The following is a 144,179-nucleotide window of genomic DNA, read 5'->3' as shown; positions in this document are numbered from 1 at the left end:
TTCTCTTCTGATTTCTGGCATTTTTATTGACTGTGTTTTGTGCTTTTGTTCTCTCTCCTCAGCCCGATCTGGTCTCCTGTACACATCAAGAATATGAGCCTATGCAAATCACTATTAATCAGAGAAATGCAAATTAAGATAACTCTCAGATACCACTACACACTTGTCAGATTGGCTAAGATGACAGGAAAAGATAATGATGAATGCTGGAGGAAATGTGGGAAAACTGGGACACTGATGCATTGCTGGGAGAACTGTGAAGGGATCTAACTATTCTGGAGAGCAATTTGGAATTATGCTCAAAAAAGTTATCAAACTGTGCATACCCTTTGATCCAGCAGTGCTACTACTGTGCTTATATCCCAAAGAGATATCAAAGAAGAGAAAGGGACCTGCATGTACAAAAATGTTTGTGGCAGCCCTTTTCATAGTGGCTAGAAACTGGAAACTGAATGGATGTCCATCAATTGGAGAATAGCTAAATAAATTATGGTATATGAATGTTATGGAATATATTGCTCTGTAAGAAATGACCGACAGGATGATTTCAGAAAGGCCTGGAGAGACTTACATGAACTGATGATAATTAAGTGAAATGAGCAGAATCAGATCATTGTACATGGCAACAAAAAAACTATCAGACAATCAATTCTGATGGACACGACTCTCTTCAACAATGAGATGATTTAAACTGATGCAGTTAGTGGCAGTACAGAGAGTTGTGAGAATCCCCTCTGGTCAGAAACCCACAGATCCTGGGGGGAAGTCATGGGGGTGAACTCTTCTCTGACAGAGACCCATCCTTCCAGGCAGTTAAGTGGTTTCATTAAGATTAGCCCAAGATCATAGCCAGTAGGGAACTCCCAGTAATGGAGTGGCTTGAAACTCTCAAGATAATTTTTTCAACTGGAAATCTAAGCCTGGGGGCATTGACAATAGAAGCTCCAGTCTCAGATTTCTTATAAAAATGACCATTTTGAACTCCAAATCTTTGCAGAAGTCTAAAGTAGGAATTATACTTTGCCAATGAAGCTCTCTTCTGGGCAAAGCTGCCTGCCTGCCAGGACTCCTGCCTGCTATGAAGAGACCCTCTTCTCAGTGACAACCTTTTATTATTTCTCTGCCAGAACCTCTTGCTATTGAGCAACCTGTCTTCCTAGTAAAGCTGGTTTCTCAGAGCCAATAACTTCCCTTTTGCCATTCAGACTTTTCGGGTTTGTGAATTCTTTCATGTTGGATCTGTGCACCAAGGGGATTCCCACCTCTATTCTCACAACTCTCTGCACGACCACTACAGAATCAAATAGATACTAACAGTACATCCCATGGATATAGGTCACATATTTTTTTATATATTTAAAATGCATTCTGTTCTTTAAAACGGGTTAAAATCACTGAACCACTAACGAATGAATTATGCTGTTCTATAAAATGAGCAAATCTGTAGTCATAATACCAAATACAAATATAATTTAAATTGTTTCACATTAGCCAAACTAAGTATTTGATACAATGTAGACCATATCTCCTTCCCTTTCTTTTCCCCAGTGTGTGTATATGTGTGTGTGTGTGTATGTCTGTGTGTGTGTGTGTGTGTGTGTGTGTATACATACACAAAAGTGTGATGTAGGATCTTAGGGAAATAGTCACTGACAAATCTTACTATTCATGTTTCTTGATTTCCTGATATTTGCTCTGGCAGCTGTTTGGCTGCCTATTCTAATAGTTTCTTTAATAGCTTTTAAAGCCACTTAGGAAACTGAATTAGCCAGCGGCCACACAGACTGCCAATTTATGACTGAATGATTCTCTGACCAAATAAGTCATAAATCTGGTTTCAGCTTAACATCAAAATGGGGACAGAGGAATAATGGGTTTTTTCCTAGTCTATGGTTCCATGGGGCACACTTTTGTATACAATAAGACTAGGTGGGGAAGAAATCAGAGCATTTGTAAGGATTTGTGAGCAACTTCAAATAAATAATTGACAAGAAAAAAATAATGCAATCATTTTGAAGAACCAGCTTCTAACTCAAAAAGGGGGGGGGGGGGAACGTTTCATATCATAGAAGTGCTGCTGCATAGAACAAAACTAAAGGTTTGCATCCTGGGAAGCAAAAAGATCTATAAAAAGCTAAGTCCCTCAAAGAAAAATTATATATGTGGTGAGGTTTGAAGTAAGACTGATTCTACTGCAGAGTAAGATTTTCATAACTTTGCTGAATGAGTTTCTGAATAACAGAGAGTCAAATAGATAGCACTATTTCTTCCATTCCTTGTAGAGATGCTGAGACTTTTATGGGAAGTGTATGAAAAGATGTAGTTAGGAAGAGGATGTGACAAGACATTCAAATTTCAAGGGAGGCTCAATCACAAGGATGTGTGGGAGCCAGCTCAAAACAAATCAGGATTTGATTAAATTTTTGTTAATTATTTAGACTTTCAAAATTAATGGAGAAATAATGCAGGTTAAATTTAAAAGCGCATGTTTGTAGTGTTGGGAGGAAAAACCAGCATATACCTTTGGGAGCAGAGATGGACAATGAAGAGACGATCAGGGGTCAACTGTAACTGGTGTTGAGTATGACTATGCTCCACTGTGGTAGATAGTACCTATGTGCCATCCTGAAAGATCCCCTCATCTTTAACCTTCAATGTATCACTACCCTCTGCTCCTCTGAAGGATTCTTTCATTTTCATTTCTTCATTCAAAATTCAAATTCTTCATTAAGGAGAAAACTCAGTTCAAAATATTTTCTATCTCACTTTTCTGTGCTACTTTGGAAATTTATTCTGAGTTTGAATTGATGACAGTATACTTTTCCATCATGTCCTGGCTTGGGCATCTTCCCCACTTTCCCTTCCTCAACTGCCTTAACCTAAATTTACAGCTTTCTTTATTAGATTGTAAGCTCTTTGAGGGTGTGTGGTACAGAAATGGTGAGGGGTCACCATTTAATAAAAAAGCTGGAGAGAGCTCTAGAGAAAAGCAAAGTTTATTGTACATTCTCTGCGAGAAGGGCGTCCCACCCTTTGAGCAGAAAATAGAAGAGAGGAAGCACCTCCTGTGGGCAGGACAGCCCTTTTAATCCCTAACGCAAAACGCCCCCTCCCACCACTGACCCTCATCCTCATTGGCTGAGAGTCTTACATTCTAAACGCGAGATCTGCCCATGAAATTGAACTTGGCCAATAAGTACATAGTTGCCCATGTTTGGCTGAAATAGGGAGATGATATCATGGGAGGGGAACGCAATTATGCCCTTGACTCGATAGATGTTCACAGTCCTTCAGGCTTACTCAAACTCTGAAGTAGATGAAGCCTTACTCGATTTTCACAACTGTCTTGAAAGATCTCACCTCGTCTCATTCAAGGGAATAACTCTTTTTTTCGTATTTGTATCATAAGTCTAATGCTTAGCATAATGCCAAATATATAATATGTGGTTAATAAAGATTTATTGACTAAATGGCTGACCTTTGTCTATAAAGAAAACCTAAAGCATATTTGATCAATAATTTTCCCTTGACTAATAAGATCTTCTGTTAGAGTGCAAAGGTTTTTCTCTTATTTAAACTTACATATTTCCTTTTTGAATGAATACTTTAAAGCCAGTTTATTCCAGATGTTAAAGTCACAATTAAGCAAAAGCTTCTTTTGATTTGTATATTTCATTGACTGGGAAGTGAGGGGCAGGAGGAAGAGAGTAACAAAGAGAGAAACAGAAAGAAAAAGAATCTGAGAGAGAAAGGGAGAAAAAGACTGATTATATGCATAATTACATTATATTAATTATATGCCTTACATATTTAGCTGTATGCTAAAATGTATCAGTACCTACTGCTATTTGAGAGGAGACTATGCTATCAGTTCCTACGCTTCTTTATTGTTCTCTGGGGTGGAAAGTAAGCAAGTGAAGAGAAGTTAAAACTATCTGATGCAAAGAGAAAAAGCATGGCTGCCTAAGCCTGGCCAACAAAAAGGTAGTTTGGAGCTGAAAAGATTGATAAATAAGAGACAGGAATCTAAACTCTGCTTAAAATCTGAAATTTAAATAAATTAAATTCTATCTTATCTGAAAAAATGAGAAAAAACTCTAATTTTTATAGATTTATGTTTTTTACTATATTTTATACACATATCTTAAATATCATAAAAGCTAGAACTAGGGTTTTTCTCTATTCTTAGTGAGTAGGACTGATTGGATGAAGTATTTCTCAGTATTGAATCGAGTCACACGATCCCTGTTTCCAGAATGAAACCTTGGGGAGGTCATTTGCTTTCTGGAGGAATGAACTTTAAACGTGGATATACAGGAAGTTGCAGGAAGTGACATGACCTGTGGGAGGCAGCCAGCATTGGTGACCATTGGTCAAGGATGGTTACGTCCTTTCACTCTATTCAATGAGAAGGCTCATGTCTTTTGATTTTAAACCCTGGACAAGCCGGAAGCTGGCCAGGTTCCAGGCATACATGGTGGGAGTTGGGATGGCTTCCAGGTATGTCTGGTCCTGCAGGGATTAAATAAATGCTTTCTCTTTGTACCTGATTATATCTCTGATTAGTTTAATTGGGAAGGGAATTGCACCTGACTTGTCTCACACATTAGGCTAAAATGTATCAGGACTTACTGTTTCTGAAAGGAGACTGAGATGTCAATTTATCCTTTTGGGGTGGAGGAAAAGGAAGTGAACAGAAGCTAGAACTGTCTGATAAGAGAAAACACATGGTTTCTAGACTTGACTAACAATAAGGAACGTCAGAGCTGAAAAGAGCAGAGACCAGTTAAGTATAAAGATGAAACAGAAGCAAGGAAAAATTCTCAAAAAAAAGCAGGGAGAATATCAGATTGCTTGCCATCTTGGGGAGGAGGAAAGAAAGGAGAGAGAAAAAAATTGAAATCAAAATCTTATACAAGTTAACATTGAAAATTAAAAAGGCAGAGAAAAGCAAAAACACAAGTAGAAAAATTTTAGCTCATCTCCTTGAAAGACCATTTGCTATCCCCTTCCTCTACCTATATCTGTGTATTCAGTACCTCATACCTGGGGTACATGCCTTTCTTTTCTCCACTCTCCTCCCCCTTCCTAAAAGATCTATCATTGTCTCCTTGAAGTCTTTCTTTACATACCCAACTAAAAATGGTTTTTCTCTCCTTAAATTTTCTAAGGTTAGACCTTGATCTCCCCTTTGCAAGAGAAAGAATTATTAATATCAATGATTTGGGAAAATCCAGAGTGTGGCCTTCTTTTTAAATTTTCTGAAGTACTGATTTTGTAATGTCTTGTAAGACATTGATGATAATGAGTTTGAACTAACTTTCTTGTTCAGATACCATCCAGGTAGAAGAAGCATTGTGTTCTGCTCAGGCTTGGGTGGGAGAAAAATTCTCTACACATATTACCCAAAGCTAGGGTGGGGTAGAGGGAAAAAAGAAAAAAAAGGGAAAAAAGAAATTAGACTTTAACTCTGTGGTATATTTTAGAAGAATAGCATGGTAGATTTGAAATTTTATGTGCAATCATCTTTTTTGTTATATTATGTTATGAAAACGCATTTTTATTCCATAAATTAAAAGAACTTTAGAACTGAATGACATAATCAAAATTCAGGTCTAGTCTGTCACTATAATATTCATTCTCTCATTAATTGTTAACCAATCAAAGTTGATTGCCATTCTTTTAAACACATCTTCCAAAAGAATATATAAATCTTGCTCTGATACCATAATTGTTCTTAGTCTTAGAGATGACCACATGATCAACCTTTTATTAAAATGTTGGTGTTAATTAAATTACCTACAAATTATATCTCTTGAACCTTTTCAAATGCCACGTTTGCCATCATCTAGCCTATCTTGGATTATCCTCACCTAGATACATACATTCTATTTCACATTGAAATTCACATTCTCATCTTTACATTTATATACAATAAGCTGCTTAACAAATATTTTTCAAAAATTTTAAACATCTGTGAAAAATTACCCATGCATATGTACTGTCCAAAATGCTTTCTAACAGTGACCTAAGAATGAATGCAAATGTCCACACTATATGACAGAAATTTCATTAATAGGTATATACCCCAGGGAAGTGACTGTAAAAATAAAGTTTCTATAAATACTCAGATATTTATAGAAAAACATTTTGTGGTAACAAAGAACTGGAAAATATGGTAAATGTTTTTAGATTGGAAGATAGCTAAACAAATTATGGTATGTAATTACATCCATCAGCTTTGCTGATCTTTTTCTCTTTTTTTCTTTAAAAATAATACTTTTATATAGAATGGTATTCTGGGATGAAGGAAAAGGATACTGCATGAAATCTTGGTAATTAAAAAAATGTAGTAATAAAACATATTTCTAAAAATAAATGGTTACATAATAAAATAAGATATATAATAATATAATATATAATATAATTGTTATATAATATAAGACTAATATAAACTGATATAGAATAAAGAGCCAAGAATAAAATATATACAATGGTGGCCATCTCTAGGGTGGGGTAGGGGAAAAAAGAAAAAAAAGGGAAAAAAGAAATTACATTTTAACTTTGTTGTATATTTAAAAAGAAGAGCAAGTTGTACATAGTAGATTTACAATTTCATGTGCAATCACTTTTTTTATTATATTATGGAAATTCATGTTTTATTCCATAAATTAGTTTTTAATATTAAAAAAAAAACATTAACATGTAAAAATTATTACACTGGCTCCCCCACTGTCCAAAGGCCAAACTATCAAATTTCCATCCTTCTCTAATAGTCCTGTAATACCTTTAGAGAGTTGGGAACATTGTAATCTCTACCATTAGGTCAAATTTTCAACAACTGAACTCTCCCAATGTAGAGGTTCAAGCATTCCAGTCCCATTTAACCATCTAATTGTCAGATTAATTTCTTTAAAAAAAAAAAAAAATATATATATATATATATATATATATATGTATATAAACACATATATACTTCAAAGATATAACCTAAACAAATATATAAAACATTTTCTCTGCCACCAATACCTGATGGACATAATACTCCCTACAATACCTCAGTCTCTGGGGCAGAGATGGGGATTACATCATAATTTACCATAGTTCCTATGTAGCCATTAATCCCACCAAGTTCCAAGTGCTCCCAATCTCCATCTTTGCTTGCTCCCTGGTTGCTGAGGGCTTTTCTTTTGGGCTAGTTGCAATACTCTACCTAAAATCTTGGGCTCCAAACTCACAATGGTTTAAACTCCCAAGTCAAGGACTCCATTCTCCACATAGTTTTGGAAAGGACAAATCAAATAACACCAAAACCCAAGCCACAGTATCCTAAGAGGAGGTGACAGCTCGCCCTTTCCTGACTGAGGGATGAGGACTGAGAATGAATGAGACCTTCAACCCTGGAAGACACTAGAAGGGAGAAATTAGACTATCCCAGTATGATAGTTTTAAAACACAGCCAGTTCTGTCTACACAATCAACAGTAAGAATCTACTTCCAACTATGTGGTAGGCAAATGCAGAATGTGCTCTCTCAGAAGCAGGTTCCTGGCATCTTTCACATGGATGTGAACATACTTTCAAAGTCCAATTAAATATTCAATGACAACCATAAAATAAATGGAAAGAACAACCAAAGAGAGAGAGGGAAGGAAGGAAGGAAGGAAGGAAGGAAGGAAGGAAGGAAGGAAGGAAGGAAGGAAGGAAGGAAGGAAGGAAGGAAGGAAGGAAGGAAGGAAGGAAGGAAGGAAGGAAGGAAGGAAGGAAGAAAGGAAGGAAGGAAGGAAGGAAGGAAAGAAGGAAAGAAGGAAGGAAGGAAGGAAAAAACAAATGGTAGGAACTTTCTCAGAAGATATTTGAGTTCTCCTATCATGTACAGAGATGGGAGCATCCTCTTTGCTCTTAAAAACTACCAGACTAAGACAGTCTTGTTCATGCTGTTCACTAGAAATTTAGGTATTATACACTGTGCTGGATACTTCCAACTATTTCCCCCCCATTTCCTTTTCAAGGATCCTGGGTTCTAGGAGCAGGTGATGAGGTTACCCTAGACCTGGAAACACAAACCATGGTGACCTTAAAACTAAGATTCCAAGCCACATGTTGCAATTAATGCATCAGGGAAACCCTGAGCAGCAAGAGTGGTGGGTGAGACTTGGAAATCATTAGGACCATGTTATATAGAAACTTGCATTTAAAACTATGCACTTAATAGTCTTCTTTTCCCCAGAGATTAAGTTGGTATCAGGAGGGGAAGGATTATATTTCATAGGTCTTGGATTGGGTAATGTTAACATTTGTTCTTTCTATACTTTTGAAATAATTATTCCTTTGTAAATTTGTAGTGATTTCTTGGATAGAGTGTCTGGCCTATAGTCAGGAAGACCTAAGTTCAAATTTCCTCTTGTTGGAATACACGGGAGAGCTACTGAAATACACGGGAGCCACCTGACAGTGGCTGCTGAAGATCCAACCAGAATGGATCTCCTCTTGTGAGAGGATGATACAAGGAGACTGAGAGGCAGTTGCTATTCTCTCACCTCTCTGAGTGAGAGACTATTGCATTCTCTGATTTCTTTCCTCTTCCCTCTGCCTCCAATTTATCGTTCCCAGTCCACACCTGTGGCAGCAAAAGCTGCCCTGCAACTCCTTCCAATGTTATGATCCACAGCTGTGGAGGCTCTCAGAGAATTGACCTGTCCCTTAACATTTCCTTAGACATTTACTAATTCTATGATCCTAAGCAAGTCATTTAACCTTGTTTTTCTCAGTTTTTTTTCATCTGTAAAATGAGTTGAAGAAGGAAATAGCAATCCACTCCAGTATCTTAGCCAAGAAAACCCCAAATAGGATAACAAAGAATTGGACAAAAAACCCCAAATGGGATAACAAAAAATTGGACATGACTGAAAAATGATTGTACAATAAAATTAATCTTTCATGGTAATTTAATGCAACTGGGATGTTAGGGACCTCCTAAAATTGAAGAAACACAATCTAGAATAGCTTAAAGCAATGAAACTAGGGTTCCTTTAATCCACCTAAGGGTATCAGCCAACTCTGGGAGCATTAACATTCAAGAAGGTATGCTTCAAGAAATGGGGTCCAGAATACTCACTATTAATAAAGTTATGGTATTTTGCCACCTTATGCTGTGGCTCTACCTTCCCAAAGAAATCACTGAGTACTGAGTTATGCTTATTCAGTTTGGAAGATCTTGCCAATTCCTTTGTAGAATTTCTCTCCTCATTCATCCTCTTCAACAGATGCTATTGCATAAATTGTAATTATCTTCTTGGAACTCTTTTTGCTTATGTGCATCATGAACACTGCAAGCCTGGATGAGTAAGTGTCCCATGAAATGATGTTTTTGCTACCTTTGGAAGCACAAAGAAATTAAATCTGCAAACCATTTTATTTGCCTCTCCAAGGACAATCTGTGTGCCATGCTTCCATTTAGCTGCAACTTATTTTTTCCCCATGATTTCATTTGAAGCATGAAGCAATGTTTATATTGGTGTAGTTCAATTCCCACAGTAGTATATCAACATTGGAAAACAGTGGTAATAAAAAGTGACCTTGACTGGACTTAGAATCCACTCCCCTTGCATTCAACAAAGAATTACCTCCAAGATTCTATTCTTGAGGTTGTCCTAACTACACTGAGACACAGAAGTGGTCCTTGAAGTCTACTTTCAGGACTTTTTCTATTCTTCACACACTCATCCATTCAATAAGCATACCACTAGACATCCACATGGTACCATTTTTCTCTCACACATTCTGACACCTCATCCAATAGCCACTCTCCTTTCTTTCATTCCCTACAACTCCTCAATAATCATCTTACCTTTTCCACTCCAAGATAATCAATGTAGACAATATGGCAACTTCTATAGGACAGTTAATGATAATAAATAGTTTAAAAGATACACCTCAAATGTGTGACATTCAATCTTTACATGTACTTTGAATGTTCTCCCTCCCCCTTCTTTACCAGTGAAATTTTATATATGCCTTAAAGCCAATATCTCCTCCAAGGATCTCTCATTAATGTAAGGCTTTCCCCATCATCAATGGCTTTCTCCAACTTGGACTTCATTTAATACTTTGCTTGTCCCTTTCTTATGTACTTGTCATATAATATTTTGTACTATTGTTATCTGAGTATGTGTCATGTTCCCCTGGGGCAGCCAAGGGGTATAGTAGATAAAGTGCTAGGCCTGGAGATAGAAATACCTGAATTCTAGGTATCCAGACTTCAGAAACCTCCAAGCTATATTATTTTAGGCAAGTCATTTTAATCCTGATTATCTCAGTTTCCGTAGTGTAAAATAAGCTGAAGAAAGACATTGCAAACCAAATCAGTTTCTTTGCCCAAAAAAAATTTCAAATGAGGTCACAAAGAGTTAGACATAACTGAAAATGACTGAACAATAACATATTCTCACATTATATCATAAGCTTCTGGAGAATAAAAATTATGCCTTATTCAAACTTTGCCCCATTTCTAAGGTTTAATATATTGCTATGCATACAGTAGTCATCAAATTTAATGGGTTGAATAAGACCCAAGCAAGACCAGAATTCGCAGGTTCTGACCCAAAAAGAATTCAGAAAATCATCCCCAGGATAATACACTATGATCAAGTAGAATTTATACCAGGAATGCAGAGCTGGCTTAATATTAGGAAAACTATTAGTATAATTGACCATGTTAATAATCAAATTAATAAAAACCATATGATCATCTCAACAGATGCAGAAAAAGCATTTGATAAAATCCAACATCCATTCCTACTAAAAACACTTGAGAGTATAGGAATAAATGGACTATTCCTTAGAATAATCAGGAGCATATATTTACGATGGTCAGTAAGCATAATATGCAATAGAGATAAACTGGAACCTTTCCCAGTAAGATCAGGAGTGAAACAAGGTTGCCCACTATCACCATTACTATTCAATATAGTACTAGAAACACTAGCCTTGGCAATAAGAGCTGAGAAACAGATTCAAGGAATTAGAGTAGGAAATGAAGAAATCAAACTATCACTCTTTGCAGATGATATGATGGTATACTTAGAGAACTCCAAAGACTCTGCTAAAACGCTATTAGAAATAATTCAGAATTTTAGCAAAGTTGCAGGATACAAAATAAATCCACATAAATCCTCAGCATTTTTATATATCACCAACAAAATGCAACAGCAAGAGATACAAAGAGAAATTCCATTCCAAACAAATGTTGAGAGTATAAAATATTTGGGAATCCATCTACCAAAGAATAGTCAGGAATTATATGAGCAAAATTACAAAACACTTGCCACAAAAATAAAGTCAGATTTAAATAATTGGAAAGACATTCAATGCTCTTGGATAGGCCAAGTGAATATAATAAAGATGACAATACTCCCCAAACTAATCTATTTATTTAATGCTATGCCAATCAGACTCCCAAGGAACTATTTTAATGACCTAGAAAAAATAACAACAAAATTCATATGGAAGAATAAAAGGTCGAAAATTGCAAGGGAATTAATGAAAAAAAAGTCAGATGAAGGTGGTCTAGGTGTACCTGATCTAAAGCTATATTATATAGCAGCAGTCACCCAAACCATTTGGTATTGGCTAAGAAATAGACCAGTCGATCAGTGGAACAGATTAGGTACAAAGGACAAAAAAGGGTACATCTATAGCAATCTAGTCTTTGACAAACCCAAAGATACCAACATTAGGGATAAAAATTCGTTATTTGAAAAAAACTGTTGGGAAAACTGGAAATTAGTATGGCAGAAGTTAGATATGGATCCACACTTAACACTATATACCAAGATAAGATCAAAATGGGTCCATGATTTAGGCATAAAGAATGAGATCATAAATAGATTAGAGGAACAGAGAATGGTCTACCTCTCAGACCTGGGGAGGAAGAAGGAATTTATGACCAGAGGAGAACTAGAGATCATTATTGATCACAAAATAGAAGATTTTGATTACATCAAACTAAAAAGTTTCTGTACAAACAACACTAATGCAAACAAGATTAGAAGGGAAATAACAAATTGGGAAAATGTTTTTACAGTTAAAGGTTCTGATAAAGGCCTCATTTCCAAAATATATAGAGAACTAACCCTAATTTATAAGAAATCAAACCATTCTCCAATTGATAAATGGTCAAAGGATATGAACAGACAATTCTCAGATGAAGAAATTGAAATTATATCCACTCATATGAAAGAGTGTTCCAAATCACTACTGATCAGAGAAATGCAAATTAAGACAACTCTGAGATACCACTACACACCTGTCAGATTGGCTAAGATGACAGGAACAAATAATGATGAATGTTGGAGGGGATGTGGGAAAACTTTGTTTTGTGGTGGAGTTGTGAAAGAATCCAACCATTCTGGAGAGCAATTTGGAACTATGCCCAAAAAGTTATCAAACTGTGCACACCCTTTGATCCAGCATTGCTGCTATTGGGCTTATATCCCAAAGAAATACTGAGGAGGGGAAAGGGACCTGCATGTGCCAAAATGTTTGTAGCAGCTCTTTTTGTAGTAGCTAAAAACTGGAAGATGAATGGATGTCCATCAACTGGAGAATGGTTGGGTAAATTATGGTATATGAATGTTATAGAATATTATTGTTCTGTAAGAAATGACCAGCAGGAGGAATACAGAGAGGCTTGGAGAGACTTACATCAACTGATGCTGAGTGAAATGAATAGAATCAGAAGATCGCTGTACACTTCAATGTTTTATGAAGATGCATTCTGATGGAAGTGGATAACTTCAACATAAAGAAGATCCAACTCACTTCCAGTTGATCAATAATGGACAGAAACAACTACACCCAGAGAAGGAACACTGGGAAGTGAATGTAAATTGTTAGCACTACTGTCTATCTACCCAGGTTACTTACACCTTTGGAATCTAATACTTAATGTGCAACAAGAAAACAGGATTTACACACATATATTGTATCTAGGTTATACTGTAACACATATAAAATGTATGGGATTGCCTGTCATTTAGGGGAAGGAGTAGAAGGAGGGAGGGGATAATTTGGAAAAATGAATACAAGGGATAATGTTATAAAAAAAAATTACTCATGTATATATACTGTCAAAAAAATTCATAATTATAAAATTTTAAAAAAAGAAAATATTATACAATCTGCTTACTTATATAAATTGAATTTCTCTCTATTGACCTCTAAGAGTTGGGAAATTTCAAAAATTTCTTGCAACAACAACAACAACAAAAATTATAATATTGTTAGAGAATTACTTGAAGAAAAATTTGTATTTTGGACTGGAACACACTTTAATATTAGTTTAAAAAATAAAGACACAATTTTCACTCAAAAAAAAAAAAAAAAGAAAAAGAAATTATCTCTTACTTTATCCTCATAATAATCCTGAGAAAATCCTGAGGGAAAAAAAATACTATGATTGTTCCCAATTTATAGAGAAGAAAGCAGTCAGAGAGAGATTGGGATTTGCCTAGAAGCATAAATGTATTAAGTATGTAGGACTAAATTTTAACTCAGGTCTTCTTCATAGCAGATGATTTAATACACTACAACTTTATTTGTGATGTGACAAGGACTTTTACAAATAGCAATGTAAGAAGAGAGAAGGGATAAAATAGGATCAATAGGACTTGATAACTAGTTGGATATGGGTGTTATGTTTGAAAATTAAAATAAATTGAGACAAGGGTCTGAGCATAATCTATTTAACCAATTAAGCAACTAATAAATTAGCTCAATGGCTTCTCTCAGTGATCAATGATCATTCAATGATCCTGAGTAAGGACTAAATCCTTTAAAGCCAAGTGTTAGGGTTCAAAGGAAACCCCCAAAAATGTTGGGGTTACAGACTAGTGTCACAAGGTATATAAAGAGAATTTGCTAGCTCAGACCCATCTCCAAGTAAAGGGGCAAAGTTTATTATAATTGTAACTTCAATTAAAGCAGGTTAAGTTGCAAAAGAATTTAGCAAAGAACCAGAAGCAAATAGATTTATAGGAAAAAGAGAGATCAAGTGCTTCATGTCACTGATATGATAATTTTCTGGCAAGAGGTTTTGAGAATTGAGGAGTGGTCTTAGAGGTGGAGTTTAGGAGCAACCTGGTATGCACCCCATTATTATCTCAGAAACTTTGTTATTACTGACCAACATATTGTTATCTAACAACCAGTTATTCCCAAAGCCAGGTGGCCTTAAGTTTAGGTTAAGACTTAGGGTTATTGCTACATCCTCCCAAGAAGCTATAATCCATCGATTTGGATTTAAGGCATGGTCTTTAAGAAAAAAATCTATCCAGTAAATCCTGATATCTTGGAAGGGTTCTGCAATTGTGTGGGATAGTAGCTACCAGAAAAACAATAAGAGACTCTTGAGGTGAGAAAGGCAAAAAGGGATTTATAATGATTTCATGAGAAAAGGCAACTCCTGACAGACAAGGTATCAGTAAAGGAATGCAAAGCACAAACTGCAAACACAGAATTATAAAGACCCTAACCAGAAGGCTCCCACCACACTCTAAGTCTTTTTCCTATTGTCTGGGGGAGTCCAGGCTTACTTCCTAAACATGGAAATCTATCTCAGAAACAAAAGAATATTAGTAAATAACAAACATTTAATTCAAATTTTCCTAGAGAACTGCTATACAAGCAGATACTCTTGGGTGAGAGAATTCTATTACCTAAATTCCCAAAGTTATTATTGCTTATAAAAGAAGTACATAAATGCTAATTAAGAGGTGGGGGAGAAACAGGAGGGGAAATGTTCATCCAAGAGGATCAAATACTTAAAGCTTTTTTTTTTTTTTTTTTTTGCTATAGCTCAACTTGTTATAGTCTCATATTCCCATAAGAGGTCTTCAATAGCAATCGAAAACAAAACCCAACTCTAGACTGAATCTCAACTAGATAATATTGAATTGGACTTCGCTGTTCCACCATTTCTAAATTCTGGTTCAGTTTTGTAATACAATAGGAAGCTTCACAGAAATCATTATTGTCTTATTCCTCTTTGAAGTATATTTATTTAGAATTTAGAAATTCTTTCTAAACAGGACAGTTTAGAAACCCTTCAACTCACAAACTTTTTAACTTGGTGGTACTTAATACAACAGCCTGGAATCAGGAAGACTCATATTCCTGAGTTCAAATCTAACCTCAGATATTTATTCAAAATCAGACAGGGCACAGGAGTTTTCTAAGGAGTGGTCAGAATCTGATAGATTGGGTGTGCTAAGTTTTCTGAGGCAGACTCCAAAGCCAGAAGACCCAGGACCACTGACCCATTAGAAGCCTCAAGGTCAGAGGAACCCAAAATCACATTACATCATTTCCCCCCCTCAAGCAGTCATCCCCAAATTCAAAGGGAGGAAGGTCTCATCTTCTGGAGCTGCTTCAGGCTGACAAGGGGCATAGAGCTGTCCCTGCCCATTAGGGTCCAGACTGAGGAGGGGAGGCAAGATGGCAGCAGCAGCGTTCAGTGGGGTGCTGTGTCACAATCAGCCGGTGGTATTCAGGGTGAACAGATAGTTGGAAGTTCATAGCTTGGAGCCTGGAGGAAACAAATCTCACAAGTAGGGTAAAATGCTGGAGCTAAATATGAAGAGAAAGGATAATTAAAAGTGGAGTTAGTAGGGACCAGAAGAAGGTTGTAGGAGGGAGAGGGGGAGGTTAATGAGGCTATCATGAATGCCTCTCATCCAGACGGTTTTTCTTAGGATAAATACTAAAGAATACTTTCCCACAAATCCCCTCTTTTGTCTCTTTGAAGGGGTGGAAGCAGTGCCTGAAGTAGTAGCATTACACACAGGGAAAAGAGCACTCACAAGATCTGACGTTGCAAGAACCATATTTAAAAAGTGTTAAATCATTGGGAAGAGAGGATGACATGCAGAGTGGAGATAATAATTAATGTTAAATAAATTTGGTCTCCTTTAGCAAAACTTGAGCCTTCAAGGAAGGCTTTTACCCAAAACATAAAGGTGACAACAAAAACAAAAACAGTTTGAAGCCCCTGGGAGGGGGCATATGTGTAGAATCCATCTGCCAGTCCTTCCCTAAGTATGTACCTTCCTCCAGCTAGGCTTCAGGATGGGGGTTTAGCAGACCTTTCACAAACTGGGCATATTTGACAGATATGGTTAATTGTTTCTCCTCGCTTGTGGCCAGTGAAAAGAGGTTTCACAGGGAATTGGAGAGCATTATTTTCTGAGTTAGTACGAAGAAGCTTCAAGGAAGGTGGTATAGAAGCATCATGAGAGAGTTTATTACAATTATTATCTTTCTGGCAAGAAGACAAAGATAGCTAGGTTAAAGTTATTCCCTTTAGGGGTGTAGCTGGTACACATGGGGTGGCATCCAGGGTGGGGATGGTGACAACTAGGAATGGGCCCTTTGTAATTAATGCATCAGGTCCCATCTGTGGGCCGTCTTGGGATACTGAGGGCACACCAGTAATCCTGGATGCCCCCATTGCCCACAGAGTTCCCTAGCCTGACTAAAGATTAAGGAGTTATCTCCCTACTGCAAGGGGCCACAGACACAGAGAGCTGGAGAGAACTTTGCTCTCATAAATAACAAGAAAGGAAGAAAGCTAATCTTAAATGCCTCAACCATGAAAGCTGGGCTTTAGTCACTCTGCAAAGAGCTGGGCTGGGATTAGAAGGTGACCTGAGGGTATTGGAAACCACCCAGAAGGACAAAGGGTATGTCCCCTTTCTTCCCAGCTGGGGAAATAAAGGTGCCATGGGCAGCAGCAAGGGCAGCCAAATCTGCAAGCCTATTTTCCTTGCATATTTAATAGGAGAATTTTTGCTGTCAAAAGTCCTCTTTCTTTCCACATAGCCCCATGAGCATGCAAAATATGAAAAGCATACTGGGAGTCTGTATAAATGTTCACTCTCATTTCCTTCCCCAGTTCCAAAGCTCTGGTTAGGGCAATGAGTTAGGCCACTAAAGTTGGGATGGATGAGTGACACACCCAGGGATCCCTGGGTCCCAGACAGAGGAATCTCCTTCCTCCCAGATTTCAGAGGGAATATGGGAAGGCTTTGAGAGAACCACAAAAAGTTTACTTGGAGATCTGAGAAGGGAAAATTGGTTCTTCAACTTCCCCATTTAATCACACTCCAACAAGGGAGCAGGACAGGAGGGAATATAAGAAGGGCGTGTTTAAATAACAGGCCACCAAACTGGCAGGGCAGAGGGAAGGTCTCCAAACAATTCTTAAGTTTCCCTTCAATCCCCTTTACTTTATGGGGAGAGGGGCAGGTGAGAGCAGAGTGCCAGAGCAAGACAGAGAGAGGCCTCCATATCAAAAAGAAATTCAATAGTCTTACTTGCCATGTCCAAAGTTACCCTGGGTTTAGCCATTGTGATGGAGTAAGGGGGAGCTGGTCAAGCCCGAAACCCCTGCTGGAGAGTAAGACATTGGGGAGCAGCTTGTCCCCTGTAGGCAGTCTCTCTTCCAGTGCCCCTCCTAATTGCACTTGAGGTAAGGGCCTGGGAGTTTCCTCCAAGGACAGTTTTGAGGCCAGTGGCTCTGGCCATGACATCTAAAGCATGGTCCCAGGGATGGCAGCAGCTAAAAATTGAGCCTGTTCCTTGTATCTTTCTCTGGGCCTGCCAGGCTATGAGACAGGGAGTACCGAGGCCACTTTGACTTTTGGTGCACAGTAAGTTTTCTGCCACGTTGCCGAAATGCCCTTGTTGGGCAAGGAGCAATGATTTGTGATCATGGGAACGGGTGTGAGCCTGAGGGTCACAGCCAATGGCTCATGTGAGCAGGGATGCCTTGACAGGGCCTGTGAGTGTGTTGCTAAATTGCTGGATCGGCTCCCCTCCCATTGGCAGATACAGTGCATACGCAATGCCCACCAGCTGCTTCTCTGAATGGTGATTGGGGTTTGCTTACTGTTCAGGCACTGATCATGCTTGCAAAAATGTATGTCAACAAGGCTGTACATACAGCATAATAAAGTAGACCTCTTTTCACACTCTGAGTCTCCCGCCTCATTCAACTCACCTCTGAGATCAAAGGGCTCATATTCTTTGAGCTCTTAACTGGCCACAACATGGGCCCTTGGTCTGCTCCTCTGCGGCTGTTTTGGTCCCTATTATTAAAGACTCCAAAAGTTGTTACTAACAGCTGAGTTTGGGAAGTTTGAGTTCCCACGGCTAACTTCTGCAGCTTCCTTTAAATATCTGGGGCAAACTGATTAATAAAAAGCATACTGAGGACAGTGGTCCCCTCTGGAGAAGTGGGGTCCAAGTTAGTGTTATTTCTTTCTTAGAGCCTCTACAAGGTCCTGGAAGAGTCCAAGATTCTCCTCAGCTCCTTTGGTAACTTCCCTAAATCTTTTATAATTAGGGCAGATTAAAAGGTGATCCTTTTTTGCTGGAAGTTCGGGCCACTGACTTAATGATCAGGCAAGATCAAAGAATATGAGTTACAGTCCCAAGCAATTGTATCTCTAATAGCAAATTCTGCCAATTGCAGTTTATAATTTTAAAAGTTAACCAGAACTTAAACTGTAATGCCGGAGAAACTGAGTAAGACACAGATTAGAGAACAATTCAATACAGAATTTATAAGGTGGAAAGACTTACCGGGACCAAATGGATGGATGGTTTGGTCCCAGGACTGAACCAGACTCAAAGAATCTAGCCCTGAATATCAGATACAGGATTTTTTATAGATAACAAGAATATATATCCATAATTAAGACAGAAATACAGAGGCTGACTGGCTTTATGGGTGCTGTCAGGAGAATCCGAATTCTTCACAGGCAGTTCCTGGACAGAACCTGTTGAAAGCTGGGGTGACTGGTTCCAGGGCTCAGGGAAAGCTGATCATGGAGATTGAACCCCACCCCACGGTTTTGCTTCCCCTATTTCTGAAGGTGAAGCAGAATTTGAATTTCCCTATGGGTCTGAGATGAGAAGAGTTAGCAAACAGAGAGACTTGGGCTATATTGATCTTAATCACAATCCCCATAACTAAGATGTTTCAGGATTTTTTTGCAATTTTAAAATGATTAATTGCCAAACTTCTTGGTCATTGCTTTCAAAAAATCTCACAACTTTTGAGAATAACAAAATCGAGCTCACAGAACAAACATGACACAGATATTCTACACAGAATGACACAAAAGAGAACTGTCCCATCTTTGCCAAAAAAAGCTGTAAAAATTTGCCAAAAGCAATATAGTGTTTCTGTCTTCTCTGGATCCCAGAGGTGAAAGGGTAGCAAAGTTTCCCCTAAAAACCTTGCCAAAAGTTGCAAGAATTTCCCAGTCTGGGCATAGACAATCCAGGAAAACTTGCTAAGCATGAAGTTCTTGATGACTCAGACTAGCCTTCTCCCAGTGGTTTGAGGTGTCCCACTATAGAATTGTGGGAGAAAAAAAATGGGGGGCTTCCCTTGACAAGGAGGGAATCAAGTCAGGGGAGGCCAGACATTCCCCATGTGGGTCACCAAATGTGTTGATAAGGGGGGGACCCTAAAAGTCCCAGACCAGTGTCACAAGGTGTCTCAAAAGAATTCACGGGTTTGAATCCATCTCCTAATCAAAGAGCATATTATTGACCTTTGCTTTATTGCAGATACTGCTTTTTTTTTTTTTTTTTTTTTTAAACAAATTTAAGGTTTGATGAATTGATGCTAAGGGAAGTGAGTAGAACCAAGAGAACACTACACAGAAACAACAAAATTATGTGATGATCAACTGTGATAAACTTGGTTCTGACAAGTTTAGAATTGGGGTACCTAAATAAAATTGAGGCCTAATGGCAGGTTTGGGGCATAGGGAGTCAAATAGAGCTCTCCTGCAACCCCTTTGGATTCGGTGCAAGAATATGGAGTTAAATGAGGTCTAGTAGTGGCACAAGAGTCCTCTGTAAAGGAATTTACAGACCCAAAAACCTAGATTGATAAAAAAGGTTTATTATGGGGTTTGGAAATAAAGTTAAAGTTTAATTAGTAAAAAGTGAAGGCAGAGATAAGAGTGCACTGGAACCAGTGTTCCAGTGGGCAGAGATCCTTGGCATACCAGGCATAAGGCTGCCATGTTAGGAACCTCTGCCAAGAGAGGACTCCAGCTTGGCTCTTTTATAAGGAGAGATTTAGCTAAAAGGGCCTGTGGGTGGTGTCCCAAGTTGGCTCAGATCAGATGGGGATTGGGAGAGCCTGGATCTCCTATTGGAATTCAAAGGGTGCATTTGACCAGGATTTGTGAATCAAAGGTCCTAGCTTCTTGAATTGGTAATGCATCAGCTAGGAGGGGCTGGGAATCAGAAAGGAATAAATCAATCTGAAGGATTAGTTTCTTAAAGGGACCACAACCCACATCAGTTCTTTTCAACAATGAGGTGATTCAGGGCAATTCCATATAGACTTGTGAGGGAGTCATGTGTATCCAGAGAGAGGACTTTGGGAACTGAATGTGAAACTCAGTATTTTCACCTTTGTTGTTGTTGTCATTTGCTTGTTTGGTTTTTTTCTTTCTCATTTTTCCCCCTTTTGATATGATTTTGTGTGTGTGTGTGTGCAGCATAATTAATGTGAAATACATTTAGAAAAATTGTACATGTATTAGATTGCAAATGATATTGGATTACTTGCTATCTAGGGGAGGAGGAATGAGAGGATGGAGGGAGAAAAATTTGGAACACAAGGTTTTGCAAGGATGAATGCTGAAAACTGTCTTTGCATGTAGTTTGAAAATAAAAAGTTATTTTAAAAAAACAAACAAAAAAAAAAAAACCCCGAAGGTTTGTGGCAACTTTGCATAAAGGAGGTCTGTGAGCACCATTTTCTCCACAAAATATATTCACATTTTTTGTCTCCATGTCACATTTTGGTATTTCTCACAATATTTCAAACTTTCATTATTATCCTTATATCTATTGTGGTGATCTGTGATCAGTGATTTTGATGTGATTATTGTAATTATTTGGGGGCTCCATGAATCACACATATAAAATTACAAGTTTAAATAATAAAACATGTTATGTTTCTCCTTCTCTCTGGCTCTCTTTGGATCTCCCTATTTGCTGAATCACAACTGATGGGAATTCTAAACTAGCTTGTAAATGGTAACTCAGTTTATTCTTAGGAATTGCTAAAAGGATCCTAATCTAATCCTATTATTAATCATATAATCAGGTCAGTTCTCTTGGACTGTCCAGTTTGCATAGAATAATGGGAAGTCAAGTCCATTGTTAATCTACCCATCCTGTCTTAACATTAGCATATCTTTAGATAACCAAATTCCTTCCTGCTTTCTCCCTTTATTCTCTAGATCCTGCCCTCCCACTTCTCCTTTTCCTCAGAGATTTTAAAAATTATATCCCTCCAGTAGCAAGTTGCTCTATCAGTATGACTCTGCCTTGTTTAGTTCTATTTTGGGTCTATAAATTCCTTTACAGAGAATCTTTGCACCACCAGAAGGAAGTTCCCAAAACTCTCTACCCTTGTGCCAAATCCCAAAGGGTTGTAGGGGAGCCAAACCTCTCCATTTGGTTCCCTGAACCCCAAACCTGCCACTAGACCTTATTTAACTCCTTGACAACCAGAAACCCTAATCTCATTTGTGTTCCCTAAATCTGGACTTATCATTTAGTTCCCTACTAAAGGGAAACCCAAAACTAAACCTCATCATATTTTGGTTCTCTCACTGAGAACCCCCAAAACTAGACATCTTCATTAGTGACCGAACAGAACCCCAAAACTCTGGACTTCAGAACCATGTTGGGTTTTGAGCTGTGGGAGCAGTATTCTCCCAGAGAGAATACCTGAGGTTCTCTGGCAAAAGGCCTTCTTTTGTCTCATTCTATTTCTAGAAATAGTGGGACCAGGAAAAAATCCTTCTTTGGCAGATATTTGGCTTGAGAAAAATCCCCTAACTTTCCAGCTTAAGAAGCTTAGGTTTTGCTGGGAGGGACTCAAACTCCCTCTGCTCACCCCCTCTAGAGACAAGGGATCTTCCTTTCATCTCAAGGCACTCCTAAATTCCTTTTTCTCTCCCCACACCTGAATCCTGGGCCTTTCAGCTTTTCCAGGATTCTGATTTTAAACCCTGCCCTCAGGCAGGAACTCCAAGACTCTAGAGGAAGTGTCTCTTCAAGAAAGCTGCACACCCTCCAGACCAAGGAGACACTTGGCCATTCTGGGGACCCCTCTGGGGGTCCAAGGCCAGCACTCTCTTTGATCTGTCCTGCCCTTCTCCCACTCTGCTGTTACATACAGCTTCTGGGGTCTTTAATGATCAGGCTGTACCCACTAGGAGAAAGGTCATGGAATTAAAGCCCACTTTGGAGACATCTCTCTACCCTTGGTTGCTACTCTCGGGGACTATAGGGAGTGAATAGTCTCATGTCTTGCTCTCCCAGCAAGATCCTGAGGTTTGGTCAGCTCCCCCTCCCTCAAGTTCCATCGTGGAATCAACAGAGGAACCCCTCACTATTCGGGAAGCAGCCAGGTAAGATGGGATTTCTTTCTCCTTCACTCTGGCTCTGCACCCCTGGTCTTTCCTCCCCTTCCCCCATTGAGGGGGTCTTGCAGAAGAAGACAAGGCCTGTTTCAGACCTCTCCTATCTGGCTTGGTAACCTGTCATTTAAGTGCTCCTATCCTGTTCCTTTATTGGGATACTATACATTGGGGAGATTGGGGACTCTTCTTATCTTCTCAAATCTTTGGAAAAGTTTTCCACCAATTTTTAAACTAACAATCTGGACAAGTGAGCCATGCCCATCCTAGAACCTTTGCCTGGTCCTTAAAAGAGCCACAGCTTCCAGCTCTCTCAGGAAGTATGCTCGTCCCATACATTTTAAAACTGGACTTGGTTTCCTGATTTGGTCATCCTGCCTTACAGCAGTGCCTCCTGTCATAGCCTTTTAACTAAAGAAGCCTCAAAATTATGCTTTTACATGCTCACAGGGCTGCCTACAAAGACAGGGGACTCCAAACAGCTCTCAGTTTTTATCCTAGCCTCAGAGCACTTGCTTAAACCTTCCTTAGCTCCGTGGAGAGATGAATAGCCTAGCTTTCAAAATGAACACACTGGGGAAAGCAGGCTAGTCCTTTTTCTCACTCTCCTACCCAACTTTACAGGTGGGAACTTTTCACTCCTAACTCCTAATTTTCTCAGTCCTAAGAACTTTTGCTCTTAGCACATTCTCTCCTATTTTTCTGGATTGGCATTCTATGCCCCTGCCAGCAATTAAAGTTCCAACCCCGGCTAAAGTTGCAGCTTCAGGAAAGTCCTTTGGAATGATGGTTGGGGAATAAAATTCCAAAGCAATTCAATTAAATTTTTAAAAGAGTGAAAATAGCTTCTTTCTTTCTTTTCTCTTATTCCCTGACTGCAGTGGGAAATGAGGAGTTAGAGGATTTGAAAACTCCTTAACTACTTTCAATTTGAAAACACCTTTAGGCTTCCTCTTTTAAAAAGGGAAAATAAAAAGCCTTTCTTGTTGCTTTTCTCTAGCTTGCAGAATTTCCTTGTGGGAATTCCTATGGTCTCTCTCTCTAGCCTTGTTCTCTCTTCTATAGCTAGTCTCTGACAAATTCTACCTTGCTCAGGGAGAAGGATGAAGGGCTATAGTATCAGGGACAGTGAGAATGAAAAAGCTATAGAATTGGGAAAGCTTGGGGCTTGGGACCTGTTCTTCTATACCTAAAGACTTACCTTTAGGCTGTCTCTTAATGCAGAGACACTGGACTTGAAAAATACCTCAACCTCAAAATTTGAAAACTTAAACTTGAACTCTGATTAGATTAGCTGAAAGGAATCCAATCTCCCTCCACCCATCAACTCTCTGAAGTCAAAGGATTCCTTGTCTTTTCAAATCCTGGGACCCACCCCACCCCAACTTTTTCAGGGGTCCAAGGCCAATATACTAAGGCCTAAGCTGAAGAAGCCCATTTTCTGGAGCCCTTGATGTTTCTCCCATTCTGCTGTTACAGCTTTAGGTTTTTTAACTCTCTCACACCTGAACTAAAACCTGGATCTTTGCCTAAACCATCTTGGTGATTTTATGGTGAGGTTGAGGAATCAACTCTCTCTTCTCAAACCCCCAAAAGGATTTTTTAAAAAGCACAAACCTTTATCACAGACAGTTAAGAGATTTGTAAAAGCTTAAACTGCATCCTTTTCTTGATCTGCAACCCTGACAAGCAGGGACACTCCTATCCCTAGACCCTGTCTAACAAAAAGATCAGTGGTTGTTTTTAATTCAAAAGCCTCTTAATAGAAGAGATCTAAAAATTAATTCTGGAATAGCCATTAATCCTAGGGATTCAGAGCATTAAAAAAAAAGCCAATGGACATCAGTGACATCTATCCTAATAGATATCAAGGCCTCCTACCTAGCCTGACTCTCTTGAGTCCATCACACCGTTAATCTCTGCCACCCTGACCCCACCCCAGGAGAAATTAGCTTTCCTGGAAATTGGAGTGAAAGGGCTAAACTCTAGGTTACTTAACACTTTCATTATAGACAAAACTTTTTGCTCCTAGCATTTTCTCTTATACTTTTCTGTGGTACTCGGTATTGTTAGAGGGGCTATCAGCATTCTTAAAGGCAGCTCACAGAAGGGATCTGTTGAATGCCTTGCTAAAGGCCCCATTAGCAAATGTCACCATCTCCACCCTGGAGGTCACTCCACTTTCAATCTGCTCCCGAGATCTATTTTCTCTAGGCTTCAAATTTTGGATTTTCAACTGCCCTTCAGCCAGAACATGGGACGACTGACTGGGAACAACTGACCGGGACAAACACCCCTTAGATGCCCTGCTGCTGTTTTCAGACCCACATCTCACACCTCACCTCCTGGCATGAACCCCCCAAATCTCTAGGATCCTTGCCAGCTCAAAGCAGTTACACAAAGAAGAGTTCTTCACCCCTTTATCCCAAATGCATTTGGAGGTGACTGCTTGAGGGGGGAATGAAGAAGGGACCCCAAAACTCTAAAACTCCTTGTAAGAGAAAATCTTTAACTCTGCCTCAGTGAGGGACCCCGCCCAAGGGAAACAAGACAGTTTCATTCTGTTATCTAGCAAAAGGAATTCCAATCCTAATGAATTGAAGAAACTCATTAAATTCTATTCAAATTCCTGCTCAAGCTGAAACCCAGCCAACTTGGGGCTCCACCCACTAAGCCCTCTTCAGCTCCTTGCCAAAGCTCCTATTATAAAAGAGCCCAAACTAAAATCCTCTCTTTGCAGAGGTTCTAAACATGTCATGCTATGCCAAGGAGCCTCTGCCCACTGGAATAATATTCTTTTCCACTGCTAGCCTCTCTTTACCCTCACCTATTTCCCTAATGAGACTTTATGCCTTTCTGCCAGGATTTCTAATCTTACTTTCCAATCCCTATTATTAAACCTCTTTTTTGAACCTGCCACTAGACCTTACCATTTAACTCCCTGACCACCAGAAACCCTAATCTCATTTTGGTTCCCTAAATCTAGACTTTATCATTTGGTTCTCTACTAAAGGAAACCCCAAAACCTAAACCTCATCACACTAAAAATTTTATGTGTGATTCAATTTATTGTGATACTTGCTTTATTGTAGTGGTTTGTAGCCAAATTTACAATATTTTTGAGGTATACCTGTACATGTATCTTCATTTTACTGATGAGGAAACCTAGTCAAATACAGGTTAAGTGACTAGTAAGTCAGAATTCATAAGTATTAGGGGCAAGATTAAAATTCATGCCTCTCAAAATCCAAGACTTTCTAGGAAATTATATTACCTCTCAGAAGGCTCTCTGTCTAGTCTCTCTCTGCTATTGATAAAAACACGGTACAGCAATCAATAGTTTCAGTCCCAAATTTGCTAATAATTAACTGTGTGATGATAAATAAATCATTTGGGCCTCTGGCATATTTTTTAAATAAAAAGATTAAGGTAAATGATACTATTAATTTAAAAACTACATTATTTTAAATTACAGGTACAGTCTCATGTTGTTAAATTAGTTTGACTCAACATCTAATACTCTTCTATAGTGGATTTTGCTGTAACTTTCTGTCTGGTTCTCATGTTTCTCCTATTGGTCACTGCTTTCCTAAATTACTTTTACTAGGGTGTGAGGAGAAAGTAGAGCCAGTGACTTTGCACAGCTCTTTCTCACTTAAACCCAGTTTACTTGTATATCATGACATCACCTCCCTGATGATGTGGTGCTTTTTGAGAACCAAGGGCAAAAACAACCTCTGTGAAAGACTGCCCCGCTGAGGACCCAATTGAACCAATCATTTGGGTAACACATATTCTTTTTTTCTTTCTTTTTTTCTTTCTCTTTCTTTTTTCTCTCCTTCTTTTTCTCTCTTTTTCTCTTTCTTTTTCTCTCCTTTCCTTCCTTTTCTTCCTTCCTTTCTTTCTTTTTCCTTCCTTCCTTCTGTCCTTCCTTTCTTTCTTTCCTTCTGTTCTTTCTTTCTTTCTTTCTTCCTTTCTTCCTTCCTTTCTTTCTTTCTCTTCTTCCTTCCTTCCTTCCTTCTCTTCCTTCCTTTCTTCCTTCCTTCCTTCCTTCTTCCTCTTCCTTCCTTCTCCTTTCTTCCTTCCTTCTTCCTTCCTTCTTCCCTTCCTTCTCTTCCTTCCTTCCTTCTCTTTCTTTCTTTCTTTCTTTCTTTCTCTTTCTTTCTTTCTTTCTTTCTCTTTCTTTCTTCTCTTTCTCTTTCTTTCTTCTTTCTTTCTTTCTTTCTTTCTTTTCTTTCTTTCTTTCTTTCTTCTTTTCTTTCTTTCTTTCTTTCTTTTTTCATAAGGTATTCACACCCTTACCTGCAGGTGCTTGTCCAAGGGATGTAATTTTTTTTATTGCTGAATCCCTGATTGATATCTCTTGAGGTTTACGTGCTAAATTTCTTTCCTCATGACCATGTCTTAAACTCAAATTATTCTGGTTTGATTGATTGGCCAACAATAGATACCAAACCAAGCCCTAAATGGTCCTGATTTGAGTCCTTATTGACTGGAGTGAATGTAAATTCACTATGAATGTAAATTCAATTGTTTCTGGCCAGAAACCCTGATGGTCTTTCCCTCCCAGATTGAATTAGGTAAAAGAGGTCATTTTTCTGCTTCATTTTTTACTTATTTTAATCACTGCATTGGCATTGCCTCAGTCAAACTGAAACCTGTTAAAAGATTTTAGCTTAAAAAAGCCAAGGTCTTCCATTTCATCCAGGGTCGTCTCCAGTTGTCCTGATCTATATTTGGCTACTGGACCCAGATGGCTCTGGAGAGGAAAGTGAGACAGGTGACCTTGCACAGCCCTCCCTCACTTAAATCCAATTCATTTTCATGGTACCACTTCCCTGATATCATAGTCTTCTTCGAAAAGGAAAGACAAACAACAACAACAATGCTACAAAGGCAAAACAGAGCTATCTCTTTCATTCCTCTTAAACAAAAAAAAAGAAACCAGAGCTTCCCAAGTTTCCTTTGGCTCCAGGCCAGAATTCCTTTTTGGAAAGTCAGTTATATTACATTCTCAGAGCTCCTCAGTACCCACTGGGAATTTCTTATTTGCTTTTCTCTTCATTATGGCTTCTTATCCCATTTCAGAGCCTTCATTTCAATATGATCATTCTGAACTCTTACGTTCTTAGGTCTTTTCTTCTTACCACCATAGTTTCACTAAAAAAGTTGACTTCTTCATAAAGGGAAAAAAGAATTCTATATAATAATAATTAATCCACCTTATATGAGACTTTCTTTCCTCAGCCCTTTCTTAGGAATCAAAATCAATCTTCTTTTTTTTTTTTTTTTTTCTAAGTGTCAGAAATATCTACTTCTATAATGTTAAAATATACTAGATTTAAGAAATAGCTTTTTGTAACATTTGCCAATACCAAACAACTGCTCACTTTTCCCTTTCTGTTGTTCTCAAAACATACTCACTTTTTTGAAAGATGGACATTGTGTCCCAAAGACCTGTAAATAATGATAATTATTATGGCTAGCATTTGTATAGTGCTTTAAGGTTAGCAAGTATTTGATATTTGTTATCTCTTTTGATCCTCACAACCACCCTGAGAGATAAATGTTATCATCTTTATTTTGCAATTGAGAAAATTGAGAGTGAGAGAGATTAAATGACTTATACAAGTTCACGAAAAGATTTTACATCCCAGGTAGTTGAACTCAGGACTTAATGACTCCAGGTCCAATACGATCCACTGTATTACCTAGATGCTTATAAGAGTAAAAGGAAGTTGCACTGGGAGAGTGTTTATTAAGTGTGCCACCTAGATGATTACAAAAGTCTGTTTTCAAAAACCTATCACTGTGGTGATTAAATAATACAAGTAGAATTTTGTATATCCCATCATTATTTCTATTTCTTCCACAATAACATATAAACTCATCCCTTTGGTACTTAAAGGTCTTCATAACTTGATTCTAGGGATGAAGAATGATATATTGATGTAGGAAAAAAAATGGACAAATATCCTTTTCTGTTTGTTTTCATGAACAAAATTGTGAAAGAATGTGTTCTGTGTCTCAGCAACACATGAGATTAAAGATTTTCCAAGAAAGGCATGAGGATATTATATTATTAGTCTAAAATACTCATTACATTTTAAAATTAAGATAAGCTGAGAAACAAGGTTCTTGGCATAATCAATTTATTTGTTAGGCTACCAGTAAATGATAAATTGGGTCAATGGCCTTTCTCAATGATCAAAGACTGTGAGTAAGGTTGACAATGTCTTTTAAACTTTGGGGATGAAACCAAAATGGCAGAGAATAGATGGGCCTTTGCCTGAGCTCTTCCTGGCTTCCCTCAGAATCAACACTAGATCAAGCCTCTGAATGAATTGGAGTGACAAAACACACAAATATTTGGAGTGTAACAAATTTCCAGCATAAGATATCTTGGAAAGATCTGTCTCAATTGGGTTGTGGGGGGGGGGGGGGGGCGCGGAGCGGAGGACGCAGTCCAGTGCAAGTGCAGTGTAAGGAGGGCCAGAACAAAGCAGCCCCATACAAGGAATTTAGTGGGAGGCTCTTAACCAAAATATAGCAGTGTTGGTTACTCTGCCAATGGATCAGCAAACTAGCTGTGAGACCTTGAAGGCAAATAGTAAGCCCTTGAATCCCAGCATAACAACTAGAATTTGGCCATGTCTATCCAGCCCAGGAAGGAAGCCTGTAGCACTATTGGCCCCAGGGAAGTGTAAAACCCTTGTCATCCTATACAAAAAGCTTGGGACAATCTCTCCTTTGCCCTAGAATCAGACTTCAACCTTTAAAGATGAGCAAAAAAAAAAAAAAAAAAATCAGAAAGAGCTCTGACCATAGATAGCTATTATGGAGAAAGGAAAGAATAGACTTCAAACCCTGAGAACACTAATGGCAAAAAAACAGCAGAGATAGCCTCAAAGGGAGATATGATCTGGTCTCCAACTGAAAAGGCTCTCTTGGAAGAATTCAAAAAAGAATTTATAAGAGAGTTACAAGAAAAATGCAGAAAGAAAATGAGAACTTTGTAAGAGAGTTTGGAAAAAGAAATACAGAAACTGTCTGAGGAAAAAATATGTTTGGTAAAATAGGAAATAATATACTGAAGAAAACCAGTTCTTAAAAAAAAAAAAAAAAAAAAAACAGATTTGGAGAAATGGAAAAAGAAAACAACTCCTTGAAAAATAGAATTAATAAAATGGAAAAGAGAACAATTCCTTAAAAAAATAGAATTGGTAAAAAGGAGGAAAAAATACAAAACAACTCCTTTAAAAGTTCAATTGGCCAAAGGCAAAAGGAGATTAAAAAGCTAACTGAAGAAAATAATTCCCTAAAAATTAGAATTGGACAAGTGGAAGTGAATGACTCAAAGAGACATCAAGAATCAGTCAAACAAAACCAAAAAAAAAAAAAAAAAAAAGAAAAAAGAAAAAAGAAAAAAATAGAAAAAAATGTAAAATACCTTATTGGAAAAACAACTGACCTGGAAAACAGATCCAGGAGAGAAAAAATAAAAATTATTAGACTACCTGAAAACCATGATGGAGGGGAAAAAAAAAAAAAAAAAGCCCAGATATCTTCTAAGAAATAATCAAGGAAAATTGCTGTAATATCCGAAGACCAGACAGTAAAGTAGCCATTGAAAGGTTCCACTGATCATCTGAAAGAGACCCCAAAATAAAAACTCCAAGGAATATTGTAGATAAACTAATTATTATCAGATCAAGAAGAAAACATTGCAAACAGCCAGAAAGAAACAATTTAAATATCAAAGAGCCATAATCAGGGTTACCCAGGACTTAGAAGTTTCTGCTTTAAAAGTATCAAAGAGTCTGGAATATGATATTCAAAAGGGCAAAGGAGTTTGGACTGCAGCCAAAAATTAACTACCCAGCAAAATTAAACATTATCTTTCAAGGGAAAAGGTGGACATTCAATGAAATGGGGATTTTCAATTATTTTTGAGAAAAGATCAGAGTTGAACAGAAAATTTGATCTTCAAATACAGAACTTAAGAGAAGCATAAGAAGGTAAAAAAGATAAGGAAAAAAAAACAACCTATGTTTTTAAAGGTTAAAATGTTTATATTCCTACATAGAAAGATGATATGTGTAACTCTTGAGAACTGTATCTTTGTTAGGGGTATACTTAGAGGGCATAGGCATAAATTGACTTTAATGTGATGATATGAAAAAGAAATTAGGGGTAGAAAATGAATTGTATTGGAAAAAGAGGAAAGGGGAGGTAAAATGAGGTAAATTACATCATTTGAAGAGGCATTTTTAAAATATATAAAGAAGTGACCCAAATTTTTAAAATACAAGCCATTCTCCAATTGATAAATGGTCATAAGATGTGAACAGAAAATTCTCAGATGAAAAAATTAAAGTGAAATCTAGTCATATGAAGAAATGCTCTAACTCACGATTGATTAGAAAAATGCAAATTAAGACAACTCTGAGATATCATTACACACTTTTCAAATTGGTTAAAATGACAGGAAAAAATGATGATAAATGTAGGGGACGTGAGAAAAAAAATACATTATTGGTGAAGTTGTGAACTGATCTAACCATTCTGGAGAGCAATTGGAACTATGCCCAAAGGACTATCAAACTGTGCATACCCTTTGATCCAGCAGTGTCTCTTACTGGTTCTGTATCCCAAAGAGATCATATAGGAGGGAAAGAAAGCCACATGTGCAGAAATTTTGAAGCAGCCCTTTTTGTAATGGCAAGTAACTGGAAACTAAGTAGATGCCCATCAGTTGGGAAATGACTGAATAAATTATGATATATGAATGTTAGGGAATATTATTGTTCTATTAGAAACGATCAGCAGGATGATTTCAGAAAGGCCTGGAGAGACTTACATGAATTGATACTAAGTGAAATGAGTAGAAGCAACATTGTACACAGCAACAACAAGATTATGTGATGATCAACTGTGACAGACATAACTCTTTTGAACAGTGAGGTGATTCTGGCCAATTCCAATAGACTTGTGATGGAGAGAGCATTAAAGAGAGAAGACTATGGGGACTGAATGTAGATAGCAACATAGTATTTTCATTTTTTACAAAAAAGCAAAAGAAATTGCTTTTTTTCTTTTTCATTTATTTCTCTTTTTCATCTTACTTTTCTTATGCAGTATGATAAATGTAGAAATATATTTAGAAGAATTGCACTTGTTTAACCTATATTAGATTACTTTCTGTCCGGGGTAGGGAACAGTGGGGAGGAAGGGAGGAAGAAAAATTTGGAACACAAAGTTTTATAAGGGTAAATGTTGAAAACTATCTTTGCATGTATTTTTAAAATAAAAAGCTGTTAATAAAAAATAATTTTAAAAAACCCTATGTGGTTTGGACTGTTTGGACTGATTGGATAGTCATTTTAATCTCCCCTGGTGAAAGTAAAACAATCCAGCTTCATTGCCACCATACTTTTATTTATCATTTGTCTCTTAGGGTAAAAACTCTACAATCTGCAATGACATAATGCGAAGAGTGCTATCCTTGGAATCAGAAAGGCCTGGATTTGAATTCTAACATGAAAAGTTAGTTAATAGCTACATATTCAGATGATTTTTGAGTTTTTGCCCATTAGTGATGTTCAGCTCTTGGTAAATCCATTTGAGGTCCTCTTAGCTAAGATGGTGCAGTGTTTTGCCATTTCTTTCTCCAGCTCATTTTACAGATGAGAAAACTGAAGTGAACAGGGTTAAATGATTTCCCCCAGGGTCACACAAGTAGTATGTGTCTGGGTTTGAATTCAGATTCTCCTGACTCTGGGTCTGGAAATCTATTCACAACACCATGTAGCTGTCCAACAACAACAACAAATCAGAATATCACAGGGTTCAGAGCTAAAAGGGATTGTCAGTCCAACTTCTTCATTTTACAAATAAGAAAACACACTTATGTAGAGGTGATGATTTGGCCAATGGCACACAAGTAGAAAATGATAATGTCAGAATCTGAAAATGGATCCTTTGTCTGCAAATCAGGTCTTTCTTTCCATTACACTGGATTAGACTTGTTAGTTTAAACCTTGATTTGTTCATTTTTAAAATGGGGGTAGGGAAGTTAGGTGGTGCAGTGGATAGAGCTCCACCAGCCTTTGCTAACTATAGTTCCACATCTCTCCTCTATTTTGGAGCTCAACCCCTTGAGAAAGCCATTTAAAATCACTATCTACCTTTCGCTCATTCTTTTTTTTTTTTTTTTTATTAATTTTATAATTATAAAATTATAAAAAAAAATTTTGACAGTACATATGCAAGAGTAATTTTTTTATAACATTATCCCTTGTATTCATTTTTCCAAATTTTCTCCTCCCTCCCTCTACTCCCTCCCCTAGTTCTCTCATTCTTCTTAAATCACTTCAGCTTGGCTTCTACCTTCATCATTTAATTGAAACTGCTTTCTCCAAAGTTACCAATGATCTTTTAATTGCCAAATCTAATAGTCTTTTCTCAATCCTCATCCTTCTTGACTTCTGTAGATCTTTTGACAGCCTTAGACATACTGAGACCCAGAAAAAAAAAAAAAAAAACTTTAATTCAAAAAGACCAAAGTCACCCAGTATATCCTGGGTCATCACCAGTCATATTGACTTTTGTCTTGTCATTGTACTCTTAGGACTCCAAAGGAGAAAATGAGGTTGATGACTTTGCTCAGCTCTGCCTCCCATAAATCCAGTTTATGAGCAAATCAAGACATTACCCTCAATATATCATTGGTCTTCTTCAAAAATGAAAGATGAGCTCCAAGAGTTCTGATAAAAGCCTTGTTTCTAAAATAGAATTTAAAATAGAGAATTGACTCAAATTTATAAGAATACAAACCATTCTTCAAATGATGAATGTTCAAAGGATATGAACAGATAATTTTCAGATGAAGAAATTAAAACCATTCCTAATCATATGAAAAGGTCCTTAAATCATTATGAGTTAGAGAAATTAAAATTAAGACAACTCTGAAGTCCCATATATACTTCACAGATTGACTAAGATGACAGGAAAAGATAATGATGAATGTTGGAGGGGATGTAGGAAAACTGGGACACTAATACATTATTGGTGGACTTATGAACTGATATATAACCATTCTGGAAAGCCCAAAAGGCTATTAAACTGTACATACTTTTGATTCAGCAGTGTCTCTACTAAATCTATATTCCAAAGAGACCATAAAAATGGGAAAAGGATCCACATGTGCAAAAATGTTTGTGGCAGCCTTTTTATAATGGCAAGGAACTGGAAACTTAGTGGATGCCCAATAGTTGGAGAATGGCTAAGTTATGATATATGAATATTATAAAATATTCTTGTTCTATAAGATACAATCAGCAGGATAATTTCAGAGAGGCCTGGAGAGACTTACATGCTAAATGAAGTGAGTAGAACCAAGAGAACATTGTACACAGCACCAAAAAAAATTATGTAATGATCAATTCTGATAGACTTGGCTCTTTTCAACAATGAAATGATTCAGGCCAGTTCAAGTGGTCTTGTGATGGAGGGAGCCATCTGCATCCAGAGAGAAGATTGTGGGGACTCAGTGTAGATCACAACATAGTATTTTTACTTTTTTGTTGTTATTGTTTTCTTTTTCTTTTTTCTTTTTGATCTGATTATTCTTGTGCAGCAAGATAATTGTGGAAATATGTATAGGAGAATTGCACATATTTAACATATATTGGATTACTTGCTATCTAGGAGAGAAAGTTGGGGAAAGGGAGGGAGAAAAAAAATTTAGAACACAAGGTTTTGAAGAGTGAATGTTGTGTATAAGACTGCCTGCTATCTAGGGGAGGGAGTGGAGGAAAGGAAGGGAAAAAAAATCAGAATAGAAGTGAGTGCAAGGGATAACGTTGTAAAAATTACCCATGCATATGTACTGTCAAAAAAAAAAGTTATAATTATAAAAAAATAAAATAAAATAAAAAATTTTTAAAAGAGTGAATGTTGAAAACTCTCTATGCTTATGTTTTAAAAATAAAAAGCTTTAAAATTTTTAAAAATGAATGAAAAATGAACAACAAGAATAAGCCTGAATTCAAGAAGATCTGAGTTCAAATTTGACCTCAAACACTAGCTGTGTAATCCTGGACAATTCACTTAACCCAGTTTGCTTCAATTTTCTCTTCTATGAAATGATCTGGAGAAAGAAATGGCAAACACTTCAATATCTTTTCCAAGAAACCCCAAATGGGCTTACAAACAATCAGAAACAACTGAAATGACTCAACAAGAAAAATGGGGATAATATGGGACTGTTGTGAGGAAAAGGACTTTGTGTTACATTGAAGTATTAGGGGCAGCTAGGTGGTGCAGTGGATAGAGCCCCAGCCTTGAATTCAGGAGGACCCGAGTTCAAATCTGGTCTCAGACACTTAACACTTCCTAGCTGTGTGACCCTGGGCAAGTCACTTAACCCCAGCCTCAAAAAAAAAAAAAAAAAAAAAAAAAACACTTTAGGGGCAGCTAGGTGGCGCAGTGGATAGAGCACCAGCCTTGACTTCAGGAGGACCCGAGTTCAAATGTGGTCTCAGACACTTAACACATCGTAGCTGTGTGACCCTAGGCAAGTCACTTAACCCCAGCCTATAAATTAAAAAAATAAATAAATAAAGAATACATTGAAGTATTATATGAATGTAAGCTATTATTACTATTTATTTTTATATCCCACATACAACCTGTCTACACTGTAGCATAATTAATTTTATCTTTTAAAATTATTATTAATTAATCTTTTCATTAAAATTTGGCTCTGTTTCTGAAATTTTCATTTGCAAATCCAAAATTTAACCTAAATATACTATTTTATAACCATTTTTAAAAATTTTATTTTAATGGTAGTTTTTCCAATTACAAGTAAAGATAGTTTTCAACATTTATTTTTGTAAAATTTTGAGTTCCAATTTTTTTCTTCCTCCTTTCCTTCTCTCCTCCCTCCCCAGGACAGAATGCAAACTGACATAGCTTATACATGTACAATTAATTTTTAACATTTCCAAATGAGCCATATTGGAAAAGAAAAATCAGAACAAAAAGGAAAAAACTACAACAAAACAGCAACATCAAAAAGATGAAAATAGTGCATTTTGAGCCATATTCATTCTCCATAGTTTTTTATTTTTCTTTCTTTCTTTTCTTTTTTTTTTTTTTTTTTTTTTTTGATGTTGTTGTATTTTTCTCCATAGTTCTTTCTCTGGATACAGATGGCATTTTCCATCCCAAGTCTATTGGAATTGTCTTGGATCACTGTATTGCTGAGAAGAACAAAGTTTATTATGGTTAGTTATCACATAATCTTGTTGCTACTATGTACAATGTTCTCCTTCCTAGTTCTATTCACTTCACTCAGCATCAGTTCATGTAAATATCCCCAGGCTTTTCTGAAATATCTTGTTGTTCATTTCTTACAGAACAATAATATTTCATAACATTCATATATCATGATTTATTCTGCCATTTCCCAACTGATGGGCATCTTCTCAGTTCCAGTTCCTTGCCACTACAAAAAGAGATACTACAAACATTTTTGCACAGTGCATCCATTTCCCTTTTTTATGATCTCTTGGGATACAGATCCTGCAGTGGAACTGTTGGATAAAAGAGTATACACAGTTTTATAGCTCTTTGGGCATAGTTCTAAACATACTATAACAATCTTTTTTAAAAAACAAATCAATTAAATAAGCAAATATACCAGAGTTTTTCATTAATTATGGAAATTAGAACTTTAGGAAACTGACTTCATTGATAAACTGAAAATATTAGCTATTTCTAAATATTAAATTAATTACCTTTCTAAAGGTCTTTATCATAATTGAAACACAGAAAGACAAATATATTTATTGAATTTATAATTTCAGCATTAAAATGATAACATTTTCCTAAGAACTTTAGAGAAATTAAAAATATGCTGATTTTATCTAATCCAAGATTGTCAATTAACTAGTTTGCATTTTATAAAAATAAAGGATGAGAAAAAAGTCTAGGGTAGAGAAGAGGACAGAAAGTTAAAAATGAAACAGAAGCAGGACAGATTTGAAAGTAACATGTAGGATTTATTTTATACTTTTTCAAAGCAAGATACATATAATAGAGATTTAAGTTTCACATGGGATCTTCTGTTCTATTTTGTATATGGAAATGTTTGGAGTTTTCTAATTTTTCTCAAGTATAAAATAAAAATTAAAAATTAAAATGACTGAATCTATATGAAAAATACTATTATAATGTGACTTTTATCTGAAATCTGCAGTGAGGACAGGGTTAAAAGAGAATGAATTAACTTGTCACTGATAACTCCTAATGTAGTTAGTGAGATGCCCTGTTATAGTAGGGCCCAATTTTTGCCAAAAGGATGAGCAGGAAGGTGGAGACAGGGACCACTCTACTTTCCTCAGAGAGACAGATTACCAAGCTAGAATTATGATTATCTACTCCCTTAAATATTATTAGGGAGTATGATCAGATCCAATCTCACTTCTGATCATTGTTTCTCATTAATAAGGGAACAGAGAGAATCCTAAACTCTATATCCAAGCCTTGATGCCGTTTTCACCAAATACCAGTTCCATGAGGAACACATAGCAAAGAAATCCATTATCCAAATCATAACAAGACAGAAATCAGAGAAGCAATAAATATGAGAAAATAAACCCAACAATACAAAGTAAGGAGATTTCCCACTGGGAGCAAGATAACTCTGTTCAACTAAGAGAAAGAATTTTACATTTTACTCAAGGTGAAACTCCCCAAGGTCTCTAGTGAAACAAACTAGGGATAAGAATATCATGAAAACTGCCAGCTCCTCTTATGTTTTCTCTCTTAGTTTTCTTCAGAAACCTGAATTGGGATTGGCCCCTTTCATCCTCCTTCTTAAAGATGGAAGCCAAAATAGCCCAAAGTGACCAAATACCTGAAAAGTCCCACAAAAAAACCTTTTCCCACTCTCATGCCAGCAGGGCATTGATCTTCACATATCATCTCAAATCAATTGGATTTGGGGATAAAGGTTTTACTGGAACCAATTAAAGAATACTGATGAGATAAATGGGAGGAAATTGCATTTGTAGAACCTAGCTATCCCACTCCAGAATAAAGTCAAAGAAGAAACATGTATCCACAAAATACCAATTATTAAAAAAAATATGTCATTGCATTGCTTTTGTGGTAACAAATAACTGGGGTGGGGGGAAAAGATGGGTCATATATTATTGACATGTAATATTATTGCCTTGTAGAAATTACAAATATATTGAATTCACCAAAATATGAGAATAGAATATGAGCTTGTAGCTCATAAAAGCAAAACCAGAAAGATAATGAAATATCTCCCTCTTCTTCTATTTTTAAAAATGAATGTTTTTATCTTATTTTTTAATTATATGTAAAAATCTATTTTTAACATTTGATTTTTGTAAGTTTGATTTCCAAATTCTGTCCTTTCCCTCCCTCATTGAAAAGGAAAATAATTTAATATAGGTTATAGTTTATTATTTTCTAACAATCTGTCTGAGTGATTCTAAAGTCTTCTAGTCTTAGTATAGTCCTACAAACACAACTGACTGTCATATATATAATCTGCTGGACAGTGATAATAGTGAATAGACCATCCCTCACCTACCTGTAAACCATAAAAATTAGCAAATAAGTAACATGAAGCTCTGGTCTCTCTCACTTTGTCCTATAAATTTATCTTCTCTCTCTTGGTTCTTTGCTAAATCCTTTTGGAACTTAGCCCACTTTAATTGGTGTTATAATTACTATAAACTTTGCCTCTTCACTTGGAGATGGGTTCAAACCTGCAAATTTTTGGGAACACCTCACGAAATCAGTGTGCCACCCCAACCTCTTGGGGTCTTCTTTTGAACCTCAAAAGAATCAGGAAGAAGGATCCAGGTCCAAATAAGTACTAAAAGATAGAAGAAATGGGAAAGGGAAATGTTTAAGATGAAAATAGTTTTCTTTTTTTTTTTCCCCAGTCTCAGTTTATTTTAGCTCTGAGGTGAGCTGGGAGACACAGAAGACAGAGAGAGACACCCTCCCCCCAAGTCTTCCACTCAGCAGAAAACAGACAGATAAGCCTCCAAGGCACTTCACAAAATCCCCAGGAAGCAGGTAAGACCACCTCTTTGCTTTGTGGATGAGGAAATTGAGGCACAGAAAGTAAGTGACCAAGAGAAGGTCTTGGGGGGTCCTTTGGGGTCCTCACCAGGGTCTTATCCAGGCTCTCTCATCCATAAAGACGTCAGAAGAGACTTCGGTACATGCCCAAAGCAGGTTCCTTCCAGGTATTGAGAGCAGGCTAACTCTGGGGGCTAAAGACATGAAAACAGTTTTCTTTCTTTTTTTTTAATTGAAGCTTTTTTATTTTCAAAACATGTGCATGGAAATTTTTTAACATTAACCTTTTGCAAAACCATCTGTTCCAAATTTTCCCCTCCTTTTCCCCCACCCCCTCCCCTAGATGACAAATCCAACATATATTAAACATGGTAGAAATATATGTTAATATGCATACTTATTTATACAATTATCTTGCTACACAAGAAAAATCAAATCAAACAGGAAAAAATGAGAAAGTAAATAAAATGCAAGCAAACAACAACAAAAAGTGAAAATGCTATGTTGTGATTCTCATTCAGCTCCCACATTTCTCTCTCTGGGTGTAGATTACTCTATTCATCACAAGAACTTTGGAATTGGCCTGAATCATCTCATTGTTGAAAAAAGCCACATCCAACACAATTGATCATCATATGGTATTGTTGTTGAAGTGTATAGTGATCTCCTGGTTCTGCTCATTTCACTCAGCATCAGTTCATGTAAGTCTCTCCAAACCTCTCTGTATTCCTCCTGCTGGTCATTTCTTACAGAGCAATAATATTCCATAATATTCATATACCACATTTTATCCAGCCATTCTCTCAGTTTCCAGTTTCTTGCCACTGTAAAAAAGGCTGCCACAAACACATTTTTGCACATGTGAGTCACTTTCCCTCTTTTAAGATCTCTTTGGTAGGGACTCATATATGCAAGAATGTTTGTAGCAGCCCTCTTTGTAGTGGCCAGAAACTAGAAACTATGTGGATGCCCATCCATTGGAGAATGGCTGAAGAAATCGTCAGCAGTACTATATGATGATCAATTCTGATGGGCGTGGCCCTCTTCAACAATGAGATGAACCAAATCAATTCCAATAGAGCAGTAATGAACTGAACCAGCTACACCCAGGGAAAGAACTCTAGAAGATGACTATGAACCACTACATAGAATTCCCATTCCCTCTATTTTTGTCTGCCTACATTTTTTATTTCCTTCACAGGCTAATTGTACACTATTTTAAAGTCTGATTCTTTTTTGTGCAACAAAATAACTGTTTGGACATGTATACATATATTGTATTTAATTTATACTTTAACATATTTAACATGTATTGGTCAACCTGCCATCTGGGGGAGGGGGTGGGGGGAAGGAGGGGAAAAATTGGAACAAAAAGTTTTGCAATTGTCATTGCTGAAAAATTACCCATGCATATATCTTGTAAATAAAAAGATATATATATATCTATATATATATAGATATATATCTATATATATATATCTTTGGGATATAGGCCCAGGAAAGACTCTGCTGGACCAAAAGATTTGCCCAGTTCCATAGCCCCCCTGGGCATAGTTTCAAATTGCTTTCCAGAATGGTTGGATCCGTTCACAATTCCACCAACAATGTGTTAATATCTCAGTTTTCTTACATCCCCTCCAACATTCATCATTATTTTTTCCTGTCAGTTATCTTAGCCAATTTGAAAAGCGTGGTGGTACCTGAGTTGTCTTAATTTGCATTTCTTTGATCAATAGTGATTTAGAACACTCTTTCATACTACTAGAAATGGTTTCAATTTCTTCATCTGAAAATTGTCTGCTTATATCCTTTAACCATTTATCAATTGGAGAATGGCTTGAATTCTTATAAATTTGAATCAATACTCTGTATATTTTAGAAATGAAGCCTTTATCAGAATCTTTGAATGTAAAAATGTTTTTCCCAGTTTATTGCTTCCCTTCTAATCTTGTCTGCATTCGTTTTGGAAAACAGTTTTCTTAATTATGGAGCAGGTATTCCGGAAGCACAATGGAAGTAGTAGCCATTACATTGAGTTCAAGATGCCCAAAAGACATTCAGGTAGAGATGTCTAAGAGGCATTTGGTAATGTTAAGCAAGAGTTCAAAAGAGAAAAGAGCTGACTATATAGATTGCTGAGTCATCAGGATCATTATAAGTGAACCCATTAAGAGTGGCCCATTAAGTCAGAGGGTTGGAAAAAAGAAGAAAAGAACCAAGACATAGCCTAGCACCATGGGAGCATCATAAATTAGCATAGAAATTTAAAGCAGGTGTTTGTTGGTGCCCAGAAGTCATTAGTTATGTACAGGAATATCGTTCATTTTCATCTTCAAATGCCTTTGACGCAATACAAATAAACGTTGTTCTGCTAACTGAATAATTGAGGGGAGGGTCACAGCTGTTTCATTGTCATTCTGAATATTTTATGTCCATACAATATTTTAAATTTTAAAACAAATAAAATATATTGGCACTTATGCCTGTTTTAGTAAGCAAAGAATATTGAATATAATTTCTTGGATAACAACATCTTGCAGTGTTTCAGAAATATCATTATACAGACTATAATAATACATGGTAAAAATTGGACTGAATTTCTGAATATGCCTTACAGGCTGTTTTTTGTTTTGTTCTGTTTTGAGTTTTTTGTTTTTTAAAGCAAATCCCTGACTTTGTAACCATTTGTTTCATTCTAATCAAAGCCGTATGTAGGAAGGAAAAATATCAAGTTCCAAGTAATTGAGTTTTTACCATTAGCTCCAAATCTATCTCATGACATGTCATGTGGTTTTTCCCAAAAACATCAATAGCCCTGGGCTGACAAATTGATCTTGTAAGTGTGTGTTAATTAAACTAGCCCCCGAAAGAAAACAAAATAACCTCCATGAATATATTTGTTTTATTTTTGCATTATGTTGATTTTCTTGGGAAGTCACAGCCAAGTCTGCAAACCTTTTTTGGTAGCATGTGATTTGAAATACATAGGATATGCAACGTAGTTTTGGTTGGATCTGAGAATAGAGTGAGAGAGTTTCCTTGAATTTATATGTGAAGAGAAACTTGTATTCTCAAAATGAAAAACTCCATAGCCCCAAGATAGATATCAACTTGCAATTGGGGCTGACAGAGAGTGTGGACAATGAGTTGTTCATCAGCTAACCAGAATTCCAATAGAGCCTATAAATCAAATGAAGCAATATGCAGTCATAAAGGTTATTATTCTAAAAAGGTTCTCAGAAGCCATCTTGTCTAACACCTTCATTTTACAGAGGAAGAAACTCAGAATCATGGATATTAAGTCACTTGTCCACCATCAACATGGTAGTCAGAATTTGAATCCAGATCTTCTTATTCAGTTAGGGGAAGGGAAGAGAAGGGAAAGAGAAAGGTATAGAGGAGATGGCAAAGAAAGGGAAGGGGAGAAAAAAGGGAGAGAGAAGAGGGAAGAAGGGGAAAGGAGGGTGTGGACAGTTGGGGAGAGGAGAGAAGATAATGCTTGTTAGTTGAAAATTTTAGTTTAAAAAAAGAAAGAAAGAAAACAAAGAAGACAATTTCCAAAAAGATTTAGTCAGTGTAAATTGCTGCAGGAGAACAAGGAGACAGGTGGCTAAGTGGGGGACAAATGATGTTGCTGCCATTATTCCTTTATTCCTATTTCTTTGTGTTCTAATCCAAAATTTGAAAATATGTTCAATGCCTACCTTTAGGTAAAAGTCAATAAGGAAGTTCAGAAATTTTTTGAGTCTTCTATAGCAAGTTCATGTCCTTCAAAATCTAATTTACATAAAGGAAACTATATCCATTCATAGCTGAGTACAGAATTCAAAATCATTAAAGATTAGTTTCATCTCAGAACTTAATAATTATTTTTAATTGGTTGAATATTTAATTCTTGAAAGGACTGCCACTATGCAGACTTAGTTGTCAATAGCATTAAGTATATAAGTTGATTAGTGAATAATGAGTCTCCAATAGTAAAAGCCTGACCTAAATCATGGATCCAATATGATTTTCTGATACTGAAAAAATTCCAATAGAACAGTTGGCAAATAATTAAAATATCCCCCCCAAAATACCAGATTTATGTAAAATTTAATCTATCTTATGCTTGTAGTTTTATGTAATGCTTTCAATTATTGTAAACTCTCAAACTAAGACATTTTCAAAATGGAAAAACTGCCAATATTCAGTGAGGCCCATATAATCGACTTATTGAAAACTAACTGAAAACAAGACTGAGACAGGAAAACAGTGGAAGCTGCTATACTCAGAAAACTAGTAAAATGGATTCTAATTCCTTAGTTCCAGCTCATGAGGATAACAACAAGATGAGAGATATAATAAGTGCTGTCAGGCAACAGGGAAAAGGAGTAAGAATAAAAAGATAAAAAAATAATTTTCTATCATATAAAATTAAGAGCCTTCTGCACAAACAAAACAAATAAAGATAAGAAAAAGAAGTTGTTGACTGGGGAGGGAAATCTTTTCATGAATAAGCCTGGTGCAAGAAGAAGAAAATTTGGAATCAAAGAAGCAGGGTTGAAAATTGATTTTGAGTCATTCCCTAGTGGATAAATGGTCAAAGAATATAAAAAGGCATTTCTCAAAGGGAGAAATCCAATCTAGCAACAACCATGTCCTAAAAAATGCTTCAAATGACTAACAATTACAGAAATGCAAGTTAAAACAGCTCTGAGGTTTCATCTTACACACAGTAGCCTGGTAAAGATAATAAAAGGAAAATGATAATTGTTGGAGGAACTGTGGGAAAACAAGCATACTAATGCACACTTTGTGGAGCTGAGAACAGTTCCAAACTGTTCTCTCTTTCTTCAGCTTTCCCACGTAGTAAGCAGTGATTTTAGTAACTAAATTCCTTGTGAGAGAGTGGGAAATTAGAGGGTGTTCTTTCCCCAAAAAATATGTAGATATTCCATGTAGATGATAAACTTAATTAAGTAAGCCCTCCACCTGCCTTTTCAATTTTTTGCTTCCTTTACTGAGTATACAGCCAAATATTATTCTAGAAGTGAAAATCTCTAGGCTTAAAGGTAATTTTGTTCAAGGTCCAGAAATCCTAAGTCCAATGAATGAAAATGACTGGCAACGAGAGAAGCTTCTGACTTAGAGAAGACAGATATCAATAAGAAGAAGTGCCTGAGGTCCCACCCAAGTTTGTCAAAAAACATGAAAACAAAGCAGACCTGAAGTAAAACATAAAATGCCTAATCAACAGTCCTGAAAATTGCTTCATCTTTAGATAAGGTTTAAGCATCAAATTTTAAGAGTAGCTATAATTTTTATTCTAAAAGAAATGATTAGCAAGCTTATTTCAGAAAAACCTGCAAAGACTTACATGAACTGATGCTGAGTGAAGTGAGTAGAACCAAAAAAAAAAAAAACAAAAAAAAAAAACAAAACAAAACAAAACAAAAAACACTGTATACAGTAACAAGAAGATTATGTGATGATCAACTATGATAGACTTAGCTCTTCTCAGCAAGATTCAAGACAATTCTAATAGATCTTGAGTGGGAAATGTCATCTGTATCCAGAGAAAGAACTATGAAGAATGAATGTAGATCAGGCATACTATTTTTACCTTTTTGTTACTGTTGTTTTGTTGGGGGATTTTTTACTTTCTCATGTTTCTTTCTTTCTTTTGTTCTGATTTTTCTTTCCCAACAAAACTAATATGGAAATATGTTAAAAATTGAGTGTACATGGAATAAGTAGGTGGTGCACTAGCTAGAGCACTGGCCCTGAATTCAGAAGGACCTGAGTTCAAATTCAGTCTCAGACATAACAATTCCTAGCTATGTGATCCTGGCCAAGCCATTTAATCTCAATTGCCTTGCCAAAAAAAAAAAAAAAAAAAAAAAAAATTGATTGTACATGTATAAAACCTATATCAAATTGCTTGCTATCTTGGGGAAGCAGAAAATAAGAGAGGAAGGGTAAAAAAAAAATTGGAATTCAAAATCTTACATAAATAAATGTTGAAAACTATCTATACTTGTAATTGGAAAAATAACATAGCATTTAAAAAGTTTTTTCTAAAAAGAAAAAAAGAATAGTTATAATTAGAATTCTCGAATGTTATTTTTAAGTCTTTCTGTCAATGCATGCCATTAGTCTTTAGTGTCTTTTGGTATTTATTTTGTGTAGGAAATAAATGTCTGTTCCATGCCTGATTTATACTGTACACTATTTCTCTCCCCTCCCCCTTTCAGGGAAAGTCTTGACATGAACCAAAATCTAAGCTTTAAATAATTTACTCCCTAATTTCTTGGATGATGGTTAGGGAGATGAAAAGTGAGAGGGGAAAAAAGAAAGAAGAAGAAAACATAATTTCAATCTTATTAGTCACCAGACTTTTGAAGGACCAAGTCCAGTTCAGTCCCCAGCAGAGACCTTCACAGAGGATCCCCTTAGGAAAACAAAGTGGATGCTTTTCTTTAGTATGTTTGTCCTAGCTATACTTCTTGAAGTTATAGATGCAAATATAGAGCTATTCTTCAAGAGAAAAGTGGTCAATCATATAAACACAGAATATTCTTTCTTTCTTTCTTTCTTTTCCTGAGGCTGGGATTAAGCGACTTGCCCAGGGTCACACAGCTAGGAAGTGTTAAGTATCTGAGATCAGATTTGAACTCAGGTCCTCCTGAATTCAGGGCTGGTGCTCTATCTACTGCGCCACCTAGCTGCTCCCTAACAAAGAAATTTCGAAATAAGAAATGGAAACTATCAATAGTCCTATGAAAGAATGTTCCATGTCCATGTTCCATAAGGAAAATGTGAATTTAAGATAACACTGAGTTTTATCTTATATCTAGCAGACTGGCAAAATAAGAAAAAGATAAAAATGGTCAATGTTGAAGGGGTGGTGGGAATACGAGAATTGTTATAAATGAGGTGTAGAATTAATCTGACTATTCTGGAAAACAATTTAGGATTATAGTAGAAAAGTCACTAAATTGTACATATTTGTGATGCATTGATACTATTCTTAGATTTATATTCTCATTTATGTCTATTTCCCCAAAAGAATGTAAGTTCCTTGAGAGGGATTATTAAATTTTTTCTTTGTATCATGACACCAATGACATCACAGAGTGATGTCTTAACTTGTTTATCAATTGAATTTTAGTGAGACCGAACTGCACAAAGTTGTTGGTCTCACCCTTCCTAAGTCATCCATGTCCAGCAGCAGGACTAAAGTCAAGATAACTTTGGCAAGAACCCAGGATGCAGTGAATTACTTTGTCTTCTTCAATGTCTGACCAAGCTCCAAGTACTCCACAGTACCTGCTTTAGCCCCATTGGGGATCAATGACAATGGGAAGGTTTCCATTAATACAAGAATATTTATAACAAAATTTTTTGTGGTAGCAAAGAATTGGAAACAAGTGGATGACCACTTGGGACATGGTTTAAAAAAACTGATCTATGAATGCAAAGGGAAAAAATATTACATCATAAATAACAAAAATGAAAATTTCAGTAAAACAGGAATCAATGATGTAATGTAAAGTAAAGTATACAGACCCAAAAAAATTTATGGAAGGACCACAATAGTGTAAAGGGAAAAAAATTTAAAAAGACATCAGAATTCAATCAGTAAAGTGAGTAATCATTATTTCAGAAAAAAGATGAACTAACTGTCCCTCATTTCAGCAATGAACTAGGGTGTGAAATTATACATATTCAGGCATGGCTGATGTTCTTAGGTAGATATCTTTGTTAGAAGGAAGCATTCTCCTGGGGAAGGTGATGTGAGTAAGAAGTGGTAATATTTTTTAAAAGAAGAATCAATAAAACATTTTTCAACTGCAGAAAGATGGTGCTAGAAAAAGTAGTGTTTCTGAGAATAACTGAACTCAAACATTTTCTGAAGAATAAGTTCTAGCCAGTTATATCATATTTATTGTATGCTCTTGTGTTTTAAACTAAAGAATACAAATTTCCAGCTCATATTTAGTTATAGTTAAATGGAAGAAGACATTTATGAAATAAAACTACAGCTTTACAGATTTGTTCTGTCCCCAATTTTCTTAGAAGCTGAAGTTAATTTAGTTCCCAGAAACACAAAATGCATCAAGTAGTGACGCCTGCCAGGAAGAGCCCAGCCAAGCCGCTCCCTCTATCTCCCTCTGCCCCCTTCCTGTCCTTCAATGACCTTTCCTTCTTAAATCAGTTTACAGTCATGTCCTTAAGAATGACCATGTTAAGGTCACAATCACACAGTTATTTTTAATGAAGATTTTATTTTACATAATTTTATTTCAACAGTTAAAAAAAAAAAAAAAAGCCCACTGACATCAGTATACACCCATTGATGGAACTTCCAGGAAGCCAATCAAACTACCTAGAGAAAACATAAACACAGTTCCACAGGGCATGGGTAGATGAAGATATGTGATAATTTATACTTTAAAACAGTTTCCTAGAACAGACAATCTTTTCCCCAGAATGTCTTCTCATTAAATGAGCATTAAGACCCTTAAATCACAAATAAACACACACACAAAAAAAATTGCTATAAAGACTATTCTCCACAAAATATCTTTTTTTTTTTTTTTTAAATGTATTGCTTCTGGTTATGCTAACAAAGTAAGGGAAGGCATAGAGAAAATAACAATCCCAACAACATATTTACTATACACCTATGTAATCTGCTACACTAAGGATAATATCAGAAAATAAAGCATGAGGTGCCCCTTCCATATGGACCTTAGAATCATAAATGACAAATTGTATATAAAGCTTTTCCTGATTTTTGCCATACTCTCCCAAAAATTAGCTTGTATGTATTTGACATATTTTGGCATATCCTCATATATGGAGGCATATCCTCATATATGGATGTGTTGTCTTCCCAATAGACAATGAATTGCTTGAAGAAAGGGATTGTTAAAATTTTTATCTTTGTATCTATAGTTCTTAGCCCATGTAGATGCTCAATAAATGCTTGCTGATTGATTAATACATAATACTTGACCTATGAGGAAAATGAAGCCCAAAGTGTTAAATAATTTGCTTGGGGTATTCAATTATAATAATAATAATTAACATTTACATAGTACTTATTATATGCCAGACATTCTGTTAAGGATTTTGTGAAAATCATTTATATGATAATGGTAGTAAAAACTATTACCTTATTTGATCCTTACAATAATCCTGGAAGATAAATACTATTATTATCCCCATTTTACAAATGAGGAAACTGAGGCATACAGAAGTTAAATGATTTTTTTTCAGGGTCATACAGCTACTGTCAGGTATTAGATTTGAATTTAGATTTTTCTGATTCCAGATCTAACATTCTATCTATTGTAATCTATTAAGTAAACAGAGCCAGAATGTGGATGTAGGGTTTTGGAATCCAAATCAAAATATCAGCATATAAAATAGACAATTATAATAAATTATTATTATTCCTATACAAATCAAATTGTGCAGATTTTTCAAAACACTTTCACATACTAACAATCATATTCATTTCAGAGAAGATATTACTCCCATTTAAAGATTGAAAAGATGGAAGCCAAGAGAAACTAAAGGTCTAACCCAGGATTATCTACCTATTATATAACAAAGTATTTCTATTGGAGGCAAACAGCTAAGCAATTTTTAATTATAGATGAGTGATATGACTGTAATGGTTGTATTTCTAAAATCTCATTTCTTTTTTTGTTTTTTGGGGGTGGGTTTTTTGCTTATTTCTTTTTTTATCCTCTCAGTAAATTCCTATGGCATAAATCTTTTTTTTTTCTTTTTGTTAATTGAAGTTTTTTTACTTTCAAAACATGTGTGAGGATAATTTTTTCAACATTGATCCTTGAAAATCCTTGTGTTTCAATTCTCCCACGCTTCCCTCCACCCTTTCCCCTAGATGGCATGTAACCCAATACATGTTAAACAAGGTAAAAATATATGTTAAATCCAATATAGGCATACATATTTATACAATTATCTTGCTGCACAAGAAAAATCAGATCAAAAAGTTTTTTAAAAAATGAGAAAGAAATAACATTCAAGGAAACCATAACAAAAAGAGTGTAAATGCTATATTGTAATCCACTCAGTTCCCAGTCTTCTCTCTGTGTGTAGATGGCTCTCATCATCATACAATCATTGGAACAGGCCTGAATCATTTCATTGTTGAAAAGAGCCACGTATAAAGAATAGTCAGGAATTATATGAGCAAAATTACAAAACACTTGCCACAAAAATAAAGTCAAATTTAAATAATTGGAAAGACATTCAATGCTCCTGGATAGGCCGAGCAAATATAATCAAGATGACAATACTCCCCAAACTAATCTATTTATTCAGTGCTATACCAATCAGACTCCCAAGAAACTATTTTAATGACCTAGAAAAAATAACAACAAAATTCATATGGAAGAATAAAAGGTCGAGAATTGCAAGGGAACTAATGAAAAAAAAGTCAGAGGAAGGTGGTCTAAGTGTACCTGATCTAAAGCTATATTATATAGCAGCAGTCACCAAAACCATTTGGTATTGGCTAAGAAATAGAACGGTAGATCAGTGGAACAGATTAGATAACAAAGGACAAAAAAGGGTACATCTATAGCAATCTAGTCTTTGACAAACTCAAAGATACCAACATTAAGGATAAAAATTCATTATTTGGAAAAAAAACTGTTGGGAAAACTGGAAATTAGTATGGCAGAAATTAGATATGGATCCACACTTAACACCATATACCAAGATAAGATCAAAATGGGTCCATGATTTAGACATAAAGAATGAGATCATAAATATATTAGAGGAACAGAGAATGGTCTACCTCTCAGACCTATGGAAGAGGAAGGAATTTATGACCAGAGGAGAACTAGAGATCATTATTGATCACAAAATAGAAGATTTTGATTACATCAAACTAAAAAGTTTCTGAACAAACAATACTAATGCAAACAAGATTAGAAGGGAAGTAACAAATTGGGAAAATATTTTTACAGTTAAAGGTTCTGATAAAGGTCTCATTTCCAAAATATACAGAGAACTAACCCTAATTTATAAGAAATCAAACCATTCTCCAATTGATAAATGGTCAAAGGATATGAACAGGCAATTCTCAGATGATGAAATTGAAATTATATCCACTCATATGAAAGAGTGTTCCAAATCACTACTGATCAGAGAAATGCAAATTAAGACAACTCTGAGATACCACTATACACCTATCAGATTGGTTAAGATGACAGGAACAAATAATGATGAATGTTGGAGGGGATGTGGGAAAACTGGGCCACTGATGCATTGTTGGTAGAGTTGTGAAAGAGTCCAACCATTCTAGAGAGCAATTTGGAACTATGCCCAAAAAGTTATCAAACTGTGCATACCCTTTGACCCAGCCGTACTACTACTGGGCTTATATCCCAAAGAAATACTAAAGAGCGGAAAGGGACCTGTGTGTACCAAAATGTTTGTGGCAGCTCTTTTTGTTGTAGCTAGAAACTGGAAGTTGAATGGATGCCCATCAATTGGAGAATGGTTGGGTAAATTATGGTATATGAAAGTTATGTAATACTATTGCTTTGTAAGAAATGACCAGCAGGAGGAATACAGAGAGGCTTGGAGAGACTTACATCAACTGATGCTGAGTGAAATGGAATAGAACCAGAAGATCGCTGTATACTTCAATGCTGTATGAAGATGCATTCTGATGGAAGTGGATAACTTCAACATAAAGAAGATCCAACTCACTTCCAGTTGATCAATGATGGACAGAAACAACTACACCCAGAGAAGGAACACTGGGAAGTGAATGTAAATTGTTAGCACTACTGTCTATCTACCCAGGTTACTTATACCTTCGGAATCTAATACTTAATGTGCAACAAGAAAATGCTATTTACACATATATATTGTATCTAGGTTTTATTGTAACACATGTAAAATGTATGGGATTGCCTGTCATCCGGGGGAGGGAATGGAGGGGGGGGGGATAATTTGGAAAAATGAATACAAGGGATAATATTATAAAAAAAAAATTACTCATGCATATATACTGTGAAAAAAAATTCTAAAAAAAAAAAAAAAGAGCCACGTATGACATAAATCTTAAAGAGAGAATAAAGATACTTCAGAAGTAGGAATATCTCAATAAAATTTTAAAATATTTTGTCTAATGTGATCTTAATGAGTCTTTCCAAATTCAAAGTAAAATAAAAAAGAGGATTTTACTTGAAACTGTTAATCTTCATTATATCTTGCTTTTCCTTTAAATTACATAATAAATTCAATATATAAATTTCAAAATTATATATTGTTTGGGACAAGAAGAACTACCCAAATTGACTACTCACAGATCACTCATAGAAAGAAGAATTATTTATTAAAATCTCGAGAAGCACCCCATCCTGGTCTATGAGCCAAATTTCACAGCAGGAGAGGGCCAGAGCCTTGAAAATGCTTATAGCTTTTATACATTTCAGACAAAGAATCTCCAAAATCCCACCCTCTATATGTTGTGATTGGTCACATAAGTCTACTGTACCCCTAATTGGTAGTAGACAAGGTGATTTACAGCTTCTTCGGCCATGTTGGACAATGGAATGTTGTTTAGGCCTTATCTAAAATCACATGATTCTGGAGAAGCCGAAAAACTGAGGCCTAGTAGGCTTGGTCTACTTTAGTAAACAGTCTCTGATCAATATGTGCTATAAGTTCTTCACCCTTTTCCCACACAGTCCCCCCTGTTATTCATAAATATATTTGTGTGTATATATATATATTTCTTCATGAAGAACTTACATGGCCAAATTCAATTAACATCTCTACACATTGCTTGTTTATCTCCTCATCATCACCAGTTTGTCCCCATTACCCCTAATGAATGCTGGTAGACACAATTAATCACTGACCCATCATTACAAACAATATTTAACTTGCTCCATCTGTTTCTATGCTTACCACAATCTATGATATCTACCCTCTCTGGTCGATGAGTAAAAGTCCATTCACACTTATTTTCTCCCATCCATAGCCCTGCACCTGTTTGATTTAGGCAGTACCCCAATAAGATACCCCAGATCAATACCACTATCAACATTTTACATGCACAATTCATCAGTTCCTTTTTAGTGTTTGTCTCAGCTTGTTCTCTGCATTCAGTTGGGAAGTCCACACCCTTGGAGTGTCCACCAGTCCTTTAATTCTGGTATGCTGAGTCCACCTTCTTTCCTGTGTAGCACTGCTGTATCTGAAGTCAACAGGATCTGGAACAGTCCTTTCCAGCTCAGGGTCAGCTTGTTCTCCTTCCATGTCCGAACCAGGACCCAGTCTCCAAGCTAGAACTTATGCACTGTGAATCCTAAGGGAAGAGTCTGAGAAATAAGTCCTTTTAGTTATAAAGTTTTCAGATGGTACACTAAAGACATGACATATTTCCTTAAAAACTAATCCTTGATTTCAAATATGGGATCCAAGGAAGAATTTTGAATCCCTTTTGGATAAGGGTGACCATACAATAACTCATAAGGTGATAATCCCACATCTCTTCAGGGGTTTTGTTCTAATTCTTAATAAGGCAAGGGGAAGGCACTTGGTCCAGGGCAATTGTGTCTCAGCCAATTCAGTCAGTTGCTGTTTAATTTCCTTATCCATCCTTTCCACTTTACCTGATGAGGGCAGATGCTATGAAGTGTGTAAGTCCCATAATATTTCTAGAGCTTGGGCCACAGATTGGAGGATCTCAGCTATGAAACAGGTGCCTTGGTCTAAATCTATCTGCTCCACCATCCCATACCCCAGAATGATATGCTCAAGGAGTACTTTTACAATTGCTGAGGCTGTTGCCCAGGCAAGGGAAATGGTCTCCACCCATAAGGTCAGATGGTCCACTACGACCAACAGTTATTTGAGACACCCCACTGATGGCAGCTTGGTAAAGTCCACCTGTATGCTTTGGAAAGGCCTGATACCAGGGGACCTTCCTCCTTTTTGGACTTGTCATTGGGCCGTCCTATTCATCCTCTGACAAACAGGACACCCACTGACCAGTTGCCTGCTATTGTGTATAAGCCAGTGCCACAAACCTAGTCAGCACCACATCACACAGGATTTTTGGACACCCCAATGACTGCCCTGATGTAAATGTTGGAGCACACATCTCATACCTGCTGTGGTCAGTACCTCTCTGCCGTCAAGGAAGAGCCAGTGCCCCTCTTTATCCTCCTGAGCGCCAAGGCTTTAGATTTCCTGCTTCTCTTCTGGGGTAAGGGAAGGTGGAGGCATTTGAGGCAGAAATGCCAGAATTAGCACCATCATCTCCTCTGTACTTACAGATTCCTCTTCTCCAGGCCACTTTGCCTCCTCATCTGCAAAGCAATTTCTCCTTATCTCAAATGAATCTCCTCTTTGGTGCCCCTGCACCTGAATCACTACAACGTTCTTAGGTAACATAAGGTTATCAAAATTTCAGTGACTAATGCCCTGTGTGCCAATCCCTTACCTTTACTGTTTCCATTCTTTCCCTCAAATAATTTATAGGATCTAATTTCTTTTTCCCTTCATTTATACAATGACCTAAATATTTTACCTCACATTTCACAAATTGCAAGTTGTCTTGAGAAATTCTCAGTCCCTGTGCTCCTAAATAATTTAACAAACTGATAGTGACTTGGACAAGGTCAGTCTTTTTTCTTCCTGTCACAAAAAGATCATCTACATTTTGTAAGACTTTTAACAATAAGAAATTTATCCCAGAATGTTCATACAATTCTTATATACCCAAATAGATGTTGCATAAATTGAATTATATCAATCATTTTGCTTTTTTTTTAATACCCAATAAACAGAAAAATCCCAAACTACATATTGTCCATAACAAAAACATTTTCAAAAGGACAAAGGCAAAAACTATTATCCTTGGAGTCCCTCTAAATAATTGGCATCAATACAGTTAATTAAAACTTCCTGTTTTCACATAAAAGAATCTGAAAAGTTCTTAAAAACATCAAACTTTTTTTTTAAATAGCCCTTTCAGACTATATATCACATTTCTGATCATATTTTTTAGACACAAAAATCATTATGTATCTAAGGAAACAAATGTTCAATCAATTAACATCTTGTAAGAGCAGCTTGACCCTTTATCAGTTTGCTTTCTTCAACCAAAAACAGCTGCAGCTTCCCACTGCTGCTTTCCCCCTGCAAAAACACATCCTGTCTCACAGTCATCTCTCCGTGACTCCCCTTTCCAACCAGTTCCTTCTTTTTCCCACTGATTTCTTCTTGAAATCATTTGCTCCCACTAATCAATCCTTCTTAAATCACCTTCATTCTCCTGTCCTCTCTGTCTCTCTCCTCCCAATGCTTACTTACTTAAACCTTTTCCAACATACTTTAAAACCAATAACTCCCAAACCAATAACTCTTCTGACTAGATGCTCCATTTAAACTATTAATTACTTTTGTAAATCAATATCTTTTGTCCCTTTTCTTTAAATCCTTTTTTAAGCTTTAAACTTCAAGATTTATAATATAAGTAAATAACTAATAACTCTATAAAACTCACATGTCCAGTAAACATAATCCATAATGTTAACAAATTACTCAATGTTTCAGAAGCAAACCAAATAGTTTTTTTTTTTTTTTTTTTCTTCCTTCTGCCTGAGTGCTTCAAAACCACTAGCAGAAACTTCTTTTTCCCAGGTGGCATTAAGCAGATTAGCAGACTTTGAAAATCTACTTTTCTGGGAAAACTTCCCCATCAGTTTAAAATAGTCAAGTTTTGTTGTTGTTGTTCTTTTACTTACAAATTGGTACAACAGGTTAAAAAGTTTAAAATCACAAAAATTTTATACCAAGCATAGTTGCAAGATGAAAATAACCAATTGCCAAATTTCTTAACCATTGTTCTTAAAACTCTTAATCAAATGTTGCAGACAATTACCCAGTTTACCCTTCTTAAATTTTCTGTTCTCTAATCCCATTAAAGCAAACTTGCTAATAATGATTTTTCTTTATTTTTAGAAGTATGCCTAGTTTTCCCACAGCTCCAACAGGTCAGAGAGCCCCCATGTTCAGCTATTTACCTCCCTTACTCTATTTTTATTCCTTCTTTGCAATATCTGCAACTTCTTATTTCCAATCTTAACACACATGCCAATTTAAAATTATTTTAAAATTAACCAGTACTTTAGTTTGTGAAATTTCCTAAAATTTACCTAGATATTCCATTCAAACTTCTTTTCTTTAGTAAGCCAGGAAAGAGTTAAGCACCAATTATTGTTTTACCTAGAATATATATATATATATATATATATATATATATATTTTTTTTTTTTTTTTTTTTTTTTTTTTTTTTTGGCAAGATTCCCGGAAGCCGGAGTTCTAATAACAGGGCCCCTTGTTTATAGGAGTGATAACCACTGTTCTATTTTCTCAAAACTTTCCAAACTTTATTTTCCCTCTTCTCTCCCTCCTCCTGCAAAGCCAGAGGCAGGGGAAGAGAAAAAGAAAAAATATTTTTCAAAATTCTTTTCTTTCTACCTGAGGCACTCTGAAAGAATTACTACTTTGAATGAATTCCAATTCCCACAATTCAGCCTGATATTTTTCTAAGCCTGTAACACAGAGGCTGAATTCTTATCTCTTATGAGCTTGCTAACTTTTGACACAGAACAAAAAATGCAAAGCAGACAAACATACACATACAGACAGACACAGAGTTCTACTTTTCTTGAATTCCCTAATGTCCTGACATAAATCCATGGACTGCTATTTTCCCATAGTACCAGTGTAGGTCACCCTCACACCAACAGTCACCCGAGAGCACTCTCAGAAGCCCTTTCCTTGGAGTCTGAGCAGTCCTCCACTTCTTTTAGAGAGCTTGTCTCTCCCTCCGCCAATAGACTCCCCAAGTTCTGACTCGAGCTTACCTCTAGAGCTACGCATAAATCTTCTAGACTATGCCGGCGGTCAGGACTTGTCCATTGCCCTCTTTCTTCAATCTTCAGTTCTGCTTTCCACTGAGTATCTCCACCTCAGGTCGTTATCTAAGAGGGGAGGGAGGCTGCTCACCCAGAGCCAAAGACCATGGAGAAAACTCTCTGTAGGCACCCATCCCTGTTCAGGGTGCACACAGCCATCTCCCCCAAAGATTCCATCCCAGACGAGCCCCCAACTCTTTAGGACAAGAAGACCTACCCAAATTGACTACTCAGAGATCACTCATAGAAAGATGAATTATTTATTAGAATCTCAAGAAGCAGACCCCATTCTGGTCTGTGAGCCAAATTTCACAGCAGGATAGGGCCAGAGCCTTGAAAATGCTTATAGCTTTTATACATTTCAGACAAAGAATCTCCAAAATCCTACCCTCTTTATGTTGTGATTGGTCACATAAGTCTACTGTACCCCTAATTGGTAGTAGACAAGGTGATTTACAGCTTCTTCGGCCATGTTGGACAATGGAATGTTGTTTAGGCCTTATCTAAAATCACATGATTCTGGAGAAGCCGAAACTGAGGCCCAGTAGGCTTGGTCTACTTTAGTAAACAGTCTCTGATCAATATGTGCTATAAGTTCTTCACCCTTTTCCCACACATATATATGTTTCCTCCTGGCCTTCCTTCTGTTCTCTTCTGTACATTGAAAAAAATTCAGTAGCTCCTTTTTCTTTTCTTTTTTATTTTTTGGGAACCTATTGTTCCTATTGTTAAGGGAAGGGAGGAGGAAGGGAGGAAAGAAGGAAGTGAGGGAGAGAGAAAGTAAGGAAGGGAGAAAGGGAAGGAGGAAGGGAGGAAAGAAGGAGGAAGGGAGGAAAGAAGAAGGCAGGGAGAAAAGAAGGAAGGGAGGGAGGGAGGAAAGAAGGAAGGAAAGAAGAAAGGGAGGGAGGGGGAAGGGAGGAAAGAAAGAAAGGAGGGAGAGGAGAAAGGAAAGATGGGAAGGAGGAAAGAAGGAAGGGAGGGAGGAAAGAAGGGAGGGAAGAAGGGAATATTAAAAGGATGGAAAGAGGTATAGAGGGGTTCTCCAGTGGTCCTGATCTATATCTGGCTACTGAACCCAGATAGCATTGGCGGGAAAAGTGAATCAGATGACCTTGCATAGCCCTGCCTCACTTAAATTCAATTCAGTCCATATCATGGTATCATCTCCCTGATGTCATTGTCCTTTTCAAGAACAAAGGATAAATTATAGCCAATAATATTTCATTACATTTATATATCATAATATGTCCAATCATTCCCCACTTGAGAAGCACTCCTTTAGTTTCAAGTTTACTATTATGACAAAAATTATTGCAATAAGCATTTTTGTACATGTGGGTATTTTCTCTCTTTGTTAAATTTTTTTGTGTTAGCAATCCAATAGTAGTATCATTGGGTCAAATGTTATGTACATTAGGGGCAGCTAGGTGGCCCAGTGGATAGAGCACCAGCCTGATGTCAGGAGGATCTGAGTTCAAATCTGGTCTCAAGCACTAAACACTTCCTAGCTGTGTGACCCTGGGCAAGCCCTTACAATTCATTAGTGTATCTATTTTCTCATAACCCTTCCAACAATGATCATATTCCATTTTTGTCATCTTTGTCAATCTAATGGGTTTGAGGTATTTGAGGCAGAACCTTAAAGTTCCTTTAACTCACATTTGATTCATTATTAATGATTTAAGGAGTTTTTTTCATACAATTATTGTTGCCTTGATTTTTTTCCTTTGAGAATTGCCTATGCAGAGCCTTATATTATACCACCTATCTTTTGGAGAATAGCTTTTGTTTTTATAAATTTAAATCAGTTCCGTGTGTATGTGTGTGTGTGTATGTGTGTGTGTGTGTGTGTGTGTGTGTGTGTGTGTGTATTATAAAAATTTGCTGGAAAAAAATTTTTAAACTGAAGGAATTCTTTATGAAGACAGAATGTTAAGTAGTAGTAACGTTTGCACAACACATTTAATTTTATCTATAACATTGAACAATTTTTAAAATTTTTATTTCATTTTTCAATTTATAAGCCCATGCAAGAGGTTTTGAGACATGGGTTGTATTTCTGTACATATGGGTCCTTTGCTTCTTTCTTTGACAGCTTTAATATGCCCTAGAGAGGAATCATTACATCAAAAGATATGCAATAGTTAGTGTCTTTTGAGACTTAGTTTCAAATGATGCAAAAATTAGTTCCTCTAATTTTAACCACATTAGTTGTGTTTGTGTAAAACCTTTTTAATTCTATGGAATCAAAATTGTCCTTTTATTATTCTATGTATAGAATACTGGGCCTGGAATCAGGAAGACAGATTCAAATATGAACCTTAATGACACTGGACAAGTCATTTAGTTTCTGTTTCCCTCAGTTTAATTAATTATAAGATGGGAATAATAGTATCACCTACTCTACAGGGTTATTGTGAAGCTTAAACAGGACAATATTTGCAAAGCACTTAGCACACTGATTGCCACAGAGTAGACATTTTTAAAATGTCTATTTTCTTTCTCCTCCCCTTCCACTGTTTATCATAAAGTCTTTTCCCATCCATAATTGTGAAATCTATTTACTTTTATGAACCTCTCATTTGTTTATTTTTATACCTATCAAATATTCAATTGGAACTTATCTTTATATATGGTGAGAGGTGCTGGTCTATAGATAATTCCTGCTAGACTTTTACAGTTTTCCCAACAATTTTGTCAAACAGTAAATCTTTATTCCAGTAGCTGAGATGTTTGGGTTTATCAAACTCTACACTCGGTTTCTCTGTGTTAGATATCTAATTTATTCCATTGATATGCCAATCTTTTTTTAAACCAGCACCACATAGTTTTGAGTATTATTATTTTGTAGTATAGTTTAAGATCTGGTACTGCTCAATGTCCTTCTTTCCCAATTTTTTAAAATATTATTTCCCCTAAGATTGGTGACCTTGTCCCTCCACATTAATTTCATTCTTACTTTCTTCTAACTTTATAGAGTAATCCTTTGGAATCTAATTGATATGGTACTGAATACGTAAATTAATTTAGTTCTGACATTTTCATCTGTACTTATAGTCATACAGTTCTTGAGTATGTTTAGGTAAATGGGCCACCAAATATTTTATACATACTATATTTTATACATACTCTCTTTCTGCTAGGTGTTGTTGGTAACATACAGAAATGCTTACGATTTATGTGAGTTTATTTTATATTCTGTGACTTTGCTAAAGTTGTTGCTTCAATTAATTTTAGTTAATGCTTTTGAGTTCTGTGAAGACTGAGTTCACTCCTTGATGACCTCAGGATCAGCCAGAGACAGGATCAGCAAAAGTCCGTGGTCTTTAGGAAGAGAAATAAAGGAGATGGAGGAAACTCCACCAACCTCCCTTCTCATTCTCCTCCAAAGTGACCCTGGATTGTTTTACTCCACCCCCTAATCTCTCCTAGGATTATCTGTATTATCTTGATCAAAAGATCAAGCCAGCACAGAATAGTGAGAAAGGCCATTTTCCAAGCATATGCTAATAGGGTATTGTCCAAATGGTAATTAGCCTTAAGTGCTTGGTTGTCTGATTCCAGTGCACCTATTCAGAGTTTCAGCCCTTTACAAGTTCTATAGGTAGACTTTCAATATCATCTTTTAAAATGATAGTTTTCATTTCCTCTTTGCCTATTCTTATTTCCTTGAATTCTTTTTTCTCATGTTGATGGAGTTGCATTTCTGGAAAGGCTAATCAATAAGGCTACTCCCATTCACATTGGGGTAGTCTGGGCTCCATATTAGCCAAACTGGATATACTCAGAAGACAAGTCTGGGTTACATGTCTAATAGTGGTTTTGGATTTAGATAAACACTATTTACCAACTGCAAAAAGGTCCGTTTATTCCTATGCTTTCTAACAGAAGTAGGAATTAGATTTTGTCAAAAGCTTTTTACAGGAGGAGGGGAGAAAGAGACAGATAAACAAAGACTTCTTTTGGATTTGGAACTGGGAGTATGCTCTATAGGAAGTGAATGAAACTATGAATCTAATCTTCCCTCCCCAGAGACTGAGATGATACAAGAGGAAAGAGTGATTGTTCCTTTCATGTGTGAAATAAGTTTATATATTTGTGATTATATCTTTTGAAGACAGAGACAGAGACAGAGAGATGGAGAGAAGTACTTTTTAAGTGATGCACTATATTTATCTTTGAGAATATTAGCAAATAAAACAATCCCTATCCTCAAGAATCTTATTTTCTAAGGGAAGAAATCATATAAAGTGGGAACTAGAAAAGGGGACGAGGAAGGGTATCTAAACAGCAGGCAGGAGGAGGAAGAGATTAAAGACAGCATCCCATTGTGAATGAGGTGAAATATAATTCAGATCCTTGTTAAAATAGTGGTCCCAAAAGGGAATCAATAAACACAGGATCTCAGAGGATATCAATATCACAGGCAGAAGGCAGAGAAAATTGGAAATATCATAAGGATTTTATTATTTTTGTTAATAATATGCATTATTAACATATTGTTACTAACATGTTATAATATTCCTTATATTAACCAACTCTGAATTCCTGATATAAATTCAACCTGGTCACAGTATAAAATCTTTTCAATAGGGTGTGTTATAGCTTCCTTACTAATGTCTTATTTAATATTAATATCATTAAGGATTTTGTTCATTGGATTTTTTTTCTGCTTTGTCTCACTTTGGAATAAGTATCAAGATCAATGAAGAAAATTAATGTTATGCTGTGTAATTTAATAATTAATGTTACACAGTAATCCATTCTTTCCCCCATTTTGGTCAGAACCTCTTTTCTTTGTGTTTAAAAACTGGAAAAAAGTTATTATCCCTTAAAACATATTTTGATTATGTTTTCTCTACATTGGCTTTAAGTGCAAACAATTCAGAAAGTCAAACACAAATGTTTGAAAATGTTTCCACTTCCACTATAAAAACTTTATATAAGAAATGTTAAGAATTAGAAAACGCAACTCTCTTGAATTGGAAATTACAGAATATTAACTCTCTCCATATTCTAAAAAGCTGAAGAGAAAGAAAATAGAAAAGAAAAGGTACTAAGTACAATTTTAATTTGGAAAATTGCTTTATGTTATTCTCATGAAAGACATTTTGTTATTTGAATAGATCTGGCGTTTTTATTAGTTGTTAACCAAGGCTGAGAGAACTCAGAACCCAACCCCCTTTCCCCACCCCACTTCCTGTACCTTAACAGGAGTCTAAGCCACTACAAACCTCCCGGTTTGAAAGGCTGTGTTTTAAAGTTTTGTTTTATTTGTAATTACGAAGAATATCTTAATGGATTTTTGAGCTCTCACAAATTTCAGCATATATTGGGACTGGGAATGAGCAGTATGTGTCTCTCCTTCTCAGAGAGTGGGAGAAATACAAAATGCTTTCATGTCCTAGGTAATATTAGATTTGTAATAAATCAAACAATAATTCAATAGAGATTAGTTGTTAAAGGCACCAGAGTTGAAAGGAACCATACAATTATACAACTTAGGAAATAGTTTAGTAATCCATTGATACTTTGACTAACAACTTTTTGTATTAAAGGAGAAATTCAGCTCTATAAACTGGGATATTATTGAAATATAAGGAATTTAGAACTTGAACAGGAAAAAGAAAGTTTTTGAAAAGAGAAGATGAAGAAGAAGAAAAGTTGAAGGAGGATTTGGTTTTAATTGTAATAAGCAGGGGGAAAGTGAATTCAAAGCTGCCTTCTATGGCTACCACTCTATCACTCACCTTCTCAGCAAGTAAGAAGAGTGTGGACAAGAACATGGTCAGATTCTTGGGTGATTTGAAAATAGATAGAGAAAAGCTATAGGAAGCTGAGAGTGAATTGACAACAATGAATTCTAAATCCTGAAGCTCTGCCAGAATTTTTTTTTTTTGAGTTTTTAAATATTACCATTAGTAATTATAAAATCCTTTTTTAATTTAGTTGAAATATGTCCTGAAACTAAATCAGAATTGTGGTAGATCAGAACTCACCACAAGATTGCCTTTTAAAATCTTTTAATTGGTAAACAGCATTAAAAAAAAAAAAAAGTGAGATGATACCATTTGTATAATTAGTTCCAGATGTGTTTGACTTTATTCTGGTTTCATTTTAAGGGGGAATGTGACTTTGTAGTAGGAGAATGGTGATAAATCAGAATCTACTGTTTGGCATTCAGACAAAATGTTGGGAAAATGCATGGACCAGGAAAGTCCCAGTTATATTCCAATTTCAGGAAATTTGATAGCTGTGTGATTTTAAAGCAAGTTGCATTACCTCAGTTTGCTCATTTGTAATGTGGATAAACATAGCACTTAATAGTACTCTGTCTGATAATTCATGATATTAGAAATATTGTTACAAAAATGAACTTTTTTGATTTTTTTGGATTATAGATTTAATTGTTAAAAGATTGATGTAAACATGTCTGAAAACTTTTTTTATTTCGAAGCATAATAGAAATGGTGATAATTTTATGAGATTTTGGTATAGCAAGGATCTCTTAAAATGTTTCCGTCTGTGAAAAGCAGAGTAATAAAATCTTACTAGCTCTTCAAACAGTCTAAAGTACCGTAATTTAATTTTACAAAAAGATTCAATCCATATCTGTTAGGTTCACTAAGTGCTAACGAGATAATGAGATCTTAGGTTCTTACTAAGTGCTAAGTTGATACTTTTTTGTTGTTGGTTTGTGTGTGTGTGTGGGGGGGGGGGGATGATGTTAAGCTTTAAACCAGCTTTTGCACTCTTCTCTTTCACCATCATCAAGAAGTTTCCTCTTCACTTTCTGCCATCTAAGTGGTATTGATGGGTCAGACCCTGGAGACTATTCAAAATTGCATATAATAACTAGGGAAAGTGGAACAATAATTTTTTATCTTTTGACAAGACCTTGCAAAAATCTCTTTCCTGTATCCTTACCTGATTGACATCCTAGCTCCTTAATTGTCTTTTGTGAAAAACCACATCCAGATTCCCCATTTGGCCTTAATTGTCCTTTGGGAAAGCTGCATCCTGACTCTTTACCTGATGACATTCTGACCTCTCACCTCCCTCTAGCGATCAGGAAAAGACTACATCCTGACTACTTATCTCTTTCCTATACTTGACAGCCTTGCTCCTCCACATAGGCTGTTATCTTGCTGAGTGAAGCCCCAAATTCCACTATATAAGCTCTCCCAGTTTTCTAATATTTTACTATATTCTCTTAGAGTTCATAGACTGCATTAAAAAAGTCTTTTTGTGATTATAAGAGAATCTCCTTGAATTCTTTCTAATCAATTACAGGTCATGTTTCTCATATACTTCAGAATCATCTGCATGTCTAAGATTGTTGATATTTCTCCTGGCAACCTTAATTCCAACTTTTGATTTATGTAACTTGGCATTTAGTATGATGTACTCTGCACATGAGCTAAATAAATAAGGTTATAATATACAGCTTTGTCATACTCTTTTTCCAATCTTAAACCAATCATTTCCATGTTCAGTTCTAACTGTTGCTCCTTTTTATTTTATTTTTTTAGGTTATACAAGCACAAGCATTTTTTTTACATATTTCCAGATGAGTCACATTGACAGAGAAAAATCAGAACAAAAGGGAAAAACCACAAGAAAAAATAAGTAAAATTAGTATGCTTCGATCTGCATTCAGTCTCCATAGTTCTCTCTCTTCAGAGATAACCTTTTCCATCCAAAGTTTATTGGAATTGCTTTGGATCATTGAATTGCTGTGAAGAGCCAAATCTATCATAACTGATCATCATCCAATGTTGTTGTTGCTATCTACAATGTTAGTTTAGTTTGCTTGCTTCACTAGGGATAGGTTCAAGTACATCTTTCCAGACTTTTCTAAAACCAGCCTGTTCATCATTTCTTATAGAACAATAATATTCCATTATTTTAATATACTATAACTTATTCACCATTCCCCCATTAATGGACATCCATTCATTTTTCAATTCTTTGCCACCCCAAAAAAAGGCTATTACAAATATTTTTGCACATGTGAGTCCTTTTCCCTCGTTCATGATCCTTTTTGGATGGAGACCCAATCGAGGTACTGCTGGATCAAAGAGTATGCACAATTTTATAGAGTTTCTAACTGTTGTTTCTTGACCCACATAGATTCTTTAGGAAACAAATAAGTACTCCCATCTCTTTGAGGATTTGCTTTTTGTCATATTAACTTTTTTTATATTTTGTTATATTTGTTTTGCTATGTTAACTCTGTGTTCTGTGAAAATTCTCAAGGACTTAAGCCTGAAGAGGAAGGACCAAACACTGCCAGCTTCAGACCAAATTTCTTAGAATCTTCACCCTAGGCCAAAAAATCATAATACTTTACTGGTCTTCCACCTGGAATACTAAAATGAGAAATTTTAACAGCAATGGATTATAATATTTAGCCCAACAGACTTTGTACTAATTTAATCATAGCAATTGTGAATCTAACCTGGTAGAACCTTATTATGTATTTCCAAGTGCATGCTTTACACCATGAAACTTAGGGGGGAAAGTGTTCTCACTTATTAACTGTTAGATTATAAACTCAGCTGTTAAAGAGTTTCTAAAAGCTGTTATTTCATTAAGTATATTTTATTTTTTTAAGGTTATAATAATGGTTTCAAAATTTTCTTTGATATAAGAATAAATGATAAATATGATTTAATCAATAATAAATTATTAATTAATTAAGATAAAATGCTTAAGTCTTGCTATTTGGACTTGGTTATAAATTTAGATCAGCTCAGCTAGTGAAATGATATGCTTAAACTACAAAGCTGCACCAGTCAGAGGTAGAAAAATTAGTTTTATACCCAGAAAAATGGGAAAGTTTACAAATCAGCTTACATTAAGAAAATAAGTTCCACCTAAATTTACTTAGTTGTAATAGTCATATCTTAAATTGGTAAACAAAAACTCTCATGTCCTATAACCATCACCTAAACTTAAAAAGCGTCCTACAACACCAATATTGGCTTTACTGGCTTTCATTAAGCGTTTCATTTTGCTATTCATCCTTCATTTTCAAAGAGAATCAATGACATCACAGTTTGGGGGCAAAATGGTGGATGATGGGTAATATCTTGACTTTTGAGTAAATTAGATTTAAGTGAGGAGAGTTGCACAAAGTTGTCAACCTCTGTCTTCCAGAGTGATTGAAGTGCAATGACAGGACAAAAAGCAAGTCAACTGGCAGGGGCTTGGGAGGCAGTGGATGAATAATCTTGTAATTTGTGATAAAGCACAGATAAGCCATCTTTAGCTGTCTTCATGTCCCCTGGAATAAAATATTATCATCTAACCAGTCTTCTGGGAACAGGGGAGGGGGAAATCTTCACATACTTAGGTAGATATCCTCTAATTCCCTGATGAGCTTGAAGACTATTGATTATCCTTAATCTGATTAAGTCTAATTTGGAGACAGGTTTACCAAGGTATGGCCACGATTACAGATACTTGGAACCACCAGAGAGATCTGAGTGAACAGCTCTGCAAGCCCTCACATCAGAGGTACTAATCCTCTCTGAACACTTCATATGCCTTAAGTTTTTCATTTTAAGAATAAAGGGGAAGGGCTGATCTCAGGTGTTTTAACCTAGCTTCTTCACTGATTTCTTTCTTTTTTTTTTTTAATGAAGTAATAGAACCACATTTGTATTGACATTCTTTTTTTTTTTTTTTTGATACAATAAATGTATTTTTTAAATTAAAGCTTTTTATTTACAGAGTATATGTATGGGTAATTTTTTTTCCAACATTGACTCTTGCATAAGCTTTTGTTGCAAATTTTCCCCTTCTTTCCCCTACCCCCTTCCTTATCTGGCATATAGTCCAGTAGATGTTAAAATGTTGAAAAACATGTTAGATCCAATATGTGTATACATATTTATAGTTATCTGATTGGGCAAGAAAAATCAGATCAATAAGGAAGAAAAAGAAAAATAGAAAAAAAATGTAAGCAAACAATAGAGTGAGAATCCTATGTTGTGTTCCACACTCTGTTCCTATGGTTTTCTCTCTGGGTACAAATGGCTCTCTTGGTCACTGCACAAGTTCTCCACCTATTTCACCCTCCTCTGTCTGGAATGCCTGCTGCAAGGCTTCCCTCATATCTTGTGAAACTCCAAAATATGGTTACTAAGAAAATGAGATCCTCTCTTGCATTACTTACACTCTCTTTTTAACAAAAATTTTATTATACTAGCAGTATATGGGATGATTTATGATAATGAAATTTATAAAGTTATATCTAGGATGGTATATGTATTGAAGTTACATCTTGAGTTAACCTAGTATTCAGAGTCCAATCTTAGTGACTTAATTGAGAGGTCACTCTACAATACTTATTCTCAACAATATGAGAATATTAATAACTAAATCCATTCCTAAACTATCATTAGGGAAACTTTCTGTTTAAAGATAAATCTTATGGGATTGTAACTGATATTGTTCTGAGTCTATTCTAGGTATGATTGTTGGTAAATGTCATTGAGCCAAAGACCCACAATTACAGCAGCCCAATGGAAGTGACATTTGTGAGTCTACAGGTAGAATTCTGCTTCAGGGAAAAGTTGGGAGAGTAACTTTTGGCATGGGTGGAGTAGAGTCCCTTCTGACTCAATTTCTTTTTTGTATATTGCTTTTTTTTTTTTTATTAATTTTATAATTATAACATTTTTTGACAGTACATATGTATAGGTAATTTTTTACAACATTATCCCTTGTACTTCTTCTGTTCCGAATTTTTCCCCTCCTTCCCTCCACCCCCTCCCCTAGATGGCAGGCATTCCCATACATATTAAATATGTTATAATATATCCTAGGTACAATATATATGTGCAGAACCGAATTTTGTTGTTGTTTGTTGTTGTTGCAAAGGAAGAATTGGATTCGGAAGGTAAAAATAGCCTGGGGATAAAAACAAAAAAATGCTAACAGTTTACACTCATTTCCCAGTATTCCTTCTCTGGATGTAGCTGATTCTGTCCATCATTGATCAATAGGAATTGTATTAGCTCTTCTCTATGTTGAATATACACTTCCATCAGAATACATCCTCATATAGTATTGTTGTTGAAGTGTATAATGATCTCCTAGTTTGCATATTGCTTTTTGAACGGGAAATTTTCCCATCTGGCTATTTCTGGCAATAACATTCTTTCAATTAAACTGGCTGCCCATATGATTTTTATCTGGAACTGACATCAAACTAGAGTGTCATTTGCACTATATTATAGTGTGATGTCTGGACTAGCTCTCTGGAGGATCTCGGGACCAGCCTTGATCTTAGTGGAGGAGTGCAAGAGGAAGGAGAGCCACCAGGATGGTCAAAGATAGAATGTCTCATTTCCAGTCCTTCTTAGTGCTTATATACCTTAGTACAGTTACATCAGCATACTGGTTATGTGTGAACTAGAGAACCATCACATCACTATACTAACTACTAAGTATATATATATACTAACTACTGAATTAACACCTTGTTGTAAGTATCCTTGTTGCAAGTATATTTCTCCAGAGTTCTAGCCCTCTACCACTATAGCTATATCCTTTTTTTTTTTCCCCCTATGGCAAATTTCTATAATAATGGCAGGTAGTAGAAGATACAAATACAGTATTAAAACTTTATCTAGGTTTAAAATAATATAAAGAACTGGAAATTGCAGGGATGCCCATCAATTGGGGAATGACTGAACAAGTTGTGCTATATGATTGTAATGGAATACTACTGCACTATAAAAAATGTGAATCCAATAATTGTAGAAAAACCTGAAAAGACCTGCATAAAATCAATAAGAGCAAAATGAGCAGAACCAAAAGACCATTGTATATAGTAATAGCAATATTACTTTAAGAATGACTTTGAGTGAATAAGTTATTTTCACTATTATAAATACAGAAATCAATCATAAAGGACATATAAAGAATATCTGCATCCAAAGGAAAACAATCTGATAAATAGAAGTAGGTACAGAGTAATTTCAGATGTGTGTATACATATACATACACATACACACACACACATATACCTATTTGTGTCTTTATATCTAATGGTAGCTATCTTAGGCCTGGAGAAGAGGCTAAGGAGGATAAAGAAAAAAAGGAAAAAAAATTTTTTAAAGAAACATGATAATATTGATGTATATTTGAAAAGAATAGCAATCTGTGCATAGTAAATTTGTATTTTCATGTGAAATCATCTTTTATTATACTATGTTATTGAAATAGTTTTTTATAATTAACAGTAAAATAATTTTTAAAAAATATTTATTTATTAATAATAGAAAACACTTGTATTATTATAAGATATAAGTATGAAAGATCTAAGTTATTCAAATAGAAGTTATAGTCCTTTCCATGTCCTAAACAACTTAGGTTTGTTACCCACCTACTAATAGTTTTATATGCATAATATATATGCATATATATGTGTGTGTGTGTGTATAAGGTTAGGTGATGAAATAAACTTATATAGAGGGCATGCTCTGAATTGCAAACAAGTTACACAAAAGTTACCTTAAATACGTCCTCATGTTTAGAGAGTGTTTAAGAGCAGAGATCTATGATGTGGGTGTAAATATCTATTTCATTTGAACATGGCTAATAATGCAGTGGTTTGTTTTTTTTTTTACTATAGACAACTCGCTTGATAGAATTCAGAATTTCTTAGCCTATTTACATATCTCATCTCAGAACTTTTGTTATAATTGGAGTAAAGTAAGTATCTTAGATAATTTCATTTGTGTAGTTATTAAACTTAGGCATAGAAGTGCTCTACTTACAAAAAGTGTTGTGGAAGGGGACAACCCCCAATACATCCTCTCTTTTCCCCTCACATTATTCTCATCATGGTAAAATACTTAAGCCTCATAATTAATAGTACTTGTTAAATTCTTGTTAAAAAACCTCCAGGTCTTTTTGTATCCTGATGAGTCAATCCTGAGAGATGATTATGTTGAATGCAATTTTATAACTGGCACGTTAGTGATTCATTGAGGAGACTGTGTCTCTCAGGGAATCAAATTGGAGAATGAATATTATGCTATATCATTTAATAATTAATCTTACATGGTAATTCATCCTTTGACTTTTTTTGTCAGACTCCATTTCTCAGTCTAATTTACAAATTATGGTCTGAATAATGTGATCACTCTTAGCCACTGTAACATATACTCCCTAGCCAATTTAAGTGGGACCCTCGTTTCTTTTTACAGGTAAAAAGAATACCCAGCTTGATCTGGCCCTCCTCAGGAGACAATTCTCCTATAATTCTGTCTCTTTGTCAAAATTAGGGATGATTTATTCTTCAGTGAGAAAGGAGGATCCTTATTGAAATGATTCTTATATTCTAACCAAGATTCCTAGAAGCAGTGGATGGCCCATTGGAGCAATTAATTAACATTCCTTATTTGGGTGTGATCATCCACACCTGAAGGCCAATCCACCTTTATTAGATGTAGCTATTTGTGACATTGCCCAACCACTCAAATCTCCTTCTTCCCTGCCTCAATAAAGGGGATTCTTTCTCATCTCTTCGAATCCCTGGCCTTTACTAAGGTGGCTGAAGCAATTCATTTTATTAACATGTTATGCTTCACTGTTAATAAACTGTAGGAAACTGTGTCTCAGACTGCCTTCAGTGAAATTTTACTTGCTATACCATATTTATATCATATAAAGAAAGTTTGGAATGATTTCTTTTTGGTCTATTTTGCATATAGCTTATGTAATATTAGAATTATTTTTGAATGCTTTACAAAATTCATTTATAAAAACATCTACTCCTGAGGTTTGGATTTTTTTCTCCCCATGGGAATTCATTTATGGCTTATTCAATTTCTTTTTCTGAAATTAGGTTATTTAAATCTATTGTTTTATTAATCTGAATATTTTTGTAAATATTCATTTAAGTTATTTCTTTTGTTGTTAAATAATTGGGTAAAATAGTTTCAGACTTCTTTTATTTCATCTTTAATTATTGTAAATTCTCTTAAATCCTGCTACTATGTTTTATCTATTTTATTAACTTTAAAAAACAGCTTCTTGTTTTTTTATTAATTCAAAGACTTTTTATTATTTATTCAATATTGTTATTCTCATCTTTGATTTTCCAAAATTTCTTTTCTGGATTTTACAAGGGGTTTTTTTGTTGTTATTTTTAAAGTTATTTTGTTCTGGGAATTTTTGAAAGCCTGTAAATTGGCATTTGGTAATATGGAATCAACAACATATTTATTTTATCTATATCAATATTAATATTAGTTAATAATTAAATTTGTAATCAACAAACAAACTAAACAGAATTCTTTTAGTTAATTGTGAGATGACAAAGATAGTCTGTTGTTGAATATTATTTTCCTTTTTTATAAAAAAAAAATTTTGTGGGGCAGACTCAAGATGGCAGAGAGGAGACCCATCTTTATCTGAGCTCTTCCTGCTTTCCTTCAGATCAACACCAAATCAAGCCTCGGAACTGATTTTGAAGTAACAGACCCACAAATATTTGAGATAACAAATTTTCAACAAAAGATATTTTGGAAGAACTTCAGAAAAATTTCAAATGGGCATGGGGGAGGCAGCTGGATGCCAGCACAGAGACCCAGGGCAGTATGACCTCCTTGTGCTGGGGAATCTACTGGGAGGCTCTTAGCCAAAATGCAGCAGCATTGGCTACTCTGTCCTGATTACAAGACAATGGATCAGCAGATTAGCTCTGAGATATTCAACACAAATACAAATACAAAAGGCAAATAGTGAGCCTCTGAACCCCAGAATAACTGGGACATGCTGAAATCCACAGCACTGACCTAGTACAGCTACTGCTGCCTGGAGAGGAAACTTGGGACAATCTCCCCTTTAGCCTAAGCGCAGACATCAACTTTAAAAAAAAAAAAAAAATGAGCAAAAAAGTATAAAGAAGTCTGACCATAGGTAGTTTTTATGGAGAAAGATCAAATCCTGAGGACACTAAAAACAAATCACTTTCAGATGGACCCTCAAAGCAGCATATAAGTTGGTTCTCATTTCACAAGGCTCTCTTGGAAGAATTCAAAAAGGATCTTAAAAGAGTTAGGGAAAAAATGGGGAAAGGAAATGAGAACATTGCAGGAAAATTTGGAAAAGGTAACACAGAAATTATCTGAAGAAAACTCCTTACAAAATAAATTTAATGAGGTGGAAAAACCATATAACTCCTTAGATGACATCAAGAATCAGTCAAACAAAGCCAAAAATTTAAAAAAAAAATAGAAGAAAAATGTAAAATATCACAATATAGCATTTTCACTTTTTTTGTTGTTGTTTAGGTGCATGTTGTTTTCTTTCTCATTTTTTTCCTTTTTGATCTGATTTTTCTTGTACAGCAAAATAATTGTATAAATATGTATACATATATTGGATTTAACATTTTTTTAAAAACATGTTTAACATATATTGGATTATTTGCCATCTAGGAGGATAGAAGGGGGAGATTTGGAACATGCATATGTTTCAAAAATAAAAAAAATTAATTAAAAAATCTATTATGCTTCAGCTGAAGTTAAAAAAAAAAACAGGGGTAGTGATCCTGATTTCAGATCAAGCAAAAGTAAAAATAGATCTAATTAAAAGAGATAAGGAAGGAAACTATATCTTGCTAAAGGGTACCATAGATAATGAAATAATAGCAATATGAAACATATCTGCACCAAATGGTATAGCATCAGGTCCTCCTGACTTCATTGATACTCTATCCACTGCACCATTTAGCACGAAGTGGTATAGCATCCTAGAAAAGTTAAGAGACTTCAAGAACAAATAAACAGCAAAACTACACTAGTGAGGGATCTCAACCTTTCTCAGAACTAGATAAATTGAACCACAAAATAAATAAGAAAGAAGTTAAGGAGGTAAATAGAATTTTAGAAAAGTTAGGTATGATAGACCTTTGGAGAAAATTGAATGGAGACAGAAAGGAGTATACTTTTTTCTTGGCAGTTCATGGAACCTACACAAAAATTGACCATATATTAGGGCACAAAAATCTCAAAATCAAATGCAGAAAAGTAGAAATAATAAATGTATCTTTTTCAGATCATGATACAATAAAAATTACATGTAATAAAAGGCTAGGGAAAAATAGACCAAAAATTAATTGGAAACTAAATAATCTGATCCTAAAGAATGAGTGGGTGAAACAACAAATCATAGTCACAATCAATAATTTCATCCAAGAGAATAACAAAAATGAGACAACAAACCAAAATTTATGGGATGCAGCCAAAGCAGTTATTGGGAGAAGTTTTATATCTCTACATGTTTATTTACATAAAATAGAGTAAGAGAAGATCAATGAATTGAGCATGCACCTTAAAAAAGCTAAAAGAAGAACAAATTTAAAACCCAAGTAAATGCCAAATTTGAAATTCTGAAAATAAAAGGGATTAATAAAATTAAAAATAAAAAAAACCATTGAACCCATAAACAAAACTAAGAACTCATCTTATGAAAAAAACCAAAAAAAAATAAACCTTTACTTAATTTGATTAGAAAAAGGAAAGTAGAAAATCAAGTTGTTAGTATCAGAAATGAAGAGTGAACTTTCCACCAATGAAGAGGAAATTAGAGTAATAATTAGGAGCTATTTTGCCCAACTACATGCCAATAAATATGATAATCTAAGTGAAATGGATGAATATTTATAAAAATATAGATTGCCCAGATTAATAGAGGAGGAAGTTTTTAAAAATTTAACATTTTTGAGTTCCAAATTTTTCTTCTTCCCTTCCTCCTTTCTCCTCTCCCCAACATGACAAGTAATCTAATATAGGGTTTTACATGTACAATTATATTAAACACATTTCCATATTATTCATGTTGTTAAAAAAAAAAAAAAAAAGAACAAGAGAAAAACCATGGTGGAGAAAAATGAAATAGTATCCTCTGATCTGCAAACTCCATAGTTCTTTCTCTGGATGTGGATAGCATTTCCCACCATGACTTTTTTGGAATTTTCTTGGATGATTATATTGCTGAGAAGAATTAAGACTATCATAGTCGATCATCACATAATAGTGTTATTATGTATTTGTTTTGGTTCTGTTCATTCACTTCATTCAGCATCAGTTCATATAAGTCTTTCTAGATTTTTCTGAATCTGCTTGCTCATCATTTAATAATTGCATAGTAATTGAATATTAAATTTAGAATAGTTGAATTAAATCATTTTATTTCATTTCATTAAATTAAAATAATTGAATATTATGAAAGTCTGCTTTTTCCCTACTACTACCTTTACCAATGATGTCTTTGACTAAAGTATATGTAACTTTTTTAAAAAAGATTTTTTTAATAGATGGGAAAATAAACAGATAGGCTAATTGTCATTGATTTTTTTCCCTAGTCACCACCACTCTTACGCTGAGTATCTTATTGTGGATGTCAAAGCAACCATGCATTCGCAAAAGCGATGTCAGTGGAGCATAGTTCTGGCAGAACCTATCATACTGAAAAAGTTTTGAATAAAGCACAGCAATAAAAAAAATCACCAGAAGTTAATTGGTAATGAATTTTTGGCTTTGGCAAAAAATGATCCTTGGTCCTGTGCTATACTTCTGTTAGTGCAAAGATGATGAGGAAAAAAGGGGTTAGAGGGCATAAAGAGTCAATTTTTAGGCCATCAATAAATTTTAATTTGACTAATAAGGACATGAAGAAACAAAAATAAATATATTAAAAGATTTATAAATCAATAAAAAAGGTGAAAGAAGATGTCATCCTCAAAATCTGATATAAATTCAATGACAAAAGAAGAGAAAAAGACAAAACACAAAACTGGCTATTTGAAATTTGAGAAGGTAGAAAATTTTAACAAAAAGATAGATTTTGAGGGGTAGCTAGGTGGCGCAGTAGATACAGCACCAACCCTGAACTCAGGAGGACCCCAAATGCCTTGGGGGAAAAAAGATAGATTTTTTTTTTTTTTTATTGATTGACCCCTGTGGAAAATTAAAATTCAGAGGTAGAATAAGTCATCAAATGTTGGAGGGGCTGTGGGAAAACTGGGACACTGATGCATTGTTGGTGGAGTTGTGAAAGAATCCAACCATTCTGGAGAACAATCTGGAATTATGCCCAAAAAGTTATCAAAATGTGCATACCCTTTGACCCAGCCATACTACTACTGGGCTTATACCCCAAGGAACTACTAGAGAAGGGAAAGGGTCCTGTATGTGCCAAAATGTTTGTGGCAGCCCTTTTCATAGTGGCTAGAAGCTGGAAGATGAATGGATGTCCATCAATTGGAGAATGGTTGGGTAAACTATGGTATATGAATGTTATGGAATATTATTGTTCTGTAAGAAATGACCAGCAGGAGGAATACAGAGAGGCTTGGAGAGACTTACATCAACTGATGCTGAGTGAAACGAGCAGAACCAGAAGATCATTATACACTTCAACAATGATACTGTACGAGGATGTATGCTGAAGGAAGTGGATTTCTTCAACATAGAGAAGAGCTAATCCAATTCCAATTGATTAATGATGGACAGAACCAGCTACATCCAGAAAAGGAACACTGGGAAATGAATGTAAACTGTTATTTATACATTCTGAATCCAATTCTTCCTGTGCAACAAAAAAAAAAATTCGGTTCTACACACACATATTGTATCTAAATTATACTGTAATATATTTAATATATATAAGACTGCTTGCCATCTGGGGGAGGGGGTTGGGGGAGGAAGGGAAAAAATCTGAATAGAAGTAAGTGCAAGGGATAATGTTGTAAAAAATTACCCATGCATATGTACTGTCAAAAAAATGTTATAATTATAAAATAAAATAAAAAATTAAAGAAAAAAAAAAAAAAGAATAAGTCATCAATTAAATAATATAGGCAAAACACCTTAGAAGATTTGAGGTATATACAAATAAAATTACCCTCTAATACACAGATTTCAGCAAAAGAACCTGAAAATTGTAGATATCCCAAAACATTTCCCTTAGGTACTGAATTCAGAGGACAAACTGTATGTAGATCACAGGTTCATAGTTTTAGAACAGGAAGGGACCTTGGAGATCAACAGATCCAATTCTCTCATTTTACAAATGGGAAAACTGGGGTCCAGAAAGGGGGGGGGGAAAGACTGAAAAAGATAGGAGGGTAAAAGTAGAAGCATAAGTTCTTTATAAAGGCTTATAGTAGTAAAATAGGTCTAGAAAATATATGTCATCATATATTCATTTTCATTTTCTTGCAGTGTTCACTAAAGCTCCTTTTTGTTTCCAGTTGAATAGAGAGAAGCCTAAGGAATATAAGCATCCTAGATGTTTCTAGGATTACCTATTCAGGTATTAGTGATGTTATGTAAAAGAGTAACTTCTAGGTTATAGGCTCAGGTCACAAAAGGCCTAATTATATATATCTTCAGTGTTTTTCTTACTTTTCTTTATTTACATATCACATTGAGACCTGGAGAAATGTCTGTGTAATTAACTACAACCCAGTATAATGAGAACCAATTCTTACTTGTGCTCAAAGCCCAGTTTATAATATTAAAGGAGAAAATGCATTTTATTGATAGTACAAGAAAAATAAAATAGAAATATTCTAATAAACAATTCTCTCCCAAAGACTCCTCTGAATTCCCAATCATTTACCATCTATATGTCTCAGCAAATAGATTAGATGGATCTCTTACATTTTTGTTATGTAAGATCCAGTGAATAGAGAGCCAGGCCTGGCTCAGGAAAACCCAAGTTTAGATATGTCCACAGATACTTACTTGGTTGGCAACTCTGAGCAAGTTAGTTCACTTCTGCTTGCCTCAGTTTCTTCATCTGTAAAATGGAATAATAATAGCACTTACTTCATATATAGGTTGTTTTAATGGAATGAGGTAATAGTGAAGTGTCAAACCATTTTACAAACCTTAAAAAGTGTTGTGCATATAAGTATTATGCATTTTATTATTATTAGAATTAGTATTATCTGTGGGACATCAATAAAGATGAGGAACTTCCCTTCTCATTTGTTCTTTTTTAGAAACTGATTAGCTAGGTTGTTCAGTGTATAGAGTTCTGGGTCCAGTCAGGAGGATCTGAAAACAAATCTGGCCACAGAGATACTTAACAGCTATGTGACTGTGGGCAAATCATTTAACCCTGTTTGTCTCAATTTCTTCATCTGTAAAATGAGCTGGAAAAAGAAATGGCAAACCACTCCAGAACCTTTTCCCAGGAAACTCCCAAATGAGGTCAGGAAGACTTAGACATGACTAAAAAACAAGAATAATGGTATTGCCTAGAGGGCAAAAAATTATGAGAACTGCTAAAAGCCAGGTGTTCTTCAAGAACCTTACAGTTATCCTGATCTGGCAGAAATTATTGCTGTCCCTGCAGTACATCACTGTTCTATGGATAACACACTGGCTTCTTATGCCTATAAAGATAAAATCACAGTGTATTTGGTAATTAGATCATTACATTATCTTTGAAAGGGCAATTTCTGTAGAGTAATGGGAAAGGAAGCTAGTTTTCATTAGGTTCAGAAAATAGTGAGTAGTTTGGAATTAAAAATACAAGATATAGTTAATATTTTCTGGAAGGCCTGGTAAAGAAAAAAGAGGTAGAATAGTAGATGAGTGAGATTAAAGGGTTTAAGAAAGGACTTTTAAGATTGAAAAAATCAGTGGCAAGAGAGAAAAAGATTTAGGATGCAAGAGAAAAGAACTGATTGCAGAAAACCAGGAAGAAGTAGGAAGGAACGGAATTCAGAGTAGATAAAATTTAGTTTTAAAGAAAAGGAAAACCTCCTTGTAAGCCACTCTCACTTCCACGGCCCTTCTCTATCCCATCCCACCCCTGAAAAAAAAAAAGGAAAGGAAGAGTTGATTTTGACACTCAGAAATTTTCAAGAATCACGGAGAGTATAGTTAGCCTTACCATATGTGCATTTACTGGGTACAACACTGCCCTACTTCTACTCATTTTATTTTGAATTAATCGATGTTAAGTCTTCCCAGGTTTTTCTGAAACCATTTTGTTTGTCATTTCTTATCACACAATACAGTAATCTCTTCCACACTGTGGAGGTTAGAGACACAGCACCTCCAAGATCTGGAAAATCTTCATAAAATTTTTGGTCGTCCCTTTGTATCAGAGAATAAGTCTAAATTTTTTTATTTTTCTTTTATGGAGTGTTTACAATATCTTATTTAAAAATTTGAGTTGATATTATACACTACTGTTTTTTGCAATTCTGAGTTTCTAAACTTTTTCTGTGCTGTCTGCTGGCCTTCTTGTGTTGTCTGTGGCTTCTGCAAAATTCCCCCAAAATTCCCATTTAATTTTTTATGCTGATCCAAGATATATTGAAACTTCAATGGAGAAATTCATGATGTGGAAGGGATAACTGTGGAGGAGACTCTCATCATATGAGCTAGTTATGAGTAAAGGAGGAAATTAGATCACCTGCTACAATTGTGAGGGATAGCAGTACAGTTAGGATTCAAGGAGAAGGGGAAAAATGAAGCCCTGAGAAATGAAAAGGACTTTCAAGCAGCTATGGGGTCCCAGATGAAGTAATGCACCATTTATAGATGACCTCCAAAATGCCTTTTAGCTTAAGAAACCTATGATCTTATAATTTAATATTTTTAAAGCTTGTGTTTTTTAACAGATTTCTTTATTCTCAGACTTCTGTATCCTAACAAAGAACACCAATAAATATGCACTTTGATACATTTTGCCTTTGGCAAAATTTCCCAATCATTGATTTTTCCCTTCATTTAACTTCTACTTCAGTTTTGTTTTGTATTATATTGGCACTTAAAATTCTTCCCTAAATATACTTTATTACCATTTGGGCTGATTTTCATCCATGTTTTTATATTGTAGGTGCTAAGTGTGCAAAAGAAATATAAACATAAAGTCCTAAAACAACAGCAAAGAAATTCAACTCTAAAGCAAAAAAGACACACACTTGTTCTGTCTTTAAATTGTTAGCCCAGGAAAAAAGTGAATTTACCTAATCATTACAGTACTCTGCTCCCCAGCCACACTGGATATTCTATTTTTGTATAAAATGTGAGCTTTGTTATTTCAGACTGACAATGTCAACACCCATTCTACACACCTATTCACAGTGTAGCAACAATGTGCAGCATTTTAACAACAAATTCAAACCTTCTAGCTTACTTATCTACACTGTTCAAAATGCAGGTGTAAATTGCTGAACTTTCCACACTGGACAAATCAGAGAAGAACCTTTCCTTCAGAATTAGCCTTTTCAATTGAAGTTATCCATTGCGAATTTAAAAAAATATATTTAAGCCAATTAGTTTATATAAAAGGTACTTGAATTTTAGGACTTTGTTATTCAAAAGAGCATGTTTTTAAATGAAATTCTTATTTTAATAATGCTAATAGTCATTTTCTTTTATTAAAGCTAAAACAGTATGCCCTTAAAGGAGTGCAAATAAAGTTAATGATTGATGAAGCATGACTTTTGCCCTAAAGAAACTTAAATACAATCTGTTTTGTTAAAAAAAAAAGTTAAATTATAAAACACAAAATGATCCAGTAACAATAATTAATAACATTTTAATAGGCTAAACATAATATAGCATGATTTTAGCAGTATATTAGTATTGAATGGATAAACATTTGCCTATTTTCTTAAATAAACATTCAGTTAAGTGAGCACTGGAAAAAAAAAACAGGGGGCAGGAAGGGTTTGGAATATAAATTAAGAATTTTGCAATATGAAACACCTTCTTACCTCCCACATTATTCTCCTTTTAAAAAATGGCTTTAAATAAATTCATTTTAATATCTAATTTCCTTTGATTGAAATCAATTTTAAAAATATTTTAGGTAAACACTTATCTCAATGCTTTTCCTGCCTCTCTTGAAGCTTTGCAAAGTTAGAGTTGAGGTTTTTCTTTTTTTATTTTATTCTGAATTTAACACCCAATAAAGTGAATATGTTTCCAAATACATTGTAGAACAGGAAAAAAGTATTGTACATGAAATTGAATCTCTACTATATAAAAGTTCCTTTTCTTTTTCAGGAGATCAATTTCTGTGGCCATTTCAGTCACTGCAGCATGGCAACTCCTCTTAGGCCAGCTAAGCAAAAGAAAACTTAAGAAAGGGAAAAAAATAGTAACCAACCCTGTTTCAGATGACTTGAGAATGATAGGAAGAAAAAAAAATAAGGTTTTGGAGAATTTAAAAATTCAGCAAAGGAAAAAAGAAATCAGATACCACAAGAACCTGCTAGTCCCTGATATTCTATCAGTTTAATCCAGAAAAACTACTTCAAGGTTCTCAGTGAGAAAAAAATGAGACAGTTCAGAGTGAAGAGGGGAAGTTCAAGGGGGAAACAGAAAGAAAAAAAGATTGGACAATTGTTTTACTTTTGGAAGGACTTTGTTGAAATATTAAAATTACTATCAGGAAGTATGGGTTTTTTGTTGTTTTTTTTTTTAACATTTTCTATGAAGTTGAAAGGGCCCCATTAATTATCATTTTAGAATTGGGAGCTTTGTAGAACTGTCTATGAGTACTACATATGAGAATATAATATAAAATGAGAAGATTTGTCAAGTATTTCTTGAAAAGATCAAATTAGGAAATTCAAATCCAAAGTGGATTTTTTTTTTTTTTTCATAATGGCCAGAAAGGCTGAAGAAGAGATAATTGCTCTGGAGAAATAGAATAAACATTTATTTAGCTCTGCTAATGTTCCAGGCACTGCTCTTTACAAATATTATCTCATTTGATCTTCACAAAAACTCTATGAGGTAGTTAATACTATGTTATGCCCCTACTACTATAAGGAAACTAAAGTTAATCGACTTGCTTAAGATCACTTTTATAATAAGTCTCTGAGGCTAGATTTGAGGGGGTCTTCCTCATTCCAGATCCAGAGATTTAGATACTGTGCTACCTAATTTCCTCAGAAAGAATAGTGGCCAAAATAAAGCCAAGAAATGTTAGCTTGGATAAGAATAGGAATTGGAGACATCCCTATTGTTATTGCCACTATAGTCCCAAAAGAAGGAGACCTTTCCCTTGGATCAGTGAAATAGGCTTATAATTGGTCTCCCTCCTTCAAGTCTGTCCCTATTTCAAACCCATCTTCCTTAAAGTTTCCTAAATGATTTTCCTAAAACACAAATCTAAACAAATTAATCCTCTACTCCAATAAACTTATTCCCAAAGGAATGCTCCAAAAGGAACACATCTCCACTTCCTTTCAGATTTCAGCCCAAACTCTACCTGAAGCCTTCTATCCTCCTGGCTTTTACTGACCTCGCCTGGAAAGCTACCTTTTATCTACAGGATTATATTTTGTGTGTGTGTGTGTATATATATATATATATATATATATATATATATATATATATATATATATATATATATATATATATATATATAAATATATACATATATATATAAATATATACACACATACATACGCACAATTCCACCCATCACCATTCCTTCTTAGACAATAATATTCTTGAAGGCAAAGACATCTTTAGTGGCTAGTATAGTACTGGCATATTAGCCAATAGCGAATGAATTTCTTTTATTTTATCTTATAGTTGTCTTAGGGGCAAGGAGATAGTATGGGAGAAATATCTCCTCTTTGAGCTCTTGTGGTAGGTAGGATGCTGAAACAAATCTACCACAATGAAGAAATTATAGAGGTAAGAATCCAGGTTTTATTATACTTAAGCAGAGGCTTAGGACTCTGAAGGAAAAAAAAAACAACAAAACTAAATCTGAACCCCAATTAGGATTGTAAAGAAATACTTTATAGACAAAATTGTCAGAGTGACAGAGAAATAATTCTTTTGCATACTGTAATAATCTTGTACTTTCTTTGAAATTATAAAGTTAAAAGAGATTAATAATCTCATGCTTTTTTCAATGTCATAAAAGTTGAACAAACTTAGTCAAGCAGAGTCATAATGTCATATATCTCCTAAAGAAACAAACTGGTTAAACAGATAGCCAAAGTCAGGTTTCATATTAAACTATACTATATGTAGAAGGTTCACAATAGGCTGGCTGATTGAGAGAAGAGATTTCAAATTAAAAGTCTTCTTGCCATCAAATGCCAAATATAAATTCATGCAAATTGTATGTTTTTGGTCATTAGTGGTAGCTAAGTGAGCTCAATGAATAGCAGACTCATCTTGAGTTCAAGTTCAGCCATGGATACTTTCTAGCTGTGTGATCTGGATAAGTTACTTCCTGTTTACCTCAATTCCCTCATCAGTAAAGTGCTAGAGAAGGAAATGGCAAATCATTCCAATACCTTTACCAAGAAAACCCTAAAATGGGATCATAGATAGTCAGACAGGACTGAACCACAGTTTTTTGGTTTAAATATATAGTTCTTTTAAAAAACTGATTATGGGGGCAGCTAGGTGGCACAGTAGATAGAGCACCAGCCCTGAAGTCAGGAGAACCTGAGTTCAAATGTGACCTCTGACCCTTAACACTTCCTAGCTGTGTGATCCTGGGCAAGTCATTTGACCCCAACTGCCTCAGCAAAAAAAAAAAAATCATTTTCTAGAAATATGTTTAGAAAAATGACATATGTTTAATCTATATCAGATTGCTTAAGGAGGAAAGAGAGAGACAATTTTTAAACACAAGACTTTGCAAAAGTGAATGTTGAAAATTATCTATACATATGTTTTCAAAATAAACAGCTTTAACAAAATAAAAGAAAAAAGGTGAATGTTGAAAATTATCTTTAAATGTATTTGGAAAAATAAAATACTATTTTAAAAAGAATGTTAAAAATAAATAAATAAAAATTTAAAAATAAAAACTGATCCTTTTTCCTCCCAATGCTTCTGGTTTTATAATATACAGCAGGGCCATATTTTATTTTATTTTTATTTTTATTTTTCTGAGGCTGGGGTTAAGTGACTTGTCCAGGGTCATACAGCTAGGAAGTGTTAAGTGTCTGAGATCAAATTTGAACTCGGGTCCTCCTGAACTCAAGGTTGGTGCTCTATCCACTGCGCCACCTAGCTGCCCCCCAGGCCATATTTTAAATAGACCATTGACAAGTTGAAATATATGCAGGACATGAGAAGATGAAAACCTCATCATAAAAGGTTTAGCTGAAGGAACCATAGATATTTAGCCTAGAGAAAGAAAGACAAAAAGGAGCCATATTCAAACATTTTAGTAATTTGAAGCATTACAGTGTGGAAAACAATCCAGTCAGAGAAATTCATAATCGCAGAGTCATCCTGGTTTCCTCTTCATTTTACCCTCACTCAAGATAAGCAATTAGCTGCCAAAATTTGTGGATTATATTATCAAATCTTTTGCATAACCTTCTCAAGGACAAGGACAGTTTGGTGTTCTTTCCATGTATCTACAGATTATGGCTCAGTGCCTGGCACCTAGTAATCACTAAATGTTTGCTGATAGATTCATCCTCTAACCTGAAATTCACACCATCACCATGCTAAACCAGAGTGCCTTAGCCTAATGTCTTACCACTAGCACCACTAGCAGTTCTCTCCTGCCTCTAGGATCAAAGAAAAACTCTGTCAAGTAAAGCCCTTTACCACCTGGCTTCCACCTGTCTTTCTAGGTTTGCTCCTTTTATTTCCTCTTAGCATAACCAAACTAGCTTTTATATTGATCCTGATATACTATATATAATAGTACATTTACCATCTGTTCTCTTTGAAATGTATTCTTTCCTCACCTACACCTCTAAGAATCCCTAGTATCCTTCAGTCTAACTCAAATGAAACCTTCTACATGAAACTTGAAAAATAAAAAACAAAACCTCTCCCAAATGCTGCTTTATTTTATATACACTATACATGTTTATGTCTATCTCAAGTTATTTTTATTACTTAGTATCCATCTTATGTATATTTATGTTTGTTACTATGCAGTCATTTCAAGCATCTGAACTTGTGATTTTGAGAAAGTCACTTGATCTCTGTGGGCTTCAGTTTCTTCATTTGGAAAATGAGGGATTTGGATCATGAGAGGTTCTCCTCTCAGTCTAGATCTGCTCTCCTTCTCATCCTCTTCATACTCAATTTTTGTTGTTTAGTCATGTCCAAAAAGATACTATTTCCTTTTCCAATTAATTGTCAGATGAGGACACTGAGGCAAATAGGGTGAAGTGTCTTGCCCAGGGTCACACAGCTAGTTAAGTATTTGAAGCCAAATTTGAATTCAGGAGTATGAGTCTTCCTGACTCCAGGCTCAGCACTTTATTCACTGTGTCACATAGCTGCACTTGTTTATCTCCCCCAAATTATTATTTATTTAGTATCTATCTTATTACATGTGTATATGTTGTTTCTACTGATATAATAAAAACTCCTTAAGGGAAGCAACTGTTTCTATTATATATCTCTAGTGCTCAACTAGCCTACGTGGTGGGCATTAGTCAGTGTAGTAACATCAAGGTCTCACACACTCACACTCATGCTTACAACCATACCCACACATAAATACAGCCAAAAAAAAAAAAAAAAGTCTCTGTGTCAAGTACATCCTAATGGGGGAAACAATAAATAACCACGTAAAGCAAGGTTCAGATCATGCAAATAAACAATCCTCTGAATCATTGTGGTGCTCAAGAACCAGCTTAAACCACTATGTTGATTGACAAATTGTCAAAGTGAGCATTAAATATTTACTACTTTAAATCTGGATTTCATGTCATGTTTTGTTGATTATTTAGACTTAAGTGATTGAGAAAATCTTAATAATGCAGATTAATCTTAAAAGAGTTTCCTTTTTTGTAGAACTGGAAATGGGTTCATTATTCTAATTCACACTGCATACTTCCATTGGGCTGTAATGAATTATCATATTTTGCATAAGTATAACCTTGAGTAGTACAAAACTGAATAAACAGACCCACTTCAGGTCTTTTTTTTTTTTTTTTTGGGGGGGGGTTTGCATAAATAGGACCTACAAGATACATACAAGAGTAAATAGGCACTGGCAATAGGCAGAATAAGAAAAGGTCTCTTTAGAGGAATGATAAAAGGACTTACGGAGTCTTTTTTTTAATTTATGGAATAAAACAAGCATCTTCATAAGTTTAAAAATAATTTTAAATTTAATATTTTTAAAAGATGATTGAACATAATACTGCAAGTCTATTATATACAACTTGTGCTTCCTTTTAAACATATAATAAAATTATATTTTTCTTTCCTCCCCCCATAACTACCTTTAGATAGAAATATATGGATACAACAACATATATATATATATATATATATATATATATATATATATATATATATATACACACACACATGAGGGTGAGGGTATCTGAGTGTGTGTGTGTGTGTAAGATCATTCTATAATACTTCTATTTATCAGTTCTTTCTCTGGATATAGATAGGGTCTTCCTTCATATGTTCTCTGTATTTGTATTTGAGTATTTATAATAATGAAAATGATTTAGTTTCTCAATTGTGCTTAAAACAATATTGTTACTGTATACAACGTTCTCATGGTTTTGTTCATGTATTATTTTTCATGTATTTTTGTATTCATGTATTTCAAGTATTTTCATGTATTTGTTTTAGATCATAGAGTTCATCATGCACTACAACTTATTCAGGCATTCCTCAATTGATGGATAGATATCCCTACCATTTCCAATTCTTTGACACCACAAAGACAACAACTATAAATGATATATCATATATAGGTTCTTTTCCTTTTTCTCTAATCATTTTTGGAAATAAACCTATTAATGATATTGTTGGGTCAAAATGGAGTCTTGAAGGAAGCTGGAGAAGCCAGAAGAAGTTAAAGTAGAAGAACATTGCAACAAAAAATTCAGGAGTTTGGAAATACACTATGGTGTGCTGGGAAGAGCAAGGCCAGGGACAATGGGGCATAAAGTATTAAGAAAGGAGCAAAATGTAAAAAGACTAGAAAAGTAGGAAGGGGCCAGGTTTTAAAGAAGAGGTGGTGGTGGTGGTTGTTTTTTTAAAAAAAAAATTATTTTTCCAAATACATGCAAAGATAGTTTTCAACATTCACCTTTGCAATACCTTGTGTTCCATTTTTTTCCTCCCTCTTTACTCCCACTCTCCAAGACAGCAAGCAATCCAGTAAAGGTTAAACCTGTGCAGTTCTTCATGGTCAGACCTATACTTTAGCTGAGTGGAGGATGGCCTTGATTGGGACGAAACTTGACACAAACAAATCAGCAAACTACTATAGTAGTCCAGGCATGAGAACCAGGTTAACAATTATAAGTAGAGAGAAGATACATAGAAGAGCTATTGCAAAATTAGAATCCACAGGACTTGGAAACAAATTGAAAATGTTGGATGAGAATGAGGAGTCAAGGATGACACCTATATTGTGAGCCTGGGTGATGGGGAGGATGATGGTGTCCTTAGTAGTAGGCAAATGAGGAAGAAAAGATTTGAAGGGGTAGATAATGAGTTCTGTTTGGGACATGTTGAGATTAAAATATTTACAGGACTAAGGCAATCATACTGGAACTCAGCAAGGAGCTTAAGGTTAGATAAATCAATCTGAGAATTATCTGCATAGAGCTATAGAAAATAAATCCATAGGAACTGATGAGATCAACAAAACTGATAGCAGGACTATATTAACTCCTGTGGATTGATTGAAGAGGGCCTGAACTAGTTCAAGCTAGCCTTTTATAAAGGACAGAACTAAGCCTTTTCCTAAATGGAGAGTTTATGAAGCTACCAGGGGGCAAATTTTGGCTTAATATAAGGAAAGATGTCCTAACAATTAGAGCTGTTCCCCCACTGCCCTTAAAAAAAACAAAAAACAAAAAAATAAAAACAACCACCACCAAAAAAAACAAGCACAAAGACACACAAAACACAAAGAAAAAATGAGTTGCTCAAGTTGGCAGAGTTTCCCTAATACTGGCATTCAGAGATTGGATAATTTGTCAGGAATATTGGAGACATTATTGAATCAGGTGGTGATTTTACTAGAATGATTTCTGAGGTCCCTTTAACTTGTCAATTCTATAATTCAACTTAAGGAAATTATATGACTCAGAATATAATGGGGCACAGAAATGCACTTCAGGGCCTACGGCTATTTCCATTTGATAGTAGTTTGGTGAAATATCGTCACAACAATTTCACCAACAAAAGGAGAAAAGTGTATCTCAGCCTACTTCAAAGCATCCACTATATTTTTACATTTCTTTCATTTGCTTCCATTGTTCTAACCTAATGCTTTACAAAGGGTTGGATATTTCTGTGGGGATTAAAAAATGAGGAATCTTCCCGAAGATGAGACATATCCCACTTCACTCTGCCCCCCAAAAAACCATCTAGGGTGCAGATTTTTAACCTGGAGTTAGTGAACTTTAAAATCTATCATCATGTATGGGTCATATATCTATGCATGTTGTTTAATTCCGATTCTGTGACCCCATAAGCTTCTGTCTATGGAGATTTCTTGGCAAAATACTGAATGGTTTGCTATTTTCTCCTCCAATGGATCACCAACAGATTAAGTGACTTGTCCAAAATTACACAGCTAAAGAGTTTCAGAAGCTGGATTTGAACATAGGGTTTCCTGAGCACAAAATTCACTCTATCCATTGTCTCACCTAGCTGCCTCTTATATGTATATACATAACAAAGATATCTTTCAATAAAATTGGTTTCTTTTATGATCATATGTATTTTATGTCTTTAAAAATATCATTCCGAGAAGAGGTGCAAAGCTTTACCAGACTGCTATTATACAAAAAAAGATTAAGAATGTCTGCTATAGAGACTAATTTTTAAAGGCAACATAACAGAAATTAGAAGGCTAGACTTTAAGACAGGAAGATTCTGCAGATATCACTAACTGTATAAATGCATAAGAAACTTCACCAATCTATTTCTCAGTTTCCATAGCCAGCTCTACCTTGGGATTATTGTGAGGAAAGTATTTTGTTTTTCCTAAAGTACTATACAGTCTAGCTGTACTATTATCAGAGAGCCTTTTATTTCTCAGAAGATCAAGTTAGAATAAAATATCTTAAAACTACTTAGGTACCAATGCTATATTCAAGCCTGACGGTGGGTTCAGTTAAAAGGTCAGTTCCAAGTAAGAATGAACATTGAAATCTTCCCAGGCATATATATATGTGAGGATAAGAAAAAAAGGCTCAAAAGGAACAGCTAAAAAAGAATACTAAAAATTTTCAGAATTTATTTTAATTGTTAACTATCTATCTAGCTCTATGACCTAATAACCAGGGTCTTGGGTTAAGTCTGGGGGACTCAGGTGTTTTATGATTAAAGAATTTCAGAGAAAATAGTTGCACAAAAAGTCAAGGATTCAGTAGGACTGAAGACTATAATTTGATTTATCATTTTATCATATGCAGGATACTTCTGAATTTAGCATATTAAATCATTTGTATTCCATGAAGATGGCTTGCAATCATGTACTCATAAGTCTTAGCTGCCCAGTCTAATAGCCTCTCCTCAATCCTCATTCTTTTTGACATCACAAGTATTTGATATTGTTTGTTGACTGCATACTCTCTCTCCCCTATGGCGTTTTATAATACTCTATCATTCCTGTGGGACAGCTCCTCATTTTCCTTGCTGCTTCATCATTCCACAATACCTTTCCCTACTAGTATATCTAAAGATTATGAACTTTTTGGACACTCTTCTACTTGGTGACTTCATCAGCTACTATGAGCTTAACTATGATGTCTATCTAGGTGATTCAAAGAGCTTCATGTACAAGCCTAATGTCTCTCTAGATCTCTCAGGAGATCCAGTCTTTCATCTCCAGTTGTCCTAGTCTATATCTTGCCACAGAAACCATGTAGTTCCATCAGAGAGCGAGGCTGGTGACTGCACAGCCCTACCTCACTTGCAAATCATGGAACAGTCACCTCATAGAGGTTCCAGTCCTTTTTGAACACAAAGGAAAACAACAATAGCCACACCCATAATGTTATCAAATTCAACCCAAGCAAAACTAGAACTCCTTATCTTTGCACCCAAATGCTTCCGAACCTTTTCTACGGCTGTGGAGTACGCCCTCATTCTTCCCAATTCCCTATAACCAATTACTTAGCAATTCTTGTTTGCATTTCACCTGTCATTATATTGTCTTTTACCTGGACCATTACCATAGGTTTCTAATTGGTCTCCCTATTTTGTCATACAACAAATGACACATCCTCCATACAGTTGTTAAAATGATTTTCCTAAAGCATAGGTCACTGAGTGCCCCTGCAGTCCCCTTTGAAATCTCTGAGGGAGCACGGACTGTATACCCAGAGCTCAGCACAGTGCATTCATGGCACACAGTGGTCGCTTACAATTTATTGACTGTGAAACCGACCAACTCAGGGAAGCTAAATTGAGGACTAGTCAGTCATTAAACATTAAATATATGGACACTGCTAGTCTTTGGGAGTTCCTGCCCTCGAGGAGCTCTCAGTCCAATGGGGAAGACAACATGCAAATGTTGTACATTTATACAATCAAACTATAAGCAGGGCAAATGGGCAATAATCTAGTGAAGGGAGGTGCTAGAAAGGAGACAGAATCTCCTGTAGAAGCTGGGATTATAGCAGGGACTTCAAGGAAACTGGAAAATAGGGGCGAAGAGGAAGAGAATTACAAGATTGGGAAACAGCTGGTAAAACTGCCTGCAGTCAATTCCTGGGTCGCTGAGTTATTTTAGGTGAGGAAGAGGCACAAGTCTTGGTAGACTTTGAACCTCTCCGTAGGATTAAATGTTTAATCCCGAAAAGTGACGGAGAGTGCAGTTTATTGATGAGGGGAGGGTCGTGACTTCTTTGTGCCTTTAATGTTTATCGATTTATTCTGTCCTTAATTTCAGTTCCCCAGCTTGTTTAGTATACGTTATGGAGTGGTTTCAGTCTAAGTGAGTCCCCATAATCCCATTTAGAATTTTCTGGGTAAAGATACAGTTTCCATTTCCAAAGGTTTGCCTTTGGCGGTTTAACGAATGCGTAAAACGATTAGTCCTTTGGATCACTTTAGGGAAAAGTTACATAAATTAAAACACGTGGGATAAAACGCCAGCAGAAACGACCAGGATTAGTCGTTCTTTCAGAAACCTTCCTGGCCTATAAAAACTAAACCACCACTCGAGGGCGGGGCTAGAAGAGGAAAGGGGTTGAGGGTCTGCCCTTCCCCCAGTATATTTAAATATCTTCTACGATACGATACGAAGTGGCGATGCCCCGCCCACGGGCGGAGCTCATATCTGGCCCCGCCCCCTAAGGACGGGTAGAGGGGAGGTTGCGGGAAGGGGGCGGGTCCAGGCACCTCCCCCGGAGGCGGCTGCGGGACCATTTCCTCTCCTCAGTGGCCGAGGCGGAGCCGGGCCCCGGCCCCGCCCCTGCAGACTCCGTCTCCCGCCTCCTCCCGCTCTGGCTCCCGCCACCAGCAGAAGCAGACGCCGCTGTCGCCACCACCGCCGCCGTCCAGTGCCCCGCGCCCGCCATGCCCAACATCGTGCTGTTCAGCGGCAGCTCGCACCAGGACCTGTCTCAGAAAGTGGCAGACAGACTGGGGCTGGAGTTGGGCAAGGTGGTCACCAAGAAATTCAGTAACCAGGAGACCAGGTGAGAGCGAGCGGGAGGGGGGAGGCACCACGCGGGCCCGGCGGATGCTGAGGACGCTCAGCCCATGGTGTGTCGGCGCGAGCTATGTGGAGGAGGGAACCGGGGCCGGGGGGAAGGGGGTCCCGCATGTTCCCACTCGCAAAGATGCAGAAGAGGAGGAGGGAGGGGAGTAGGCGGGAGTTCTCCCCTCGTGAGGCCTTGGAGAGGCCCAGGATGCGCGGGAGCCTCGGAGCGGGAAGAGACGCAGCGTGCCCCCAGTCCTGCGGCCCGGGCTGTCGCGGAAATCCCTCCCTCCAGCCTCGGTTGGAGGAGCCGCCTTCCGGGGGGCGGAGCCATTGCCGCCTCTTCTACGGAAGGCTAGAAGTGGTGCATGTGACGTTCCCTCCCTCACCTCTTCCCCCTCCCTAGTAGCCAGGGTCGAGCCTAGGCCCTCGTCGTCCGCGCGCCGCTTACTCGGGGGCTTCGTGGGGGGGGGATGGAAGTGGGAGCTGTTCGCAAGCTTCCCGAGACGTCCCGAGACGTGGCCTGGTTGGGCTCCGAACGTCGTCCCCTCGACTGTAAACAATCCTTTCGCTTGAGTTTCCCGAAAGCCTTTTGTAGAGTTTAGCTCCCAAACCCGGAAGCGCTCCCTTGTTTGGCAGAGTGGAGGGCTGCGGGTGCGGAAAAGGATCTTCGACGTCCCACGTCTCTGCTCTTGTCGGCCATAGAATCGTTGGCATCTTAAAACTACCCCCGAATCTATTTCCTCTTCCCTCCCCCAACAAGAGGAGGGATAGAGAAAAAAAACAAAAACTTTGTAACCAGGATGTCCGAGTTTAGCAAATTCCCACCCTGTCCGGGGCCAATATTGTAAATCTTAAATTACGAAAAGAGAAGTCTCAGTGAGAAGTGGTAGTTGGTGGGACCTCAGGGATTTGACCTTGAGCAGAGTCATTAAATTATGCAGCATTTATTAAGCCCTAAAAAGTGTGCTTTATGTTCTGGGTCCTGGAATGCAAAAAAGGCCTGGGGTACCTGGAAGCCTGAAACTGCCCCTCCCCCGTCATCTGGGCACTTTTTGACCCCTTTGATGACCTCTTTACTGGATCCTCCCTGATTCTTGTGATTCTCTTATCTCTGATCCAACCCCGCCTGAGTTCAGTTTACTGTGGGAGACCAAACAAACTACAGTGCCTTCCACAAAGTCTTAATACAATTTTAAGCAGTTTGAGACCCCCACCCCCGGTACAGAATAACTTGTAGGTAATCTTAGACCTGGGAAAGGCTTCTTGCAGAAGGTTGCATTTTAATGGACACTTTAAAAAAAAGAAAAATTACTGCATTTAAGTCAGGAGACAAAGATAAAGTATTCCAAGCATGGGATCAGCCAAATCGGGTTTATCTTGCCAGTTCTTATTGTATAAATTGTACTTCTTGTTCTCCTTCACATAGGGCTTCACTACACTTTAATTTTTTTTTAGGTTTCTCTGAAACCATTAGGGCAGAATATGTCTTGATTTCTTGGGACATTCATATATAATCATTTGTTCAGCCATTCCCCATTTGATGAGCATTTCTTTAGTTTCTTTAGCATTCCAGAAAACTGCAGTAAATTTTTTTGTATATGTCAATTCTGTTTCTCTTTCTTTGGTCTCTGGAGTATAGACCTAGTAGTGGTTTTCCTGGTCAAAGGATGTGTTTAAGTACATCTCTCTCTGTCTCTGTCTCTGTCTCTCCGTCTCTCCTCCTGTCACTCCCTCTTTCTCTCCCTTTCTCCTCTCCCCTTCTCTCTCTGTTTCTATGTATGTGTTTATCTGTGTGTGTGTATATATCTAGTGCTCTCTCTCTCTCTCTCTCTCTCCATATGTAGAGAGAGAGAGAAAGCGCTAGATATAGTTATGTATAAATAGATATATACTTTACTTTTAACTATCTTACAAGTGGTTTAATGAATATCCCAAGTCCAAGAATAACTACCATTTATAGTGTTTTGAGGTTTGCCAGGTGCTTTATAAGTTTACAAATATTTCCAAAATAACACTGTCCATCACCTTCTCCCAAATAAATTCTAAATTTCTATGACTTTGCTTTCTTCTGATTCAGTCTGATCCCTACTGATTAATATCATGCCTTGAGTGACCTCTAAGTCTCCATCTTGGGCCTTCTCTTATTAAAGTGTACTATCTTGCTTGGTGATTTTATCAGCTGCCCTGGGTTTAATTTTCATCTCTTTTGACAATCCTTATATTTTTTTTATCCAGTTATGATCTTATTGCCTGATTTCCAGGTTCCCATCACCCTAACCCATCACCCTTCCTTCTTCCTGCTTTGTCTGTTATTGTCAAGGCCCCATCCCTCATGTTTGATTCAAGCCCAGGTCACTCCACACATCCGAGTTTTTGTAAAATATTGTCATTTCTACCTTTGTGACATATTTCATATATGTCCCATTTTCTACACTTATAAAACTCTAGTATAGGCCATCATTACTTATCATGCAGACTTTTGCAGGAGCCTTCTAGTTGGTCTTTCCTCTTCAAGTCTCTTCCCAATCCAAAGCATCCTTCGTTCAGTTGCCAAGATGACCATATTCTTGCCACCCCAAATCACTAATCCCATTAAATGAGCTCTAGTAGTTCCCTGTTCCAGAACCAAATGTAAAGTCCTGTTTGGCATTGAAAATCCTCTAATCTGTGTGTACTGTGGTTTTCATGTTGTTTTCATGTTATCTCTCCCCCATTAGAATGTGAACTTCTTGAGCTCAAGCAAGCCTTTATGTCCTCAGAACTCCCAGTGCCTTTTGCTTGTTGACTGATTTGTTTTACTGTTTTCTATCCCTTTCCTTCCTTCTCCCCCCGCCCCCAGCCTTTGAGAGATAAAGGTGTCTCCCAAGGGACTATCTGGCCCAAAGTATAAAAGGTAACTTCATTTATAGGGTCTTTACTTCCTTCAGCCTTAAACCCCTTGGTATATGTCAAAAATGGAAGGGACAGGCTGGGTGAGAGTTGATAAGACTCTTTAAGTTATGCCTAACTAAAGAATTGAAGGCCTTAAGTTCAAACTCTTATCTTGCACACAATCTTTCTGAAGCCACTGTAATAAGAGAATTCTTAAGGATACTTGCCAGCTCTAAATATACCATCCTATTGAAAGCAGGTTGTCCTACCCAGGCAAGGCATTCACCTTCCTGGTAAAATATATCATAGAGGAACAAACAGCTGTTGGAAGGAACCTAGATGTGTCCTCAAGTCCAGATTGTAAAGAAATTTCAAATCACTCAAGAAGCATCATTAATGAACTTTGAGAATTGCCTGGGTTCAAGGTCCACTTCAGCTGTACACTGGCCATGGGCAATTGTAGCCCATATTAATGCCTCTCTGCAAACAGAATAGTCCCCGTCCTCAAGGAGTTTACATTCTGTTTGCCTCTCAGTACCCAATAACATCTACCCATATAAGTAAAATGCAATCCCCATGGAGACCTTCTACAGGTTGCTATTATAATTTTGGAAATGATCCATTTGTACTTTGAGTGATTGCCCAATAAGACTACAACATAGTTGCATTGAAGTGAAATTTGATTATAATGCATTAATGATATTGTACAGCCACTCTGAACAGTTTTTCTGATTGTGCTTATTTTCTTTCCTTCCCACCTCCTCTGACTCCTGTTGAAAAAGGAAAAACCAGAGCAGCTAGATGGCTCAGTGCTAGAAAGAGCACTAGCCCTGAAATCAGCAGGACTTGAGTTCAAACATGGTCTCAGATACTTTACTTCGTCGATGTGTGACCCTGGGCAAGTCACTTAACCCCAGTCATCTCAGCAAAAAAGAAAAAGAAAATCAGAATCCTTATAACAGCTTATTGACTTTTTTTTTTTTCTTTTTGGTGTTAGAAGAAACAAGTTGTAATATTGGTATCCACTGAATAATAAAACTCAGCCTTATAGGCTTTGAAACAGAAGTCCAGTCTTTCCCAGGTCATTAAAAATAGCAAAATGAATTTTTTTAAAACTTGGTTCTCTGAATAACTGGAGGAGTTCAGTTTGAAACTGTTCTTCACCTGAGCTGCCAGCCCTCTTTCCCCTCATTCCCACACCTTGAACTTTTTGAACTTTTCTAGTCCTATACTCTGATGTCCTTTTTTCACTCTTCCCTATCCTTCCATGGTTCCCTGTGTAACCTTTGTTAACAAGTCTTGCCCCACTCAAATGTTAATCTGTCTTGATAAGTACATAGTAGATCTCCACAAAAAGAATACAAGGTGGAAGATAACTATCCAAGCTGTCTATCTCCAATTATTCTTTGCACATGTTTCCTCCAGCCACCCACTTTCTCATTTCTTCCCTCTTGTGGCTTATATTCCAATTGAAAGTAGTATCCCTTACCAGCTTAACTGCCTAACTCTTCTGCAGTCTTGACTCATAAAATGAGCACTCTCAAAATGCCTAGCAACTTATGGTAGCTTTTGTCTTGAGCCAGAAAAGGTAATGGAGTTGTATAATTAATTATGCTTCTCTAAAGGGTTTGCTTTTTCAGATAAATCATTCAAGGTAGAATACAATTTAAATGTAACATTGGTTTGAAGGGGGTAAGCATTAGACTAGACTAATTTTTTAGTTTTTTTACTTAAGATTTTATTTAAGAGTTTAAATGTACTTCATAATTAAAACAAATAGTCCCTGTTCATTTGGTTTGACTTAGTAAACACAAAGTGGGGCAGCCTTCCAGTCACAAAGTCAGTTCAGTTCAATGAGCATTTATGTATTAAATACACGGTACTTTACCAGGTGCTGAGGATCCAGGGATGAAAATAATTATCTTCCGTTGTCTTTTTTTGGGGGGAAAGGGAGGAATATATTATCTACATGTACATAGAAATGAATAAAAAGTAGAGTAAGTAATTTCTGGGGGGAAGATCAGTTTGTTGGCAGTAATATTGCTGGATCAAAGGGTGGTTTTTTCCTGAATTATCAAAAAATTTCTTTCTCATTTAGAATTTGTAATGTACACGTCCCCATACATATTTAAAACTGATATTCAAAGTCCTGTGAAAGAAATTGAATTTGAAAAAAAAAATGTGAAGAAAAATATTGGCCTTAAATTTTAGATAATAGTTTACAATTTGAAGCATCTTGATGCTTACAGCAACAGTGTTGAGATTTAAAGACATTCTTTACTTCACTTTATTGCTTTTGCTCCATTTTCCATCTGTGACATACTCTTCTTCATTTCAAGACTTAGCTCAAGCACCTCTTTGTTTCTGAAGCCTTTCAAGAATCTCCACTAGGTGAGAGCATTTGCCCTCAAAATTGTTCCCTTGCCCCATTGAAAAACAAAGAAAAACAAAATCCCTTATGCAAACGTATTGTCTAGCAAAAGAAATTTCCAGGTTGGCTACATCTCCCCCCTCCCTCCCCAAAACCATCTTATTTTGCATTCTGAGGCTTCACTTATTTCATAGCATAACCTTCTGGAATGGAGATTGGTCAGAGATTCTAAGTTTTTTTTCAAGGTTTGTTTTACTTTACAGTATTTGTTGTCTTTGTATACATTTTCCTTTTCGATTCCATATATTTTACATAAAACTTTTTCTCTGAAACTATTCCCTCCATCCATTCTTGTAGCACAGTAGTATTCTATCACAAAACTGTAAGGTACATATTTTTCCCTATAAGATTACACTGGTTTTTGTCTGGTTAAGTTATTGGTTGTGAGCATATATCCTTTGCTTTCTAGAATATTATTTTCCAAGTTCTCTATTCCTTTTTAGTTGTTGCTGCTAAATCACATATGATCTTTATTATGGTTACCCAGTACCTGAATTCTTTCTAGCTTCTTGTAGGATTCTTTCTCTGACCTGGAGATTCTGGGGTTTGGTTTTCATACTGCTGAGAATTTTTATTTGGTAGTCTTTTTCAAGAAGTAACTGGATTTATTGTTCTCGGGATATAACTGATCTGAGCATTTTTGTGATTTCTTGAAAAGAATGTCTAAGCCTTTTTATTTGGTAGTGATTTTCAGGTAGTCCAGTGATCCTTACATTTTCTTGCAGAATTATTTTCCATATCACTTTTTGTCACTCTGAGATACTTCAGATTCTCACCTAAAGTTTCAGGATTTTGACTTTATGTTAATATTTCTTATTGTTTTAGGAAGTATCAGCTTTTATTTGGTCCATTCTAATTACTAGGGAGTTTCATGCTTGGGCTAGGTTTTGTACTTCTTGTGCCAGCTGTTAATTCCCTTTCCAGTTCTTCCATTTCCAAATTTTTTCTCACTGCATTTATAAAAACATTTTTTAACTCTTTAAAAAAAAAATCTTGCTTTATCTCCCTGAAATTCTAGTTTTAATTTATGCCCAGCTGTTTGTCCCCCCCCCCCCCCCCTTCAAAAGTGTTTTCTCCCCTTTGAGGTTTTGCTTGTAGGTATTATTGAAGCCATTTTCTTCTCTTAGGTTTGTGTCTTAAGTATCTCTGTCTCCGGTTTTTGGTGGGGTTTTTGGTTGATTGTTAGTTTATTCTTCCTTGTCTGGACTAGTCCTTCTGCTCCTTTCTTTGGGGTTTTAAGTGTTATTATCCCAGCATGTCAGGGATTCCTCACTCTGATGATCTTCAAAGCTTTGAGTGCTTCCACAGTGGTCTACTTCAGGTTAAGTGTGATTGCTGCACTTTTCCCTCCATTCATTCAAGTTCTTAACTTAACTACTGAACTTAGCCACCATCAATACAGTGGGGCTCCTCACCCCCCAAAAAAAAACCAAAAATTTTTTTTTGATATCTCATAGTGACAGACCTCTAGACTTTGCTTTCTTCTGGGAGTCCTGGTTATTGTTCTACAATCTCCAGAATGGGCTAGATATTGGAACTAAGCCCCCGGCTTCGCTCCTATGGGGTTGATGCCACCCAGCTGCTGCTTGCTTCTCACTTATTTCTTGTTCACTGCACAGCCTGGGACCTACCCCTGCAATGCCACCACCGGGCACATGTCGTCTTCTTCTTAGTTCACCCTGGATCTGTGATCTAACTGGGTGGTTAGCAGCCGAAATACAATTGGCATTCCTGCCTCCTTGAAATCTTGAAATCTCCCTTCCTATAGCTTATGCTCATTAGGACAGTCCCTGTCTTCTAATCTCTCTCACCCCCGGTAACCATTTCCTTCAGAAGATGCTTTTATGGCAATTAGTTTGAAAGACCTTGATTCAAACCCTATCTCTGAACACTTGACCAAGACTTCATTTATCTGAGCCTCAATTTCTATATTATTATTATCATATAATAGATATTATCTAAATTAATAAATAACATTAATATTATCTATTACCGGTGATACAACTTCAGTTGGGAGGATCAAATGAGATGAAATATGTAAACTGTTTTAACATTTGCCAAGCTTTTATAAATGTTTGCTATTAGTATATATAATGGTATGGAAAGAAAGTCTAAAGGGGTCCTGAGACAAAAAGTTTTAAGAACTGCTGAATTTTTTTCACATTTGCCTAAAATTCTCAGATATTTCACATTACAGTTGTATATAAGCATCTTAAGGCACCTAATAAATAATACCTAACATTAATATTTAATAACTCCTAGACATGTAATAAATAATACTTTTTTAATTGAATGAACTGACTTTCAAGATTGTTCTTTTCTGGGCTCCATTAGGGCTTTATATTTACTCCTGATATGATTTGTCCCATCAGTACAATATTCAAAAAAATGCTTTGGATTCTAGTTCTGCCAAACAGATTATCTCTACAAGTTTGTGACATCTGTGTCTTCCTTCTTCAATTAATCATATCTGAAAGGAGCTGACCAATATTGTAGATATCTTATGGTCGCTGTAAGAACGTTTGAGTAGTTAGCCTGGGTAGGGCTGCCATAGTTAACATTTTGTAACATAATCTAAATTAGATTGTGACTCAGGCAGAGACTACCTTTTGTGAATCTTTTATCTCGTTTTTTAGCAACAGTGCCAGGCACATAGTAGGAACTTAATAAGTTATTAGCGGTCATAAAGATTATTGGAATCCTGCTAAACTCATAAAGGTGAAATTTTTCTTAGGTACACAGAATTATCATCATGGACATGTAGCCCTAACATGAGAAAGGATATTAGTAGCCCATTGGTCCATCCCCTTCTTTTTTTTTTTTACACGTGAGGAAATTGAAGCCCATTCTTTGAACAGCACTCAAGGTCATATGTCACTTTTCACTATAACTTTTAATCAAAAGTTAGATTCTATGTGTGACTGATTTGTATTTGGTTGTGGTTTGTTTTTGTTTTTGTTTTTGTTTTAATCAAGAAGTGGTCTTGATGATCATGATAATAATGTCTTTTCTTCCTTGAATTAGTGATATTGTTGTTCTTATAAATAAGCTAGGGATTACAATATTGATTGATTGATTTGGGAAATCTCAGTGTAGTTAGTTAGAGGGTCTTTATGTCCCCAAGATGTCTAAATTTCCTACACCCCAGAACCAATAAACAAGGTAATGTATTCTCAGAGGAACTAAAATTAGGTCTTTGGATGCAAAAAGATGGTGCATCTAGTAGAAATACATGCATATTGTTTTGCTTTATGCTATACAGGTACCCATAGGTTTCGGTTATTATACTAATTGCAAAAAACTTATATTCAGTGTATGTAACTATAAATCTTTTTCTTAATTGGTCATTTCATTTACATAAAAGCTTGGAATATGTTCAAAGTTTTAAGGAAGTTTGTGGGAACTCTTAGTTTTCTGAGTATAGCTGTGATCCTGAGCAAGTGGAGTCTTTTAATAACTTTAGTGCCTTAGGCAACTCTTTAAGGCTAAACCCAGCCCTGGCCTTCTATTTGCTTTGGTAAGAGCTTTTTCATCTGAAATTCTCTTAACTAATGAAATCAGAGATAGGGAGTTGGGAAGGTAATGAATGACCTATTTCATTAATATGCAATACTTGAGATTAATTACATTTCTTTTTCTCTTTATAATTGGTCTATTATTTAATCAAACAAACCTTAAGAATCCACTATTTATCTTTGTAGTCCCACCTCCGCACCCTACCCCCAAAAAATGGTCTAGAGAAGAAAATGGAAGTGTCTTTGCCAAGAAAACCCAATGAAAAAGATAGACCATGGAGAGTTGGGCACACTGAATAATAAATTTATCTTTGCAGCCCCGTGCCTAGAAAAGCTCCTGCTTAATAAAATGCTTGTCAAATGAATTTTCTTCATGAGTATTTCATTTTTTACGAAGAAATCATGTCATCCAGTTTTCAAACAATAAACAACATAATAAAGTGCTGGATCAGAGATAGCTGGTGGACTAAAAGAAGTCAGATGACCTGTTTTTAGTTCTGTTTATTTGTTTAGGCATCTTACCCAATTTAATTAACTTCTAAGCCTCAGTTTCCTCATTTGGGGGGGGGGGGAAGCCAGAGAATACTAAATATATGACTTGCCTATCATGGATGAAGTTGTCACAAAGATCTAATGACAGTGGTTAAGAAAGCACTTTATAAACTGCAGATAGCTACAATATCAGATGAAAAGGCTTGGGACTGTCAGTGAGAACTGTATGCAATTCAGTTATGAAGTCAATTGCTAAGATGATGTCTTAGTTGCTACAACTGCTGTTTCAGTGGTTAATCAACTTAAATAGGCTTCCTTTTCTAGACCGTATAAATGTTACATTTATTATAGTGCTTTAAGTTCCACCAAGAGCTCTACCTATCTTATCTCATATGTTCCTATGAACAACTCAGATAGGTACCAGTGGTTCTATTTTCCATTTTTCCATTAGAGTTCTTTTGCTTTTCTTTGTATCCCCAGTGCTTGATATGATGACATTTAATAATTTAATAATTAGGGTTCAGAGCAGTTAAGTGATTTGTCTAAGTCACATAACTAGTGTGAATGAGGTAAAATTTGAACCGAGGTCTTCTCAATTTCCAGGCTTTTGACTGATCCATGTGTACTGATCCATGTATGTAATGTAAACAAACAATAATATTAACTTTATGATTAGGAGAAAATTCATATTTATAAGGATCTAAGTTTTTGGTTGCTTACTCTGAAACCACATGTGATGAATTTCATTTGTCCTTAATTTTTTTTTTAAATTTTTTTCAAATTAATTTTATAATTATAGCATTTTTTGACAGTACATATGCATAGGTAATTTTTTACAACCTTATCCCTTGTATTCCCTTCTGTTCCTAGTTTTTTCCCCTCCTTCCCTCCACCCCCTCCCCTAGATGGCAGGCATTCCCATACATATTAAGTATGTTGTAGTATATCCTAGACACAATATATATGTGCAGAACCTAATTTTTTTGTTATTGTTGTTGCAAAGGAAGAATTGGATTCGGAAGATAAAAATAACCTGGGAAGAAAAACAAAAAATGCAAACAGTTTACACTCATTTCCCAGTGTTCCTTCTCTGGGTGTAGCTGATTCTGTCCATCATTGATCAATTGGAACTAGATTAGATCTTCTCTTTCTCTCTCTCTCTCTTTTTTTTTTTTTTTTTAATAATTTTATAATGATTCTGTCCATCATTGATCAATTGGAATTGGATTAGCTCTTCTCTATGTTGAAGATATCCATTTCCATCAAAATACATCCTCATATAGTATTGTTGTTGAAGTGTATAATGATCTCCTGGTTCTGCTCATTTCATTCACCATCAGTTCATATAAGTCTCTCCAAGCCTCTCTGTATTCATCCTGTTGGTCATTTCTTACAGAACAATAATATTCCATAACATTCATATACCACAATTTACCCAACCATTCTCCAATTGATGGGCATCCATTCATTTTCCAGTTTCTAGCCACTAGAAAAAGGGCTGCCACAAACATTTTGGCACATACAGGTCCCTTTCCCTTCTTTAGTATTTCCTTGGGATATAAGCCCAGTAGTAGCACTGCTGGGTAGCACTGCTGGATCAAAGGGTATGCATAGTTTGATAACTTTTTGGGCATAATTCCAGATTGCTGTCCAGAATGGTTGGATTCTTTCACAACTCCACCAACAATGCATCAATGTCCCAGTTTTCCCACATCTCCTCCAACATTCATCATTATTTGTTCCTGTCATCTTAGCCAATCTAACAGGTGTATAGTGGTATTGAGTTGTCTTCATTTGCATTTTTCTGATCAATAGTGATTTGGAACACTCTTTCATATGAGTGGAAATAGTTTCAATTTCATCATCTGAAAATTGTTCATATCCTTTGAACATTTATCAATTGGAGAATGGCTTCATTTGTCCTTAATCTTATACTTTTTTAAAAAATTTTTTTTCTTTTTTTTATTCATTTTTCCAAATTATCCCCTCCCTCCCTCCACTCCCTCCCCCCGATGGCAAGTAATCCCATACATTTTACATGTGTTACAATATAACCTAGATACAATATATGTGTGTAAATACCATTTTCTTGTTGCACATTAATTATTAGCTTCCGAAGGTATAAGTAACCTGGGTAGATAGACAGTAGTGCTAACAATTTACATTCGCTTCCCAGTGTTCCTTCTCTGGGTGTAGTTATTTCTGTCCATCATTGATCAACTGGACGTGAGTTGGATCTTCTTTATGTTGAAGATTTCCACTTCCATCAGAATACATCCTCATACAGTATTGTTGTTGAAGTGTATAGTGATCTTCTGGTTCTGCTCATTTCACTCAGCAACAGTTGATTTAAGTCTCTCTAAGCCTCTCTGTATTCCTCCTGCTGGTCATTTCTTACAGAGCAATAATATTCCATAACCTTCATATACCATAATTTACCCAACCATTCTCCAGTTGATGGACATCCATTCAACTTCCAGTTTCTAGCTACAACAAAAAGAGCTGCCACAAACATTTTGGCACATACAGGTCCCTTTCCACTCTTTAGTATTTCTTTGGGATATAATCCCAATAACAGCAATGCTGGGTCAAAGGGTATGCACAGTTTGACAACTTTTTGGGCATAGTTCCAAATTGCTCTCCAGAATGGCTGGATTCTTTCACAACTCCACCAACAATGTATCAGTGTCCCAGTTTTCCCACATCCTCTCCAACATTCATCATTATTTGTTCCTGTCATCTTAGCCAATTTGACAGTTGTGTAGTGGTATCTCAGAGTTGTCTTAATTTGCATTTCTCTGATCAGTAGTGATTTGGAACACTCATATGAGTGGAAATAGTTTCAATTTCATCATCTGAGATTGTCTGTTCATATCCCTTGACCATTTATCAATTGGAGAATGGTTTGGTTTCCTATAAATCAGGGTCAGTTCTCTATATATTTTGGAAATGAGATCTTTGTCAGAACCTTTACTTTTAAAAATATTTTCCCAATTTGTTACTTCCCTTCTAATCTTGTTTGCATTAGTATTGTTTGTACAGAAACTTTTTAGTTTGATGTAATCAAAATCTTCTATTTTGTGATCAATAATGATCTCTAATTCTCCTCTGGTCATAAATTCCTTCCTAATCTTATACTTTTTTATTAATAACACCATTTGATGAATCTCTGCTCTCAAAAATTATTAGTAATAAAATAACATTCATCTTTCCTTTTAGTGTAGAAATTGGTGAAAGTGTGAGGGGAGAAGATGTCTACATCATCCAGAGTGGCTGTGGAGAAATCAATGATAACTTGATGGAACTTCTCATTATGATCAATGCTTGCAAAATTGCATCATCATCCCGGGTGACTGCAGTGATCCCATGTTTTCCTTATGCTCGACAAGATAAGAAAGACAAGGTAGGTGAGAGATGTGGTGCATTCCAAGCATCTTTTCAGGTTTTCTCCTTCACAAATTTCCATCAAAAATAGCCTTTGAAAACTATTTTGTAGCTTTTAGAAGAGATGGACTATTTTTGGTTCCTTTACCTTAAAAAAGATTTGTCTGCATCATTCTATCATTGAACGTTACATTACATTAATATTTTTAGAAAGAGAAAAGATATAGAGGGTTTATTTATACTCCTTCAACAGTGAATTTTAGTATACTTTTTTTTTTAAACTCCCTACCTCTTTTTCTTCCCCTAAAAAAGAGATTTTAAAATGACTGAATAATAGAATAACAGGGAACTAATTATTTATCAAGGCATCCTGGTACATTGTGAGACTGCCCTAAATGGCATGACAATACACATTGTGAGTTGAACTCTTTATCTCCCTTTAGCTTCCACCTCTTGGTTCTGGTTCTTTTCATCAAAATAACATTGGGTCTGCTCTATCACCCATATGTTTTTCTTTTAAATCTGTGAAAATATTTATAAACTTGTTACAACTTTCTTTCTTTTCACTGGACTAAACATCTTAAGATCTTTAAAATATTTCTGACATTGTTTTGAGACCTTCCAAGTCACCCTCCAGTGAATATCTACTCTGCCCAGATTCCTCCCTCATAGAAAATACTGGACACAATGTTCCTTTCACATACTTTCTGACTATGAATGTCGAGTGATTAGAATCTCCTTTGATGTAGTTTTGTTAAAATCTAAATTCAGTAACTTACATTTTTTCCTATTAAATAGCAACTCAACTTTTATGCAAACTAGAGATTTTTCCAGTCCAGTTTCTAAACTCTATTGTGTTAACCATGCTTTTCAGCTTTGAGGCTTGAGCAAGATCTGTGTCTTCATCCAGACTATCCCTTCCCCTCCTGTCATTTATTGTGTGTTGTAGCAACTCTGGCTTTCTCTTCCTTAGTCTGGTTTGTTGCATTACCCTTAGGGTGCTATTAGGGTCACCCCAGGGTAGCCTTTATCCCTGCTTCCATCCACTTGAATCCCTCATTTACTGTTCAAATTTGTTTTCTGGCTGCCAGTGACTTCAAAGCCATAGCCAAAAGGTTCTTCCTTGTTCCTACTCTTTCTTGCTCTCCCTTGCCTCCCCCAGGGGGTGTGGTGGATCCAGCTCAGAATTAACTGTTTTGATCTGTGTCCTTGTGTGGCATGACTTTTAAGTGAGCCTGTTTCTGGTATCACTGGCTGGGATCTTGAAGACCTTAAAAATTCATTCCTTGCTCTTAGAGGCATTGATTCTACAAACCTGGAGCCAAGAATGAGCAGGAGCTAAGGCAGGCTCCACTCTCTTTATAATTTTGGGACACTGAAAATCAGCTAGCTTCAGAACTCTGTAAGAAGACATTAGGGAGCAATCTGAACTCATAAGGTCATAGGCTCCATTCCCTTCACCAGCCACTGTCAGTTAACTCTTCCAAGCTCTCTGTGAGTCAAAAAATAGCTGAAATCTGGCCTCTTTAGTCTCAAAGCTCTTTAACATGTGATGAACTAACCAGAACCAGTTAATATGAAGTGGTCTAAAATAGTTGGTTTTTCTTTTTAATACATTTAGTGATTGCTGTCATTTTAAGAAATGTTATCATAGAATATAGCTACTTATCTGTTTCATTGTTATTATGTAACAAATGAAGACCAAATATATGTATGGACCAGCATATTTTTAAAGAACTCACTCGCCCAATATGCATTTGTTCCTCAGCAAGGTAGCATGCTGTGCAATTAAAGATTAAGATTAGAAATCCTATCACTATTTGAATGAATTTCAAAATAATTTTTTTTTTTTTTTTTTTTTTTTTTAAGTAAACCGTAATGCTTATTTTGGTCCTAGTTATACTTTGAGCTTTAGAATTCTTACTTACAAGTTTCATATTTGAGTGCTTTTGGTTTTCTTATTTCTGGATCATTAAAGCATCTTAATTTTGTTAGCCACTTTTCCTCTATAAAGCTAAATTTTACAAGAAAGTGTAGTGAAGAGAGGAAAAGTCTTAATTTTTGAATCCCAATTTAAATTTGGAATGAGGGGATTGTATAAAGCAAGGAAAAAATTAAGGTCAGGATGTCACCAGGGAAATATTGTAGTTATATCATCAATTATAAAATAATGTAAATAGCCTGTGCCTAGGTCACTGCTATAAATCCCATTATTTTGAATTTCAAAACCAGTTCACAATCTTTGATTGTGCTGTAGTCTCATACTGTGACTCAAAATTCTATGTGCTTTTGATTGAGTTATGTCAGTTAGTTATTTGAAAGCCACTATTTTTGGTTAATAGATATTTTTAACATACAAGCAGTTATGCTAAAGTCTATAGGAGGTACTGGAAAGTACAATAAGACCTTTTTGCCCTTAATTCAGAAGATATCGTCCATGTGAAATTGCTTATTAGACAACAGGTCAAGAAATGTCAGAAAAGTAAGTTCTTTATTAATTGTCTAATGAGTGATAGAGTTAATGTGTAGAATTCTGGGGAGCAAGAGATCATTTTCTGCTCAGGTAGAGGTGGAGTCCAAGGAAGAGGTAAGAGTTGAGCCTTCAAGAAATAATTGTTTTCATTTGGGGGAGAGGGGGGAGATAGGTAGAGACAATTTCCAGAGAAGAGAATGAGCACAAGGGTGATACAGGAGGAACTGGGAGAGATTTTCCATCAACAATAAGTTCAGTAGAAAGAGTAAAGAGAAATGATCGAAAAGAGTAGAGGACTGAAGCCAGACTTTGGATTTTAGGATAAATAGTATTTGAATCTTAAATTGGGCAGTTGAGAACTGATGAAAGACTTTGATAACTGTTTTATAGAATTTTAGGGAATTACTCTTAATTCCAATATGGCCTCTTACCCTTCTCCTTTTTCTTTCCCCCAAAAAACGATTTAATAGAGACGGTGTTTGCTAGTAAATTAATTATGGGATTGTCTCATCTTGACTCTCAGTTTTCTGTAAACGTGAAAAGTTTGGAATAGATTATCTCAAAAACTACATCAACCCCTTAAATTCTTTGATTCTAAAATTGTAATTAATGCTTAAAGGCTGTTGTAAGAGCTTTATTATTTTCTCAAGCCTAATTTACCATTATTTTCTAGTCTTTACATTTTTCCCAACACTATAACTCCCCTAACTTCACTTTCTTTGAAAGTTGTTTTTCATTCTGTTTATGGAATTACAGACAAATTACCTTTGCAACTCCTGAGTGAGTTTTGCCTTTTTATCTCAATCCATTTACTCCATGATTTCCATCTTTTGCCACTAGATGGTGCTTAACTATTAGGATGGGGGGAGGCAGTCTCATATTCCTATTCTGTAAATAGGTTATTTCTTAGAACAAGGTTTGATTTCTATGTGAGCAAAAGAATTTCATTTACTAAGAATTAAGCTCTTGAAGGAATTTGAACAAATAAGGTACTTTTCAGCAGTACTGCTAAACTTAATTCTATAGTGAATGAAGAAGTTATCTTAAATGTTATTTGGTTCTGTTAATGATTTGATCAAAGACAGCTATTAAAGACTGTTGTTATAGTGTTTTGTTAGGAAAAAACATTTTTTAAAAAGGACTAATATAATTAACAAATCTTTTCTGATTTTGGTATTGCTTATAACTTCTTTTTGAGAAGAAATTACTCATAGTTTAAAATGTATTGTCCTAAACCATTTTTAAAAATTTTAGCTTATTTTTAAACATAATCTTTTATCTACATCTCATTTTTATAAAGCATTTGTTACTTTTTACAAACATACATAGGAAGTTACAGCTGAAAGGACTGCTAGAATTTCTAAATATGTGCTGCTCAGCAGGCTGTCTGATCTACTTTTATGAATTCTAAATTTTATATCCCACAGCACCTGCTGCAAATCTTTACCCTCCTTTTCAGTGTCCTTCCACTTATAACAGGTAGCTTTTTATGGAATGATTGTGTCTATCTGACATGAGCTGCTGCCTCTCTTTTCTTTCCTTCAAAGCTCAGAATTTCTGAGATTTATTAGCAACTCTTTCTCCCATTTTCAATCTTGATCTTATTTCTTCCTCCTCCGTGGCCTTCCCTCAACAGTTAACTTTTCTCTTTGATATTCTTATTCTTTCTTGCATGTCATGATATCACCTCCCTGCCGCCATGGTCCTCTTCCTGGATGAAGAACAAACAACCACAACAACCCATCCAGTTATCACTTCCTGGAAGCAAGCTAGCCACTGGCACCTAGTAACTTAAAACTTAGACTCTGTGCTAATGTCTAGTGATACAAACACTATTAAAAAGTAAGATGATCCCTGCCCTCAAGGAAGTTATATTTGTGAGACAACACTGTTTCCTATAGATTTTGTTTCCTGAGATTTATTATCTCTTTAATCTCTCGTCTCTTTTCCCAAATAATTGTTTGTGTTTGTGTGTGATAAATCCCTCTGGCACTTTGGTGAAACCTATAGACCCCCTTTCAGAATAATATTTAAAATATGGGAAAATCTTTGATTACAAAGCAAACCAATTATTTAAATACCAAAATTTGTAAAGGGGGGGGGGGACTCGAAATAATCAAGGTTAAGAATCTTTGCTCTACTTAAATTACTTATTACTGATTGCCTAGTCACTTAATGGGTTTTTTCTCCCCAGGTTACTGTTTTTTTTTTTTCCCCTTCCACTTCTTGCTTTTGCTTCAGACATAGTTCATTTCACTACTCCCTTCTGGGTACCTTCTCCTCCCTAGATGTTAGAGGTAATTTATTTTCTGGATTCTCTCATCTCTCTAATCACTGCTTCTCTGGTTGCTCATCTTATGCCTTCATAATTCTGATGTTTCCTAAGAGTCTGTCTGAGTTTTCCACTAATGTGATAATGTGTAGACCTCTTTTCTAAGCTCACATTTTCAGGTAGATCCAGGGTTAACATTACTTATATATCCCCCATGTACCTAAAAATCAACATCCCCACACTTAAGTTATATTGTCTTTACTCAAAAACTTAGTCTTTACTAGCTGCTGTTTATGACACCACCATTCACCTAGTCTTTCATGTTTTTAATAAAGGTATTTTTCTTTTTATCCAGTCTCATGCCAAATCCTTACCATTCTACCTCTAGGAAGCTTCTTTTACATTCATCCTCTGTTCTTTTCTAATTCTCACCATCCTTGTTTAGACTCTCATTACTCTCCAGTTTGTCTGCATTTCAGAGTACAAGAGAAAAATAATGGTTCAAACAGAATAAAGAGATAGCTACAATTTCTCATCTAAGCAGCCAACAAGCATCTACTTTGTGCCAGATTTTAGCTCTAAAAACCAGACAAATAAACAAAAAAACCCAGTTCCTTCCTTCAAGAAGTTTATATAGAGTTGGGGCTGGAGTACCAATAACATGTATGTGTGTGTGTGTATATATATATATGTATATATATATATATGTAAATACAAAATTTATATAAATAGTTCTTCGATTTTATAGATGGTTCTTCGATTTTTCTACCCTGTCTCCTCAAATAACATGTGCAGACCCACAAAATGACAGAACCCAGAAATGTCAAGCTCCGCTGCTTTTAAGCATTTTTAAAAATGACTTATGGATCAGATTCATTACATATTTTTGTCCTATATCCTAGAATGACATGACTCAGCCTTTAGATTTGCAAAGAAAAATAGTAGCTATTCAGAAATTCTCCGACACTAATATTAATGTTTAATCTATTCCTAAAATCCAAATTTTATAAACTTACTAGTTTCCTCAATTTCCATTTCTTCTTACTCTCATCCTTTGTCCTTTGAGCCACAGCTAGTTAGGTTGAATTCTTCACAACAGCAGCTTATGTTTGTTTCTATGACAAATAACTAGAATAACTCAGTTTTCTACAAAAGCAGTCTGTAGTGCCAATTTCATAAGTATTTTATCACTAGTTACTTCAATTATGTTTTCCAACTCTGCTTACTCACATATTCTTTTTTTTTTCTTTTAGAAATTTGGATGTTTTTGTTTTTTACAACAGTCACTGCTCTGTCCAACCTATCTTTATTTGTAACAAAAAATATTCTTAAAAAAGAAACAAAAAAAACTTCAGTAAAAACTTAAGCAACATATCAAGTAAATCCTGACAGTATCTTCTATCCATAGTTCACTTTTGTAAAGAAGAAAGAAAAGTATTTTCTCAACTCTAAAGGAATGTTCCTTTATATTGGGGGTACCACAGTTTGGTTAGCCATATGTTGATAGGTAGTTGTATTGCCATCTTGTCCCTTGTTCCTCTGTATCTTGCAAGATATTACTAAATAGTGTGCGTGTGTGTATTCCAGACCTTTCTTTCTCACAGATATTATTCACATAGATTCCCTTACTTTCTTTTTCGCATTTTGCAAGGTGACTTTTGACCTCATCACAATTGAAACTACTCTCTCAAAGTTCTTTCTTGGGCCTTTTCCTTTCCATACCCCTGCTCTTGGTGATCATTCCCATGAATTTAAATCTGTTCCAATGGATTCAGTGAGCATCTCAATCTAAGTCACTTCCAGATTTGTCAGTCCTAGTCTCTGAGTTCCAGTCCTTTATACCTAGTTTCCTATTAGATATTTCATAGGCATTTCAAACTCATTACAAAACTGAATTCATTGTCTTTTTCCCAAAATTTTACACATTTCTATTTAGGGTGCCATTATTCTTACACTCTTTCTGGTTTATAATGTTCATGGTTTATTTTCTTGCTCTCTTTCACCCCATATATCCCATTAGTTGCCAGATCTTGGCCCTAGGCTCTCCCTACTCCAATCCATTCTCCTCATAGCCACAAAAGTGATTTTCTTTTAAGTACATCTCATTCCTCAATGCAATAAACTAATGATGGCTCCCTGTTGGCTTTAAAATGGTTTATAAACTTCTCTGCTTGGCTCTAAGCTCTTTGCATCTTGTACCCAGCCTATCCTTTCAGATTCATTTTATATTGCTCTCTTCCCTGAACTCTGTGGTCCATACAAACTGGCTTACTCTCTGGTCATCACATATAGCACTCCTATATCCTGTTTTTGTGCTGTTGCACAGATTATTTCTTATGCACTGAATATGTGTCCTTTTGCACCAGGCTAATTCTCCCCACTCACCCCCTTTTCATCTGCTATTGTGCTTCTTCCCTAACTACCTTGATATTTCCAAAAAGTGCTTCCACTGCTTTCATGAGGCCTATTTTCTATTCCTTCCCTTTGGTCTTTACATCCTTCTGGAATGGAATGAAGGACCAGATGTAGTAGTAAGAACCATTAATGAGTTCAATATTTTTTACCATAAGCATATCAACAGCCTGATGATAGCATTTCTCCATAGTTTTCCTCATCTTTTCGATGACATTAGACTAAAGTGATTTCTATATGATCTGTACTCTTTGGCATTAAGTTAAAATTATTTAAAGTAAATATCCAATTATATATTTTAGAAATTGGTCCTATATGTTGGAAATTATTAAGTAGAAAAAAGCTTTGTTTGTTTTTTAGCTAAGTTATTCTAGAGTTTCATAATAAAATATTTAAAGGAGTACATCAATCATATGGAAAAGTTCCTGATAGAAATTTTGGTTAATAGAACAGCAGTACCTTAAAATTCCTTTTTATAAATATTATATATCTGCTTTCCTGTAACTGATTTTGTCTGATTTTAGAATTTGCAGCCGAGGAGAGTCAGATTCCTTATGATTCCTTCCTTTTCACTGTTGTGAAATTATATATATATATATATATATATATATATATTTTTTTTTTTTTTTTTTTTTTTTTTTTTTTTTAGAGTCGGGCTCCAATTTCTGCAAAACTTGTGGCCAATATGCTTTCAGTGGCTGGCGCTGATCATATCATTACGATGGATCTCCATGCTTCTCAGATACAGGTATTATCTATGATTGGACATTTCACTACCTTGCATGAATAGGTGGCTATTTTAAGTTCAGATAATTTTTTAAAAAAGAATTGTTACTGTGCAAGGAAAATAAATAGATGGGATTCTAATTTGGGGTTTTTTTCCCTTAGATCCTAAAACATTCTGTGAATCTTTTCTCCTTTGGAGAGTGGCATTTTAACTTTAAAGTTAGCTTTTTTTCATCTCCCATGAATTTAGGCTAGCTATGAATAGATTGCTAATCACAAACTTACAGAACCACTGTTTATATATATATATATATATATAATATATCTCAATACCAGATTCTAGATGGCTTGGGATTTTCTTAGGAGTAGTATTTCCTCTGCCAGTAGAAACTATAAGCTTCTTTAAAATTAATTACCATCCTTTTGATGATGGAACTTTTTGAACTTCTAGATTAGCCAGCATTCTAAAGGCCTATTATTTATCATGGAACTCACTGACTACTCAGTTTTTATGTAGCCCTTCCAGAGGCATCAATAAATGATGTTTTGTTCAAATAAAATAATTTTCATGAAGTGGGGACTCAACTTTAACTGAAGATGAAGTATCAGAATAGGATCTGATTACAAGATGCATTCTTGATATCTTTTTATATGATAATGCGATTTCACCAGCAAAAGAAATTCCTTGAACAGATATAGATCTTCTCTTTGATCCTTACAGACTCAGAGACTTCCCTAGAAATTAGTGGTGTAAATGATTTGCTCCAGGTCATGTAGCCAGTCCTATGGTAGTTTTTTGAACTCCAGATCTTCCTTTACAGGGAATCTGGGTCCTATTAATTCCTTTAATTTTTCACTCTCATCACAGGGGTTTTTTGACATTCCGGTGGATAACTTGTATGCAGAACCTGCAGTCTTGCAATGGATTCGAGAAAATATTGCAGAATGGAGGAATTGTATCATTGTGTCCCCAGATGCTGGTGGAGCTAAAAGGTAGTATGGAAGGGGTATATCCAACCTCCTACAGTTTAATTGTAATCTTCAGTGATTTTTTAACTCTAGGATGACTTCCCTTGCCATTTCAGAGAACCATCTCATACAACATAGTATATTTTTAAAGACAAAAAAAAAAAAAAAGATAACATCAATATTTTGGAAAAGTCTGAAAACAATACAGTTCCTGTAGACTCTCCATGATAGAATAAGTTGAAGGTGTCCTTACATGTTTTGTTTTGTTTTTTTGTCATGCTTGATATTTTAGATACAGTTCTTTACTAAAAAGCTATAGTTTTTGTTATGTAATTTTGCTTATTTAAAAACCAGTCTGAGTTCATGGCTTTATCTTTACATTTAAACTTCTTCCCAATTTCTCTTTGAATTTGCCTGTTTTTCCCCCTCTACTCCCAAAACTTTTGAAAAAGTTTCATATTAAGTTACACTTTTGAGCATTGCAATTTTATTTTTTTTATTGTTATTATTTTTTTTAAAGATACTCTTGTGATTTCTTTTTTTTTTTTTTTTTTAATAGCTTTTTATTTTTTTATTTTTTTCCTGAGGCTGGGGTTAAGTGACTTGCCCAGGGTCACACAGCTAGGAAGTGTTAAAGTGTTTGAGACCAGATTTGAACTTGGGTCCTCCTGAATTCAAGGCTGGTGCTCTATCCACTGCTCCACCTAGCTGCCCCTAAATAGCTTTTTATTTACAAGATATATGCATGGGTAATTTTTCAGCATTGACAATTGCAAAACTTTTGTTTCAACTTTTCCCCTTCTTCCCCTCATCCCTTCCCCCAGATGGCAGGTTGACCAATACATGTTAAATATGTTAAAATATAACTTAAATACAATATATGTATACATGAGTTATTTTGCTGTGCAAAAAGAATCAGACTTTGAAATAATGTACAATTAGCCTGTGAAGGAAATCAAAAATGCAGGTGGACAAAAATAGAGGAATCAGAAACTCTATGTAGTGGTTTATAGTCATCTAGAGTTCTTTCACTGGGTGTAGCTGGTTCAATTCATTACTGTTCTATTGGAACTGATTTGGTTCATCTCATTGTTGAAGAGGGCCACATCCATCAGAATTGATCATCATATGGTATTGTTGTTGAAGTATATAATGATCTCCTGGTCCGAGCATTGCAATTTTCTAAACACTATAAAATAAAATAAAAACTGGCTTAGGAATGAGCTCTGGTTTTATGGTTGAAATCTTGGAAAAGTCTATAAAACTCTCTGAGACTCAGTTTCTCAACTGGAAAAAGAGGAAATTGGATTAAATGATCCATAAGGACCCTTTTATTCTAAATGTGTGATTACTTTTTTAATCCAAATTATTTTCCTTTAGAAAATAAGTTTCTAAACATTCAGCAATCGTGTCAACATAAGAGAAGGGCATTGTTTGTGTTGGGGGGAGTTATTTTTCTCTTTTCTATCCCATATTTTAAAATTTTTGAAGAATGAATTTTTTAAAGTTCCATATAGACCTTTAAAGATAACCCATTCTAAAAATATTTTTGTTTTAGAATACAGGTGAAAGAAAGTATTGAAATACTACTTTTTTAAAAGCCTAATGTCTATTTTTGGTGAATGTGTGAGTATAAGAGTTGGATTATAAGGAAAGCTAAATGCTATAGAATGTACACTTTTGAATTGTGCTAGAGAAGACTTTTGAATTTGGAATACAAGGATTTACAAGAGATCAATGTTGAAAACTATCTTTGCGTTTATTTTGAAAAATACAAGGCTATTATTAAAAAAGAAAAAGAGATGACTTTTGAGAGTTCCTTAGACAGCAAGGAAATCAATCAGTTAATTGAAAGATCAAATATGAAGCTGAAACTTAAATGCTTTGGTCATATAACAAGAAGATGGGTCTCCCTGAAAAAAATCCTGATGTTGGGCAAGATTGAAGACAGAAAGAAAAAAAGGAGGGCAGAAGATAAGAAGGGTGTAGATGACATGGAAACAATGAATATAAATTTAGACAAACTTTAGGAGACAGTAGAATTTAGTAGGGCCTCCCTTATTATGTTCCATGAGAGCACAAAGAGTCAAATACTAAAGAACAACAAAAGTCAATAAGGGCTAATAAGGTTATTTCTTAGTTGATTTATAATGATAGTCTTCCTTAGAGAGCTGCCTAAATCAAACAATATTCTGAAGTTTATTATTTTGGAAAGAGTAACTCAAAAACTCGTGCTGAATATTTGGAATCAGCAGAAACCTAAAATAGAAAAATAGAATTTGCAGCCATATTTCAATTAATCTATTAAATTATGGGAGTTGGGGAAAGGGAATTTCCACGGAAATTAGACTTTATTTTTGCTATCTAGTTTTTTGGGCTATTTGATTTTACAGAAGTATTCTTATTAGCTATTGTATTTCCATGTTTCTTTAATAAACTTGCTAATCCCTATCACATTTAAATCAGTTAGGAGGATGAGTGCTGCTAGACACTGTCTGCTACATCATTGCTACATTGACAGATTTGGTCCTTTTTAAGTTCAAGTTTCCTTGGTGAAGAGATGAAGGGATTTACAGATGATTTCTAAGATTCCTTCCACTTCTTAAATCTTTGAACTTGTGATATTCCTGAAGCGTAGGTCTGTCAATTCTTTTACCCAATTCAAGAAGCTTCAGTGGCTTCAGGTTGCCAGAAAAATAAAATAAAAGTTCATGTTTTCCACTTAAAGCTCTTTATCATCCCTCTTTCTAAGCTGATTATATATTCTCTTCTCCCTAACCCCTTCCCATACCCATACCTTCTGCACTGTAACTAACCTGTTTAATTTCCTCTTGCCATGCCTTTGTATAGGCTGCACCCCATTCTTGGATATTCTCATCTCCACTCTTGAGACCTCTGCTTAGTCCTTTTATAGCTCCCCTTCAAGTATTTCCTCCTTTTGTTTGAATATTCTTCAGTTGTTGGTGCAGCCTTCCCTCAAAATCTTAGAATTAACTTGTCTTTATGTAGATCCTGGCTTTCATTTACCCATTTGTGAACATGTCATATCAATCAAATAGAATATAATCTTCCTGAGGACAGATAATATTTTTTGACTTTATATTCCAGAATCTAGCACAATGGCCTATGGCCATAATAGGTGGTTAATGAATTTTTGTTGATTCTTGCTACTAAGTTTCCTTATAATATCAACAAGGAAAGAGAAGTGGGAGCTCTTAGAGCAAAATTGAATCTCCATAAAGGCAAATAATTCTTTTAAATAATTTTTTCTCTTCTTCATGTTCTCGTCATATAAAAGCCCTTTAGTATAGGAGGCCATTGAATGTTATTAATTTTAGACAATTCATGGTTGGTAAGGATTTTTCTTTTAAAAAGCCAGTTTAACACTTTGCTTATCTGGGAACCCTCAACTATTTGAAACTCTGCTTATATTACAGAAATAAGTTATTTAAGGCCCCTGAGTAGTTAAAATAGTTGTCACAAAATGTATGTGCCAAAAACTCATAAATTTTGCTCAGAATAGAAACTTTTCCCAAAAATGAAATTTGAGACATCTTTCTAACAAGTTTGATTATATAATTTTCCAGCCTTTAGCAAGTTAGAAATAGCTAGGGAAGGAGCATGTATGAATTTATTTGTCTGTCTGTGTCTGTGTTTTGGGGGCATTGGAAGAGGATGGAAATGCTACTGGAGAGAAACAAAAACACTGTCAATAGCAAAAAAAAAAAAAAGAGAGAGAGAGAGAGAGAGAGAGAGAGAGAGAGAGAGAGAGAGAGAGAGAGAGAGAGAGAGAGAGAGAGAGAGAGAGAGAGAGGACACAACCTAGAAGACTGATTTAAGTCAGAAAATATAGCAATAGATATATCTCTTCTTTTCTCAGAGAGGTGAGGAACTATGAGTAGAATGGTGCAAATATTATTTGGGAGCTAGGAAAAGGAAATGTATTCAGAAATGAATGTGATGTAAAGTAAAAAAGGCATTAATTTTTTTTAAAGGTTGGTGTAAAGGCATTCTCTTGAGTAAAGTGAAACAAAAAGCCTTTGAGTGACATTTGATACTTGACCTCCAAATAAATAGATGAGTTGTTCCAAGTGTTCTGAATAGCATAAACACCACCACCACTCCCACCATACACATTTTTATCATATTTGTACAGCCCACATTTTTTCTATTCTTTCTTGATTTGAGTAGAATTATGAACTGGATTTTTAAAGAGCCTTTATTTGAATGTCCTTAACCCATTACCTGTTTTTTCCTTCTTATAGAGTGACATCAATTGCTGACAGATTGAATGTGGAGTTTGCTTTGATTCACAAAGAAAGAAAGAAGGCAAACGAGGTGGACAGGATGGTTTTGGTTGGTGATGTGAAGGATCGTGTAGCCATCCTTGTGGATGACATGGCAGACACCTGTGGCACTATATGCCATGCTGCAGATAAGTAAGTATGAATTTTAGAAATCAAGATATGAAATAGAAACTTTGCATGTTAGTATTTTTAAAAGCTCCATTTCTTATGCTATTCATTTGTTCATAGATTAACAGTGTTGAACCCACAGGAAATATTGTGGGCTGTTTCATTTCTGTTACAATATGTTTTGTCTTTTTTTTTTTTTTTTTTTTTTTTTTTTTTTTTTAAGACATACCCACACCTGGACTTTCAGTAGTTCTTAATTATGCTCTTCTCAAACTAAAAACAAATGAAACTCAGACTCTTTCCAATTCCTTCCCTTCTCCCCCAGATTTATCATATAAAAATAAAATATTACCTACTTCATCTCCCACCTCAATGGGAATCTTTTATATTATCCTTGAATAGTATTTACTCATCTTCTACTTGAAAATTATTGCTTCCCAGCTCAGTCTACTTCATTTTCAGACACTTTATGATAATTGAAATCTGTTTCATTATGACATTACAATCTCTAATATGATATCACTACTACCAGTTGTCTCCAAATTGATTAAAATCACACCTAGAATAACAGGCTTCCCCCATACCTCAGCAAAACAAGTAGCAAAATGTGCAAAGAATGGTTTAAGAGAAAAGAAAAAAAAAGGAATAATTTTTTTTTCAATCTGTAAAACTAACCAATACACCTCCCAAAAAATCTGATGTAATATGCAGTATTCCACATCTGAAGGACTCTCTTTTGCAAAGAATGTGTCTTCTTTGATCTCTTCTGTAGGACTGAGCTTGTGAAATGTAATTTTGCAGCAGTGATCTTCGATTGAATCTATTGTCAACCTATTTTAAAACATGATAAATTAACATTTTTTTATCATTATTAAAGCTTTTTATTTACCAACATATGCATGGGTAATTTTACATTGATCCTTGCAAAACCTTCTGTTCCAAATTTTCCCCTTCTTGCCTCCTCCCCATGCTCTAGAATGGCAGGTAGTCCAATACATGTTAAATATATGTTAAAACAAATATATGTATACATATTTATATACTTATCTTGCTGCACAAGAAAAATTGGATTAAGAAGGAAGGGGAAAAAAACCTGAGAAAGACCACAAAATGCAAGCAAACAACAACAGAAAGAGTGAAAATGCTATGTTGTGGTTCATACTCAGTTCCCACGGTCCTCTCTGAGTGCAGATGGCTCTCTTCATCACTGAACAATTGAAACTGGTTTGAATCGACTCATTGTTAAAGAGAGCCACGTCTATTAGAATTGATCATCGTATAGTCTTCTGTTGTTGCCATGTATGATTTCCTGGTCCTGCTCATTTCATTCAGCATCACTTCATGTAAATCTCTCCAGGCCTTTCTGAAATCATCCTGTTGGTCATTTCTTACAGAACAATAATATTCCATAACATTCATATACCATAATTTATTCAGCCATTCTCCAGTTGATGGGCATTCATTCAGTTTCTAGTTTTCTAGCCTCTGTAAAAAGGGCTACCACACACGTTTTTACAAATATGGGGTCCTTTTACCTCTTTTAAAATCACTTTGGGATATAGGCCCAATAGAAACATTGCTGGGTCGAAGATTATGCACAGTTTAATAATTTTTTTGAGTATAATTCCAAATTGCTCTCCAGAATGGTTTGATCCATTCACAGCTCTACCAACGATGTATCAGTGTCCCTAGTTTTCCCATATCTTTTCCTGTAATCTTAGCCAATCTGAGAGGTGTGTAGTGATATCTCAGAGTTGTCTTAATTTGCATTTCTCTGATCAATAGTGATTTAGAGCACCTTTTCATATGACTAGAAATAGTTTCAGTTTCTTCATCTGAAAATTATCTGTTCATATCCTTTGACCAGGTAAATTAACTTCTTAATCTCTTTTTTGATCTTGTCAGTTTCTATGGGTTCAGTTATCTCTATGCAAATGATTCCCAAAATTACTTATTCAGCCATAGTCTCCTGAACTGTAATTCCAAATCATCTATTGCCTATTAGAAATTTCCAAATAGATGTTCATTAGGCATTTCAAGCCCTTTGTGTTCAAAACACAATACATTATCTTTTGCTCAAAACCCAGCCTTCTTCCTAACTACATTTTTCTATTGAGGATACTGTCATCATCTCAGTAACTCAGGTTGACAGCCTTACTATAAGTTCCATTCTCATTCATCTTCCCTATCCAATTAGTTGCCAAATTTTGTTAAATCTGCCATGTTTAGAGTTCTACTGTCAAAGCATAACTCATATCCATTATCTTATTCCACCTAGTTAAGGTCCTCATCATCTCTTGTCTGGACTACTGCAGGAGACTTTTAATTGCTATCTCAATTGTCTTCCTTTTATAATTCATCCTCAACAAAACTGCAAACCTAGGGGTCTGACCATATCACAACTTTGTAAATACAGACTTTTCCATTTAGCATTTAAAGCTCTCCACAGTCTGATTCCTGTCTAATAAGCCTCTCTTCATGCACCCAGTGTTCCAATCAATTACTGCTTCTCTCTGATACCCCATCGAGTTTCTATCCTGGACCTCTTTTCCCATTCCTGGAATGCATCCCCTTTTCCCTTCCCTGTCTTCCTTTAAAGCTTAGCCGAAGCACTACTTTCTCCATTGGCATCTCATTGCCCTCAGCTATTATGTTCCTTCTCTGTTGTCTCCTCCCAAAAAAATTACCTCAGATTTACTTTGTTGCAATACCTATATGTTACTCAAGAATGTATACTCAGGGATTGGTTGATTTGATCCCTATCTCTGTGCCCCATAGATTAATGACATATTTTCTCTGTTCACTTATTAATAGGAGATTTCACTGTCATTATGGCTCTTTGCCCTCACTCAAATGCTCACCCCCACTCCCATACTTTCCTTCCTTTGGCTTGTGGATTTCCACCTCCAATTTTAATATGCAGGACTGTGGTCCCTACCTAATTAGTTACTTTTGAATTAGGTGGCACCCTCCTTGTAACAGCCCAAGTGTGACTACAACCTCCCTTGAATGATGCAGAGGTTTAACTGCTGCAGTATATCTTGTGCCCTGACTAGGAGAAAAAAGTTCAAGGATGAAAGTGGGGTGGTCACATCTCTCAACATTTCCTAATAAAAGCAGCTTGAGTTAATTGGGTAATGATTGAGTACTTGATAAGTATTTGCTCTGTGTTTAGCACTGAACTGTGTAATAAAAAAATAGTTGCTCTTCTCAGGGAATTTACATTGTTAGTTAAAAAAAAAAAGATATGGCCTATAAGACACTTGAAAAAAGACTATAAAATGAAGTACAAATAATGTCATAGTAATGACTAATGTAAATTCCATTTTCCTTTTGACTTATAAATTAAATTAAAGATCCCATCCTCATGGAGAAAACACAATTCATCCCCAAGTTCAAAGCACAATAAAAATCAAACTTGAATGTGAATGTAGTAAATCTTAACCCACTTCAAGGATGAGTGGTTTTATTTCTTCCCCTAGTGAAGATCACTTAACTCTCCTCTATCCCTTTGTCTATCATTTTTGTGAATTTCCAACATTCCTCCAGTGCATTGCCCAATATCCAACTTGGTGGTACAGTTTAAGAAGCCAACAGCATTCCACTGAGAGATATTTAGTTTCATTTCTCCATATATTGCATTCATAAGTTCTTTCTCTATTTCTTTTTTCAGGTATATTTTCTTTTAAAATCTTAGGCTGTTACATCTTAGGAGATTCAACTTGCATTTTATGTCTAATTTTTTAAAAATTCAATTGCCTTAGCTAAGGTCATTTAGTAGTTGTTAAAGAGCTGCCCTTCAGAATCAAGAGAACCAAGGCAGCTAGTTAGTGTAGTGGATAGAGTATCAGCCCAAAGTCAGGAGGACCTGAATTCAAATTTGGCCTCAGATACTTAGCATTTCCTGGCTGTGTGACCCTGGGTAAGTCACTTAATCCCAATTGACTCAGCAAAAAAAAAAAAAAAAAAAAAAAAAGGAATCAAGAGGACTTCTGACCTACTCAGGACCTTATTTAAGCTTTCAGTGTTTTTGGTCAGTCTCTTAAGACTACAAGTTGTAGAGCTAGGTACCAATCTATATGGACTAGAAACCTCCCCATATTGAAAACATCATAGGTCTGGGGGTTTGTTGTTTTTGTTTTTTGTTTTTTTTTAATGTGTCCTTTAAGATTTAAATTTTTTTATGTAGGACTGTAATCTTCCAAATAGTAATAAAGCTGTCTCATCAAAAGGGGGGGGGGGGAAATGCTAACATGATTCATGATGGTGTATGTGTTTTGTTTTGTTTTTTTCCTCCTGACATTCTATAGGTTACTTTCTGCAGGAGCCACCAAAGTTTATGCTATTCTGACTCATGGAATCTTCTCTGGACCAGCTATTTCCAGGATTAATAATGCTGCATTTGAGGCTGTGGTAGTCACAAATACAATTCCACAAGAGGACAAAATGAAGCACTGCTCTAAAATCCAGGTATAGTAGAAAGAGTCTTGGTTTTGGAATCAGAAGACCTTAATTCAAAATCAGTTTTTATTCTTAACTTGTTTGATCTTCACCAAATCATTTATTTTCTTAAGTCTTAGTGTGGGGAAGAGGAAATAATTAGTCAGTTCCTTTCCTCTTCAGTTTTTTAGTCCCATCTTAAAAACTGTATGATTTCTGATCACTTCTTGGAAGAATGAACATTCACTGAATCATTTAAAATTTTTCTTGACTATTTAAAACCTAATATTATTACTATTCCTACAGCAACAGATTATTAGGTTGTAATATATACTTGTGTTCTGTGAGGAAGAACATTTCTCATCTTTAGATTCATGGTAAAATTGAGTTGACCTAGGAGAGAAGAATGTTCTTTTTTTTTTTTTTTTTTTTTAGTAAATAGAAGTAAAATCTTACTAGCTTCCATACAAATTTAGTTTTAGTGTTAAGACTATGATTTCCCTGTGCTCTTCCCCCTTTCCCCAAAAAAGCTCTTAGCTCTTAAAAACTATGTACAAATTTAATGTTAACAATCAGCATCATTAGGGAATTTAATTAAAGTAGAAAGTATTAAAAAATAAAGTAAGGAAACCATTTTTAAAAGATTTTCTTATATCCCCTAAAGAGACCTATATTAATAGGCCTTCTTATTTTAAAGTAAACCTGATTCTTTGATTGCCCTCATCTTTTTTCTGTTTCTTTTTTGCTGTTTAGGTTATTGACATTTCAATGATATTGGCTGAAGCCATACGGAGAACACACAATGGTGAATCTGTGTCTTACCTGTTCAGTCATGTTCCATTATAACTCCAGGTCATGGCCTTCCTATAGGCTGTGTACAGCCAGTCTGTTTTTGTTTTAATTATTGGGACTCGACAGTATGACAATTAATGTTTATTAAAGCTTCAATTGTGTGTGCTTTGAGATTCTTTTTTTTTTTTTTCTCCTCTCCTGAACCCTCTTAACTCCTCTCCTCTGCAGCCCTCCTTTCCCCCCCTTTTTAATGAATTGGCTTGTATGGGAAATGTCAGTATTTCCCTACTTGTCCTGTACTCTTACATTACATTGGAGCTGCAATTGTAAGAGTGTAATTACATTTCAGAAGATTTTTAATTTTATATATCTGAGTTTGTCAGAGGTAACCCTGTATTAAAGCATTTCATGTACTTTTATTTAATAAAAATGCCTGTGGGCATTTGGGTAAAACCCCTGCTATATAGAATTAGATCTTTTATTCAGAATAAACATTATTTTAGAGAATTGTAGAATACTTTGAATGTTGACCTTTTTTTGTTAGAGTTCAGATTAATTTCTAGGACTTTACCTACTTTAAACAAAGTTTTGATCAGCTTATTGATTATTGACGCATTGCTGATAGAAGCTTATAGTCAAATCAGTTAAGGACAACATAGTGTAAATGAATGTAGTTTTGTGTATCACATTTAAGTTGGCTGCCATAGTGCTGTGAATTTCTGTTCATTTCTGAAAATTTTTTCTATGTCAGAATATTCCAAAATTATTTCTGGCATTAGAATTATTAAGAATTTTCTGGATATAATCTTTGTCAGACTCTAATCTCTAAATTAACTGGTCTGACAAATTCTGACTAGTGCATTACAAATTGAAAAAGGAAATTGCACAAAAAAATCCTAACTCTTTAAAAATGCACACTCCATTCTTTCTTATAGTATAGTTTAGTTTGCAACGTTTGCTTTTAATTTTTCTTTCTTTTGCAGCCAAGAAAAATTGACATTTCAATGATTGGATTCTGAATCATTGGGACTTTCACATTATTAAACATAGAGTAATGTATACTTATACTTGATTAAAGCAACATTTAGGGCTTAAATCCACTAAACTTATTCAAGTCTTTTAATTTTTCTTTGACTTGAGTAAAGTTTAGAATCATCAGGATTGTTAAGTGTATGTTTATATAATGCCTCTTTCCCTTTTTTGTGGTTAGTGTACTTGTGTTTTTGTAGTCTAAAATAGTTAAACATCTCCAGCAAAGTTAAAACATTTTACCTACAAGGCAGTAATAAAGGAAATCTGGAAAAAAGTATTTGCAAATAAATATTAAATGTTTGATTAGAATGATACCTGATTATTCTCAAGAGTGTCAGTTAAAGAACTCATTAAAATCATATTTTTTTTACATTTTTGGCTTATGCCATTTTTTTTTTTTCAGAAGTGAAAGGAAACAATATTAATACAGCGCCACCTTTTCTTCTCTCCCTCCCTCCCCCTGAAAATCCTGAACATTATCTGGTCTTGTTTCTTAATGCACTTAGGCTAGATAATAAGTCTGTGTAATTCAGACCCAAAAAAAGTTATATACGGTTATGCAGACCAACTTTAATGGCAAAGAATGCCATTTTCCCATCATTTAGTTGAAAATAACCCAACTTTATTATCTTTTTTTTTTAAATAGTATTATTTAAAATTTAAAGCATTGAAAGAATTTTATTTTAGGTTAGTAGGCCTAAAAATAATAATTTACCTGACATTTCAATTGTTGACATCAGTCTTACTGCATCTTTCTATGCAGTAAAATAGTTTCTAAAAATAATTCTAAAGTAATCTGGCAGGAAATCTATGCAATACAGTTTAAATGGGCAGATCCATAAACTGATAGTTTGATAGCATTGACTTTCTGATTTCTGAGTTTATCTAATATGTTAAAAGAAGGGACCAAATACATTATTTTGATTACTTAAACAAGGTATTCCAAAATATTTAATGCAATTGTTTATGTCTATTGTTGGAGTGCAGTGGTATTAGTATATCTACCATGCAGAATACTTGAAACCAACCCATTGAAATGAAAATGTTCGGAACTGATTTTATCCTCTAGCACAAAACAGGATGAAATCTATATAACTAACCCACTCTGATGAGGAATTATTGTTTTATCTTCTATTTAACATTTTTGTTTTTGCTGGGTTTTTTAAAGTAAATTTATGATGATAAATATGGCTGTGTTTACATATATACAAGTAGAATCAGATGCACGTGAAAGATCAATTAGTCCGTAAAGATTGCCTCAAAAGAAAACATTGGTATTTTTAGGTTTCCTGTTTTCTGTGGGACTATTTAGATTTGGCCCATAGTAGATGAAATAACTAGTCTTACATTTACATTCAGTTCTGCTACATGCATGCAGAATCAGTTTATATCACTTTCCAAATAATATATCTAAGGAACCATGATCATACCAAAGTTGCTCTCCCCAAAACTGTCAAATCAGTAAGTATTTATACCATATCTTTCCTTTATTAGCTATTATAAATGTCCAAGAATTGTATTGTTTGTGGTGCTTGTGTTGATCAGGTTACTGTTACAAAATGAATTTCCTGTTATTTCCTCTAATATTGTACTCAAGTATTTTCAATAAAATTATGTTGCAAATTGCTCCTTTTATAAGACATTTTTATGGTTCTGGAGTCTTATTAAAGCTTAGGCAATGCCCTGTTTTCTCTTATCGCTACCCCTCTACCCCCAAATTGTCCTTTCTTTAAAACAAGAGTTGCAAAAAAAAAAAAAAAAAAAAGCCAATTTCCCAGCGCTAGAAGACATCCATGGAAAGCCTGCCATTAATTAAATTGACATGATGATATACTTCAAGAATTTGAGCCTTTGTTTCACTTGCTCTCCTGATGAGTCTTTATTAGTGAATTAATTAGTTAAGTGAATGAACAACAGAGTCAAATTCAACAATTATATTTAACCCTCTTATCTTGCATTATCTCTGTTTACTCCTTCATTCTTGAATTGCTTTAATTCTGCTTTTGGATTGTTTCACCTTTGTAGAATCCTAAAACTTGCCTTGTTGAAATCTTGTTGTATTTCCCATTTAAATGTGAAAGCACACTGGATCAAATTATAGACTTTAGGGCTGGAAGAATCCAAAGAGATTATCTAATCTAACTTCTTTTGTTATTATTTTTTTAACTAATATGAATTTTTGCCCCTATACCTCTCTTCCCCAAATTGGGTTGAAGGAAAGGGAAAAGAAAAACAATCTTTGTAACATATGCGTATTCAAGCAAAACAAATAAATGACTACATTACTCATGTAGCATGTGTATCTCATTCAGCAACTTCAATGCCATCATTTCCTCCCATCATTGCCTTGAGATTCTTATTGGTCAAAATTTTTTTAAAAGTCTTTCAAAGCTATTTATTATTTAAATACTATTGTATAGATTATTCATTTGCTTCTATTCATTTGATTCTTTTTTTGTAGTACAATAGCATTAATATTCTGCACATTCATATACTGCAATTTGCTTAACTACCCTCTAGTTGATGGGTACCACCATGTTTTTGGTTCTTCCCCCAAAAAAAAAGAAGTTACTTTTTTTTTTTAAACATATAGGTCTTTTTCATGATTGCACATGCATAACCTATATTGAATTGTTTACCATCTTAGGGAAGAAGGAAGAGAGAGAATCTGGAACTTTAAAAAAAAAAAAAACTTTTTACATGCAATTGAATGAGTAAAAATTTTCTTTTTACAAAATTCATGGGTCAGCTAGACGATGTGAGTTCAAATCCAGTCTCAGACATTTAACAATTCTAGCTGTGTGATCCTGGCAAGTCACTTAACTCCAATTGGCTTACCATATTTATTTAATTTTTATTTTAATTTCTCAGATCGAACATAAGCTTCTTGAGGGCAAGGTTTTTTCTTTGTCTCTTTTATTTCTAGAGCCTAATAGAGGAGACCTTAAAAATGCTTGCTGAATGACATAAACACTTCACATACTAAAATTTCCCTATAGTCTAGAAAATGTAACCTAATGAGAGAAAACTTCTCTTGTCCTTTTCCATAAAAATAAAAGTACTATTTACCTATTATGTTCAGAATTAGTCATTTTTAAGTGTCTCCTCTACTAGGCTCATATAATAGAACACAAATTTATATAATTTAGCAAAATTCCAAATGCCTGGAAAAAACCCACATTTCTTTTTTTAGTTTATTCAGATTTAAAGTATAAGAATATTTTTATGGTTGATGAAAAACAAACTGAACACTAATAATTCTGAAGACTGAGTTTTACATTAGAGGACATGGGAAAATATATTCCTTTTTCATATGTGGAGACAAGGTGTGGAATGTTGCATATATTCTAGAGTTGTTTGATGTGCTGGTTAGTTTTGCTAAATTGCTTTTTTTCCCCTTCATTACAAAACAAACAGTGGGTAGGGGATGGTGAATAAAAATGCATTCAGAAATTAATGTAATTTTTAAAAGGTTTATTTTATTCATATTATATTTTTATAAGAGTTGACCAACCTCCTGATAAGACGTTTTAAAAAAATGTGGCCAATGTGGGAATTTGTTTGGCTTGAATATACCTGTTAATAAAAGACTGTTATTTTTAATTGGAGAAGGGAGGTAGGAGGAAAAGGATTTAACTGAAAAAATTGAAGGTTAAAAAAGTTAACATAACTAACTACATATCTTTTGCCTCAATAATACCACTAGTAGGCCTATAGGTCTATAGAGAATTAAAAAAAGAATATATGTATATATTTATAATAGCTTTCTGTGGTGGTAGGTGAAGAACTGAGATATCAATAAGCAAGTAGCTGAAGTTACAGTATATATAATAATGGAATACAACTGTGCTTTAGAAAATAATTTTTTTTCCTGTATTCTGATGGAAGTGGATATTTTCGACAAAGAAATCTAATTTGGTTCCAATTGATCAAAATGGACAGAATCAGCCACACCCAGAAAAGGAACACTGGGAAATGAGTGTAAACTGTGAGCACTTTTGTTATTCTTCCCAGGTTATTTTTTACCTTCTAAATTCAATTCTCTCTGTGCAACAAGAGAACTGTTCGATTCTGCACACATATGTTGTGTCTAGGATATACTATAACATAATTAACATGTATAAAACTGCTTACCATCTGGGGGAGAGGGTGGAGGGAGGGAAGGGAAAAGTCTGAACAGAAGTGAGCATAAGCCATAATGTAAAAAATTTCCCAAGCATATGTTCTGTCAATAAAAAGTTATAATTAGGGGGCAGCTAGGTGGCGCTGTGGATAGAGCACCAGCTGTGAAGTCAGGATGACCTGAATTCAAATGTGGCCTCAGACACTTAACACTTCTTTGCTGAGTGTGACCCTGGGCAAGTCACTTAACCCCAATTGCCTCAGCAAAAAAAAAAAAAAAAAAGTTATAATTAAAGATATATATATATGCATATATATTTTTCCCAGAAAAAGAACTGATACCAGCAATATTGTCAAAACAATTTCAGTCAACATTATAACTAAACATCAAAAATTCCAAAAAACATAGCTCCTGGAGAGAGGTGATGAAAATACAGATGGAGACATTTTTTGGAAAAATCCAATGCTGAATTTATTTTATTGGACAATAGATTTTATAAGAGGGGTTGTTTTTTCTTGCTATTTGGAATAATGCCCCTAAGGTCACTAAATGTACATATCCTTTTGACCTAGTAATAACACTACTGGGTTTATACTCTAAAGAAATCAAAGGATGAGGAAAAAAGGACATATGTTCAATCTGGGGAATTAAAATGTACAAAAATAAGCATAAACAATAAATAGAAGCTAATGAGGTTGGTAAGGCCTATAGCAGCCAATGTTCATGCAAAAGATGGCACTTGAGCTAAATCTTGAAAATAAAATGCCAAGAAGTAATGAAATGCATTTCAACTGAGGGATAGTCAGTGCAAAACTTAAGACAAGAAATATCAAGTGAAGAACTATATGATCATCAGTTTAGATTACAGAGAATCAAGATTGGAGTCATGTACTTTAAGGCCAAAAGACAGGGTAGGTGAGATTGTAAAGGAGTTTTATTTATTAGTCACATCTGAAATTTAAGGAAATCCTAACTCCAGGCCTGGCACTCTATTCACTGAGCCATGCCCATGTTTAAGTTACTTAAAAATTTTAGACTATTACACGTAATGCTACTGTAAAAAATCTTAAAAATAGATGTGCTTTCGGGGGAGGGTGATTCTGGATTATACATTTAGGATATTTGGTACTATTTATGTCTATAATTTTTAAGAGGTAATATCTATTACTATTGTGAACAATGATTTGTTATAAATCTCATGAACTGGGTTTTTTTGGGAGGAGCACAGTTTAGGTTACTTTTATTTCATTTATTTATGGTAAGGCAATTGGAGTTAAGTGACTTGCGCAGGATCACACAGCTAGAATTAAGTGTCTGAGGCTGGATTTGAACTCACATCATCTAGCTGCCCCCATGAATTTTGTAAAAAAATATTTTTACCCAATTCAGTTGCATGTAAAAAGTTAGTTTGGTTGTTTGTTTTTAAATTCTAGGTTCTCTCTCCCCTCTTCTCTAAGACAGTAAACAATTCGATATAGGTTATGCATGTGCAATCATGAAAAGCATTTCCATATTAGCATGAACTTCTCTATAACCATTTATTGCCAGTAGGTGTCACTGTAGAGCAGACTACTGTCAAACCAATGGGCCCTGGAAGGAACTGAACTATGAAAGAATCACTTACGTGATTTTTAATTGAACTTGAAGGTGATAGCCACTAAAATTCTTTTACTTTAATACAAAACCACTTTGGAGAATAGAAAGAAGATGAATTGGAGTGGGGAGAGACCTGAGACAGACCTACTCACCAGTAGGTTATTTACAAGCACTAGTTGATAAGGACCTGGATCAGAGAGTTGGGAGTATCAGGATGTTGGCAGTATTTTGTATGAAGAACAGCAAATAAGACAGTGTAGCTCAATCACGATTTGTCTATCTTTCCCCTAAAACCTCCCCACCTCTTACCTTCCCTATTATAATGGGGGGAGCAACACCATCCAACCAGTTCATCATAAAGAGAAGGAGGGAAACCGAGGAACAGCAAATATACAGATTAGGTTAGAGAAAATATATTTGAAGAAAGTACAAAGTAATTGGCCACGGTTGTAGGTGGGTGGAGGAATTGGAACTGGGAGGATTTAAAGGTCTAGAATAGAAAGTAGTATTTGATGAAGGCCTTGAAGTGAGGAAGGAGAATCTTCCAGGAAAAAAAGTCTGAACAAAAGACCTAAAAGCTGAAATGTATATAAGCAAGGTCCATTTGGTCCTCTGATCATTTTTGAGAATGATGATATCACTCCAAAGAAAACAGAAAAATCCAGATAAATGTCTTCTAAAGAAGAGAAAAAAAATTATTTCACATGAGTTTCAAAAGAAACAGGGCCTTTTAAGTGCTTTGCTGTGAGAGGGTTAAAAGAGCACTGTTAAATAATTTTCAATTTAGCTTTTAGGAACTCAGTCACAAGAATATGTAATAACTGGAACTTCTCAGGTATTCCTGTCTCTATAACTCCAATGGGATAAGCATCTACTCAACACCATAGCTCCTAAATCTCCACCAGTACTTTATTTATTTTTTCTTTTCTAATTATTAGAGGTGTAAGAAACATAAACTGTAGTGTTCTTGTTTGTAGAGGTTTCTGGACCAGCTTTCATTTCAGGTGAGTAATCACCACAAGAATAGTCAGGTGTTGAAGTCCAAAGTCTAAATTCTTTATTATCTCCTTCCTGGGGCTGGCAGTTTTCTTGAGAGCCTTTCAGACTGGCCTTGGTCTCAATGCAGAAGGACAGATAAGACTGATGAAGATGGAATTGAATCTCTCTGAGTCCGAGGGCTTGTGCTTCAGCTTCCAGCCCCCACAAAGGTGGATGATGGAATGAATGTGTCTTTGAGTCCCTTTTCTGAGTCTCTCTCTGGCTCAGATGGGCCTTGGTCTCAGTGGAGAAATGAAGGAGGAGAGCCTGCTATCAGGATGGTGTGAGATGAAGTGACTGAATCTGGCTCTGACTCAGTTTGTTGCAGCTTTATATGCTCTATTTTGAGTATAAACCAATCATTATATCACTAGGAAACCATTATTTGATGTAAGATTAAATCAGTCATACTGAATTTAGAGAACTGTTAATCATTATGCTAAACTAGATAGCTATTGTCTCATCAATTCCACTGACGTTTAACATCCTTGTTTTAAGTACTGAGTTCTGGCCCATAACAATAAACAAATAAGAATATTCCAATATAAGAAGAATTTTTAAAATGAATTGAATACTGTGAATTCTTAATACATATAGTTTCTCAGATGTATATTAATTTTAGTAGGATAGTAAGAAAATTGTCATCTTTGTTTCCCTTCTGAACTTTTAGTTCTGTGTGATTTTAATGTAATTATTAATTTAAAGTAATTATTAATGTTCTTTTTTCTTCTTTAAAAAATCTTTTTCATTGTCCATCAATTAAAGGCTTCTTTTAACAGATCAAATCAGATAACCATGAATTCAAAGCAAAAAATATTTTATGAAACAGAATAATTAGGCAAAAAACAAAGATTTGAATCAGATATTAAATAACATTGAACTTATTCCCAAATAGCTGCTGCCTCTTTTATTTGTATACCCCACCCAAGGATCCCTAATCTAGGTTCCCAATTAGCCACTCAGTTTCATATACATAGCAGGACAGGAATATATTAATCACTCATGAAAATCTATTCTAAAAAACTCACCAAAACTTGAGAAAGCACTGGTCTTCTTTGTGCATAAACCACACAATCAGTGAACCTTAAGAGAGATCTTCAGAGTCCTGAGAATAAGAACTACAAAAAAATGCCAACCACCATTTTCTTTTTTCTTTTTTATTGAATTTTTATACCAAATAAATTGAGGATTTCCATATAAAAATCAGAAGAGAAAAAAAAAAAGGGTTTTACATGAAGCTATTAACTTCTATTACAAATAACTAGAATAAGTATTGATCATATTCATCATTCAATTTTCAAAGCTATCATGCTTACCTGTTTTTTGACCTTGCTTCTATTCTTTTCTGTGCATTAAAAAATGCTCCTCTTTTTTCTTTTTCTTTCTTTCTTTCTTTTTCTTTCTCTTTCTTTCTTTCTTTCTTTCTTTCTTTCTTTCTTTCTTTCTTTCTTTCTTTCTTTCTTTCTTTCTTTCTTTCTTTCTTTCTTTCTTTCTTTCTTTCTTTCTTTCTTTCTTTCTTTCTTTCTTTCTTTCTTTCTCTTTCCCCCTTCTCTTTCTTTTCTTTCTTTTTTTTTTTACAACTTTGTCCCTGAGCCCACATCTTATTCTATTTTCCTCAATCAGCCCCAGAAAAGAAAAAAAGAAAAATCAAATCCTTACTTTAAAATATTCCCACATTAGTAATATGTGAAATTATATCTTGTACTGTACCCTATCACTTCTGCCAGTGGGTGGGTAGAATGCTTCAACATTGTTCCTCTGAAATCATGATTTGTCATTGCCTTGATTATAGATTTTAAATCTTTTAAATTTGTTTATCTTTACAGCATTATTGTTATAATATAAATTGTTCTGGCCCTGCTTTGGCAATTCACACAAGTCTTATCTCACCAAGTCTCTGAAATCCTCTCTTTTGTCATTCTTATGTTTTAATATTATCATATTTATATACTATTCACTAGTTAATGGATATTATTTTAGTTTTTAGTGGCTTCTTTCCTGTAACAAAAAGAAGCACTACATTCTCATTTAAATAGGCTCTTTTCTTCTTTCTTTGATCTCTTAGGATATAGCCCTATTAAACCCTGAGTTAAAAGGTGGTTACAGTTTTGTGATTTGGTGCATAGTATTCCAAATTGCTTTCCAGAATGGCTGTATCAATTCAAAGTTCTATTAACAATACATTAGTGTTTCTATTTTCCCTCAATTCTTCCAATAATTGTCATTTACACTCGTTGTCAATATGATATATATGAAGTAGAACCTTGGAGTTGCTTTAATTTCCCTCATTATTACTAACTTGGAATATTTTTTCTTATGCTTATTGGCAGCATTTATTTCTTCCTTAAAATCTTCTGGTCCATATCCTTTTTGACCACTTATCATTTGAGGAATGGCTCTTGTTCTTATAACCCAGGATTCTGAGTTCTAACTTTCTCTCTGCTACTAACGAATTATATAATTTTGGACAAGTCATTCCAACTCTAAATCTCATTTTTAAAATGAAGAGAATTAACTGAGTTTTTGAGGGCTATGCAACATTAATTCCATGATTCTATTAAACAGTAAAAAATACTAAAAGTGGGTTCATTGTAGGTGGAGGAAAGATCAAACCCAGAAGGTTAATCAAAAAAATCATTTTGGGGTCAAATTTAGAGGAACATATGGATGTGGATTAGGACAAAAGAAGAGTAAGGGAAGATCACATTTACAGAACCAGAGAATTACAAATGAGTAAACTATCCAGAATGGAAATTACTTTGGAGAGGCTATTAGATAAGATATTGGAAAGATGAATTCGTTGATGGCAAGCTTTAAAGGTAAAGCAAAAGGAAGTTTAATCTTTTTCCAGAACTCCCTGAAGTCCTATAACATCAAATGCCTAGAATAGAACTCTTTTATCTTCTCAAAACCCACCCTCTGAGGTGATTTTACCTACTTCTGGCAAAGATACCTCTAATCTTCCAGCCCCACCCCAGCCCCATTCCCTACATTGGTGTCTCTAACGCTTCACTCCATAATTTTGCTTATCCAATTGGTTGCCAAGATTTGTCATTTATATTTCAATAATACCTCTCACTTCTATCCCCTTTTTTCCACTCATACAGATCACTCTAATTCAGATCTTCATCACCTCTTTCCTAGACTATTTGAATAGCCTCCTAATTAGTTACTTTTCCTTAAATCTCTCCTTACCCAATCTATTCACCAAACAACTATCAAAGTGATTTTCCTAAAACATTATTCTGAACATGTCACTCTCCTTTATAATGAATTCTAGTCACTACTTATAGAACTACATATAAAGTTCTTGGTTTGGCATTTAATATTTTCCTCAATTTAGTCCCAATTTAATTTTCTAGTCAATCAGTCAACAATCATTTGTAAAGTGCTTTGTTTCAGCAACTGTGCTTTAAAAAAGAAAAAAAGAAAATTTTAAAAATTTAAAAATTAAAAAAAGACAAAACAAAAAACAAAAATTAAAAGCCCCTGTCCTCAAGGAGCTTACTTCTAATGAGAGAGGTAATGTAAGTAATTAGGCAAGAAGAATATATACAAAATGGATAGAAGGTAAACCAAAAGAGGATGGCATTAATAAAGGGGGGGAGTGATGAAAAGGAGGACAAGGAAAGGCCTTATATAGAAAATAGGCTTTGAGATGAAACTTGAAAGAGGTCCAGAGAAGCTAAGAGGCAAAGGTGAGTAGACAGTTTTCTAGGCATGGGGATAGTCAGTGCAAAGCCACAGGAGGTAGAGTTTTGGATGTGAGGAACAGCAAGTAGGACAAGTGTAATTAGATCAAAGAAAATATGGGACGAATGAAAAGGTTGCAAAGGGCAAAGTTAAGAAGAGCTTTAAATGCCAAACAAAGGACTTTATATTTGGTCCTGGAGGCAACAGGGAGCTGCTGGACTTCACTGAGTAAAGTATAATGTGGTTAGATGTGAATTTCAGAAAATCATCTTGACCATTGAGTGAAGAACGGATTGGAATGGAGAGAGACTTGAGACAGGAAGAATGACTTCATTGTGCATTACCCTAATCCTCCAGACACTACAATCCAAAAAGACTGACCTCCTTTCAAAAAATAATATTTATTTTTTCCAAATACATTAAGACAACTTTAACATTAATTGTTTATTTTTAATTTTTAATTTCAAATTTTCTCTCTCCCTCAATACCCTCCTCCCTGATATGACAATTGTATATGTGCAATCATGCAAAACATGTTTCCATAATGAGTGATTTTGTGAAAAAAGACAGAACAAATGAAAAAAAGGGTAAAAAAATAGTATGCTCCAATCTGCATTTAGACTCCATTGGTTCTTTTTTTCTGGAGGTGGATAGCATCTCAGAGCATCAGGAGTCCTTTGGAATTGTCTTAGATTTATATTGCTGAGAATAGCTAAATCATTAACAGTCAATCATTGTACAGTATTGTTGTTACTGTGTGCAAAGTTTTTATGGTTCTGCTCACTTCATTTTGTATCAGTTCATATTCTTTTCAGGTTTTTCTGACATCAGCCTGCTTGTCATTTCTTAAATTCCATAATTCTGTTCCATATTATTCAATGATAAAGAATAATTTTTTTACTGTTCCCCATATTACAGTGGATCATCTATTATCCCCCCATGCTCTGGAATGCTCTCTCTCTTTCAGTTTCTTAAAACCCCTAGTTTTCTTCAAGTCTCAGCTGAAGTGCTACTTTCTTCATGAGGCTTTTTCTGATCCCCCCCCTATGAATCCTGCAGAGACGATTTCACTTTTATTACAAAAACAATCTCAGTACTTAGCACAGGGCCTGGCATATATTGGTGCTTAATAAATGTTTGTTTATTGATAATAAGTATGTAATAGGTAGATAGAGACAGAAATAGAGAAATAGAAAAAGGGACAGATAGCAGGATAGACATACAAAGCTGTATAGAGAAAGAAGATAAATGGATGGGTAGATAGATAGACAAAGGTAGACTACACAGAGACAGATACGGAGAAAGAGCAGATAAATAATAAGAGATATAGATAGGATATATAGAAGATAAATGACGAAGATATAGAGAATGAAACTATATAAAAAAAGAAATGATAGTAATTAAGATCGAATGATAGAGATATAAGATAGAATGATGATAGAGATAATAAATAAAGACAAATATAGAGACATAGAAGAGAAGTGACTGATAGTTGATAAAGATAAAGATAAATAGATAGGAAAGATGTTCTAGCCAAGAGAAAGCCAATATAGGTACTCATTGTTATTCAGTTGTCTCCAATTTTTTGAGGCCCCATTTGAGTTTTCTTGGCAAAGATATTGGAGTGGTTTGCCATTTCTTTCTACAGCTCATTTTACAGAAGAGTTAACTGACGCAAACAGGGTTAAGTGACGTGCTCAGAATCACACAACTAGGAAGTGTCTAAGGCCAGATTTGAATTCAAGTCTTCTTTACTCCAGTACTTCTTTACTTCTTTACTATCCACGGCACCCCTACCTTGAACAGAAAGCCAATGCGTTAAAAATATTGTGTAAGAAAGGTCACATCCAGCAGCAATAAATAGGATGGATTGCAGGCTATTTATGTAGGAAAAGGAAAATCCAAAAGATTTTTGGAAGTATTAGGCCTTAAACTATGAGAATGGAGGTAAAGATATAGGAAGTATATTGGAGGAAGATTTTTCCTTTCTTGATGACAGTAAGTCATTCAGGGTAAAGGTCATAAAGGGTAAGGGAAAGAGCCAAAAGATCTTAAGGTTTTGAACACGTGTGAGCAGTACTAGGATCCACTTGTGAAGTCTATAAGACTGGTTTCCATATCTCCTTCCCTTTTCCATAGCATATATCCTGGGCTATTCTCCCCATATTGAAACACTCCATGGTTCTGTCCACTGAGGATTTGTCATTATCCCTCTTTTTTTTTCTACCACCCACCATTTGAAACTCCTCTTAATCCATTATCTTTTCCCCAAAATCTTTCCATTCTTTTTTTATCATTTATTTATTTATTTATTTACTTACTTATTCATTCATTCATTCACTTATTTATTTATCTATTTATTTATTTGTTTGTTTATTTATTTATTCATTCATTCACTCACTCATTTATTTATTTATTTATTAGTGTATTCATTCATTCATTCCTTCATTTATTTATCTATTTATTCATTCATTCATTCATTCATTCCTTCATTCCTTCATTTATCTATATATCTATTTATTCATTCATTCATTCATTTATTTATTTGTTTGTTTGTCTGTTTGTTTATTTGTTTATTTATTTATTTTTGCTGAGGCAATCAGAGTTCAGTGACTTGCCCAGGGTCATACAGCTAGGAAGTGTTAAGTGTCTGAGACCAGATTGGAACTCAGGTCCTCCTAACTTCAGGGCTGGTGCTCCATCTACTGTGCTACCTAGCTGCTCCCAAAAATCTTTCCATTCTCCAATTTTTCCTAGTATTTTTAAGGGGACTAACATCCTCCAAATTACTCCACTCCACATAATCTATTCTGTTTTCCAGTCTTCTCTCCCTTCTCCAAGTGCTTTCCCTACTTTAGCATAAATTTTACATGCATGTAGTTGCTTATATATTGACTATTGACTGCCTAATTAAAATGTGAGCTCTTTCAGAACAGGGACCCCATTTTTGCTCTTTTGTTGTGCCAGATCATCACAATAAAGTAAATATTTCAATAAAGCAAGCCACACAAATTTTTGGTTTGCTAGTACATATAAAAGTTATGTTTATACCACACTATTGTCCATGAAGTGTGCAACAGCATTATGTCTTTAAAAAAAAACAAACAATGTTAATACCTTAATTTTAAAAAGTACCTTATTGGTGAAAAATGTTAAACATCATCTGGGCCTTCATTGAATCAATATCTTGACTCAGAGTTAATGGTTGCTATTAGATCAGGTTAATAGTTGCTGAAGTTTGGGGTGATTATGGCAATTTCCTAAAATGAGACACCAATGAATTTTATCATATAGATTAATTCTTCCTTTCACTTGAACATAGAGGCCATTACAAGGTTATTCATCAGCCCACTTTCAATATTATGGGAAGAGAATCTCAGAGAATGGGAAGCTTGAAGAAAGGGAGGGAAATAGAAGAATGGCCTCTTGGTGGGTCAGAACACATGCAATATTTATTAAGTTCTCCCTCTTATATGAGTGCAGTTTACAGTGCCCCCAAACAATTACAATGATAACATCAAAGGTTACTAATCACAAATAACCAAAACAGATGGAATAAAAATGATATATTTTTAGATTTACTAAAATATGACACAGAGACAATGTGAACTGTTGGAAAAATGATGCAGATATAGACTTGCTGGATACAAGGTTGGCACGAATCTTAAATTATAAAAATGCAATAAAGCAAAACACAATAAAATGAATTATTCCTGTATCCCTAGAGCTTAGTACAATGGTTATTAGATAGCCTAATAAATTATTCTTGATAAACTGACTGATTCTGTCAGATTTAATAAAACAGAACTCTCTGACAAGGAGCTTATCTGAGAGGCTGTAGATGAAAGAGGTCTCCCTTCCTCTCCACTCAACAGCATAGAGTCTTAGTTCCTTGAGTTGGAAAGGCTTCACTTTTTTGGGGTGATCTGCAACTGAACCCAGGATATTTGAGATATGCCTGCACAATGAAAGTGCAAAAAAAAATGTATTTCCTGAAAGAACACACATCCTAACTAAAGGAGTCAATATATAATCCATTCACTATAGAGAAGAGGAAATTTTGTCTTTTTTTTTAAATAGTATTTTATTTCTCCAAATATATGCAAAGTTAGTTTTCAATATTCACCTTGGCTAAATCTTATATTCCAAAATTTCCCCCCTCTTTCCCTCTCCCCTAAGTAAGCAATCCTACATAAGTTAAACACATACAATTCTTTTTTATTATTATTAAAGCTTTTTATTTTAGAAACATATATATGGATAATTTTTCAACATTGACCTTTGCAAAACCTTGTGTTCCAAATTTTCCCCTCTTTCCCTCCACCCCCTCCTCTAGATAACAAATAATTCAATATATGTTATATATATATATGTCTTAAATTCAATATATACATATATATACATATTTACACAGTTATGCTACTGCACAGGAAAAATCAGATCAAAAAGGAAAAAAATGAGAAAGAAAACAAAATGCAGCAAACAATAAAAAGAGTGAAAATGCTCAGAACCTACAGTCCCCTCTCTGGGTGTAGATGGCCTTCTTCATCACAAGGAACTGGCCTCAATCCATCTCGTTGTTGGAAAGAGTCACATTCATCAGAATTAATCATCATATTGTTGCTGTGTACAATGATCTCCTAGTTCTGCTCGTTTCACTCAGCATCAGTTGATGTAAGTCTCTCCAGGCCTCTCTGTATTCCTCCTGCTGGTCATTTCTTACAGAACAATAATATTCCATAACCTTCATATACTTTAATCAGCTATTCTTCAAAGGATGGGCATCCACTCAGTTTCCAGTTTCTGGCCACACAAAAAGGGCTGCCACAAACATTTTGGCACATATTTCTAATATAACACATTTCCATATTTGACATGCTGAGCAAGAAAATTAGATAAAAAGAGAAAAAAAAAGAGAAAGTTAAAAAAAAAAAAAACACACACAAGCAGTCAACAACAAAAAGATGAAAATACTGTGCTTTGATCCACATTCAGTTTCTATAGTTCTCCTTTAGATATAGATGGCACTTTCCATCACAAGTCTTTTGGAATTGCTAATTAAATCACCAACTGAATTGGAATTGCTATTAAATCACCAATTGCCCATCACAATTGATTATAATGTAACTTTGTTATTGCTGTGTACGATGTTCTCTTGCTCACTTCACTCATCATCAATTCGTGTAAGTCTTTCTAGGTTTTTCTAAAATCATCCTGCACATCATTTCTTATACAGCAATAATTTTGTATTACATCCATATACCATAAGTTAGGAAACTGAGCCTTAAGGAGGGTGACTTATCCAAACTCCAGTAGCAAGCTGTGGCACAGCCAAAATGTAGAAAGGAAAGAACACGGTGTTTGAAGTCAGAAGGTCTGGGTCCAATCCTGCTTATGGATTTTAAGCAAGTCACCTTATTTCTCTAGTTCTCAGTTTCTTCATGCAGAAAACAAGGAAGCTGGATTAGATAGTCTATGAGAGGTTCCCTCTACTTTGAAATCGATTCTCCGTTCCACCTTCCTCAGGTTTTGTTGTTCAGTCATGTCCAACTTTTTTGTGACCCCATTTGGGGTTTAGCTAGCCAAGATCCTGGAGTTCTTTGCCATTTCTTTCTCCACCTTCTTTTACAGAGGAGGAAACTGAGGCAAAAAGGATTAAGTGACTTGTCCAGGGTCACACAGCTGGTAAATGTCTGAGGCTGGAAATTTTCTGAATTCAAATCTCAGAAAGATGAGTCTTTCTTGACTCCAGGTCCAATGTTGTGCACTATAGCACCTCCTACCTGCCCCACAAGTTGCATGGTATCCCAAAGCAAAGTCCCCTTACAGCAAATTCCTACTCCAAGTTATTTACATTTTGTAGATTTCCTCCCAAAAGTGTTTTGTTTTTAATGATCCCACATTAGAATGGCACATGAATTTTTATGTCAAGAAATATAATTACACAGCCAACTTCAAACCAAAGGGGCTGGATTTTAAATTATATATTTTAACGGTGGCCCTTAAATAACACATTTTTAATGTGCCGTGCAGACTAATGGTCACTGGGATTTTCGTCTGTTTTTTTTTTTTTTCTTGCCAAAATGAAATGAATGAAAAGCATCTGTAATCCAAGTGGTAATCTAAATCTCATACAATAAGCGGACTGAAGCTTCTCAGGGAAGTACTTACTTATTTAACTGAAAAATGAAACAATTTCTTTTCCTGACAAAGGTCTGTGCAATTATTACTTTCACTCTCCCACAACAATCTAGGGACTCATTAAGTTTCTGGACCATAAGTAATGGGCAGAACATAGTAGGGCCCAGAATACTTGTTTACCATATAGAAATTGGCCACTGTTTGCTCTCCTTTGTACCAATTCCCTCTTCTAAAAGCAAGCTAAAATTGTTGCTTTTATTGCCTTTTGCCTAGTGAGACTCTAGAGTGGAGATGAAGATTTCAGCAACAAGGTGGGGCAGCCAACAGATGTCCATCTGTATTTATTTCTGTTCTGGTCTGGGAAGCAAGAGTAAAATTGTTAAAAACAAAAATGCAGGAAAGATGCTTCCTTTCCTAGAAACCATGTTGTTTCAGTATTTAATGGCTTAAAATAAAAACATGACCTATCTTTTGCTCCATAAATCAGATATTTTGGTATGAAGTTTTTATTAGGAAGAAGAGATAGTCTTTTATTTGTTGGAAGGTTCATAATGAATAACAGTTTCAAATTTAGCTGATAATTCCAATACAACTAAAATGAAAATTTAAAGGTTTTTCTACCTCTGTTAACCGATTGATTTTATTCATTTAATATTTTTCCCTAGTTGCATTCAAAACAAATTTTTTTTTGCATTTGTCTTTCAAATTTTTGAATTATAGGTTCTCTTCCCTCATCCTTACCCACTAATTAAGAAACCACATGTGAAGTTATGCAAGACATTCCAAAAAAGTCAAGTTGTGAAAGATCTTCTACCTTAATGAAAATAAAAACTCAAGAAAAATTAAATTAAAAAGAAATATATAGAGAGAAAGAGAGAATGCTTTGATCTGTATTCAGATACAATCAGTTCCTTCTCTGGGTATGGACAAGATTTTTCATCATAAATCCTTTAGAGTAGTCATAGAGAACAGCAAAATCATTTACAATCATCCCAGAACATTGCTATTACTTTGTATACAGTACATTTCACTTTGCTTGAGTTAATGGAAGACATTTTCAGATGTTTTTTGTTTTTGTTTTTATTTTTTTGAGATCATCCTGCTTATCAGTTTCCATAGAACAATAATATTCTATCATAAATACATACCACACTTTACTGAGTATCCTCTCAACTTCCAATTTTTTTGTCCTGATAAGAAAGCTGCTCTGAATATTTTTGGTACATATAGGTTGTTTCCCTTTCTTCCCCCCCAAAAGGATATACATGAATTTATAGTCCTTTGGGCACAGATCATATCTTTAGATTATCTTTTGGGCATGGCTCATTTGACTCAGTTCCCTCTATGATAAAGAAATGGGGCCTTATCAGAAAAACTTGCTTCAAAAATGTCCCCCAGGGCACAGCTAAGTGGTACAGTGTATAAGTCACCAGCCCTGAAGTCAGAAGGACCTGAGTTCAAGCCTGGCCTCGGGCACTTAACATTTCCTAGCTGTGTGACCCTGGGCAAGTTAGTTAACCCCAATTGCCTCAAAAAAACAAGAACAAAAAATGTTTTTACAATTACTACTGCTAACTGTATTTCCCCCCCTTTTCTTTTCTCTCTCCTTTCTTCCTGTCCCTCCTCAAAAGTATTTTGCTACTGACCACTCCCTCTCTCAACATGCCTTCTCTTTTATCACTCTCCTCCCTTTCCTATATCCCATTCCCCTCCTATTTTCCTGCAGGATAAGATAGATTTCTGTATCCCATTGACTATCTATGTTATTTCCTATTTGAGCCAATTCTGATGAGAGTAAGGTTCACTCACTCTTCTCCTCTTCCCCTTCACTATAAAAACTTTTTCTTGCCTCTTTTTTAAATGGCAGATAATTTGCACCATTCTACTTCTCCCTTTCCCTTTCTCCTAGTACATTCCTCTCTCACCCCTTAATTTCATCATTTTTTTGTGGTAGATATAATATCATTTTTTATTATAGCTTTTTCTTTACAAGATATATGCATGGGTAATTTTTTAGCATTGAGATTTCATCATTTTTTAAAAAAGATATTATCCCTTCATTTTTAACTCACACATAATTTTTAAATTCTCTCTCTGGACCTATTTTTCAGGTCAGTTGTTTTTTCAATGAGATATTTCATTTTTTTTTTTTTTTTTAGTTTTGCTTTATTGTATCTTTATTTCTCATAGCTTTTGTACAAAACTTCTTTCCCAATTGACCAATTTTACTTTTTTGCTTTTTGTATTTCCTTTTGTACCATTCTCAATTCTTTTCTTAATTTTTTCTCTATCTCTTTTATTTAATTTTCAAAGTCCCTTTTGAGCTCTTCCATGGTCTGAGCCCAATTCTTATTTTTCCTGGAGGCATTGGATGTAGGAACTTCAACTTTGTTATCATCTTCTGAAAGTGTGTTTTAATTCTCTTATCATCATAATAACTTCAATGGACGGCAACATTTTTTTTTGTTTTGTTTTCTGATCATTTTTCCTAGCTTATTACTAGGCTTTTAACATTTTGTTTAAAGTAGGGCTCTGTTTTCAGGGTGGAAGGTTCACTGTCCCAAGCATCAGGGCTTTTGTGCAGCTGTTTTCAGAAATGCTTATAGGAATCTGACCACAACCACTCTTTTCTGCCCTGGAGCAGTTGGGTATGTCCCAGCCCCCTGTAGCTGTAAGATCTAGTGTGCTAAAGCAACAGAGACCTGCTTTGCTGAAGCTGGGAGCTGCTGGGGTTGGGGCTGGAGGTTGTTCTGGTGGCCTGTCCTGGGATTGCACTCTGGCCTCCCACTCCATTGCCACAGATTCTCTCACTGACCTTCCAAGTCCTCCCTGGTGTCGCAGGGCCAAGAAGTCCAGAAGCCTCCAATACTGCTACTTACTCAGAGGTCCCACTATACTAACACTGAGGTCCACCTATACTAACACTGAGGTCCAGTTTGTGTTCTAGGATTGCTGGGCTCCCACGCCGGTCCCCAGACTTTTTCTGCTGACCTTCAAAGTCTTCTTTGGTGCCTCTGGGATAAGAGATTTGGAAGCCACCAGTACTGCTGCTGGTTCAGAGTTGGGCTAGGGCTGGGACTGAGGTTGGGTCTAGGGCTGCAGCTGGGATTAGGGCCAGGCCGGGGCTGGGGATGGGACTGGGGCCGAGGTTGAGGTTGGGGCTGGAGCTGAGGCTGCACTGGTGGCTCTGCCCCAGACTGCCCACTGGACTTCCACACTAGTATCACAGACCTTTGCGGCTGGGCTTCTACATTGCCTTTGGCTGGAAAATGTTCTACTCCATCTTTTGAGGTGTTCTGATGCTCTAAAACTTGTTTAGAGTCATTATTTAAAGGACTTTGAAATGGTTTGGGGGAGAGGTTGGGCAAGTTCCTGCCTTTACTCTGCCATCTTGGCTCTTCTCCTACTGGTTGACTTTTAATGTTTATTGAATTTAAATGAACTGAATTGGTTTGGCCCATCATCTGTTACCTCCAACCATACCGATCAGCTGACACCAATGGGCAGGTAAGCATACACATACACATACACACACTTTTACTGTCTATCATCTCTCTTTTATATGTATGTCTTCTGCAAAAAGATGTGAGCTCCTTGCAGTAAGGCTACTTTGTTTAATGGTATTTGCTTTTCTAGTACATAGCATAATGCCTGAAACAGCTTAAATCATCAATCTCTGTCTCTCTTTCCTTCCCTCCCCCTTCTTTTGTCCCTCTCACCTTCTCTTTCTTTTTTCAGTCTCTTTCTGTCTCTGTGTCTCTGACTCTGTCTCTCTATCTCTCCTGTAGGGGGTCACAAACAGTGGGGGAACTCTGGGTGAGGTAGAAGACCCTTCAGCCCAGAGAGAACCTGCTGACAATATCTGGTTCAGCTCCCCAAGTCTTCTAAGGGCTCTTCGCCTTCCTGAGAAGTCAGGGGGCCGTGACAACCTGTCCTGTGATTGAAGCAGAGGGATACCAGGTGAGAAAGAGTCATCTACACACAATAGCAAGTTGTTTATGTGGTCCCACATGCACAGTATATAGTTAGTGCATGTGTAAGGGTATTAGGGTATATAAGGTTGAGGAAATTTGGAATAAACGGACTCCATGTTTGACCATCCACGTGGGTTCCTGCCTTTTTACTCTTCTCCTAAAACCAAGGATTCAGGATGATATCAAGTTCCTCCAGAGAGCTAGTCTGAACTCTACACTCCCTCTCTTTCCTTCTTTAATTATTAGTTTTAGCTTAAAGAAAAAAAAACTATTCAACAAACTTGTTCCCTTTTTGTCTTAGAGAGATTTATCTGTAATAACTGATAGATTCTCTCTCTTGGAGCTTCTGATGCTCCATTAAGTGGGGATGTGAAAACATTTTCATGCCCAGATAATTCAGATTATTTTATTCTAAGGGCTTCTTAAACTTTTTTTCATTAGTGACCCCTTTTCATCTGAGAAAATTTGATAGGACTGCAGGTATATATAGGTATATAAAATAGATATAAAAATCAAACATTTAAAAATCAAATCATAAAGAAATTTATTTTAAAACAATTCTTGGTATACATATAATTTTACCTTTATTAAAGACAAAACAAATTTGCAAAATAATGACATTGATATGCTAGTTTATTTTTATATACAGAATTAAATTTTGGTGGTATTTGACGTGTTTTACTGTTGGTAATTTTTTTGTGACATCTATATTCAGTTATATGATTCCATATGGGGTCAAAATCCACCTGCTTTGAGATAGAGCATTTCCTCTAACAAATGTCTGTCACTTCCTCCCCCTCTTCCTCCTTTTTCTCTTCCTCTTCCTCCTCCTTCTCTTCCTCCTTTTCTTCTTCCTCCTCCTCTTCCTCTTTCTCCTCTTCCTCTTCTCTTTCTTCTTTTTATTTCTTTTTCTATTTCTTCTTCTTCTTCTTCTTCTTCTTCTTCTTCTTCTTCTTCTTCTTCTTCTTCTTCTTCTTCTTCTTCTTCTTCTTCTTCTTCTTCTTCTTCTTCTTCTCTCTCTCTCCCTTCTCAAATTAAATTAAAATTAGAATCAGCTCATGAATGAGAAAATAAATATAACAAAGATCTACTGATGAAACATAATTATTTTCTATGTCCTATCCATAGGCCTAAGAGAGAGAGATATCTTAAAGTAATACTGTTGCTTTTTTCCAGGCCCTGGTAGAGATGGAGAGGCTTTTGTAAGAGAGAGGCTGTATTCCAAAAATTCCTTAAGGATGCAGAGTTTTGAACTGTATATTAGTTGGGGCAGATTGAGAAATTTGGTTTTGCTTTTTCTTTGGGATTCAAGTTAAGAAGCTGAGGGGGATTAGATAGAGAATCTGGGTGACAGGATAGCATAGATGGTATGAACCTACTTGATCACCAACCACGCACTACAGCCACTTCTATTTTTAATGGCCAGACCAAAGAATCAGAAGAATTAAGGTGAGCATTTAAGCTGTTAGTGGGTGATGACTTGTCATTCAGAAAATTGGCAAGAAACAATAAAATGTTCCTGTTCCTTCTCCTCTCTTTGTTTGAGAGGGCAGAGAATAATTTAAAGGTTTCTTTAAGTTTAATTTATATTTTCTCTTTTAATTAGTACCTTAACTAAATGGTTTACAAATAAAAATTTAATAAATCACATTGTAACTGCTTTAGTTTCTTTGTAATTTTTTTTGTCACTGGGAGTTACAAAAGAGGGAGTAGCAGACTGATAAGAAGAGATGCTCAACTTGAATCTGGGCAGAAAAAAATGTTTCCTCTTCCCCACTTATTGGGAACTCAGAGAATCTAACCAATCATTACTTGTGATAAATTTCTCAAAGACATCAAGTTTAGTGAATGCAATCCTTTTTTTCCTTAAATTAAAATGGGGAACTTAAAAAAAAAAGTTGATTGAGGAACTGGATCAGCTGAGTGTCTTTCAATAGTGGTCCTTTCCACCACTGTTTACAAACCTCCTTCCTCCTCTTCTGCTACTTCCTCTCAGCTACTAAGTGTGTGGATTTGATCAGGTCTTCCTACTCCAGGCCCAGTACTCTACCCACTGTGCTGAATATGGTTTTTTTTGTTTCTTTTTAATAAAAATAAAACCCATTAAGAT

At 35.4% G+C, this 144,179-nt stretch overlaps 1 protein-coding gene and 1 long non-coding RNA gene across 2 annotated transcripts; one reads left to right on the top strand and one right to left on the bottom strand.

The window, feature by feature from the left end:
* Positions 1-51,155: 51,155 nt before the first annotated feature.
* On the bottom strand, positions 51,156-89,853 carry LOC141561041 (uncharacterized). Its single transcript, XR_012487945.1, has 4 exons — positions 89,729-89,853; positions 75,408-75,462; positions 55,579-55,695; positions 51,156-52,020 (listed from the first exon to the last, which is right to left on the bottom strand). It is a non-coding gene; the product is annotated as an uncharacterized LOC141561041 (long non-coding RNA).
* Positions 88,692-123,146, top strand: PRPS2 (phosphoribosyl pyrophosphate synthetase 2). The gene is made up of 7 exons (XM_074300001.1): positions 88,692-89,275; positions 101,809-101,992; positions 109,780-109,878; positions 110,725-110,849; positions 115,091-115,264; positions 119,551-119,710; positions 120,434-123,146. Exons 1-7 carry the CDS (start codon positions 89,154-89,156, stop codon positions 120,524-120,526), a joined length of 957 nt encoding a protein of 318 aa, XP_074156102.1. The 5' UTR covers positions 88,692-89,153; the 3' UTR covers positions 120,527-123,146.
* The last annotated feature ends 21,033 nt before the right edge of the window (positions 123,147-144,179 follow it).

Source organism: Sminthopsis crassicaudata, chromosome 3 (assembly GCF_048593235.1).
Source record: "Sminthopsis crassicaudata isolate SCR6 chromosome 3, ASM4859323v1, whole genome shotgun sequence".
Classification (NCBI taxonomy): Eukaryota; Metazoa; Chordata; class Mammalia; order Dasyuromorphia; family Dasyuridae; genus Sminthopsis; species Sminthopsis crassicaudata.
The sequence above is the reverse complement of the archived record's forward strand: the minus strand, read 5'-3'. Positions and strand labels throughout refer to the sequence as shown.

Bases quoted from the DNA above. Each gene is read 5' to 3' on its own strand.
- PRPS2 (XM_074300001.1), top strand. From the start codon at position 89,154: ATGCCCAACATCGTGCTGTTCAGCGGCAGCTCGCACCAGGACCTGTCT. The intron at 101,993-109,779 runs GTAGGTGAGAGA...TTTTTTTTTTAG, and splicing joins GACAAGATAAGAAAGACAAG to AGTCGGGCTCCAATTTCTGC. The intron at 109,879-110,724 runs GTATTATCTATG...CTCTCATCACAG, and splicing joins TCCATGCTTCTCAGATACAG to GGGTTTTTTGACATTCCGGT.